This window comes from Rosa chinensis, chromosome 3 (assembly GCF_002994745.2).
Source record: "Rosa chinensis cultivar Old Blush chromosome 3, RchiOBHm-V2, whole genome shotgun sequence".
Lineage (NCBI taxonomy): Eukaryota > Viridiplantae > Streptophyta > Magnoliopsida > Rosales > Rosaceae > Rosa > Rosa chinensis.
Window position 1 is genome coordinate 47,145,674 of NC_037090.1, and position 144,179 is coordinate 47,289,852.

The 144,179-nt window shown below is 40.0% G+C and overlaps 6 protein-coding genes and 2 long non-coding RNA genes across 18 annotated transcripts; 5 read left to right on the plus strand and 3 right to left on the minus strand.

Annotated features, from left to right (window-relative positions):
- Positions 1–56,172: 56,172 nt before the first annotated feature.
- Positions 56,173–57,528, minus strand: LOC112194893 (protein ALP1-like). 2 transcript variants are annotated; one of them, XM_040515868.1, is made up of 4 exons: positions 57,166–57,528; positions 56,998–57,054; positions 56,829–56,925; positions 56,173–56,728 (listed from the first exon to the last, which is right to left on the minus strand). In XM_040515868.1, the coding sequence occupies exons 1-4, from the start codon at positions 57,508–57,510 to the stop codon at positions 56,220–56,222; spliced, it is 1,008 nt and encodes a 335-aa protein (XP_040371802.1). In that variant the 5' UTR covers positions 57,511–57,528; the 3' UTR covers positions 56,173–56,219. The 2 variants fall into 2 exon arrangements, with proteins under 2 accessions (XP_040371802.1, XP_040371801.1); XM_040515867.1 differs by having other exon boundaries at positions 56,829–57,054.
- Positions 57,529–73,129: 15,601 nt separating this feature from the next.
- Positions 73,130–75,260, plus strand: LOC112193741. 2 transcript variants are annotated; one of them, XR_002933997.2, is made up of 5 exons: positions 73,130–73,337; positions 73,615–73,651; positions 73,793–73,913; positions 74,006–74,287; positions 74,962–75,260. It is a non-coding gene; the product is annotated as an uncharacterized LOC112193741 (long non-coding RNA). The 2 variants fall into 2 exon arrangements; XR_002933995.2 differs by lacking the exon at positions 73,615–73,651 and having other exon boundaries at positions 73,131–73,337.
- A 5,222-nt stretch (positions 75,261–80,482) lies between these two features.
- Positions 80,483–80,791, plus strand: LOC112194657. Its single transcript, XM_024334873.1, has one exon. The coding sequence runs from the start codon at positions 80,483–80,485 to the stop codon at positions 80,789–80,791; it is 309 nt and encodes a 102-aa protein (XP_024190641.1).
- Positions 80,792–89,787: 8,996 nt separating this feature from the next.
- On the minus strand, positions 89,788–92,139 carry LOC112194658 (zinc finger BED domain-containing protein RICESLEEPER 3-like). The gene is made up of 3 exons (XM_024334875.2): positions 91,502–92,139; positions 89,943–91,369; positions 89,788–89,858 (listed from the first exon to the last, which is right to left on the minus strand). The coding sequence occupies exons 1-3, from the start codon at positions 92,137–92,139 to the stop codon at positions 89,788–89,790; spliced, it is 2,136 nt and encodes a 711-aa protein (XP_024190643.2).
- Positions 92,140–93,133: 994 nt separating this feature from the next.
- LOC112195399 (FH protein interacting protein FIP2) lies at positions 93,134–101,804 on the plus strand. 2 transcript variants are annotated; one of them, XM_024335830.2, is made up of 12 exons: positions 93,134–93,314; positions 93,700–93,803; positions 93,910–94,044; positions 94,746–94,901; positions 95,950–96,033; positions 96,277–96,323; positions 96,411–96,484; positions 96,714–96,772; positions 98,447–98,506; positions 100,608–100,688; positions 101,055–101,140; positions 101,580–101,804. In XM_024335830.2, the coding sequence occupies exons 1-11, from the start codon at positions 93,266–93,268 to the stop codon at positions 101,106–101,108; spliced, it is 903 nt and encodes a 300-aa protein (XP_024191598.1). In that variant the 5' UTR covers positions 93,134–93,265; the 3' UTR covers positions 101,109–101,140; positions 101,580–101,804. The 2 variants fall into 2 exon arrangements, with proteins under 2 accessions (XP_024191598.1, XP_024191597.1); XM_024335829.2 differs by lacking the exon at positions 101,580–101,804 and having other exon boundaries at positions 93,135–93,314; positions 101,055–101,340.
- Positions 101,805–104,318: 2,514 nt separating this feature from the next.
- On the minus strand, positions 104,319–105,128 carry LOC112195400. The gene is made up of 2 exons (XR_002934500.2): positions 104,987–105,128; positions 104,319–104,876 (listed from the first exon to the last, which is right to left on the minus strand). It is a non-coding gene; the product is annotated as an uncharacterized LOC112195400 (long non-coding RNA).
- A 1,671-nt stretch (positions 105,129–106,799) lies between these two features.
- LOC112195401 (dehydrin HIRD11) lies at positions 106,800–107,548 on the plus strand. Its single transcript, XM_024335833.2, has one exon. The coding sequence runs from the start codon at positions 106,870–106,872 to the stop codon at positions 107,152–107,154; it is 285 nt and encodes a 94-aa protein (XP_024191601.1). The 5' UTR covers positions 106,800–106,869; the 3' UTR covers positions 107,155–107,548.
- A 13,023-nt stretch (positions 107,549–120,571) lies between these two features.
- Positions 120,572–123,100, plus strand: LOC112193234. Of its 8 annotated transcripts, none has more exons than XM_040515905.1 (8): positions 120,572–120,912; positions 121,111–121,182; positions 121,325–121,446; positions 121,544–121,607; positions 121,728–121,780; positions 121,897–121,924; positions 122,321–122,367; positions 122,811–123,100. In XM_040515905.1, the coding sequence occupies exons 1-8, from the start codon at positions 120,678–120,680 to the stop codon at positions 122,826–122,828; spliced, it is 639 nt and encodes a 212-aa protein (XP_040371839.1). In that variant the 5' UTR covers positions 120,572–120,677; the 3' UTR covers positions 122,829–123,100. The 8 variants fall into 8 exon arrangements, 2 of the variants coding, with proteins under 2 accessions (XP_040371839.1, XP_040371841.1); XR_005807845.1 differs by having other exon boundaries at positions 120,573–120,912; positions 121,897–121,995; XR_005807849.1 differs by lacking the exon at positions 121,897–121,924 and adding an exon at positions 121,925–121,995 and having other exon boundaries at positions 120,836–120,912; positions 121,111–121,214; positions 121,728–121,828.
- The last annotated feature ends 21,079 nt before the right edge of the window (positions 123,101–144,179 follow it).

The following is a 144,179-nucleotide window of genomic DNA, read 5'->3' on the forward strand; positions in this document are numbered from 1 at the left end:
AGCGTAGGACCATGCAAAGATGGCGGCGTTGTCATGTAGATACTGAGTGAGCTCTGCCGCTATCTCTGGGGCTAGCTGAGCACCTATGCGGACTGTCCGCTCAGGGTGGTCGTTGGAGATGCTGATAACCTTCAACGATGTTTCGGGGTTGACAGGCTCCTTTTTTACATATTTCTCCTCGTCATCCCTAAGGTCCTCAAAAATATCTGGTGTTGGTGCATGGCTTCCTACCGTTAAGGTCTCATGGCGGCGCGTCGACCGTGACACCGTCGTTGAATAACATTCTCGTGCCAGTTGTTGACTTCCTTTCACACAGCCTGTCCCGTTGGGTGTAGGGAACTTCATGAGAAGCATGTACCCGGCTATGATGCACTTTAGTTTGTTGAGCGCCGGTCGACCAATGATGGCATTGTATGAGCTGAAGCAATCAACAACGATGAACTCTGTATGTATTTCTGCTGTGCATGGGCTAGCGCCGATGACTAGGTGCATGTAGTCAGAACCAAGCGGTTGTATGACATCACCGGAGAAGCTGAGCAGTGGCTCACGATCTTGGAGTAACTTTCTGTTCCGCTGGAGTTGGTTGTAGCAGCCATTGAAGATGACATTGACAGCCGATCCGCTGTCAACAAGAACCCTTCCCACAGACCATTTATTGAGCATGGCGTCGAACAAGAATGGATTGTCGTGTGGTAGATGCACTCTACGCTCTTCTTCCTCCGAGAAGGTAATGGGTTCCCAACAAGATCGTGGGAGCTTAGCGGATGTTGCAAACTTCCTTGGGGTGGTTAGCGAGTGTATAGCACTTTCTTGCCCTATGAGACATGTTGGTGATTGGAGCACCGCCGTCGATGGTGTAATGAGGCGCATGGGCTCGATGTTGGCAAGCACAGATGGCGGCTGATACACCTTGAATTGCTCCAACTTACCATCACGATATAAAGTCTCAATTACCGTTTTGAGAGCGTTGCAATTGTTGGTGTTGTGACCGCTATCCTCGTGGTACTTACACCACTTGCTAGTGTTTCTTGGTTTTCTCACTCTTGGGTACTTTCTTGGGGGTGGCGGCGGGATCTGGTCTTTGCACTGGTCGTATATTTCTTCGTACGAGGCTGTGAGGACCATAAACATTGCGTATTGCTGGGAGGACTCCGTCTGTTTGTTACGGTTATCCTCGTGGGATGAGTGGTTGCCCTTGTGGTAATGCTAGTCCTTTTGTTGTTCGCTCTGGTAGTTGGACTGCTGCCACTGTCTCTTCTTATCAGTTGGCGGCGTAGCAGAGGTTTTGTTAGGGGTCTCCTGATGGCTGGAGGAGGGTTGAGTGGACTTTGCTGGTGTTGGCAGGGATGGTGGGGTTTCTCCATATGTGATGAATTCTGCCTGTGCATGGATGACGGCCTCGCCCATGACGTGGTCATATGCAGCATTTGGGTGGTTATAATTGAGATGATAGAGAAATGGTCCCTTTAGGAGTCCTTGCTTGAAGGCTACCAGCGCCATTGTTTTATTGAGATCTCGGCACTGAGATGCCGCCGCTCGCCACCTGGTAATGAATTCCTTCAATGTTACCTCTACGCCTTATTTGACGTTGAACAACTGACTTGTGTTGTGGTGTCTGGCGGCCAACAGGATGAACCGAGAGAGGAAAGTGTTTGATAGTGCGTGGAATGAGTCGATGGATCCTGGTGGGCATTCAAAGAACCAGCTCATTGCCTCACTATCCAACGTTTTGCTGAACAAGTGGCAGAGGGTGGCGTCATCAAATCCCTTGTTGTTAGTGACTTTTTTGAAGGTCTCCATATGGACAAAGGGGTCAGTCATGCCGTTGTAATGTGACATCTTTGGTGTCTTCGCATGTGCCGGCCGGATGGCATGTAGGATCCTGGCGGTAAATTGTCTTGGCCTGGACGCAAAGAGCGGATTTGGTATAGGCACTGGGGCGCCGGCCTCCGCCTGGATTAGCCTTTGTTCTAATTGTTGCATCCTTTCCAGGATCACGGTGGTTGCGTCGCCAGCGGGTCCCGCCTGGAGGTTCCGCTGCGCCAGCTCTCGTCTGGGGGCAGGTGGATTACCTTCAGTTCTAGCTCTAGCTGCAGAGCAGTTGGTGTGCGGTTGTGACTCCGCTTCCTGCTCCAACATTAGTCGGGGAAGGGGAGGTGGGCCCATTCCTAATAGTTCTGGTGGGTTCAGTGGTACCTGCATCTGTATGATTGGTGAGGGTACCAACCCACCGGTATTGGGTCGACTACGTCTGGTGCTCCTTGATTGCTCGCTCTGCGCTGGGATAGCGTTTGCTTCCAGCGCCTTCTTCAGTTCATCGAATCTTGACATCAACATGGCCACTTGCTTTTGGGCCTTGACCTTTTCTCTGCTCTCCTGCTCGCGCTCCTTGTTTGCCTTGTGGAGGTCCGCCAGTGCCAGCTCATACATAGTGGCAAGGTCCTACACCGGTGGGCGACTGCTACTCGGCCGAGCCTCCACTGTAGTTTGAGTCCGCGGGACCTGGGGAGTAATCTGGGGTTCCATGCTAGGGTTGACCGGTGTGCTGAATAGTGCACGGTTAACGTTAATCGTTGGGTTGGCGGATTGGTCAGCCTGCTCTTCAGCGTTTGCCCTGCTACCGTTAGTCATGGTGATTGTTGTGGTGGGATGGCCTCTTGTTCAAGGATTCCCACAGACGGCGCCAATGTTAATGTCTAAGATTCAGCGGTGGCTAAACCTTGGTTAACCCTGGTCTGATGGGCGGACCGCTACTTGTGATGTAATAGATACTTCCGCTACCTGTCAAGTAAAATACAACAGGCGCCAAAGGGAGACCGCGCTGGGCGGTCTTCTCTTCTCCAATGCCTAAGTTAGTCAATGTATTTGTGTTGACAGAATAACGGTAGGTAAGTAGTAAATGCATATTTAATGAGGAGAGAGAGGAGAGAACCTTTTATAGGTGAGGAAGAGGCTGACCTCTTCCATGTTTTCGATGTGGGACTGATATGCTTCAGTTCCCAGCTTCTGGAGCTTCTGATACTATCTTGGCGCGGTGCGTCAGCGGTGATCTTGGGGTGAGCCGGGGCTCAGGCGGCAGCCTGCTTGGCTGTGCATCTGTAGGTCACACCGTTAGTGGTAGTTGGTACCGCTGGCGGTAGCATGAGCGTGTCTCATTCTAGCTAATTATGCTTGGCAAATGCTCATGTAAGTACAAAATCATTCCTAAAATTATTCTAATTTAATAGATGTTTTCTATAAGTTAATAAAGTTATTGTTTAAGGAAAACTGAATTGGGAGAGAATTGAGTCGTGCTTTCATTGATAATAGGGGCCTCTTTATATGGAGGATTACAAGACGTAGAGATAGAATTGTACATGGAAACTTAATCGTACATTGATTGGATATCTCCTAAGATTCTCCGAGAATATCTCTAATATAAACCCTATTTCAACTAGAGCAAGTAACCTCAAGTTTGGGCCAGACACATATTCTGGATTTACTTGAACAGTTATGAATCTTTCTAAAGCAATTTTTTGATAATGCTTTTCTTCTTCAACACCAAAGCTTCTATGGTTATGGTTGTTATGACTCTTGTATGTAATGTTATGTTTTTTATGAACGTGGTTCTTCTTCTTTAACATTAAGCTTTCTATGGTCAATGTATTTTCTTGTTGGCCCTATACGATTGTGATAATTTTGGTGTTCGATTTTTTTTTCCCCTTCCATCCATGGATGGTAGCTCTTGTTCATTTTGATCTTCTTCTTTTTCTTCATTTTTTCTTTTTACATTTCGTTCTTAACTTACCTTTAACCTAGAAATGAAAACACACACACACACACACACACATCCTATCCAGAGCGGAGCTCCGCTTTGAAATTAAAGTGTGGAGTTCGAGTTTAAGGTCACTTTTCGGTCGCATATCCACATCTCGACCGTTCAAGTTTTTAGGTACTAATGTATAGATCGTCTCTGCCAATATTCAGCCAAATTGATGATCGTTAAGACATTGATAACTGTCTTAAAGCTAGTATGGTTCAGGTTGGACAGATTCAGTTCGTCCATTGGTTTAAGCGAGTTAGATACCTTAATGATCATCAATTTGGCTAAAGATTTACAGAGATGATCTATACATTAGTACCTAAAAATTGAACGGTCGAGATGTGGATATGCAACTGAAAAGTAACCCTAAACTCGAACTTTGCATTTTAATTTCAAAACGGAGCTCTACTCTGGATAAAATCTGTGTGTGTGTGTGTATATATATATATATTGTAGGTTGATAAACCACTATTGTAACCTTGTTCTAAGGTAAACATTACACAATTTTTGTGGTAGATGTATTAAGAGCTCAAAAATTCAGCATCTCAATGTACTTCATATATAGGTAATTTTTCTCACCATATGTATCTCAATTAAAATTTATACCTACAATAGAAGAAAACTAATTCGTAAATTTATATCTCTTACTTAGGTACATATCTCAATTATAGTAATCAAAGAACATTAATCCGTAAACATATATCTCTTACTTAAGTACGTATGTCTTACTTATGATATACCTACAATAGAAGAAATCTAATCCGTAAATTTGTATCTCTTAAACTTAGGTACATATCTCGATTATAGAAATCAAATAACATTAATCCGTAATCATATATCTCTTACTTAGGTACGTATCTCTTACTTATAGTATACCTACACTAGAAGAAATCCTTAAATTTATATCTCTTACTTAGGTTATAAGTATCTTTTAGCTAGAATGTTTTGATGAACTTTTTTTTGTACCTTCTAGTTAGGTTGATTTCCCATCTTTATTTTCTAATTTTATAATACTAATTATATTTTGAATTATTTGCAGATTCATCATGAGTTCAAAATTCAAATTGTAAAAAAATGAATAAATTAATGCTTAAAAGCAATTAATTTGTTTCTATATTTAACTCAAGGGGCAAAATGGGCATGAAAGTATAATGACAAAAGTCAATGGACCTTGATTGATAAGAAAATTATCTATGGATTGCATCCATTATGAAGGAATGAAATTAGACTTATATTCAAAAACCTCATAATTTTATATGAGTGCTAGCTAACAGAATGTCATCCACATACAGTATAAGAAAAATGAAATTATTTCCAACTATCTTTAAAAATAAACACTCATCTACAACATTTTCCGTAAAACCAAAAGACGAAATCACTGAATCAAACTTCTTATACCATTGTCTAGAAGCTTGCTTAAGTCCATAAATTGATTTTTTAAGTCTGCATACATGATCTTCCTTTCCAGGTTTTACAAAGCCTTCAAGCTGCTTCATGTAGATTACTTCATCTAGTTCTCCATTTAAAAATGTTATTTTTACATCCATTTGATGTAGATCCATATTGTAATGAGCTACAAGAGCCATTATAATTCTGAAGGAGTCTTTAGTGGAAACAGGAGAAAAAGTTTATGTATAATCTTGTTTTTTGTGTAAAACCCTTAGCTACCAGCCTAGCTTTATGTCTTTCTATATTTCCATTTTCATCTCTTTTGGTCTTGAAGACCTACTTACAGCCTATAGCCTTGTGTTTTGGATCTAGTTTCACTAACTCCCACACTGAATTTTGACTCATGGAATCCATTTTCAGCTTCCATGGCCAACTGCCACTGCTGAGATTCAATGCTTTCAGCAGCCTGTTTGAAGGTAGTTGGATCAGAATCCTCTGCAAGAATATCGTCAATTTCTTGCAGATACACAACATAATCACTGTTTTCACCAAAAGTGGGTTTTCTTTGTCACTGATATCTCCTAGGTTGGGGGTTATTCAACTCAGGTTGTTCTAATCTTGGATTTTGATCTAAGTCCATGTCATGAAGCATTTTAGCTACTAGTTCAACTAATGGCACATTTTGTGGTACTTCATCTACTGGATCAACTAGATTTTGATCTAAAATTGTAGTTTATGTGGTTATAGGTTGGTTCTGCAGCAAGGGTAAGAAATTTTCTAAATTTTCATCATCTGCAATTTCTTCAAAATCTGAAGACAGATCTTCAAAAAATGAATTACACACTACCTCATCTAGGAATTTTGCTTGATGTGTTTCAAAAATCCTAGGTGTGTGATGAGTTGCATAAAATTTAAAACCCTTAGATTTTTCACAGTATCCAATAAAATTGCAACTCACTGTTTTTTACTCTAGTTTCTGTGTTAATGCATTTGCTATTTTTGCCTCAGCTTTGCATCCCCACACATGGCAGTGATGCAAGCTTGGTTGTCTACCACACCAAGTCTCAAATGGTGTTTTCTCTACAGCTTTCTAGCTGCTCTATTGCAAATGTAATTTGCAGTTCTTAAGGCTTCACCCCACGAAAATTTTGGCAAAACAAAGGTGCACATCATGCTCCTCACCATGTTTAAGAAAGTTCTATTTTTTCTTTCTGCTACTCCATTCTGTTGAGGATTATATGGAGTAGTATACTGAGCTTTAATACCTTGTTCCTGAAGGTATAATGCAAAAGGACCCTTTTGTTGGCCTGCCTCAATATACTTTCCATAGAGTTCCCCACCCCTATTAGATCTCACAATCTTAATTTTAGTTTCTTGATGCAGTTCCTCTTTAGTTTTAAAAATTTTAAAAGCTTGAAGGGCTTGTGATTTTTCTGATAATAAATAAATGTAACAATATCTATGTTAATGTTAGAAACCGATGGCTCTAATTAATGTTAAAGAAAGAGAGAGAAAGTAAATGAGACACTAGAAGTATAGTGGTTCGTCTCCCGCCTTAGCAGGAGACTACGTCCACTTAAATGTTTAACTATGTGTGTTGGGCCTTGCGGCCCAAGGGTATTACATGAGGGTGTAATGGGATGTTGAGTAAGTGGGAATGATCGAGTCTCCTTTTATAGGGGAGGGAGGCTCCTTCCTTTACATGTTTTCCAATGTGGGACAAGAAACCTCTATTCTAGTGTAGAAAGCTTATCATGGAGGCATCTTGGCAAGGCCGGGAAGGTGGCTTCCCGGTAAGCTCTTGGCGGCTTCTGACTACCACGGGGTAGCTTGAGTGTCGAGGTATGAGGTGTATATCGTGGTCGGGTCCCACTATGTCTTGTGGGCCCACTAAGAGGGTGTTACTTATGCTTGTTGATGTAGCAAATCCTCCATATTGTTGGAGGTATGTACAAGTCCCCGAAGTCCCCAAGTAAGAGGAGCTTCTTGGTTGGGGAGTTATACACATGATGTCATCAAGCATAAGTAATGTCTGAGAGGCACCTAGCCCCTACACGTCCCCGAACCCCTCAAGCCAGAAGGGACTCTTTAACCTGCACAAGAAAGACAAAAGCGCGTACATGTAGAATGCTTGTTATATTGGGCAACGTATGTGAGTTGCATTGATATGCATTGGTATATATGAATGTACGAGGTGCATGATACATGTTAATGTATATGTGTGAATGGCGCCAAGTACGATCGATTATGACGTATAAACTCGAGAACGCATATGGTTGTGTGAACACATCACGAATAAGCATATGAATTGCATATGATGGGCGTGGTGCTCGCAAGAAAACGAATGAGTCGAGTTGACGAGGTTACGCTCGGTGTAAGTTGCATGAGTGCCATAAAGGCAAGCGTTTGTAATTCGTGAATGATGAATATGCGAACGCTTGTGTTTGTTTGGTTGTCGCTCGTATTAATGGAAGGCTAAAAGAATTCGATTTGTTGCAAATGACAAATGGTAGAAGAATTCAATATTCCATTAATGTGTATTATGTTGGGAAGTCGTGAGTGTGAAGCTCGGGATTGCCTAGAAGGCAAAAGCGTGAAAGCTCGAGGGTGTCGGGGAGGCGTGAGCATGAAAACTCGAGGATGTCAGGAAGGCATGAGCGTGAGAGCTCAGGGATGCCATGATGCCTTAACAGGTAGCTCGAAGGTGATTCCCTGAGGCATGAGCGTAACCGTTGCTAACTATGTTGGGCTGTATGTGCAAGTCCCCGAACTCCCCAGTCAAGGAGGGCTTTCTTGAGGGGTTGATACCAAAGTGTAGCTTTGTGCCGTATATCAAGCATAATTAGTACAAGTGCGTCATCCATCTAGAATTTGTCGGAGCGACCATTTATGCCCTTTCGGGTGGGCCCCTGCTAGGCCCTCCAAGGAGTCCTCCACCCCTGGCTATAGACCTCCGAATGGTCAGAAAATTGTTTGATGAGGGGAGCTGCGTTAAAGCAGTGGGCGTTAGGTAGCGAACCTAATCTTTGATACCTAAGTGTCGGGGGTTAAATGCCGGATCAATGGCTGCCGTGGGCTGCGTTAACCGGTCCCTTTACTCTTTCCCGGAGGAGAAAAGCTTGACTGCAATGCCACGTAGCGGTCATTGTCATTATGAGGTGTTGCCTTACCGCTTGGCGGTTGGTCGTGGACCATAGACTCGTGGAGTCTAGACCCGTTTAGGTCTTTTTTCCGTAGGGAGAGTTTGACAAAATATGGTGCCCAGAGGCTAGCCAATATATTTACACATAGAGTACATGTAAATATTGCTAATTGTATGGGCAACAAAATAGCAAGTGATATTTATGTGGATCTTATGACCATGTAACATGCACAATAGATAGTGACAAGTGTGATTGGTGTCCAAATAAAATTTTGGGGGTAGCTCTCGATGAAAGCTATGAAGCATTGTGAACCTAGAGCTTAACTAAAGCATGTTGGATATGTTTGAGCGAGTTAGGTTACGTTCGAGCAAGTTGGGTGTAGTTGAGTGGGTAGGCGCTGTGTGAGCATGTGGGGCGTGGCCCAAGAAAGTCATGGCCATGCTCTATACCCAAGCAAGTCGTTATCCGAGCATGTTTAATTAAGTCATAAGTGTCAAAAGCATCTAGATATGGCATAGTTTGTTTAAGTGAGTGTCACATGTTTATTTAATTAGATTGTAATTAAATAGAAACATGGCATTGGCATGGCACTAGCTCAAATTGAAAGAGCGTAAAAAATGAAGATATAGTTACTTATCTTATGCCGATTTGGAGTGAGTTTGAGTTGGAATTGATATAAGTACCCAAATCATGTTGGAGTTGTCGAAGCATGACACTCCATTGCTTTGGCGGATAAAGTGTTCTGATAAATGTACGTCAACTCGTAGTTGCGGTTGAATGCTCGATAGAAATAGTTAAATTTCCTTGAAACAAAATAGATGATTAATATGTGGATTTGTAAAATCAACATCAATAATTTGCATATGTACCTTGATAAAATTGTAAGCAAATGTAGTAGTTGATGACAAATGACTTGCGTGCATATCAATTTGAGTGTCAAATTTGTGGGGAACGAAACCCATTACGTGCAACGATGGAACATAGCCATGACGGTATCATTTATATGTAAATGCACTAGTCAAATGGCACAAGTGAGATAATCACTTTAAAATATGCATGCAGCAGCCTATACATGTGTGAATATGTTCATGCCCATAAGATATATGTTTAGAAGCATGAGCTCAATTAACTCTATGCTTGTGTGTCAATAGGTCATGCTCCATGAAGTAGAGACTTGAGGCCATATATGCAAAAGAGCATTTATGAAGCGACATGAATTGACCATGCATAAATAATTATATGTGCTTTGCGTTTGACCATGCTGTTGATGCGGTGTCCTTGATCATGAAACGATAGTGTATCATGTTTATAAGTGATAGATATATACATGACATGAGGATATGAAAGAAGCAAAGAAAGCATGCCTAGCAGGTCATTGCCTAAAGGCATTGGACACATGGTGTCTGGAGCCTCATATATATCTCAATAACAAGATAAATTAAGAGGTGTACTTACATAAGCATTTGCCAAGCATAATTAGCTATAATGAGCCACGCTCATACCACCGCTAGCGGTACCAACAACCACCAACGGTGTGACCTACGGAAACACAGCCAAGCAGACTATCACCTGAGCCCCGGCTCACCCCCAGATCACCGCTAACGCGCCGCCACGCGCCGCGCCAACATAGCCTCACTGAAGCATCAGAAGCTGGGAACTGAAGCATATCAGTCCCACATCAAAAACAAGGAAGAGACCAGTCTCTTCCCCACCTATAAAAGGTTCACTCCTCTCTCCTCATTAATTACGCATTTACTACTTACCTACTGTTATTCTGTCAACATAAATACATTGACTAACTTAGGCATCGGAGAAGAGAAGACCGCCCAACGCAGTCTCCCTCTGACGCCCTTTGTATTTTACTTGACAGATAGCGGAAACTCTGAGAACACCACAAGTAGAGGTCCGCCCACCGGACCAGCGTTAACCTAGATTTAGGCTACCGCCCAATCTTCGACATTAACATTGGCGCCGTCTGTGGGAACCCTTGAACAAAAGGCCATCCCACCACAATCACCATGACTAACGGTAGCGGGGGAAACACTAAAGAGCAGGCGGACCAATCCGCCAACCCCCATCCCACCAACCCCGCGACTAACGTTAACCGCGCATTATTCAACACTCTGGTCAACCCTAGCGTGGAACCCCAAGATACTCCCCAGGTCCCGCTGACTCAAACTGCAGCGGAGGCCCGACCAGGCAGCAGTCGCCCACCAGGCTAGGACCTCGCCGCTATGTATGAACTGGCATTGGCGAACCTCCACAAGGAAAACAGGGAGCGCGAGCAGGAGCGCAGGGAAAAGGCCGAGGACCAAAAGCAAGTGGCCACACTGATATCAAGATTCGACGAATTGAAGAAGGCGCTGGAGGCAAACGCTAACCCAACGCAGAGCGAGCAATCGCAAAGTACCAGGCGTAGTCGACCCACCGCCGGCAGATTGGTCCCACACCAATCATACAGATGCAGGTACCGCTGAACCCATTAGAGCTACTGGGAATGGGTCCACCTCCCCCACCCCGACTAATGATAGAACAAGAGGCGGAGTCACAGCCGCACACCAACCGCTCCGCAGCTAGGGCTAGAACTGAAGGTAATCCACCTGCCCCCAGGCGGGAGCTGTTGCATCGGAACCTCCAAGCGGGGCCCGCTGGTGATGCAACTGCCCTAATCCTGGAAAGGATGCAACAATTAGAACAAAGGCTAATCCGGGCAGAGGCAAGCGCTCCAGCGCCAATACTAAATCCGCTCTTTGCGTCCAGGCCAGGGCCATTCACCGCCAGGATCCTGCAGGTCTTCCTACCAGCACATGCAAAGATGCCACAATACAGCTGCATGACTGACCCCTTCGTCTATATGGACACCTTCAAAAAAGTCACTAACAACAAGGGATTTGATGACACCACCCTCTGCCACTTGTTCAGCGAAACATTAGATCGTGAGGCAATGAGTTGGTTCTGTGAGTGCCCACCGGGATCCATCGACTCATTCCATGCACTATCAAACGCTTTCCTATCATGGTTCATCCTGTTGGCCGCTGGACATCACAACACAAGTCAGTTGTTCAACATCAAGCAAGGCGCAGAGGAAATATTGAAGGCATTTGTCACCAAGTGGCGAGCGGCGGAATCTCAGTGCTGCGATCTTGATAAAACAATGGCAATGGCAGCCTTTAAGCAAGGACTCTTAAAGGGACCATTTCTCTATCATCTCAATTACAATCATCCAAACCCCGTGTATGACCACGTCATGAGCGAGGCAGTCATCCACACGTAGGCGAAGTTTATCACATATGGAGAAACCCCACCACCACCGCCAACGCCAACAAAGTCCACTCAACCCTCATCCAGCCAGCAGCAGACCGCTAACAAAACCTCTGTTACGCCGCCAGAGAGAGTGGCAACAAGGCAACTACCAGCGCAAGCGGTAAAAGGACCAGCATTACCACAAGGGCAACCGCTCATCCCACGGGGATAACTGTAACAAAAAGACGGAGTCCTCCCAGCGGTACGCAGTGTTTACAGTCCTCACAGCCTCGTATGAAGAGACATACGACCAGTGTAAAGACCAGATCTCACCGTCACCCCCAAGAAAGTACCCAAGGGTGGAAAAGCCAAGAAACACAGGCAAATGGTGCAAATACCACGAAGACAGCGGTCACAACACCAACAATTGCAACGCTCTCAAACGGCAATTGAGACTTTATATCGTGATGGTAAATTGGAACAGTTCAGGGTGCGTCAACCACCACCTGTGGTCGCCACATCGAGCCCATGCGCCGCATTAACACCATCGACGGCGGTGCTCCGATCACCAACATGTCTCACTGGGCAAGAAAGCGCTATGCACGCGCTAACCACCCCAAAGAAATTTGCAACATCCACTATGAGAGATCCGCTAAACTCCCAAAGTCTGGTTGGGAACCCATTACCTTCTCAGAGGAAGAAGAGCACGGAGTACATCTGTCCCACGATGATCCATTCTTGATCGACGCCATGCTCAATAAATGGTCTGTGGGAAGGGTATTCGTTGACAACGGATTCGCTGTCAATGTCATCTTCAATGGCTGCTATAACCAACTCCAGCGGAATAGGAAATTACTCCAAGATCACGAGCCCTTGCTCAGTTTCTCTGGTGACGTCACACAACCACTAGGTTCTGATTACATGCGCCTAGTCATCGGTGCTAGCCCATGCACATCGGAGATACATACAGAGTTCATCGTTGTCGACTGCTTCAGTTCATATAATGCCATCATTGGTCGACCGGTGCTCAACAAACTAAAGTGCATCATAGCCGGGTATATGCTTCTCATGAAGTTCCCTACACCCAACGGAACAGGCTGTGTGAAGGGAAGTCAACAGCAGGCACGAGAGTGTTACTCAACAACTGTGGCACGGTCAATGCGCGGCCATGAGATCCTAACGGTGGGAAACCATGTGCCGTTGACGGATGCAATTGAAGATCCTAGGGACGAGGAGGAGAAATATGTAAAAAAGGAACCTGTTGACCCATAAACATCCTTGAAGGTTATCGGCACCTCCGACGAGCACCCTGAGCGGACGGTCTGCATCGGCGCTCAGCTAGGCCCAGAGATAGCGACATAACTCACTCAGTTTCTACAAGACAACGCCGCCGTCTTTGCATGGTCTTACGCTGATATGCCGGGCATCTCCCCTGAGATCATCACGCACAAGTTGAGCATAAAACTGTCTTTCTATCCTATCAAGCAGAGGCGAAGGGCCTTTGACGAGGAACGATATCGTGCAATAGGGGAGGAAGTCGCCAAGCTCCAGGGCATCGGGTTCATCCGCCAGGTAAATTATCCCCAGTGGATTTCCAACTTGGTCATGGTCAAGAAACCTAGCGGAAAGTGGTGGATGTGTGTAGACTTCAAGGGTCTCAACAAGGCATGCCCCAAAGATAGCTTCCCGCTACCCCCCATCAACCAACTGGTTGACGCTACAGCAGGACATGAGTTGCTCAGCATGATGGACGCTTTCTCAGGATACAATCAAATCAAGATGCACCCCAGCGACCAAGAATGCACCACCTTCACAACCGACAAGGGCCTATACTGCTACAATGTCATGCCCTTCGGATTGAAGAACGCTGGGGCAACATACCAGCGGTTAATGAATGCCATGTTTGCGGAACACCTTGGCAAAATAATAGAGGTCTACGTGGATGACATGCTAGTCAAGAGCATCAAGGCCAGCAGACACATGGCAAACCTCCGAATCATATTCGCCATTCTCTTGGCCTATGGTATGCGCCTCAACCCAGAAAAATGTTTTTTTGGCGTCACCGTTAGCAAATTTCTGAGTTACATCGTCAGCGAACGAGGCATAGAGGCCAACCTTGACAAAGTGCAAGCCATACTCAACGTGAAGTTGCCAGTGTGGAAAGTACACGTTCAGAGCCTCCAGGGCAAGCTAACCGCCTTTTCTCGGTTCATCTCCAAGCTCACCGACATATGTCTCCCATTTTACAAGGTTCTAAAGAGGACCCACAAGAAAGTAATTGACTGGACCCCAGACTGTGAAGTGGCGTTCTAGAGCTTGAAGGACTACTTGGCGATAGTCCCACTTCTCTCCATTCCTGTACAGGGTGAGCTACTCTACATCTATTTAGCGGTATCCCTATCAGCGGTAAGCTTCGCCATTGTACGATGAGAAGAACAGGAGGAGTTCCCGGTATTCTACGCCGGCAGAGGCATGAATGGGGCGGAGACAAGATACACCCCCTTGGAGCAGCTCGCTCTTGCACTAATTGTCACCGCTAGACGTCTCCACCAATACTTCGAACTCATACAATCCATGTCTTGACAAACCAACCGCTGAAACAGGTAATGCAGAACCCTGAACATTACAGGTGCCTCAGAAAATGAGCCATTGAACTCAGCGAGTTCGACATTGTCTACAAGCCAAGAACCGCTATAAAAGGCCAAGTGGTCGCGGACTTTATTGCCGAGCTCACTGAACGTCAGGATGAACCCAACCTCAGGACAGAAGAAGCTAACACGGCAATAGTAACCGCTGAGGAGCCAGCGCCCAAACAGTAGTCCGACTGGAATCTCCATGTTGACGGTTTCGCCTGCGCCAAGGCATGTGGCGCTGGTGTTATACTGATAGGGCCAGGAGGATTGAACATGGAGTACGCGCTGAAATTCAATTTCACAGCCTCAAACAACATGGCGGAGTATGAAGCGCTCATTGCAGGCTTACTCCTTGCCATCGACTCCGGTGCTGACAGCGTCAACATATTCAGCGATTCCCAGCTAGTCGTCAATAAGGTCAACGACAACTTCCATGCCAAAGACAAACAGTTAGCGGCATACTTGGCATACATCAAGACGCTTCTCAGGAAATTCAAATTTCACACCATCACACAGATCCCTAGAGAAAAGAACGCCAATGATGATTCACTGGCAAGACTAGCAACTGCTCAACCACACCAAAGTCCAGCGGACACAAGGGTGGAATGCCTTGACAAGCCAAGCATCACCAAAACCCTAGCGGAAATCTTCAACATTGAGGTCAATCCCAGCTGGATGGACGAAATAATTGAATACAAGCGTAGTGGAACGCTGCCAACCGACAAGGTCGAGGCAAGGCAACTTAAGCGGAGATCAACCCGCTATAATATTCAGAATGGTAAACTTTACCGCCAAGGGTTCACCCATCCCAACCTCCGGTGTCTGACCCCAGAGGAAGGAAAGGTCGTTCTGGTAATGATACATGCCGGGGAATGTGGAAACCACTTCGGCGCCAGATCTTTGGCCAATCGCACAATGCGATAAGGGTACTTCTGGCCCACGCTCGGCGACGACGCCAAAAAGGTTTCCAGATCCTACCACAAGTGTCAACAATACGCTGACCTCCCCCATGCCCCGGCGGAGCCCCTTTCGATAATCATCGGCCCATGGATTCACTCCATGTGGGGCCTGGACCAACTTGGCAAGTTCCCAACCGCTAGAGGACAGTTCAAATACATCATTGTTGCCATAGACTACAACAACAAATGGATAGAAGCAGAGCCGCTGACAGCAATAACTACCGCCAAGGTAACTCAATTCCTCTGGAAGAACATCTACTGCCGCTACGGCGTCCCCCATACCATCATCACAGACAACGGAACACAGTTCAACAATAAAGAGCTCATATCTTTCACCACTAACCTGGGCACAAAGATAAGCTTTGCATATGTCGCTCACCCCCAAACCAACGGCCAAGTCGAAGAGGCAAAAAAGATAATCAAGATGCTGCTAAAAAAGAAGCTCGACAACGCCAAGGGTTTATGGGCGGAGAAGCTCCCAGAAGTTCTGTGGGCCATCAGAACTACCCCAACATCCGCTACCGGTGAAACACCATTCTGTATGATGTTTGGGATTGAGGTCATCCTACCCATCGAGGTCACCCAGCCTACCGCTAGGGTCGAGGGCTACTATTCCGAGACCAACGGCGAGGGCATCAGCCTCGACAAGGATCTCCTCGAGGAAAAGCGCCACAAGGCCCATCTGCACAACTTGCAAAACAAACAGCGGGTATCGCGTTTCTATAACGCCAGAGTCAAAGCCCGGAACCTCCAACTTGGGGACTGGGTCATGAAGGAGGTCATTCCCCTGCTAACTGCACTCCGTCCCACTTGGGAAGGACCATACAAAATAGTGGAAGTCGTCAGCCCCGGCACCTTCTACTTAATGGACAAGGATGGCATCACAATGACCCACCCTTGGAATACCGAACACCTTCGGTATTATTACAAATAGTCATGTCGCTGCCCAAGAGCCTCTTGACTTAGCTAAATTTTTGTGCAATATTTAGCTAAAGGAAGCTATCCAACAGGTACAACCCCACTTTAGTAAAACGCTGATCTATCAGCTATCAATGAAACAAGGAATTATTCAAACCATTGTTCTCCACAGCACAAAAGTTAACTGGCAACGCCAACAACATTCAACGGACCACGTCCGCTACATTGTGCAATTGGAACAATCTTAATTCCTTTAATGATTCATTGATTAACAAAAGCATAAGTCAAAGTTCTATCGGCATCCAAACATTCAAACAACGCTAACATATTATCAGCGGAAACCACACGGATAATTTCAACATAAAAGGCATTTCATTATAAATATAGGTTGGGACTCCCCAACCAAAAAATTGTCCAAGTACAAAAAAAAAAAAAAAAACACCTTAACGGTAACAGCAAATAACAGAACAAAGCTATGAAAAGTAGGGCAGCGTCTTCATGGGTTGTTGGAAGCACCAGTCACGCCTTCAGCGCTAGCCTAGGTAGTTTGGGCGATCGAGCGGCTTGTCTGATCGGACCCCGGAGCAGTGGGACTCGGCGTCACCATCATACCGTCCTCCCGCGTATGGGCGGCCAAAAACTCAGCCCGGGAGACGTCTGAGGGAGTGGGCAACAGTGTCCGCTGGGAACCATCCGCCATCCGCTGGCCACTCTCACCACTGCCAGACCTCACACCCTCAGGTTGGCTGACCACTGGCTCGCTTGCTGGCGGTTCCCGCTGATCAGAAGACCTAGGCCGAGGCGCCTTGCTCTAGTCGATGACGCCCTTCTTATCCAGCATGTTGAAGTTGGTAGCAGCACCAGCCTTCGCCTCCTCCGTCAGAGTGTGCTTGAACTCCGGAGACTGCTTGTAAGCCTCAACAGCGGCAGCATCTACCTGACTCCTCGCAGCCCCCAGTTGGGCAACCTCAGCCTCCAGCTTCTTCAGTTAAGTGGTTTTCGCGGCAGACTCCCTCTGAAGGGTCTCATAACGCCTACCCTTCGCCGCCGCCTACTCTTGCAGCAAGGCCATGTCTTGCTCCAGCTTGACCACTTTGTTGTTCCACTCCAAGTCCCACTCGATGGCAACATCCAGCTTGCCCCGCACATCCACTAGGTCACACTCTGCCTTGGACAGTTAGCGCTAGGTGTCCGCCAGGCTCTTGGATGTCTCCTCCAACTCCTTTCGGAGGCCCTCAACTTCCTCCCTCAGCTGCACCTCAGCGGGAGACGACTTCGATGCCGCCATGAACAACTCATGGAGCCCGACAAACAGGTGCCCAAAGGCCAAGCTGAACGGCGACTGTTGGAGGGCCATCGGGCGTACCGTCCCATCCATCCCGCCGAACCTAAGCCGTTCACAAAGGTGGAACAGAAACTCCCGCTCGGGATCGGTCAGAAACTCTGCATAAGAAGCAAATAAGTCTAGACCGTTGGGTGGCACTTCCCCATCGACGGCCACAGTAACCGGCTGCGATGCTTGTTTTGCCCTCTTCTGTTGGCGGGCCCTGATGGTCTTCGCATCATCTTCCTCGTCACCCTCACTGACGTCGTTTTGCCGCCGTTTCCTCAGAGCAGGCCTCTGTGTGATAACTGTCGCGGTAGGCCTTGGAGGCACCTGCGGCTCCAACCCCGCAATGGTAACGGCCTCCTTCGTCGGCATCGCCCTCTCCCTCTAGGGCCCATGCCGATTGGCGGGCACTCTCTCATTCGCTTTCTCGGGAATAGCATTGATCCTACTCCTGCTAGCAGTCCCACGCTCAGCGTGAAACTCAGCCTGCACCATGGTCTGACATCTTCTGGCAAGATGGGAGTGGTGCGGCATCGGCATCAGCACCTCCATCTCTGATTGACTCAGCGCCTGGGTCTGGGGGTCAACGACCGTTGTCTTGGCGCTCAACCCAGCGGCATACATACCCTCAAGAAAGTTATCAAGTTCTGCACGATCCATGGCCTTTTGAAACGTGTCGCGGCTGACTTTGTTACCGGGAACGGGATCTGAATGAACAAACACACAACACAGCTTAGCGTGGAACAGTTTAAAAAAAAAAAAAAAAAAGAGCACAAGTTGGCGGCAGACACTCACCAAGGGCTCGAGATCAAGAAGGTTGCGATTCTTCCAACACCTAGTAATCCTCGCAATACGACACCACTGGTCACAAGTCAATGTGAACCGCAATCCCACTGCACAAAGAAGAAAACTGAGACGATATAAAAAAAGAGGGGGGAAGGTATTTATAAAGATAACCGCCAAAATGGCTCAGCGAAGACTAGTGACAACCTCGGATAGGTTGGAATTCCGATTTAATCCTAAACGATGGGGTTTGCGTGTTCTCCCCTACATCGTACTCCCACCCTGTGGTCGCCACGCAGAAGGTCGACCGCCAGGGGGACATCGAATCCTTCAGATTCTCGATCAACTTAGGCGCCGTCTGGCGACGTGTGAGATTCACCTGGCCGCTACAGCCCTGGCGTCTCAAGTAAACCAGCTCGTAAAAGTGTAGCACCTCCGCCATGGTCGGACCTTCGCAGCCTGACAACCGCCAGAGTGAGTTGAGCGCCATCAACAATCTCCACATATTAGGGCAAGGTCGAACTCGCATACCAAAATCTGAAGATTTGGTAGTAGCGGAAACGTCACCCCTGGTGGAAGATAGCTTTGTGAACGGCGGCATACCCCGCTGGCAGAATTGATGCTCTCTCGTCCCTCGTCAGCGGACTCAACTTCACCACGCGAGGAAGGCGAAATACCCGCTTCAGAGGATTCACGGCAGACACGGTCATCGGACCCCCTCCTCATCAACGGGGGTACCATCACGGAGAACCCAGGCTGACTCTATCTCCTCCCCGCCAGCCTCTCCCACATCAGCGGAGCCGCTAGCAGAGCTATTACTAGCTCGCCTCTCCTCGCGCTGCTTACGGGGGGTAGGCTCTTCCCTTGCCGCCGAACTCTCTAGATGCCCAGCGCGACCCATGGTTATTTCCCAGGGTATGGTTTATAATGGCTTGATGTCTAGCGGTTCGGATAGTGAGGTTCCTGCAGGGGTAGACGGACGCAAGGAGTCAATAAATATCCTATCTGAACCGCTGAGCTACACATCAGACCCGGAATCCTCACTGCTCGAGATCTCTATGACGCTAGCCATCGTAAACACCCTAAAACCCAAGTAAGTTAGTTCCAAAATGATCTAAACTATCCCTATGTCAGATTTTAGCCCAGAACACCAAGAATAATCATACCCAGAAAACCCAGAAGATACCAAAACAAGAAAACAAAATATGCATACCCAAAAACCCAGATTCGACCATCTAGCAAATACACAAACATCAACTCTCTGCCACAAACACCCAAATAACTTGATACACATTTACGCAAGCGTACGTATCATTGTCAAGATAGGGAAATATAATACCCAAAGTTATCGTACCACGGGGATTAGTGGCTAACCCACAATCCTTGGGTGGTCGGAACTAAAGTCACTAAGCAAATAAAGGAGATAAAACAAATAAAATAAAATAAAACTAATCTAAGGCACCAAGCCTTAGCAATGCTCGGCTTTGATTTTCACCAAAGCCTAATCAAAACTAAGAACCTAGTGGTGGATATGCACAAATGAGTGGAATAGTTCAATGTTTGTGAGTTGATTTTAACATAACAAAAAGTAATGAAATGTAAAGCAACTAATAAAAATGCAAAGAAATTAATAAAAGTGTAACCAAATAAATGGGAATGTCTGGTGTTAGGGAGATTCCTTCACCCAAATTCTATGTGTCGGAAGCTAATATAATGTGGATGCAAATCCCTACTTTGGCGGTAGTCGTATCCAAGGCGGTTCAAGGCTCAAGGATCGAAATTCCCTTTCATGATATTCCTACTCCGGTTCAAGGGCCGTAGGGACTCACTTGGCATGAATTAGAGCCGGTTCAAGGATCACTAATTCACATCAAGAGGCGTAGAGATCGAGGAATTAGACTACTAAGCGACCCGCCTGCGCAATCACACAACGGGTGTAAATCACCATGTTTATAACCCCTCGAATACGAAATCGAAGGTTTCTAGCTTAGGAATTAGAGGGGTTCAAGCCTCTAACTCCATCCTAGACATGCTCAAAATACACACCCTAGAGTTGACTAGGCTCCTAGACATGCATTTTAACCCAACAAAAATAGATATAAGTATCCATCATAGGAAAATTGCATCATTACATTAAATTAAACATCTTTTACACAAAATTTGGGTTAGGGACACAACCCTAACCCCCAACAAAGAAATTATTCACAACTCATAATCATAGATATCAAAATTACAAAATTCAAATACAAAAGAGAAGAGAAGTGTAGGAGAAAACAAAAAATAATCACAATTAGCTAGGAAGCTAGCATGACTAGCTTTGAATTATAGCTCCCACAATTACCCAAATCTCGAATCTAGTAGAGGTTGATGAATCCTTGAAGCTTGTGTGAGAAATTCTACAAATACCCAAATGAAAACTAAAACTACTATGAAAAAAATGGAGGAGAAGAAGGAGAGGAGAGAGAGAGGAGCCCAAAGGGGCTGCCTGTGTTTGGTGTGTTGCGGCTACTGTGAGAGAGAATCAAGAGAGGATAGGGAATGTGTTATATATATATGGGTCGTATTGGTCTGCTTCAATGAGAGGATGAGTGGATGGAGATTAGGTTTGGACATGTGGCATGCTGTGGTAGGGTAGAAAGAAAGTATGAGCGATGGAGGTGGAGGTGGCACGTGTCGCTGGAAGAGGAAGACTAAAAAGATGGTGCAGCTGATTTTGGAAACTAAATTAAACCCATAGAAACATGTCCATGCATGCACGCAGCTCCCCTTGTAATTAAACCAACTTGGTTTAATTATTAATTAAGCTAATACCAATCTCTAATTAGATTAATTAAATATGCTCCCAATTCCTTCCTCGACTCTTTTCTTTATTAGCGATCATCATCCACCTTTTCTAGTTGAGGTACCGACTCATCATTGATTCGTCATTTTGTCAAAAATCTCAAATTACTCCAATTTTGCTCCACTTCTTCCGAAATCCACAAATCCGCTTATTTACTACAATATAAATAAAAATAGATTAATTACATAATAATTACTTTGGAGATTAGCTTAATTCTAGTGTTTAGAATGTAATTACACGCATAAAAATGTGTGTAATCACACCCCCACACTTGAACATTGCTTGTCCCCAAGCAAACTAAATGTAAACATAATCCGAAAATCTACTAATTCACAAACAGAAAAGAAATGTAGTATTAACCTTTCCCAACCATATCCCTCGGAGAACTAATTATGTAAATGATCATGATGTCAACAAAGCATAACATAGGAGTTATGAATTTGTAAGGCAATTAAGATGCACATGTGAGAAATGTTCAAGTATATGCATGTGATGACCATGTGTCAAATCAATCCACCACAATCAAATAGGCATCTAGAAGACCCGACGTAACCCACTAAACTCACATAGGTTCACTAAATATTACCGCTCAAGTGTTTAGAGGCTATATGTATTTCACTCAAAAGCAATTTCACAACACGCGTCGCCATATGCTTGCTCTTCGATCTCATCTCCGCTAGGTAACCCACAACATTCAAGATTAAGAGGTCTTTTATTTGGTTGTAATGGGGCTAAGGGCAAGTGGCTATAAGAAATAAAGGATAGGGAAAGACAAATTCCATGAAAATCGGTGAAGCAACTCTCTCTTGTAGAGATTTAAGACTTTGCTTACAAATGCTAACTCACTCACTCTAATCCTAATGTACAACCCACGCTAAACTACGTAGTACTTTTTTTTTTTTTTCTTTACACAACTTTCTTCTTCTTTTTTTCTTTTTTTTTTGTTCTACTTTTCTTTTCCTTGAACTTTCTTTCTATTTTCACAAACTTTTTTTTTTTTTTTATAACTTTCTTTTCTATACAAATCACTCACCCCCACACTTATTATTTTGTAACCTCACACTTTTGACTTTTTCTTTCTTTTGAAGCACTCAAACATAAAGTCATTCTCTCGAATCGCTTCACCAACTACCATGGAAGGGTAGGATAAAAGTGTTTAGGCTAGATAGGGATTTGTGGTGGTAATGAACAAAGAGGCTAAAATATATACATAGGCTCAAAGTGGCAATCTACTGGTAAATATCTTTGGGCACATGCTTCTTTGGCCATGGTGGTATTATAGTCCTAATGCCTCCATCCTTTCTATCATGTCGGAAGCTAAAAGTAGCCTCGAGAGGTCTCAAGCAAGTTCTAGATATGCAATGTCATGAAATTGTACACACATGAAGAAAAAGTGAATCAACAATGCATACACTATGGATATTAGGCTCAAAAGCTCACAAATAAGGCATGCAAGTTAATCGAATAATCTATATGCTTCTCTAACTATGATGAACGAACCTAACATAGGCTATGTGCACACATATAATCAAGCATAGATCACATATACACTCAATCACAAAACAAATTCAAAGTCCTAGATCATGCTTAATCTATCCACAATCATAACAAGTTAAGTCCATGGCTCGTCATTTGGGTTGGAAAAGGCATTAACCACTAAAATATAATTACATAAAGCTAATTTTTTTTTTTAAGTGACGAAAATAGGGCACCCGAGCCCTCACCCCCACACTTAAAGCCAACATTGTCCTCAATGTTGTAAAGTGAGCTCGAAAGCTAAAATCCGTGTTGGATTTAGGCATGAGAGTGAAGTCCGGGTGAAAGCACAAAAAATTAACTATGAAAATAAAAATCTAAAGGTGGAGTAAAGTTACGGAAAACCCTCTTTGTAGACATCTCCATTGCTCACAACCTTCGGAGAAAACAAATATGAGACACCAACCTCAAGGCACAAGGTCTTGACATCCTTAATGTATGCTCCAAGCTAGCTCTAGGTGCTCATGAAAGATCGACTCCATTGAGAAATATATAGTGTCCAAAGAGCAATGCGTCACAAATAGGCCACCAAAGAATAAGGACAAAGATCCTCCATTAAAATCATAGGCTTGGTTACCTCCAATACACCTCACAACATCCCTATAATGACCTCCAGTGAAGAATTGAAGTGCAAGAAGTCTAACCACCCCGAGTGAACACAAACTAGTGAGTAGAGAAAACTTCCAGCAATGACCTTTCTGTCTTTTAATATCCATATCTCAAAATCGGAAAGTGATACGTAAGTGAGACTCTCTGAATTGGAAAGTAGACTGAGAGAGATTTCTATCCATATAAAGTGAGCCACCTATCTCCAGCTGAGATGAAAACTATAGCTGGTCAAAGTTGCCAATCTGTCATGAAGACTCCTGCTGACCCTCAGTCACCAAAACAGAAATATCTGAAGCTTCAGAGGTGCAAAGAGGGTGAGACCAACTGGATATAAAACTAGACTCATGAAGCTACAGTTAATTAAAATTTTACTCGAAAATAAAATATGAGTCAAAAATCTTTGGCCTCCAAACTCACTGATCTGTTCTGCATTTTCTGCTGTGCCCGGCTTCTGACCTCTGTTACTTGGAACACTATCTCTAACGCTAAGAAGGTTCAAATCAGACACTGTTTCTTCTGCATATAGAGGACATGTAAAAATACATCTCTGAAAAATTTTAGCTCCAAATTGCTTGGGATGTAGAAGGTGTAGCTTCCCAAAGTCACTCTACAGTAGCTGTCTCTGTTCTGAACTCCATGCATTGACCATTAAATAACTTGAGCTCCAGTGACTGAAAGTGGTTCAAATTTTGGCACAAGATAGTAAACAAATAGAAGAATAGCTTCAGAAAATTTCAGCTCAAAATAGCTTGTAGAATGGAATCTATAGTCACCCAAATTCAACTGAATTTTCAGGACAGAAACTGCTCACTACCAAATTAATTCTCCTTCACATTTCCAACTCCGGACACCTCCCATCCTCCCAAAAATGACCAAAAAGCTTTATTCACCATAAAAGTAAACTACTAAAGGAAGAAATACTACCGATGATGTGCTAGGGTTGCCTCCCTAGCAAGCGCTTTGTTTAAGGACTTCATTGCCGGTCCATATAGAACATGATCTTGTCAAGGTGGATACTTCTCAAGTGCGACCACCTTATTGTTTGGGGCTAAGGGACTTCTTGACATGTCATAGAGGCAAGACCAAAAGCTATCCATGAATATTGCAATTGGTGACCAAAAGTGGAGCTTCTTAATCTTCCCCTTCTTCTCGATTTTTCTTCTATGAATCAATCTCCTTGCCTTCTCCTTCTCAAGTGGTGTAGAAATGATGCTCATAGGAACAATAGGTGGTAGAAGCTCTTGAAAGTGATGGGAAAGGGTGAGTGCATGACAGGGTCCGCCCTGGATTCCACCCTAAAATCCGAAGTGGCCCCGCGGGACCCACCTTTAAGGAAGGTTTACCAAAAATTTCGGCATAACCTCCCTTAAAAATGGGCAACCCAAAACCTGTAGAATTTGAATTTCACTTCTAAACAACCCTCCCAAAACTCCTGGAGCCACCCTGCTCCCAAAACCGCACAACTTCACAATTTAGTGTATCAAATTATCCAATTAACTCAAATTACAACCAAGTCAAAGGTTACAATATTAATACAAAATACTCAAGGTTATCAGAGCAATCTAGAACCAAAAGAACAACGATACACATAGTAGGTTAGCAAGTAACCTACGAGGGATAGATGACAGCGGTGGTGCTAAGCCTCAACTCCTAAAGCCGAACAGCTACACTGCGAACTGGGCATTTGAAACCGAAGGGCCCAGGGAAAAGTATATAAAAAAAAACGTTAGCGTGAGTGGACAAAAATAAACAATTTTTAACAAAAAGGATTTTATACTTTCCCACATTTATTTCCTTTAAAAATTTCCGATGCATGCAGTGATTAACGAAAAAAATAAAACAAGAGGAGTTCCGCTCATGAAAACCAACTAGCCCCGCTAGTCACATACGATTTAAAAGAAAAAGTTGGAACTCTGATACTCAAGGAAAAATAAGACCAGCCCCGCTGGTTAAACGAAAATCGAGCTAGCCCCGCTAGCTTAAGTAGTAAAGTGAGTAGGGGAAGGCGATAGCCATACGAGTGAGCCTCCCAGGCTAAAAATACTCCCATAACTCCCGTAATATACTCTTACGCCACTAAGTGTAGCGATAGGATACCGGGCTACAGAATTACTGTCACAGAGACAGTAACCTGCGCCATAAAGGCGGAGGGCTACGGTGATCCCATCACCGCGCCACAAAGGCGGAAAATCAATGCTAGCAATGATAAGTCACCCAAAGTATGGCAAAAGAAATCCGAAAACCAAGTAAATCCAAAAGTACATAAAGCTTCCCCATCTCCCGTAAATAAATTTCCAACGACGTGTCCCACACGCCAAGATAATCTCATATTCAAAATAAATAGGAGATAAATAAGTATAAAGATTAACTCCATCGAAATCTCATAAAAGTCTCAAATCGCCGAATATAAGTATAATATAAATAGTATAAATCCGGAAATCATATCGGAAATGAATAAATAAGGTAAGGAAAACATAATCCAATGACGTGACCCCGCACGCCATAAAGTCTTCAAATAATCAATATCCAAAACCATTTCTGAAAATAACCATACGCTCGGGAAAGTAATACGATAAATAAATTATAACTTCGGAACCGATTAAATAAATGCATGCATCATTCTTTGAAAAATAAAAGTCCACTCACGATATACGGCTAACATGGTATCCACGCGTAAGGATCCTCGTCGAGCGATAGGTCGGTATCACGTCCTGTACACAATTATAATCCGTAAACAACAATTTGATAAATATTTACGATAATCAATAATTAATCTCAAAACCCATAACCTCAACTTCTCCAATCCTCTTCCACACCCAATCAAACTTCACCATTAATATCCATCCGTCAATTAATGTATTCCATATCGGAACAAGGGAAATCCGAAGGTCGGATTCCCACAATTCAACAACCGAAACTCCCAAACTTCGGAAATTCATAATCCATGTCAAACTTCTCCCAAAATTAACCAAAATCACATATTTACCCTCTACAACAATTATAGAATTTAATAAGCTAAAAATTGAAATTAAAAAGCACCCCTACGCGCAACCTACAGTGACGGCGCGTGGGGCCCACGCGCCGACGGCCACCACCTCCGATGGCCACTAAATTTCGGCAGCAACATCTACTCAACACGCCCAATCTTTTTCTCAACTACAACACAATCTAATTTTACCTTGAAACAGTCGAAATTAACCGGTGAAGAAAACCCAGAAATTCAAGAACCCTAGGTTTGGGAATTTCCTCGATTCGACTTCCACGCTGCAAAATGAAGTGAATGACCTTAGGGGAAATGATCACCGGCAAAAACCCAACCTTCGATGCTAGTTTGGTGGCTGGAGACGGCCGGAATCGCCAGAATCGAAGGAAATTCCAAACTGCTACAGTGAAACTTCAAGGACCCGATGCGTCATTTTCCGGCCAAGCCGCCGTGAGTTACCGCCGTGGGGAGGTTGGGTAGGAGTAGAGGAGTCGACTGGTGCCGGTTGTTCGCTCCCAGGTGGCCGGAAGAGAGAGATGGCCGGAGTTGCAGAGAGCGCCGAGGAGAGGGAGAAAACGCGGGAGAAAGGAGAGAGAAAGAGAAAGAAAAAAAACTTACCGGCCACAGTAACTTTTTCAAATATACACTACTTACCATGAACAGTAACTTCCTTAATTTCGCTCATAACTTTCGCATACGAACTCCGATTTTTATGCACCACATATGCACGCGCTCGGTTTAACATCCTCTACAACTTTCATGAAGGAAATTTTCTCAAATTTTGACCCGAACAAAAAGTCGACTTTTAGGGCTAAACATACTGAAACGATAGTAAAATTGAAAATAAAGGTCGTTTACCGTCCAAATGACTAGTAAACGGGTAATTGAGATACGGGACGTTACAGTGCAAGTGCTCCATTTCCTTTCCAATCCATCACCTCATTGTAGAAACATTGACCACTTAATGGTGGATTGGGAGGTAAAAGTACCTTGATCCCAATCCTCGCATTAAGAACATAAGTGCTCAATGTTCTACTCTCCACCTTCGGAAGCTCATGATGGATCTTCTTGGATGTAGGAGGAGAGAAAGTCCTTAACTCTTCAATTTCTTCATCATCACAAAGTATTGAAGGACTCTCTTCCTCCATGGAAATATCAACCTCAATGAATAAGGGATTATGATATATGGCTTGAAGCTCCGCATCCTCCTCAATGAACAAGGGATTATGGTGTATAACTTCAAACTCCGCATCCTCCTCACTAGACAAGACATCATCTTCTTCGGAATCATCTTCAAATATCTCACCTTCATTTGGAAGCTTAGATTTCCAATATTGTACCCATTCCGCCGAAGTGTAGTCTCTCACCCCACTTGCATTGAAACTTTCATAACCAAGCTCACTTTCTTGTTCATGAACATCACCATGTCGATCTTGAATAGGCAACTCTTGTTCATGATGTTCATAATATACTTCTTCTCTTGAATTAGGCTCCACTTGGTCAAACAAAGATTCATGCTCATAAATGGTGAAGGGTGGCTCTTGTGCAAGACTAGCCTTAAGTTGCTCGTTGGAATGTATAAGCATCTCTTGAGAAGCTTGCAATCGAGCTTGGGAGGCTTGCAATTGAGCTAGTAGTCCTTCAACAAATTCCTTCCTAGGCTCATAAGCTTGATAGCCTCCACCATATAGACTTTCTTGCTCATATCCCCATGGGTCTTCCCATCCATAGTTCCATTGATCCATAGCTCAATATGATAAGAATTAAGCACCTATGAGTTTCCAAAAATAAGATTAGTAACCAAAAAATTAGAAAATATAAATTAGAGAGTAAGCAAATAAAATAAACAACCAATATATTTTTTTTTTTAATAACAAAGAAATAAAAATATGCTAAAGTGACCTAAAGAACCGATTCACCAAGGGATTAAGGCTATTAAACCCTAATCCCCGGCAACGGCGCCATTGACTTGATACACATTTACGCAAGCGTACGTATCATTGTCAAGATAGGGAAATATAATGCCCAAAGTTATCGTACCACGGGGATTAGTGGCTAACCCACAATCCTTGGGTGGTCGGAACTAAAGTCACTAAGCAAATAAAGGAGATAAAACAAATAAAATAAAATAAAACTAATCTAAGGCACCAAGCCTTAGCAATGCTCGGCTTTGATTTTCACCAAAGCCTAATCAAAACTAAGAACCTAGTGGTGGATATGCACAAATGAGTGGAATAGTTCAATGTTTGTGAGTTGATTTTAACATAACAAAAAGTAATGAAATGTAAAGCAACTAATAAAAATGCAAAGAAATTAATAAAAGTGTAACCAAATAAATGGGAATGTCTGGTGTTAGGGAGATTCCTTCACCCAAATTCTATGTGTCGGAAGCTAATATAATGTGGATGCAAATCCCTACTTTGGCGGTAGTCGTATCCAAGGTGGTTCAAGGCTCAAGGATCGAAATTCCCTTTCATGATATTCCTACTCCGGTTCAAGGGCCGTAGGGACTCACTTGGCATGAATTAGAGCCGGTTCAAGGATCACTAATTCACATCAAGAGGCGTAGAGATCGAGGAATTAGACTACTAAGCGACCCGCCTGCGCAATCACACAACGGGTGTAAATCACCATGTTTATAACCCCTCGAATACGAAATCGAAGGTTTCTAGCTTAGGAATTAGAGGGGTTCAAGCCTCTAACTCCATCCTAGACATGCTCAAAATACACACCCTAGAGTTGACTAGGCTCCTAGACATGCATTTTAACCCAACAAAAATAGATATAAGTATCCATCATAGGAAAATTGCATCATTACATTAAATTAAACATCTTTTACACAAAATTTGGGTTAGGGACACAACCCTAACCCCCAACAAAGAAATTACTCACAACTCATAATCATAGATATCAAAATTACAAAATTCAAATACAAAAGAGAAGAGAAGTGTAGGAGAAAACAAAAAATAATCACAATTAGCTAGGAAGCTAGCATGACTAGCTTTGAATTATAGCTCCCACAATTACCCAAATCTCGAATCTAGTAGAGGTTGATGAATCCTTGAAGCTTGTGTGAGAAATTCTACAAATACCCAAATGAAAACTAAAACTACTATGAAAAAAATGGAGGAGAAGAAGGAGAGGAGAGAGAGAGGAGCCCAAAGGGGCTGCCTGTGTTTGGTGTGTTGCGGCTACTGTGAGAGAGAATCAAGAGAGGATAGGGAATGTGTTATATATATATGGGTCGTATTGGTCTGCTTCAATGAGAGGATGAGTGGATGGAGATTAGGTTTGGACATGTGGCATGCTGTGGTAGGGTAGAAAGAAAGTATGAGCGATGGAGGTGGAGGTGGCACGTGTCGCTGGAAGAGGAAGACTAAAAAGATGGTGCAGCTGATTTTGGAAACTAAATTAAACCCATAGAAACATGTCCATGCATGCACGCAGCTCCCCTTGTAATTAAACCAACTTGGTTTAATTATTAATTAAGCTAATACCAATCTCTAATTAGATTAATTAAATATGCTCCCAATTCCTTCCTCGACTCTTTTCTTTATTAGCGATCATCATCCACCTTTTCTAGTTGAGGTACCGACTCATCATTGATTCGTCATTTTGTCAAAAATCTCAAATTACTCCAATTTTGCTCCACTTCTTCCGAAATCCACAAATCCGCTTATTTACTACAATATAAATAAAAATAGATTAATTACATAATAATTACTTTGGAGATTAGCTTAATTCTAGTGTTTAGAACGTAATTACACGCATAAAAATGTGTGTAATCACCAAACCCACCCCCAAAACCCTTCTAGACCCTCAGACACACCATAGAATAGTAACAATTACTACAAACAGCAAAAGCATCAACTGACAGAAACAAGAAGCAATAAAATAAACACGGGGCTCAGATTACCAACCTGAAGTATGGGAACTCTGATGCGCTTTGGGATGCTTGTCTTCGCTTCGAGAGGTCTCTATCTGTGATGCCCCAGAAATTCGTAATTATTTTCCGAGGATTTTCCGGAATTAGTTTTATAACTATTGGACGGTTTCGTGGCTCGTGGATGGAGCGGAAGTGTTTCGGGCGAATAATTAATTGAAGAATATGGTTTTAGGGGGGTTGCCAAAGGTTGACTTTTTATTCGTTGGGATTCTCCGAAAACTTCCTTCACGAAAGTTGTAGAGCGCGTCGTTACGAGTTCGTGGACATGTGGAACGCGAGAATCGGAGTTCGTATGAGAAAGTTATGGCTAGCGGAAGAAGTTTCCATTTTAGTATAAATAGAAGTTTCCCAAGTTGGAAACTTACTATTTTCATTTCTTCCATTTTCGGAAGTTACTTTCTCTCTCTCTTCTCTCTCGGCTGCTACCTTCAGAATCGAAATAATCCGACTGACCCGACCCGGACCCGGTCGATCCGACCCGACGTTTCCGGCGAGCTCCGGCCATCTCCGGCGACGAAATTTTCCAGACAGGATCGTCTCCGCCGTCTGGTGGTCCCTGTGGTGTTCTCTAGCGCCGATTCTCGGTGGTAGCGGCGGTAGAAGGCGGTGCAGGTTGGTGTTTTCGGACCCGGCCGGAAAACACATCTCCGGTGACTTCATGGCTTCAACGATTCCTTGGTTGAGCTCAGAGCGGCCTCGTTGATCGATCCTTGGTGGTTGTTTGGATCGATTCACGTGAAACTTCGATCAACTCGGATTGGATCACTGTTCACAGCTTGTGAGGTAGTTTTCGATCCCTTAGGCTTGTTTTCTGACTTTGATCCAGTTATGAGAATTCACAAGCATGCTTAGATGAAGCTTTTTGATGTTGGGAGTTTTGTGAAATAATGAGTTTTTGGCCGGCGGCGGTGCACCACCGTCTGTGGCGGTGTTCCGGCGGTGTTCCGGCCACTTAAGGAACTGTTTTTGGTATTATATATGTTCTACTCGTTGATACGAGCGTTTCGATATATAATATGCAAATTTTGGAGTTCGTATGGAATTGTTATGATTTTTGCAGTTTCATACCGATCGATTTATTCGATCCTTGAGGATTTGAGCGTCCGATCGACTTGTGGTTTGGTCACATCGATCGTGGACGTATTCCGAGGACTTTGGGAGGTCTCGGATGTGGTTTCGCCTCATTTGGCGTCACCTTGGGAATTTTGGTTCGATTTAGGGTTTCGAACGTTATCCCTTGTGATTCGTTGACTGAATGAGAGCTGTAATTCCTTAGGTACGTGACGTAGTACTCCTCAGACGGCTATTTTGTGGATTGGCTGCCTTGTCCTGAATTGAAGACGCAGCGGGAGTTTCGAGGTGAGTAATCTCACAAGGTTCATTTGTGAACGAATTACATTTATCGTTTGTTGGGGAAATCTCACGATAATTGTTATGAGTGTGATCGATATGTGTTATGAGCAGGATCGATGTTTGTTATGAGTATAATCGATATTTGTTACGAATAGGATTGATATTTGTTATGAGCAGGATCAATATCTGTTATGAATATGATCGATATTTGTTATGAGCATGACTACCCTATTGTCTTGGAGTTATTAGGTTAACTACGACTATAGTTGGTATTAGTGGCATTTCTGAGTGGATGACTATGTGTGTCTATATATATATTATGGGGTATATATATATACATATATATTCATGTATTAGTGACTTCGTGGTGAATCTTTGTGATGATTGTCATGAAAAGCTTATGTAGGAATATTTGTGTAATGAATCGATGACATCAGTATGGTGAATCTTTGTGATGATTGTCATGTAAAGCTTGTATAGAAATATATGTGTAGCTTGTGTAGGAATATGAGTAGGATGGTTGAAATCTATGTGATGATCGCTATCTATGTGATGACCAGCGAAATCTATGTGATGACCAGCGAAATCTATGTGATGATCGCTATCTATGTGATGACCAGCGAAATCTATGTGATGATCGCTATCTATGTGATGACCAGCGAAATCTATGAGATGATCGCTATCTGTGTGATGATTGGCGATATCTTTGTGAATCTATGTGATGATCCTTGAAATCTATGTGATGATCAGTAGGATGATGTAAATCTAAGTGATGACCGGTGGAAATCTGTGCGATGATCAATGTGATGACTGCTCGGTAGCGAAGCTGAATTGTTATTAAGTTAACAAAGATCGAGAGGACTGCTGTGATGGTTGGGGCTACCTACAGACGTCAGAGTGTGGGACTTCGATGACTACTTTGTCTTGAATTGTTTGACTTAATGTGACCTCCTGAACTAAATTATATGCAGGGGTTACTATGAATTGTTTTGCTTGTTTTGATATGTGATTGCCTTGATTTCTCCTTGATTGTATTGATTGATGGTTTGATTTACATTAAGAGCCATAGCGGTTATGAACTGTACTCTGTAGTGAGGATAGGAAGGTGATTCATTGTTCTTCACCTTTGATGTCATGTTGATGACAAAAACTCCTAGGGGGGGGGAATGGGAAATGAGTGTGATGTTGGAATTCGCCGTAGTGCGTTAGGATGGCGTTAAACATTTCTTGAGGAAGTCTTGTTTGACCGAAATTTGTGTAATTGGATGCTAGGATTGAGGTTATGAGCAGAAGGCTTTTGTGAAATTTGTGTAATTGGTTTTGAGTTACTCATACGAGCTTCATAAGCTTACCGGGTTTGTTGTGTGGAACCCGGTGCACTATTCAATGGAATGGTGTAGGGGTTAATCCTGCAGGTCGAGGAGATCGTGGCTGAAGCTGAGGTGACGCCTGTGCAGCTTTATGGTAGGAAGCTATCTTTGTGACTTTACCGTTGATAAGGACTTCCGTTGTATAGTTACTCTGAGCTGCATTTACGTTTTATTTTGTTGTTGACAATTTAATTCGTAAGCATTGTAATATATAACTCTATGGAGCGAGTTTATATTAACTTTGAGGGTTCAGGGCATCAATATCTGTGTAAGTTAAAGGGAAAAAGATTCCAGGTATTTTGTATTGATGACTGGACGTTCACGCATATATAATTATGGGGTTATATATATCGATTTTCATGTGTGTAAAATCAGGGGCGTGACACTATCCTCCAAGATTAACAACATCACACGATTTGCAGAACCCTCTCCTCAATGCTCAGAGAAAAAGCTTGAAGACGATGATATTGGTTTAAAGTGCAGAAAGTGTTAAACCACTTGGTTTCCCTCTCTTTTATGTCAACATCAACTGGATCCAGGCCATCCGCTAAAAAACGACATCACACGACAACCGTACATGTTCCCCACGATCGCGCTTACTCTCCGGATTAACCGAGGCGTCGCCTCGGTTACAAAAGCGATAATTACTTGCATTAATGACAAAGAGACGGCCGTGTTAGGAAGGCGTACACCCGCACGCCAACCCAATACATGGCATCCACGTGTCGGGAGCTATCAAATGAAGAGTCTATCCAAAGTAACTGTCAAAAAGCAGGCATACCAATCGGCGAGACAGTCTCCGCTAAGCGCAACACTGCTAGCGGGACTTCTCCTCATCTTGCAAACGAGACAGTCTTCGCTAAGCGCAACACCGCTAGCGAGACTTCTCCTCATCTTGCAAGCAAGACAATCTCCGCTAAGCGCGACACCGCTAGCGAGACTTCTCCTCATCTTGCAAGCGAGACAGTCTCCGCTAAGCGCAACACCGCTAGCGGGTGAGACTTCTCCTCATCTTGCAAACGAGACAGTCTCCGCTGAGCTCAACACCGCTAGTGAGACTTCTCCTCATCTTGCAAGCGAGACAGTCTCCGCTAAGCGCAACACCGCTAGTGGGCGGGACTTCTCCTCATCTTGCAAATGAGACAGTCTCCACTAAGCGCAACACCGCTAGCGAGACTTCTCCTCATCTTGCAAGCGAGACAGTCTCCGCTAAGCGCAACACCGCTAGCGAGACTTCTCCTCATCTTGCAAGCGAGACAGTCTCCGCTAAGCGCAACACTGCTAGCGAGACTTCTCCTCATCTTGCAAGTGAGACAATCACCGCTAAGCGCAACACCGCTAGCGAGACTTCTCCTCATCTTGCAAGCGAGACAGTCTTCGCTAAGCGCAACACCGCTAGCGGGACTTCTCCTCATCTTGCAAACGAGACAGTCTCCGCTAAGCATAACACCGCTAGCAGGACTTCTCCCTCATCTTGTAAAGTAACCTGGTCTCCGCTGAACTCAACACTGACTCGCGGAACTTCTCCATCACGCAAGCAAGAAGGTCCCCGCGACACTTCTTACCGCTGACCATCAGCGGAGGGACTTCCGCCAATGGCGACGCCAGAGGCAACGCCTCGTAATGACAACTACCGCCACGCGGAGTTGCAGTCAAATCATGTTCCTCCGGGACAAGTAAAGGGACATGTCAACATAGTGTACGCCTGCCCTGATCAGGCACATTAACCCCCAACACTCAGGTACCAAAGATTGGGCTCGCTACCCAACACCCTCTGCTTCGCGCAGCTCCCCCTCAACAAACAATACGCTGCCAAACGGAGGCCTATCTTAGCCGGGGAGTAGGGGAATCCCTGGGGTGCCTAGCAGAGGCCTAGCAGGGGCCCACCCGAAAGGGTATAAAGCGTTTTCTCATAGTAAATCCATGGTTGACAATGCACTGACGCTAATTATGCTTTTGTAAGTCTAGCGGAAGTAACGCTTCAAACTGCTAGGCAACTCCCCAACCAAGATTGCCCTCCTTGACTGGGGACTTGGGGGACTTGTACTTTCATAAGCATTTTCCAAGAATAATTAGCTATAATGAGCCACACTCATACCATCGCCAACGGTACCAACAACCACCAACGGTGTGACCTACGGAAACACAGCCAAGCAGGCTATCACCTGAGCCCTGGCTCACCCCCAAATCACTGGTGCCGCCGCATCAAGATAGCCTCACTAAAGCATGAGAAGTTGGGAAGGCGTGCTAGGCCACCCAGGGAGTCCCCCACTCCCCGAGCCATGCCACCAGGGAGTTACGCTTTAAATGTGGGGCTGTTCCCACTTAAATTGGGTCACCAGAAGACAATTGGTACATCCCACTTATATATTCATTCATCATAGGGTATGACTGGTCTAATTATATATTCATTGAAATATGAATAGTGGGGCACAATTGATTCTAGGATATAGAACATAATGAACACTACCATAGTCTTGTTGGTAGTGTCTTGCTCAATTTCAAACTGAGGAAGCTTATTTGGGGCACAATTGATTCTAGGATATAGAACATAATGAACACTACCATAGTCTTGTTGGTAGTGTCTTGCTCAATTTCAAACTGAGGAAGCTTATTTGGGGATCAACATCTGTCTGGGTTACTAAAAAGCAGGCCTCAAGGTCAGCCACTTGTTTGGCTTTTCCACCACTCAACAATTGAATCCTAACGAAATGACCAAAATATCCCTCTAAATTTAGCACGTGGATTGTTAGTTAACACCGTCATGGACGACGTGTATGAATGTTAGGTCAGACTTCAAATTTCGGGTACCAAAGTGATAGTTTTGCATAGTCGGGTACTAATGTTTAGAATGGGACTAAGTTCGAGTACTGTTTGAATAATTTTCTCTTTCTGAAATCCAAATCTGTAAGAAAAATTCATACATAATCAATTAATTAAATACAAAGACTACTTAATTTCTCATTGGATAACATTAATCTCCATTAGCCTCCACCCAAATTTGAATTTATTACTATTTTTTATTTTTTTGTTGCATCCTCATCATTAATTCGTTATTTAATTCACGAAACCATTAGTGTAAACTTCATACTGAAAGAAAAAATTTAAAAGCATGAAAAAAAAGGTCAGTCTCTTCTTTATTGCTCACAATTGTTCTAATCTTTTGACATGGATTGAAATAGAGAAACATTGAAACAGAAAGAAAATATTAAAAAATAAAATTAATCTTTTTATGATTTTACTAGAAAATTTTAATATACTATAGTTTTCTTATTGGTATAATAAATTAAATGAGAGATTTCCATTAAAAAGAATTTCTTTTTTAATTGGATATGTCATATAAGGATATTCTTGGAAAGAGAAATAGGTTAGATAAGTAAATTTAATAATTGAAGTTAAAATATAGGGTGTCATGCGCAAGTACGGTAAACAAAAAAATGGTAGGGTGGCAATAATCGCACCGTAATCCTAATTGAATAACCCTTAATTTCTGAAATCTTTGAAACACCATGAAATCCAAATATAATACACCCTCCTTGCTATGGCACCATGTCCCCTCGCAGTATAATAATTACATCAATAAAAACATCTAATGGGGCTCCTAACCCCCTTATAATAATAATAATAATAATAATAATAATAATAATAATAATAATAATAATATAAGCCCTCCAAACATTATTATATTTGTATTAGATAAGGCGGTCCGGGTGAATCCAGAGTGAGAAACGATTTTTCATTTTGCTATATATAACTAGGATTGTTTTTTTTTTTCTTTTTTTAAGAGGAAAAACAAAGGCTGTTAGCCAACGATCAAATTAAATGATAAAAACATAACGAACGATTTATCCGGTATATATATCTAGGATTGTAATTCTATAATAGTTCAAAACAATTATCAATATGCACTTAATGACATCCAAAATGCATCCTTAGTGAGAGGGGTAATATATAACCGTATAAGGGCTAGTTTGTGATTGCTGATTTAAAATAAATAAATAAATAAAAATTGCATCTGTGTTGTGAGAACAATCAGCTGTCAATTAAAATAGTTTTGTGTTTGGTAAATAATACTTTTAAAAGTTCTGTCATAAAATAACTTCAGAGCGTATTTTGATTGAAAACAACTTCTAAAAGTAACCTTTGGGTTGCTTCCTTCTAAAATTTGCCAGTGATCTATAATTTTCAATTAAAGTCTGTTTAATTATTTACCAAACACAATAAAATCTAAAATTTTAGACAAAAGGTAATTTTTTTAGGATTAAATACTGCTTACTCCCTATACTTATAGGGTATCATCGTTTCAGTCCCTGACCTTCGAATTTCACCTAAAAAGTCCCTGAACTCCCAATTTCCTCCCAATTGGTTCCCACCGTCAAGCATCCCTCAAAGACTCCGTTATCTTGCTAACGTGGTGGTGGTTTCCCCCCTAAAAAGTCTATTATACCCTCACTTACTTCTTCTTCTTTCTTTCTTTTTTTTTTTTTTTTTTTTTCTGTTTTTTCTATTTTTTCTTTTTACCTCTTCTTCTTCCAGGTTCTCTCTCCTCTGTTCATCTCCAACATCTTCCAAAAACAAGATAACGGACCTCTCTTTCTCTTCTTCTCCCAGGCAGTCATGGATGGCGAGACGAGGGGGAATTGGGCGGTGAGAGTGGTGGCGACGTCATCCTAGTCGTTTCGATCCAGATACATAATTTGCTTTAGGATTAAATTGAGGAAAAATTGAGAATCTCTAGCAATGAATAACAAGATTATCACAGCAAAATAGTATCAGGCAAAAAAAAAAAAGATGTTCAAACTCATGTTCCTATAATATTCATCAACACGTAGCCCATGAAAATTGAGGCACAATATACAGTGCAACATTCACATAACTAACCATCAATTCAACCTCCACACTAGTACTGCCCAAAACCGAAAATTCATCATGTAAAGGAATCCAATTCAACCAACAAATATAGCAATGAGAGAAAGCAACAATACCCAGTTGACAAATCATCGAAAGCAGCCGGCACACCCTTGCTAGAGCTTTTCGACGACGCCGGCTCAGCCTTGCCAAACCCACCAAGAAGGTCATCAAACCCACTACTATCACTTGTCCGCGGCGGCGGAGACTTCACTGTCGAGGAGAAAATATGGTTTGCAGCGGAGCTCTTCAGCCTCGCAACACTGGGCAAATCGGCGACCTTGGAGGAGGAATCAGTGGGCCCACCACCACCGTACATGGAATCCAAGTTCAAAGCTTCAAAATTGATGGAGAACCTGGCCGAGCCGCCGAAGATCTTCTCAAAGTCTTGGGCTTTCAGGGCTTCGAAGATGGGGTCGCGATCAACGGAGAAGGACCCATCGAAGGAATTGGAGGTGCGAGTTGATTTGGAGGAGGGTACAGTCGAGCAAGAAGAAGACGACGACCGAGTCGCCGGCGAGTTCGCAGCCGAGTTGGCAGGCAAGTTGGAGGAGAGGGACGGTTGGGTAAGTGGGTTGGTGGGAGCGGAGGGGATTCCACGGATTCCACTCGGCGTCGAGGGCAATGATGGTGGAGCAAGTCAAGGAGGTGGTTAGGTGAGTGAACCTGGGAGAATCGGTGGAGGAGACGAAGTGGGATTTTAGGGGCATTGGGTCTTGCGGATCCACGGAAGAAGAAGAGGTCAAAAGGGAAAAGAAAAAAAAAGAAAAAGAGTGAAAGATAAAAAAAAAATTAAAAAAAATAAATAATTGAGGGTAAAATAGACATTTCAGCATAAAATGGATGCCACGTCAGCAATTTAACAGTCAATTTGGACAGAGCTTGACGGTAGGGACCAATTGGGAGGAAATTGAGAGTCCATGGACTTTTTAGGTGAAATTCGAAGGTCAGGGACTGAAACGATGAAATCCTAAAAGTATAGGGAGTAAACAATAATTAACTCTTTTTTTTTACAAGGGAAGCAATCCCAAATGGAACCTAAGACAGTAATGACAGATTAATACCAATGAATCGAACATATTCAAAATTCAATGAACCATGAGGTGTACTGACCATAACTACTTGGTCAAAATAATCATTATCAGATAGGTTTTTTATAGAAGAAAATAGTGAATGCTATTATGGCACAATTAAGAGCCCTTGTATGTTTGTGTGTACAGCCACAGTGCCATATATATAAATTTTATCCTCCACAAAGAAAACTACAATCAAACAAGCATGGCTTTACCTACTAGATATGTTCTGTTTTTAACCGTGCTTCTTCTGTTAAAAAATACATGTGAAGCACAGATAGTCAAGCACAAAACTCATCTCCAGATCTCTAATTACATGGAGACTGAGCTCACTATTCATTGTAAATCCAAGGACAACGATATCGGTGTTAAGACACTGCCTCCTCAAGGCTCCTATGCGTTCAGCTTCCGACCAAACTTTTGGAACTCCACTCTATTCTTTTGCAAGTTCACCTGGAAGGATGGATCTCACTGGTTTGATATTTACGTACAAACCAGAGACCAACATTCATGCGTAAAGAACTGTAACTGGTTCGTTGTAAAGAATGGAAGTGGTGTGTGCCGGTTAATTGAAGGGGAGGCTCATTTGGTAGATATGTGCTACCCGTGGAACGATGCGTCTCATGCAGAATCAAGTCATCATTAACATCTCAGTGTTCCTATACTATTATGATGTATTGTTTCTTGAATAAAAGTCTTTCTACCCTTAAATTGAAAACATTAAGTATGTGGATTCTCAAATTCTTGTAATTTCTTTTATTCTATTCTGCCCATAATAAACTAATTTAAAAAATAAAATAAAAACCTTCATCTTCCCTCTTCTTCTTCTTCCTTGCTCCCCTCACTCTCTCTCTTTGGGGAAATTCTAAATGTGTTAACATATGAGATGCATACAATTGCCTTAAAGTGGTGAAATGAGTCCTCAAAATAGTAATATTAGTCCTCAAAGTGGTAACATGAGTCTTCAGGCGGTAAAATGAGCCATTAAAGTGGTAAAATGAGTCCTCCAAGTGGTAAATATAGTAAAAAAAATATATTCCAAAAAACCCGACTGCTCCACAAAACCCGGAGCACCCAACAAACCTAGGTTTGAGAATTTTGCTCGTCCGACGGCGCTCGGAGTCAGTGAGGTTCTGCCTCGCCGCAAATGGGCTGCTGCCGGACGGGGATTGCCATTTGCTCGGGGTGGTCTGGGGAGAGATGTTGACACTCAAGGTTCTGGACAATGGCGGTGGTGAGGTCCGAACGATTCTCTGGGTGCGGTCGGTGTTGTGCACGGTGACAGGCTTCGGTGTCGCCTTTTCAAGGCTGAGTGGCGACGGGCCGGAGTTTTCGATGGGAAGCGACGGTGTGGTTCTGAGGAGTCGTGCGGTGGTGAAGATCTGGTGGATCCGGGCGGCGTCTTCTAACTCTGGATTGGTGCGTGGCGGAGTTGGCCATGTGCGGTGGTGCGTCGTTTCGCTAGGTCCGCGAGGCGAGGCTTGGGTGGGGCATGGGCGGCGCAACGCTAACATGGAGGCCTGGTGGTAGCACACGGTGCTGCACGGACAGACACACACGGATGAAGATGGTTGGGCCTGGCTCCAAATCTGGCTGGGCCTTGACGGGTGTGGGCTTTCTCCTTCTGTACTACCCCATTGGGCCTTTATTTTGGACTAGGGGTTTTGGGCCTTTAGTTTTCCAGTTTAGTCTTTTTGATTACAATAATTCCCTACTTTGTTAGGGAACTATGCTTCTAAGGTTTTAGTTAGCGTCATCGAGTCTAGTTTACTCGGCCTTTTTACTATGTAGTAGTTAATAGTCTATAGGCTTCCTCTACGAGCATGGAACCGTCAAATGATTGGACCTAATCTATGTATCACTGTGCTACTACCACAAACTCTTTATCTACCCATAGATGGTAGAGGGAGGATATGTAATGGCCCTTTCTGGCTTTAGATGAATGATAGTCACCCGATTTGGGTTTGTTAAAAAAAATAAAAAAAATAAAAAAAGTGGTAAATATAGTTGATGTATGAGAAATATTAACATATCATAGCCTTACCCCTCTCTTTGTTTCTCTCTTCGGTTGATGTGTTATTTTGTTAATTTTTTTAGGGAATAGAAATTTTATTACTAAGTACGATTCAGATCGTACATGAGGGCATCCAGGATTAAATCTGGAGCATTTACAAACCATTCATCATGGACATTAGATTCAAAGCTATAACTAGCAAGTCTATGAGCTACTGAATTTGCCTGTCGAGGGGCAAAACTAACACTGACATCAGGACTAGAACTCAGCAAACCTTTAATGTCTGCTATCAAAGCACTCAACGGGGAGAGATCATTCAGCCCCGTGTTGATAGCCTGCACTGCTACTAGGCAGTCACTTTCCACTATTGCCTTTGTTACTTACATGGCTTCCAGTAGCTCCAAACCCTTCTTTAAGGCCATCAGCTCAGAATGCAGAGGAGAGCTTACATAGCTCACTCTATGAGAAAAGCCAACAAGAAACTCTCCTTGATTATTCCGGAGGACCCCCCCTGTTCCACCATGTTGAAAGCTTGGCAAGAAGGCCCCATCCACATTCATTTTCAAGGTATCTACATTAGGCGCTAGCCATCTTTTACTAGCTTTAAGTGGAGCCCATGTAGGATTAAAAGACTTTTGGGATTGCAAATATTCCTCATACCAAGCCAGGGAATACACCACCAAACTTGAGCTATTTTGGGAATGATTTCTCCACAATGCATCATTACGGTTCCTCCAAAGACTCCATAAGAGGATTAACAATTTATCAAATAGTGCAGAAGGTAAGGTGGTGGCTCTCTCCAAAAGCCATTCCTTCCAAGGAAGAGTAGACAAGGGAAAGAAGAAAGGAGGAGCACTCAGTATATCCCGGGCAACAGAACATTCACAAAAACATGTTCAAGAGATTCTACCAATTGAGAACAAACAACACACTGCAACTCACCCATATAGCCTTTAGCAGTCAGAGCTACTCGAGTAGGAAGAAGATTGAGGGCAGCTCTCCATCCAAAAATAGCCACTTTACTTGGGACTTTTGCCTTCCACAAAGCCTTCCATAATGGAGCATAAGGGTCTCCAGTAGAAGCTGAAGCAAAGATATGACCAATGGAGAATTCACGAGCCACTATGTATGCAGATTTAACTGAGAAGAAACCTTTTTTATTAGGCTTCCATGCCACTTTGTCAAAACCAAATCTTCTACTCAAAGGAATGGATAGAACATTTAGAGCCACTTCATCATCGAAACACATATGAACAGCATTTCTATCCCAAGTCCAAGTGTTTGTGTCGATTAAATCCGAGACTCTTTCAAAAATAGTATCATTAGGTTTGACAAGAGAATGAGAAGCAACATTAGGAATCCACTCATCCTCCCAAATATTCACAGAGGTTCCGTTCCCAATATGCCAAAACAGACCAGCTGTAAGTATTGGACAAGCTTCCATAATACTCCTCCATGAGTAAGAAGGTCTATCACCCATGTCCGCAGTGAGAAAAGATCCATTAGGGTAGTAAACAGCTTTGAATACCTGAGCCACCAATGAATTAGGATTGGATAAAATTCTCCACCCTTGCTTGGATAACATGGCTAAATTGTGGGAATGTAAGTGTTTGAACCCCATACCACCTTGTTCTTTTGGGAGACACATTCTGTCCCAAGACCTCCAGTGGATCTTTTTCTTTTCATTCGTACTTCCCCAAAAAAATTGAGAGCAAAGCTGCTGAAGATCGTCACAAAGAAACTTTGGCAACAAGTAGCAATTCATAACATAGTTAGGTAAGGTTTGAGCAACAACTTTGATTAACAACTCCTTACCTCCTGCACTGAGAATCTTGGATCTCCAACTTAATAATTTCTTGGTGAGTCTCTCCTTTAAGTACGCAAATATAGCTGTTTTATTATGTCCAACATGGATAGGTAGCCCTAAGTACATACGATGCTCCTTAACACATTTGACACCCAGAACTGCAGCTAATTGGTTACTTGAGGGCACCCCCACATTGCCACTAAAAACAACACTAGATTTCTGAAGGAAAAGAAATAGTATGGCCTCCAAGTATTGCCATTCAAGTCTATCATAGGCTTTAGAGATATCAAGCTTCAAGGAAAAGAAACCCTCTGCTTGTCTTTTGAACTTTTTCATAAAGTGAGCAACCTCAGTAGCCACTAGAGTATTATCCGAGATGAGTCGTCCCTGAACGAAAGCAGTTTGCAATGGAGATATGATTTGCGGAAGGATCTTCTTCAACCGGTTAGCCAAAACCTTGGAAGCAATCTTATATACCACGTTGCATAAGGCAATTGGTCGCAAATCAGATGCAAGCTTTGGCTCTTTGATCTTTGGGATGAGAGTAAGATGAGTGAAGTTCGACTCTTGTGAAATCTGCCCTGTAAGAAGCACTTCTCTGACTGCCCTACAAACATCAGACTCCATTACATCCCAAAATTTTTGAAAGAAACATGGAGACATACCATCAGGTCCAGGGGATTTTGTAACGTCCCGTATCTCAATTACCCGTTTACTAGTCATTTGGACGGTAAACGACCTTTATTTTCACTTTTACTATCGTTTCAGTACGTTTAGTGGCCCTAAAAAAGTTGACTTTTTGATCGGGCCAAAATTTGAGAAAGTTTTCTTCATGAAAGTTGTAGAGGGCGTTAAACCGAGCGCGTGCATATGTGGTACGTAAAAATCGGAGTTCGTATGCAAAAGTTATGAGCGAAATAAGGAAGTTACTGTTCATGGTAAATTTATATATATTGAAATTTTACTGTGGTAGGTTTCCAAAACCGGAAACCCACCCTTTCTCTCTCTTTCCCCCGATCTCTCCCTCTTTCCCTTTCGGCCTCTATCTTCCTCCTCTCAATTCCCGGCCGTCCGGCCACCTGGAGACGGGTCACCGATCATCACCGGCGCGCCTACTCCCCCTCTTCACGCTAGTACCCGTGAGTCACGCCAATTTGGCCGGAGAAACGAGAATCGACGGCGAGAAGCAAACTGTAGCAGATTGGGGTTTTCCGGCAATTCTTTCATTTCTGGCCGTCTCCGGCCACCAAACCGGCGTCGAAGGCTCAGTTTTCGACGGAGATCATTTCCCCTAAGGCCTTGCATTCCAATTTGCCGTGTAGAGGCAGAATCGACAACCTAGGGTTCTTGAATTTCTGGGTTTTCTTCACCGGTTGATTTCGACTGTTTCAAGGTAAAATTAGATTGTGTTGTAGTTGAGAAAAAGATTGGGCGTGTTGAGTAGTTGTTGCTGCCGAAATTTGGTGGCCGTCGGCGCGTAGGCCCCACGCGCCGTCACTGTAGGTTGTGCGTGGAGGCGCGTAGGGGTGCTTTTTAATTGCAATTTTTAGCTTATTAAGTTCTATAATTATTGTAGAGGTTAAATATGTGATTTTGGTTAATTTGGGAGAAGTTTGACATGGATTATGAATTTCCGAAGTTTGGGAGTTTTGATTGTTGAATTGTGGGAATCCGACCTTCGGATTTCCCTTATTCCGATATGGAATACATTAATCGACGGATGGATATTAATGGTGAAGTTTGGTAAGGATTGGTGAAGTTTGATTGGGTGTGGAAGAGGATTGGAGAAGTTGAGATTATGGGTTTTGAGATTAATTATTGATTATCGTAAATATTTATCAAATTGTTGTTTACGGATTATAATTGTGTACAGGACGACGTACCGAGCTATTGCTCGATGACGGAACACGAATGCGTGATTGTCGGATTAGTACCGTGAGTGGACTTTTATTTTTAAAGAATGATGCATGCTTATATATTTAATTGTTTCCGAGTTGATTATTTTAATTATCCATTTACTTTTTCGAGCATATGATTATTTTCGGAAATGGATTTGACTATTTGATTATTTGAGGAGTTTATGGCGTGCGGGGTCACGTCATTAGAATGCTCATTTTTCCCTCATATTTATTTTATTAATGAGATTTTAGAAAGATTTTCGAAATGTGATTCGATGAAGTTAATACTTATTTATTTATTTATTTATAGACTTTCGGTTTTGGCATTGGGAATGCCTTGATGATGATTTTAGAATTGGTTTTGTTTCGGTTTACGGGGATTACGATTTATTATTATTTCTCACCTTTTTGCTATTGATTTGGAGATACTTTTGGCGTGTGGGACACGTCGTTGGAAATTCGTTTACGAGAGATGGGGGAAGCCTTATGTATTTTGGATTTACTGGATTTTCGGTTATGTTTCCTTTGCCATACTTTGGGTGATCTATCATTGCTAGCATTGATTTCCGCCTTTGTGGCGCAGTGATGGGATCACCGTAGCCCTTCCGCCTTTGTGGCGCAGGTTACTGTCTCTGTGACAGTAATTTCTGTAGCCCTGTATCCTATCGCTACACTTAGTGGCGTAAGGGTATATTAAGGGAGTTATGGGAGTATTTTAGCCTGGGAGGCTATCACCCAAGCCTGGGAGGCTGATTTGTATGGCTATCGTCTTCCCCTACTCATTATACTATTTTCGACTAGCGGGGCTAGTCCGATTATTTTAGCTAGCGGGGCTGGTTTTATTTCCTTGAGTATCGGAGTTTCAACCTTTTTTTTTCATCGTCTGTGACTAGCGGGGCTAGTCGGTTTTGATGAACGAAACTCCTCTTATTTTATTTTCGTTAATCATTGCATGCATCGGGTTTTGTTAAAGATTTAAATGTGGGAAAGTATAAAATTTTCTTTCTTTTCAACTATTTATTTTTGTCCACTCACGCTAACGTTTTTATGTACTTTCCCCTGGGCCCTTCGGTTTCAAATGCCCAGTTTGCAGGCGAATTAGTGGAGGTCGGGCGTACATGACAGTTGAGGCATAATTGTCACCACTTCCGCATTGTAGGATCCCTTGATCCTTTACTCTACTTTTTATTTCCTTGTGTATTAGTATTGCTCTGATTACCTATGGGTTTTATGTTATTCAAGTTGAGATGTGTGTTTTGTGAAATGGAGGATGAGGTTGATTTGGGGAGCAGGGTGGCTCCAGGAGCATAAGGATCATTTGATTGAGAAGTGTAAATGTTTCCTACAGGTTTGGGTAGCCCATTTTAGGGGAAGTTCCGCCAAATTTTTGGTAGAATTTCTTCTAAGGTGGGCCCCGCAGGGTCACTTCAGATTTCAGGGTGAAATCCGGGGCGGGTCCTGTCAAATTTGGAGGGATGCATTTGAAATAAGGCTCTTTTGATCTCATCATCTGAATATGGGGTTAGGAGCTCTGAGTTCATATCTTCAGTAACACGAGTCTGGAGACAATCAAGAATTGTCTCTATAGCCACTGGATCAAAGTGTTCAGAATGAAAAATGGACTCATAATACCTGACAAAAACATCTGCCACTTCATCCGGTTTAGAAGTCCACTGACCATTCTCTTTCTCCAAACCTTTAATTTGATTTCTACATAGTCTATTCGATGCTCTTCGGTGGAAGAAGGCAGTATTTCAGTCACCCTCTCTAAGCCATTGTATCTTTGAACGTTGCCGCCAATATGTTTCATTGATAAACATCAATTCGTTCAATCTAGTCTGCAGTGCTCATTGCTCATCAAATTGAGAGGCCTCATAGTGTGTCTTCATTAGCTCATCCAGTTTTCCTTGGATAAGTTTCAGTTCAAACTGTCTCTGCTGGAACACCCCCGTATTCCAACTAAGGAATAAGTTGCCAGTCTGCTTTATTTTCCTGCTAACCTGTGACATAGGTTCACCAGTCGTAGGCAACATCCAACCCTTCTGAACAACATTAATGCAATCTGAATGGTGTAACCACATTTCTTCAAAGCGGAAACGTCTAGGAGTTCGGTGCAGCGGAGGCCTCTCTGGATTAACCTCTATAAGAAGAGGACAGTGGTCGGACCTGCTCAAAGGGAGGGTGATAACCTGGGAAAAGGGATAAAGCTCCCTCCAATGGAAATTCTGACACGCACGGTCCAATCTTTCTTTTGTAAACTGATTTGACCAAGTATAGTGAGAGCCAACAGACCCCATATCCATTAACTCACAGTCAACCAAAGCTTGACGGAATCTATTCATCTGGGCTACACAGCGAGGTGGACCACCAGACTTGTCAGCCAGACAAAGGATTTCATTAAAATCTCCAGCAACTAGCCAGGGAAGACGAATCTGTCCAGCTAGGGTTCGCAGTAAATTCCAAGTGATGTTCCAATTTGCCACTGTGGCTACACCATATACTCCTGTGAATCGAAAGGCACCTTCAGAACCTACAGCACCAACTTCGACGTCGATATGATTTGCAGAGTAGTTCCGGAGACGCACCGAAACCTCGTTACGCTAGAACAATCCAAGCCCCCGACAATCGTCCTCTCGAGGTGAGTAGATGACTCCATCAAACCCTATCCTCCTACGAGTGTTATTTTGTTAATTGATTTTGGTTGGTGTAGAGATATCAAGGGTTTGGTTTTAGATTTGGGTAATTTCTCTTTCTCTCTATAAAAACAGGTCGGGGATAAGGTTAAAGCTTTATTAATTGGAGAGGTATGTTCCTTGGTTTAATTTTATCTTTATTAGTTGGAGAGGTATGTTCCTTGGTTTAATTTTATCTTTATTAGTTGGAGAGGTATGTTCCTTGGTTTAATTTTATTTATTAATTGGTGTTTTGATTTGATATCCGGATTCTTTTTCAATTAACAAGTTATAGTATGTCCTGAATGGTATACGATTTTAGCAAATGTAGTACTTAAATCATATATATCATCCAAGAGAGCTGTGGAAGCAACCTCCAATTTGTTTTGATAGTTAGGTACTAGCTTCCTATCAACCACAAGAAGATACAAAAAGGTTTCTTCTCTTTTTTTCTTCTCTCTCAAAAAAGAGAAAGAGAAAAGAAGCATTAGAGAAAGGAGTACGTGAGAAAGAACTAAAGAAGAAGATAAGAGTAAAAGACTTTTTGTTTTTAGTTTTTAGACGGGCTAAATTTTAACATAACTTTGAGAAGGTCCATATACTAAATGTGAAGGTATGAATAGAAGCACTTAATTTTTATTTTTATTTTTGGCAAAGGGGAATATCATTAAAAAACACAAGGGGAAAAAGAACCCTTGAAAAGAAGGATAGCAAAATAATTGTAAAAAATTGTAAAAACCCTTGGCTTTTTTCTATCTTCTCTCCTTCCTCACCACCATCTCTGGTATTTCTTCTTTCTATTGGTTAATCTGACTCGTTTTCCCCAATCAAACTATATGGTGGATTGTCTTTGCCATTTCGAATCCGATTGTGGTTCCTTCATTTTTGGGAACCCATTGATCGATTTTTCTTGCTTTCAGGTTATGGTTTGGCTCCTTCAACCTACCTGAGGCTCTCATTGTGTCTCGTTGGGTTGAATGTATCATTAGTGATAACCGACTGCACGCTTGATAGGAACAAATTCAAATGTATTTCTACTCATGTGAAGCTGATTCTCCTTTTAGTGATTGGGGTGTTTTATTTTTCTCGGGTTCTGCTAGATTATATCTGTCCTTCAAAGATGTCTTGACCTTTTGCCTCTTGTCCAAATGAAGAAGATGTGGCTATGTGCTATCTAGGAAATTGCTAGTTTTAGATTTTGGGCTACTGGTTCTTCTTTGAGAGGTGAAACGACATGAAAAAATTCAGATCATGACTTCTTAGCTTTTGATTTTCTGTGGTTCTAGAATTCTGCTCCTTTTCGTTAAATAGTTTTGCTATAGAGTAAATAAAATTATTTAGATGTTATGTCTTTGTTGTGCTAAAAGGAAGAGTGTGCTATTGTGTTTATCATAATGTATTGTTGTTTTCTCTAAATAAAAATTCACTCTGTGTTCAAGTAAATCCCTATTTGTGTGTCTGGCCTAAACCCTAGGTTACTTGACCTAGTGGTAATAGGGTTTAATTAGAAGGATCTAGATATTCATATTCAATGTATGATTACCTTTCCTTGTATGATTCGGATTCTATGCATTGTAATCCTCTATATAAAGAGGCCCCTATTATCAATGAGAATACACAGCGATTTTCTCTCAATTCCTGTTTCTCTAAAACACTTTATCAGCACGTAGCCCTAACCCTGAAAACCCTAATTTTGTAACCCTCAAAATCCTGCAACCACCGCCTCACACATCGAAGCCCTAGTCCCAAGGAGCCCAGAACCGGCGGCGGAACCACTGGAATCCACCTGAACCGACCATCGAAAAATCCGAACAGACCCCTACCTTGTGCCTGCCCCCTGTGAGCCCTGCCGAGAAGCTGCTGAGTCTTGCGCACCCCTGTGCCTGCATCTACCGAGATCTGCCGACAGCCCCTACGAGCCTCCTGCCGAGACCCGCGCACCCCTGTGCCTACACCTATCGACATCTACCGAGAGCCCTGCTCAGGCCCCTGTCGAGACTTACCGAGCCCCTACAGTCCTGCTGCCGACACCTACCGAGCCCCTGCGCGCCTGCTGCCGACACCTGCCGACTGCTCCTACACGACCCTGCACAACTCCTGCACATCCTCCTCAACTGCCCTGCACAGCCCCCGCAACTGCCCTGCCAAGCTCCGGCCACTTTTTCGGCGACCTTTTTCCGGCCATCTCCATCAACTTTTCAGGTCAAGATTTCAGGCAATTTTTCAAGGTCAACTTTTCTAAAAGTTCCCGTTTTTGAAGTTTTTCATTCTTTTCTTCTTTTCTAGGGGACTTGCAACCTCCCTTCTTCTACCCCCCTCTCTTCTTCATAAGGGAGACCAAAAGCCGAACTGTGCGAGTTCGTGCTCACTCTAAGCTTGGAGCTTGTAGAGTCCTCCAAACTTAGTGTTTGTTGAGAAGAAAACGATCGACCACATACATCGTTGTTTCGATCTAATCCAAAACCCCTCTTAGAATCGGATTTTCTTGGAATAGACAACGCTCAGAAATCCCTAATTTCTTGGAAGCGACTACGCTCAGAAATTTTATAGTTTTCGTGGTAGCCTTTTTTGCTCCGAAACTAACCCTAATCTTGTGTTGTTTTTCAGGATGAGTAACCTGAACAAGTTGAACTTTGTTCCGCTGGAGACAACTGCCGCAGGATACCACAGGTGGGTCCGAGATGTGCGCCAACATCTTAAGGCTGATGGACTTCTGAAAACCATCCAAGAGCCTAGTTAGAACATGCTCTCTATTGAGCAAGATACTACTTTTGAGGCAAATCAAGCTAAAGCCATAATTCTTATGACAAGGCACATGAATGAAGCGCTCCAAAGTGAATACCTCAATGAGGAAGACCCCAGAAAACTATGTGTGGAACTTGAGCAGCGATTTGGCAACATTCGTGACTCCCTGCTTCCTGATTTAGAAGTGAGATGGCATAGCCTCCACTTTTGGGATTTCAAGTCTGTCCTTGATTATAACTCGGAAGCTCTTCGTATCAAGTCTTTAATGGAGTTTTGCGGCAAAACCATAATTGATACGATGTTGATCGAGAAGACTCTCTCTACCTTCCCCGTCTTTGCACTGATGATTTCAAAGAATTATCTTATTGATGTGAATGCAGGACGTATCACAAGGTTTCATGAGCTCATTGGGGCCATGAACGTAGCTGAGAAGCACGACAATATCCTTTTGAATAACTATAATGCTAGACCCGTGGGAACCAAGTCTATTTTGGAGTCTAACTATAGTCGCGCCCCCAAGGGAGGACGCAAGGAGCGCAACACCGCTAGCGGGACTTCTCCTCATCTTGCAAACGAGACAGTCTCCGCTAAGAGCAACACCGCTAGCAGGACTTCTCCCTCATCTTGTAAAGTAACCCGGTCTCCGCTGAACGCAACACCGACTCGCGGAACTTCTCCATCTTGCAAGCAAGAAGGTCCCCGCGACACTTCTTACTGTTGACCATCAGCGGAGGGACTTCCGCCAATGGCGACGCCAGAGGCAACGCCTCATAATAACAACGACCGCCATGATGAGTTGCAGTCAAGCCCTGTTCCTCCGGGACAAGTATGGGGACACGTCAACACTGTCTACGACTGTCCTGATCAGGCACATTAACCCCGACACTCGGGTACCAAAGATTGGGCTCGCTACCCAACACCCTCTGCTCCGCGCAGCTCCCCCTCAACAAACAATACGCCGCCAAATGGAGGCCTATCTTAGCCGGGGAGTGGGGCACTCCCTAGGGGGCCTAGAAGGGGCCCACCCGAAAGGGTATAAAGCGTTTGCTCATAGTTAATCCATGGTTGAAAATGCACTGACGCTAATTATGCTTTCGTAAGTCTAGCAGAAGAAACGCTTCAAACCGCTAGGCAACTCCCCAACCAAGATTGTCTACCTTGACTGGGGACTTGGGGGACTTGTACTTACATAAGCATTTGCCAAGAATAATTCGCTATAATGAGCCACACTCATACCATCGCCAGCAGTACCAACAACCACCAACGGTGTGACCTGCAGAAACACAGCCAAGCAGGCTATCACCTGAGCCCCGGCTCACCCCAGATCACAGCTGACGCGCCACCACGCGCCGCGCCAAGATAGCCTCACTGAAGCATCAGAAGCTGGAACTGAAGCATATCAGTCCCACATTGAAAACAAGGAAGAGACCAGTCTCTTCCCCACCTATAAAAGGTTCACTCCTCTCTCCTCATTAATTACGCATTTACTACTTACCTACTGTTATTCTGTCAACATAAATACATTGACTAACTTAGGCATCGGAGAAGAGAAGACCGCCCAATGCGGTCTCCCTCTGACGCCCTTTGTATTTTACTTGACAGATAGCGGAAACTCTGAGAACACCACAAGTAGCGGTCCGCCCACCGGACCAGCGTTAACTGAGATTTGGGCTACCGCCCAATCTTCGACATTAACAAGAGGCAAGAGAGTTTAGCATATAAGTGTAATGTTGCTAATATGTACTGAATTGAAGAGTACAGCACATCATGCATTCGATAAGAATATGACAAATCGGTTTAGCAGCTATATCATTTGGAAGTGCACAATATATATAATAATGTTTGTGAACTATTGACAAGCATGAGCAAGTTCGACTTCCAATTCAAGTAGGTGAAGCTAAAATTGAAACTGACGTACTTTGATCATGAGATGCCAAGCTCAAATAGGTGATTTTTCTATTGCAAACGTAGAAATCAAATGGGTTAAGTGCCGTTCTAAAATATCATCCACTACCAAGTTCTAGTGCGAAGCTCATCTCAAAAGGCAAGAACAAAGTGTGGTGGTACTGATGCTTAATGGCAATTGCAATTGAACTTTAGGCAAGCATAGTTTGTTGTCAACCATTTGCTGTGAATCTCACTGTCAAAGTGTATACACAGAGCATAAACAAGGCAATGACAAATATATGTGGCAGGTGCTTAGACAGGCTAAGTGTCAAAGTATGTCATGCTTTTGGCAAGTGGCAGCAAAGTAAGAATCATGCTGATACAAAGTTATAATGATTCAGTTGTGAAACATAGGTGCCTGGTGTTTGTGTTAATGAGAATAATGGATATAAAGTGAGAGGAACTTAGCTTTCTTTTGTTTTGCTGCTCTGACCGCAGCCTCGCCAAGCAGAGGTTGTGTGCTGGTGCTGGGTTAGAAGGATGTCGCTAAGCGCTAACTTCACCAAGCGAAGGTCGTGCTGGCCTGCCGGCTTGTTGCAGCTGGGTGTTGGGCGCTGAGTTAGCGGGATGTCGCTAAAGATTGCTGCTGGCGTTACCGCTTGCCGCTGAAGGTTGCCACTGGAGTTTAGTAATTGTCGCTGATGCCGCTTAGCGGAGGAAGTTGAGCCACTGATGCCGCTTAGCGGGGGGAGCTTAGCAATGCCGCTGATGGAGCTTAGCAATGCCACTGATGGAGCTTAGCGGAAGAAGCTTGATGGTGCGTTAAGATGGCTAGCGATTGTCGCCGTCGGCGACTGGTTCGAGCGGCAAGCTATATTGAATGCTACCGCTGGGAGCAAGGAGAATGAACGCTGAACTTCTAGGTGCAGTGATAATTTTTCTAGGTGTCCAGAGAGAATCGGCACCAAAAGTCTTTTTGTTGTTGTTGTTGTTTTTTTTTTTTTTTAGTGGTGCAGCGTTGACCAACCTTGATGGCGTTGACCGACCCTGATTTGATGTTGACCGTGCGTTGACTTTACGCTAATAGGACAAAGTTCGTGGTACATAACGAAGCCTTTTGTTGGCTTCCCACAGACGGCGCCAATGTTAACGTTAGAAACTGATGGCTCTAATTAACGTTAAAGAAAGAGAGAGAGAGAAAGTAAATGAGACACGAGAAGTATAGTGGCTCGTCTCCCGCCTTAGCGGGAGACTACGTCCACTTAAATGTTTAACTATGTGTGTTGGGCCTTGCGGCCCAAGGGTATTACATGAGGGTGTAATGGGATGTTGAGTAAGTGGGAAGGAGTCTCCTTTTATAGGGGAAGGAGGCTCATTCCTTTACATGTTTTCCAATGTGAGACAAGAAACCTCTATTCTAGTGTAGAAAGCTTACCATGGAGGCATCTTGGCAAGGCCGGGAAAGTGGCTTCCTGGTAAGCTCTTGGCGGCTTCCAACTACCACGGGGTAGCTTGAGTGTCGAGGTACGAGGTGTATATCGTGGTCGGGTCCCACTATGACTTGTGGGCCCACTAAGAGGGTGTTACTTATGCTTGTTGATGTAGCAAATCCTCCATATTGTTGGAGGTATGTACAATCTAGAACAATCATATGTAAATGTGATGAAATATGAGTTTCCACAGATAGTTTTATGTTTAAAAGATCCACATATATCACTATTTATGAGTTCTAAGAGTTTTTGACTTCTTAATGCAGTTTTCTTTCTGAAGTTAGTCAATTTACCCTTATAACATTCTATACAATCTGTAAGATCATTAAAATCTAGTTCTGGTAAAGTTTTGTTCTTAATCAGTGTCTTAAGTCTCTCTTTGGATCTTTAACACCAATAACAGTGTTAGTGCTTAAGGAGTTTTTACTATTTTCAATTAACATAATTTCTTGTTTATCAACAGAACAGTTCAATTGTAAATAGTCATGCATAAAAGTACCATATCCAAGATAATCATGTCCTTGAAAAACTTTTATTCCATCAAAATCAATAATAAGTCTGCAACCAAGCCTAACTAGCAAAGAAACTGAAAGTCGGTTCCTTTTCTGAGAAGGAATGAAGTAAACACTATCTAAAACCAGTAACTTTCCTAAACCTAAGTCCAACTTTAAATTACCAATGGCCTTGACAGCTACCTTCATGCCATTTCCAACAGAGACAGAGTCTTCATGCTTCCTTCAATGAATTGGTTATATGAATTGGTGAGCCTGGATCCAACCAATAAGTATGTGGTTCAACATTTATGAAGTTAACTTCCAAAGAAAAAACTGAATTTTGACAAACATAATATGAATTAGAAAAATAATTCTTACCTTTCTTAATCATCCATTTCTTGAAACCCTCACACTGCTTCTTCATGTGCCCATACTTCTTGCAGAAGTAGCACTTGATCTTCAATAGCTATCCAGCTGCAGCCTTTTTAGTGGGTGCTTTAGTGATGGTCTTCTTAGGTTTGAATTTATTCTAATTTTCCCCCTTGTTTTTCCCCATCAGGTTGACTGTAGTAGTGAGTGCACTCTCCTTTCTAATCCTCTCCTGCTCATCTACACAGATTAAGATAAGCTCATTTAGTTCCCATTTCTCCTTCAGTGCATTATAGGTCATCCTAAGATTGTTGTAGGTATTGGGAAGGGATTCTAAGGCTACATGCACCACTTGTGCATCATTCACTCCAATGCAAAGATCTTGTTGATGTCTGTCAGCTCCATAATATGGGTTCTCACACTCCCATTTCCGCTAAACTTGAGGTCATTGAACTTCCTAGACAATTTGGCTCCCTTAGCTTTGTCACTCTTTCTGAATTTTTGAGCAATGGCTTCCATGAAGTCAACTGCATGCTCAGGTTCTTCAATGCAGCCTCTCACTGTATCTGACATAGTGGTTTTGATGACATTTTAGCCATCCTATTTGCTCTATGCCAGTCTTTATAGGCCTTCTTATCCTCTTCATTGCTCTCATCATCTAACTCATAAGGTTGCTCATCAGTAAAGCATAGTCCATATTTTGGTTCATAGCCAAGTAGAACTCTACTCGGTTCCTCCATTTCCTATAATTTCCACCACTCAACAATTGAATCTGCCCTAGGGTGACAACTTCAATTCCTAAAGCAAAAAAAAAAAATTGAGTGTAAGTCTATATTCTATGTATTATATATTATGCAAAAAATATGTGTTTCAAGCATCAGAACTGAAACAAAATGTATGGCAAAACACAGCTGAAGCAATCCCATATTCTAAAGTCATATCAGATAACACCTTTGTGGCATAAAATTTCTTATATCACTATCCCATGTCCAATAATTTTACATATATTTATTGAAAACAGTCAACATCTTTGGATAGAGAAAAGTTTCAATATAATAGAAGATAAAACTATAAAACATGTATAATGTTGTTACTGATTTTAAACTTACATATATGAACACTCCTTTGGGAGCCAAAATAATGCAATTTAACAATAGCAACACAATTTTGGTCTTGTTAGGCATTTTCTAGAAACAGCAGTGAAGGTCACTTTGTGCAACATAATCAATACAATTTCTACAAATTCATGTGACCATAAGTTAAAACTGTAAATTCTATTCAATTATTTGAACCCTTTTAACTTTCAATTTGCTGTGAAATTTAAATAAGCTTGCAAGTTCTAAAATGGGAGATATTTGTGCTTAATACTTTGTCTAAAATCATAGCATCATAAAACACCAAACTTCATGTGTACGATTTCTAATGTACAAAAAAAAAAAATATATATATCATTCTATGAAGATTCCAACAATCAATAAGAGAAGCATTTGAATGTGAATTTATATATAACGACCTTTCCATATGCAGATTGATTGAATGAATTGGTTCACAAAACATACCTTAGGGGGGTGTATTGTATTTGGATTTGTGTGGAGTTTTTTTAAATGATAGACTTTTTCAAAAGTCCATGGATTCTATAAAAAGGTCATAGACTTTTATTGATTTTTTAAAAATCATTGACTTTTATTGATTTTTAGCACAGATTTTTACTGATTTGTAAAAATCTACAGACTTTATATGAATGACTTATGTAGATTTCACAATACTTATAAAAAGAAAAACCAAGCTAGTTTATTAGTCAGAGAATAAAATACGATGCCATAGCTATGTTAACTAATGACCATTAGCGTAGGAATCAGAGAAGCTCAAATAATGTCATGAAACAAACATATAAGAAAATAAAGGAAAAGCCTCCAAATATAATCAACCAAACCAAAAGATATCCAAAAAAGAGAAGGAAAAAAAAACACATTGATGAAGTTTCATGCCAAATAAGCAGACGTCTTTGAAATAATGATATGATTTATTCTTCTCCCTCATTTTCACTTTCTTGATTGTCATTGTTTTCATTGTTGGCATTTGGTTGGGCATCTGTCCACATATGAGTAGCAATACTCATTCTCCATTCATTAGCATTCTCTCTTTGCTGATCTTGGGTTTGAAAATCATCCCATTCAAAATTATCTTCGTGATTGTCTATCGGATCTTCTTCTGGTTCAGGAGGAAATTCATCTGAACGACATTCCTGTCGAAGAAAATTGTGCAGTCCTGCACAAGCCAAAACTAGTTCTGCTTGTGTCTTATATAAAAATGGTGGTGCTGATTTGAAGATTGTGAAACGCGACTTAAATATTCCAAATATTCTCTCAATTACGTTCCTCAAGGAAGCATGGCGAAGATTGAATAACTCAATTGCATTGACAGGATGATTTCCTTCACCACCAAAATCTTTGAGGTGATATCGAGTACCTCGAAATGGAGCTAGGAACCGACGTCGATTTGGGAATCCGCAGTCCCCTAAGTAATATTTACCTAATAATAAAAAACATGTGCAATTAGTATGTTATATATATGTTATATGACATAAATTGTAATAAGTACTCTGAATTTTTTTATGCACGTAAAACTATACCTGGTGGCACTTTGAGTCCATTTCGTCTAGAAATCGCATCATTCAACACTTTTGAATCATGAGCGGAACCCTCCCATCCACTAATCACATATATGAACTGTAAATCAAAGTTACAAGCTGCTAATACATTTTGTGATATCTTCCCATGGCGATTTCGATATCTGCTTACCTCACGTCCAACTACCGTTGCAGGAATATGCGTGCCATCTATAGCTCCGACACAATCCTAAAATAATGAAAAAAGATATCAATAGCTGAAAAGAAAAAATGAAATAATATCTTCATTACTGTACAATGAAATAAATAATTAACCATCCATAAAAGTTGCATTGCTTACCTTAAAGTAAGGATAGAACCTTGTACTTTCTCTTATGTTAGGTGGTATGGATTCAGGTTTAGCCATAAACTGTGGTGCTATTGTATTCAAGGCCTTCAAGACTTTGTTGAAACTTCTGCTAACAGCAAAATGAGATCGCTCAAATATCAGCCGAGCTTCACTGTATCGATTATTTTGGCCGACAACTAGTAAAAAGGTTGCAAGCATTTCTTCAACACAAATGTGTCTTGTATCCCGTAAAGGTGTTTTCGCTTTTAGGATGCTACATAATTTTCGAAACACGTCAGGATACATTCTATACACATCTCTAAAGATTTGAGGGTCTCTGTCCAATATGTTGTGCATATATATGTATCCACTTGATGTCACTGGTCGACGAGTCAGCGGACGTCCAATATGTTCACCACGTATGCTGAACACAAGTTCGTATAACACATAAATCACTGCTTGTATTGCCATTAATAATATCTTAACAGCCTCGTAAAACTGCTCTTCCTCTTCATCAGCTCCATACATGTCCATTTCAGACATTGCTAATAGAGAAAGCACCTAAACATATTTATAAAAAAATATATCACTATTCATATTAACATTCATTCAAAAGCAAATCAAAAATAATAAATATTCAAACAAAAATCAAATTGTAATTCATAACATACCAGTTTAAAATCATTCAAAACAAGCTGCAATTCAAACAAAATAAAATCAAACTCCATAACTTAAAATTAATAATAGAACATAGCCTATTGCTTATTAGGTGTCGCTAGTGGAGATTGACCCACACCTATTGCATTTGTTTATAGGTGATCCAATTATGTCGTTGTTCAGGAGTCATCTTCAAGAAGAAATCTTGCTTTGCTTTAGTATTAAGCAAATCAAGAGCCATAAAGCAAGCCTCATCAGTTAATCCTGGGGTCTCGTTCATAGCATCCAAAAGATCACTCTCTCTTGATTCTCTCTTCTCCATTAAGCCACAAATTTTATCAAAACTTGTGACAATTTTACCAATGCCACTTGATAAGTTTTCTAAAACCTCAGCCTGACTAGTTGCCCCCTTTGAGCCGCAGAGAGAAGAACTTTGACAGACTTTTCCACGCTCAAAATCTTTGCTCTGGTGGCTGGAAAAATATTGGAATTTGGTATTTATACTTAACACTACAAAGTCCATGATTTTCCATGATTTTCTAATTCCGTATGTATGAATGATATTTTGAATACCCCTAAACTTCTATTCATTTTTAAAAGTCCTAATTGAATACCCCTAGACTTTGGTGGAATTCATAAAGATTTTTTAAAATCCTAATTGAATACACCCAGACTTTTATGGACTGTTAAAAGTCTCTATTGAATACACCCAGACTTTTAAATTCCATGGATTTCTTTAAAAGTGCCAGTAATTCCATATACAATACACCCCCCTTAGTCTCTCCATCAATTGCTACAAGAATTATCAGCGGAAGCATATTATATAGAAACACAGCAACATCAATCATTTTAAATATGAAAACCCAGATGCTTGAATGCAACCGTAAGAGAGAAGAAAAAAGCTATCCTGACCCCTTTTGAAACATAATGCATGGAAACTAGGGATTTCTGAACACGTTTTGTTCTTTACTCGGGTTTGACCTGAAACTTTAGTTATTGAGCTCGGGTTGCAAAGCGGATTAATACTTAAGGCCTGCTTCTTCTTTTTTTAAACGTAGAGAAAAAGAATTTATTTTCTTGAAATGAATTTTTCTTGCTTTTGTTTTCTAAAACAAAAAACAAATACTCATGTGATTTATGTTTTAATGAAAACCATGCTCTGATACCATTTGCTAGAAACTAAATGATGCAGCAAAACAAACCAATACATCAACCAAAATCACATAACACAGATCAAGAACACAAAACAATAATCTGCAAAACTGAAGAACATGAGTTTATAAGTACAACTAGGAGATTAACATCGCTCAGGTTTGAAAATAAAAAAGAGAAAACAAGATTGAATTTTTGAGATCCGAAAATGTGTCCGGTAGCTTATTCTGAAAACAATTTTCAAAAACGAGAGAGGATGGCGACTAGAGATGAGAGAGAGACCTGAGAAGAAGAGAGCGACGTGAGAATATGGAATAAGAGAGCACGTTCTTTTTTTTTCTTTGTTTTGGAAAATATATCTCCGTGTTTTCTAAAATATGAGAATGAAAAGGTGAAAACGTCTATTTGTCGTTTTCTTGTTTTATGAGTAAAATAAAAAATTATTTTCAAAAATTATTTTCTGCATTTTTGAAAACAGACCAACGAACGCATTTTCAAGCCATTTTCATTTTATAAAATGAAAAAGATGACTTGAAAATGTTACCGAACGCCACCTTAATGTTTATCATGTACACTTAATGTCAATCAGATTATTTGATAGATAAGTTTCCTACTTCAATTGAGAGACATATACCTCAATTTGATAACAGGATAGAGTTGTAGAGATGTATTTTTGTTAATTAATTAATTTTAGATTAAATCAAAATTATTAACTCAATACATTTAGATAATGACAAGTCCAAATTGTTTTCTAACAGTCCGTAGCAAACTTGACTTTGCCGAAATTGCCCTCACCGAGAGTCTTTCCCAACTCATATTTTCCCAGTCTCATTCCCTTTTCACTGTAATCACTGCTCTTCTCTTCCCTTTTCTTTATGATCACCATGAAATTCAAAATGACTCAGTGCTCCAACCCCAATTCTTGCCCAAGTTTCGTGCTTTTGTAATCTTCCCCTATTTTTCTGAGTTTGGTTTCAATTGGGTATATTTTTATTGGATTGATCCATATTTTGGTGTTTAAATATGGTGACTATGTTGTTGTTGCAGTGTGAGATTATGAACCTTAATCGTCTATGGCACCTGTGGGAGAGAGGAAAGGTTTAGTATTTCACATTAAGATTAGGAACCATAATTGACTATGGCACCCAGTCAGTTTGGGTGTGAAGAAGAAGAAGAAGGTAGGAAGGAACCATTTTTTTTCTTCATTGTGGGAGTAAATGATGAGATTTATTTGTTCTTGCATCTCTATATGATGAACAAGGGGGGAGAGAGAGAGAGAGAGAGAGAGAGAGAGAGAGAGAGAGAGAGAGATGTTTAGAAGAAGAAAAAATAGATTAAGACGTGAAGTGATGAAAGATAACCTTCAAATTATGCCAGCTGGCAACTTCCGTAACAGAGCTAACGGCTTCAAATACGAATATTTGTATGGGGTCGCGTACATACATGGTATCTGTCGGCCATAATCAGCACTCATACCAAACCACCTTACTTTGTCGGATGGGCCTTGACGGTGTGACCTCCGAGAACACAGCAAGCTAACCTTTACCGACAAACCAGTTCCAGGCCGAAACATGCCTCGACTCGCCACCCGAAGTCATCCCTGTGGAAAGGACCAAAAGTCATCAGACTAAAGCATATCAATCCCACATCGAAAACAAGACTGAGGTAACTCACTATTCCACCTATAAAAGGTCCACTTCTCTCTCTTCATTCATTACGTATTTAATAGCTACTAACCGCTACTCTGTCGACATAAATACATTGTCTAAGTTTAGCATCGGAGGAGCAAAGACCGCCAACCACGGTCTCCCCTCTTGACGCTATTGTAATTCTCTTGACAGATAACGGGACTTTGCAAACTCACAACATATTGGAAGATTGGACCTTTGTCCACGTTATCGAAAGCCGACACCTTGTGGCGGTATTTTGAGCATTAACATTGGCGCCGTCTGTGGGAACCCTTTGAACTAAATGTCACTCCCCCATAATCTACCATGGCTAGCGATAGTGGAAATGGCGTTGATGACCAGACAAACCAATCTGTCAACCCTCAACCCACGAACCCTGCCAATCCAACAATCACAGTCAAGTGCGAATTGTTCACCACATTTGGTCGACCCCTTAACACCCCCAACATACCCCTAACACAGTCCGCTGTGGAGAACCAAACCGTCACCAGCCATCAAGCGCCAAGCCGAGACCTCGACGCCGCGGTGGAACTAGCTTTGACGGACCTGCACAAAGCAAACTGAGAGTGGGAAAAAGAATGAAAGGAGAAGGTGGAAGCTCAAAACCAAGTGGCGTGTATTATCAAAGTTTGACGAACTGAAGAAGGCATTAGGGACAAATGCAAATCCGGCCCAAAGCGAGCACTTGCCAAGTGCAAGGCTCAGCCCAAACACAAGAGCAAGGGTAGCGCCGGCTTCAATAATCCAAATGGGTGTTGCTTTGAACCCACCTGAACTGACGGCATTAGGGCCGGCACCACCACCACAATCGGTACAGGAGCAGGTAGCGGACTCATAGCCGCAATATGATAACTCATTCAGTGCAAGCCAACAGAGGGGAACGGGAAACATGCCAGCCCCCCGACAACAAATTTTGGTACCAAATTAGCCACTCCCCAGGCCTACTATTGATGCCACCACCTTGATCCTAGAAAAATGCGGGAACTGGAAGAAAGGTTAATTAGAGCCGAAACAAGGACCCTACCACCAACTCAAAACCTGCTCTTTGCGGCACGTCCAGGCCCATTTACCGCCAGAATTTTGTAAACTGTCAGACCAACATATGCAAAGACTCCCAAGATTACCTAATTTAATAGTTTGACAGATCCATTCGTCCACATGGACACGTTCAAGAAGGTAACCAACAACAAAGGTTTTGATGATGCGACTCTTTGTCACCTATTTAGCGAAACATTGGACGGTGAGGCAATGAGCTGGTTCTTTGTATGCCCCCCAACCTCCATGGACTCATTCTCAGCCTTATCAAACACATTCCTATCATGATTCATCCTCATGACGGACAGTTATCGCAGCTCAAGCCAATTGTTCAGCGTTAAGCAAAGTACTGATGAATCGTTAAAGGCATTTGTCAGAAGATAGAGGACCGCCACATCAAGATGTCAGGATCTAGACAAAACAATGGTGCTGGCAGCCGTCAAGCAAGGGCTCCTTAAGGCGAACTTCTTGTACCACCTTAATTATAATTGCCCAAACACCACATATGACCACGTCATGAGTGAGGCGGTCTCACACGCCTAGGTTGAGTACAGCACTTATGGCGCCACCCCACCACCACCACAAACTCCACTCAAAACATCCCAACCCTCCACATTCCAACAAGAAAACACCACCACCACCACCCCAAATATCACCACACTATCAAATGACAAAAAGAGGGAATGACAATAGGGTAACTACCAAGACAAGCTGCAAAGAGACCAACAATACCACAACAAGGGCAACAGATCTTTTCACAATGATCACCGCGACAACCGCAATAATAAGCCTGCCACAAACCCTCAAAAGTTTGAAGCATTCACGGTATTGACGGCGTCGTATGAACAAATTTATGATCAATGCAAGGATCAAATTCCGCCACCACCCCCAAGAAAATACCCTAAAGTAGGAAAGCCTAGAAACACTGGCAAATGGTGTAAACACCATGAGGATTGCGGCCATAACACTAACGATTGCAACGCCCTCAACACCGCAATGGAATCGCTGTACCGTGACGGGAAGTTAGAGCAGTACAAGGTCCGACAACCAGCACCTGTCTTCGCCAACATTGAACCTATGCGTCGGATCAACACGATTGATGGTGGTGCTTTCATCGGCAACATGTCACACAGAGCAAAAAAGCGCTATGAACGCACTAACCACCCAAAAGAGGTATTCAACATCCGCTATGATCGATTTGCCAAAATGGCCAAAACTAGCTTTGAGCCAACCACTTTCTGTGAAGAGGAAGAGAGGGGTATTAACTCACCCCATGACGACCCATTTCTGATTGATGCAATCAGAAAACAAGTGGTCCGCCGGCCGAGTATTACCAGATAGCTGATCCGCTGTAAACATCATATTTAATGACTGCTACAAGCAACTGGAACGCAATAGAAAACCCCTGTAAGATCACAAACCACTACTTAGTTTCTCCGGCGACATGACTCAGCCTCTGGGGTCTGACTACATGCGACTGTCCATCTGAGCAACCCCATGTATGGCAGAGAGACACACCGAGTTCATTGTGGTAGACTGCTTCAGCTCGTACATTGCTATTATCGGTCATCCTGCACTCAACAAACTCTAGTACATCATAGCAGGGTACATGCTGCTCATGAAGTTCCCCACCCCCAATGGCACTGGCTCTGTCAGGGGAAGTCAATCAATTGCACGGGAGTGTTACTCAACAACGGTGGCAAGGTCAACAAGCCGCCATGAAATTTTAAGGGTAGCCAACGCACCACAGTTGAAGGACAAAATTGATGACCCCAGGGACAACAAGAAAAAGTACTTCAAGAAGGAGCCGGTCAACCCAGAGACATCACTCCGTATTGTGAGCATCTCCGATGAACACCCAGAAAGATCTGTACGCATTAGAGCCCAACTCCCCTCTGAGATAGCGGTAGAGCTCACTCAATTTCTAAAAGAAAATGTTGTAGTCTTTGCATGGTTGTACGCCGACATGCCAGGAATCTCTCTGGACATAATTACACACAAGCTCAGCATCAAGCCATCCTTCTGCCCCGTCAAGCAAAAACGATGGGCCTTTGACGAAGAAAGATATCAAGCCATTAGGGAAGAAGTAACCAAGTTGCGAGATATAGATTTCATCCGCCAAGTTAACTTCCCACAATGGATCTCAAACATGGTGATGGTGAAGAAGCCCAACAGGAAGAGGCATATGTGCGTTGACTTCAAAGGCCTGAACAAGGCTGATACGCCTAAAACAGGCGTAATAATTTAACCATGCTATCACAAAAATATTAGTCAATCGTAGTATAGGAAAGAATGGGTCTCCCGCGGAGGATTGTGCTTAATATGCAAATCTAGACTCGAAAACAAACAAAACACAAAAACTGACCTCTAATAAAGACGAAATTAAAAATCCTACTTAGACACAATGAAAAATTATGAAAATTTACAGAGACGAACTAGACACACTATGGACGACTTACACAAAATTTCAGAGGAATCGGGGGGGATTTACTATACTATATAAATAAAACAAAATAGAGAACAGAAAGTGACGAAAATAAAGAATTGTTTTTTGGGTTTTTGAAATAGACACTATGCCAAAATGTGCTTCAGACGACATAAGTGTTGTTTTATGTCGTCTGAGTTTTTCAGACGACATAATTTTTTTTTGTGTTGTCTGAATGTAGACTAAAACCATACTCGTTCAATTTGAAAAAATGGTGAGCATTCAGACGACACATTTGTGTAGTTGTAAACGATGATGATTTCCTATCTCAAATGTGAAGGGATATCCAAAATTTGATCAGGTACTTTTCCCTCTCAAATAGCCGAACTCTAGTTGACTAGAAAATGTTGTGACATTTAGACAACATTTAAATGTCGTCTGAGTGTGGAGCTTGTTTTAAAATTTTTGAAGTTAAAAAGTGCTTTTTTACATAGAGATAGACCTCGACACCTAATTAAAGTCATTTTCTCTTGTCCTTCAACTCTCTCAGCTCGACCTAGTTAGAACCCGCAAAAACGAAAAACTCAAACACCAGCCTCTCTCCTTCTCTCTCAACTCTCCCAGATCTCGATTCTCACTCTCTCTTTCATCTTCTCACTCTCTGGATTCTTCTTCTTTGTTTCTCCTTCTTCTTCTCAGTCTCTACTTCATCTTTTGCATCTGCACCACTACAATAACATGATTTAAGGACACCTAAACCGTGTCCTTAAATACATACAAGGACACTTAAAATAAGAGTCCTCTATCCGGGTGTCATTGTAAGTCCCAAACAAGGACACCAAAAATGTGTCCTCTTATCTATACGAGGACACAGTTTATGTGTCCTAATAGCCATGTACATGGTGTCCTTAAATGTATAAGAGGACACCTAAATTGCATCCTAATATTATCAAATAAGTGTCCTCTTTTCTATATGAGGACACACAAATTGTGTCCTAAAAACTCTAGGAATAGATTCCTTAAATCTATTAGAGGACACAAAAGCAACACACTCAAATGTGTCCTCTATTTTATACAAGAACACATAAATCGTGTCCTAAAAACCTTGAAAATAGAGTCCTTAAATCTATAAGATGACACAACAAATACACTATCAAGTGTCCTCTTTTCTATATAAGAACACACAAATTGTGTCCTCAAGTACCTGTAAATGTAGTCCTTAAATTCATAAGAGGACACAAAAATACATTCTCATATGTGTCATGTTTTTTATACTAAGACACATAAATTATATTCTCAAAGTTCTGAAAATTGAGTCATTAAATCCATAAGAGAATACGATCTCATATTATAAAAATTGTGCGCATAACATCGAGTATACATCAAACAAGTCCATATAAACCTAAGACTCAAAAGATGCAGCCTGCAAAAAGCACAAGTCCAACACTAGATCAAATGTACTACAACTGATTTGAAGGTAACTAGCTACCTAGCTAATTCAAAGCACTAGCTGCTAGCTGCTGCTGCTGCTAGCTGCTACATATATATATATACACACGTACCATCCAAAACAAGTAATACCTGCAAGCTGCAAAGACAACACAATTGAACTAACCACAAGTCCAACATGCACCATATCAAATGTACTATAACTGATTTGAAGCTAACTAGCTACCTAATTCAAAGCACTAGCTGCTAGGTAGCTGCTGCTGCTGCTACTGCTGCTACATATATATATACACCATCCAAAACAAGTATTAATACCTGCAAAGACAACAAGTCCAACATCCAGAATTAAGGTATTACTACTATTACTGTTTGTAGGACACATAATTCAAATTGTTGCTACATATATAACTCAAGTCATACCAGAAATAAGAAATATACATACTTGCATGCTAACTATTTTAGTACTTCATCTTGGATATATCCATCAACCTGCTCTGCCCATTCCACTCGGACTACATCAGTCTCTTCTTGAGTGTAAGTCTCTTTTCCCTCAAACTGAAATGATCGATCAATAGATATATTTTGTAACATTATTATATAGTGAATGTTATAGTAAAAAGTTTATGACCAGATTGAAAAGCAACCTGCTAGTAAGCAATCACAACTAATCGAAACATGCAAGTAGTGCACAAAACTGAGGTACAACTATGTAGAAACAACCAGTAAACAAAACTGAGCTAATTAACCTCATTACTAACCACTAAAATAGTATTACTAACCATATTTAAAATTGAGCTGCTTGGAGTTCCAGTAATTTGTTTCATGTATTTCATGACATAATAAGTATTGAGAAGATAAATAAAATAGGTTTCCAAAAGTTTACTTTTACTTTTCTTCAGTGCTTATGTAGAATGTCATAGAACTGATCAGCTACCTGCACAACAGATCATATGTCTCATAGATATCCACTAAACTTGCTAAAGTGAGGATATAAGAAACAAAGAAGATAACTAGCAACAATTTAAGGCATAAGACATTGATATCCTCTGATAACCTACCTCCTCATACGCTTCAAAATCATAAGGAAAAATGACAAGTTGTGGACAAAGAGCCTTAGCATCTCTGACAAACATCGTAGCCCTCACTCCTGAAAATACATATTAAAAAGACTTTTAACCACACAGAACATACCCAGTGGAAACAAAAGAATGATCGACAGAAAAAAAAAAAAAAAAAACAAAAAACAAAAAAAACAAAAGAGAGTCCTACAGCATATTTAGGAACAAAATTAGGAAGTAAAAGTTGCGCCTGTCCTGGAGCTGGTGTAGCTATACCTAAGAAAACTAGGCAAATCATAATCTTATACATGAATTATATCCAATTGCAGAAACAATTTAGGTGACTTCCACATGTGGTACCATGCTCTATGATCAGTTGATAACACATGTCAAAAAGAGAATTAAACCTTACAGGGATAAACCCTTTGGAACAAAGAGAATGATCTGAACACACCCAAATTGAATTGCAAGTTCTCTAACATCCAATCCACTCCAATAATAAACAAACTACTTGGGGAAAAAGAAGAGGAACAGACCTCAGCATCTTACGAGCATCTTATGATAATCATCGTGCTTGGGAGGAAGAAGCTCCTGATATAAGTTTTCGATACTCTTACACTAAGAGAACTCTTGTAACAATGATCTCAGTGTGCACGTGGTAGCACAATTTTACTCCAAATTGGGCCTAAGAAAAACCACAAGAAGGATGCTCTGTCATGAGCTACACAAAATTTTAAATATTGAACTTCACCAAAATTTGGAGGATGGGAAAGAAAAACTTACTGGAACCCAAATGAAGAAGGCAACCTCAAATGCATGCATTCTACAAGGTCCAAAACAGTAATGTTAATAATGTATTCAAGTTTGGTTCCTAGGACCAGAACGACCTAGAAAAGAAAAGTTAATGATTATTTGGAAACATAGGTACCAGAAAAATTTCAATCTATTTCTCTCTACTCATTGACATAGCAACTTTGAGACAGTAATTACATCATATGGGTATCTAGAAGTAGGAGAAAGAACCCACATAATTGCATTATGCTGTCCAAAAATTTCTGCAGACACAAGAGGCATATTACTTACATGTGAGTTGCATTGGGGGGTAAGACATATGGAATTTCACCACCAATGCTAGTGGAAGTAATATGCCTTAAAGAAGAAAGAGGAAGAGATTTAGCAACAGGTATGCTTACACAACTATAGTAAGCTGTAAAAACAGTAAAACCACTTACAGTTGCTTCAAACTGTAGAGATAATAGATGTTTCTGTTCCAGCAATTCCATATAGTAAGCTATATATGTTTCTGTTCCAGCAATTCCATATAATTAATGATTCAGATAATGCTACTTAATTTTCATGACATGCATACACACACCAATAAAAAATAAAAAAAATAAAAAAACAATTTGCTAGATATAACATCAACAGTAAGCTGGATCGAAGGAATTAATAACAGTTAAATCCATCAATTGAAGTATTACTAACCTTATTTATAATTGAGCTACTTGGAGTTTCAAGAATATCTTGAGCTGTCCATCCATTGAATTCCTGCAAGCTTACGACTGAGTTCTTGTAGATAAGAAAAAGAAACAATAAACTTTCTTTCATTACTAACTTTTTTATGAAATCATTCAAGCAGGAAGCATCAAAAGTAATCTAATTAAATTTGAAATGACAAACAGAGAAAGACCCATAAGGGCTTCAATTAATGCATTGGTACACACTAAGGAGAAGGGGAAAGAGAGAGAGAGAGAGAGGTGGAACAAGACTTCAAGGCTTTAATCTAATCATCTGCTACTCAAAAGCCTTGATCTATCATTTTCTGCAAGCACATATGTAAACGAAGCATGAAAATTCTTCTATCATATAAACCTCGATCTCTCTGCACTGTCCACACAGACATAGGATGCGAAACCAAGAACACCATAAGCAATACAAATATAATTAGGCCACGCATCACAATCAACCCAGCAAAAGCCAGAACCCAAAGCAATAAAAAAAACAAAGTAAACATAACCAGAGGCAAAACCTACAAACACAACAATTATACCCCAAATTTGAGGTGACGGTTGTCAAGAGTCAAGACCAGAAGAAGTTACATACAATATTCATCAGAATGAGCGATAGAGGTGGAAGGGAACATGTTGCTACTGCTCCTTCGATTAAGTGCCTTCGCATGCCGCTCGGACGAGTCTCACACAAATGACCCGGCCATTGAATCTGAATCATCGGGTTCGACAAGAGAGGAGACTTAAATTGAGATTACCCAAAAAGAATAATCCCTGAATCCAAGTCAACCCAAGGGCCATGAAGTTCTTCGAAGTTCAATTTGGTGGGTGACATCAAGATCGGAGAGAAAGAGCAAGAGGGGCTGTGGAGAAAACGAGGGTTTGAGGGAAAACAGATTTAGCAAAAGAATGTAGAGGCAGATCGAGAAGGTGAGAGAATCACCCATCCGTGGTGAGTGAATTTATTTCATTTGACGAGGAAGTGATGCAGATGAGAGAGAGTGAGAGAGCGGTCCACTAAGACGTGTGTGGGAAAACAAAAATTGGGAATTTGAACTTTTGGCAAAAAAAAAAGGGCGGGGGAGCGCCTGTTTTCTCGAGGTCGTCCTTGAAAGGTTACCAGGACACCTCAATGAAAATGTGTCCTTATAGGGTGTCCTAATAGCTAGTAATTGTAGTAGTGCTGGATTAATGGAGCTCTCCAGCAACAAATAGAGCTATTTTCAATTCCGATATTGGTAAGCAATTTAGGGTTTCAATTGTTTTTTAGTTTAGTTTTTTGACTGGGTTCAATCTTCAATAGATTTTAGGGTTTTATCTGCAGATTTTGGGTTTGCTTATTATCCAAAATTTCGATTAGATTTTTCTTCTATTTGGGGATGGGGTGATTGAAATGGATATAGCTATATTGGGGTTTTTTCTTGGGGATTTGTCTTTGATTTAGTGCTGTGGTTTTCCTTCGATTGAAATGGATTTATGTGTTGGGGTTTTGTTTTCCATGTTGTTTGACAAGAACTCTTTCTTCTTTCAATTAAAACTGATTTGGGTTTTGGGGTTTTGAGTTTGGATAATTGTTCTTCTATTTTGTAACATGTTTCTTCTGTTTTGTTAGCCTTGATAGGGAAACACAACTGATATTGGTATGTTTCTTTCACCTGATGGTACATTAATCTTAGAGACTAATCCAGGATCTAAATGGGCAAGTTTTGTATTAAAGCAGATATCTGGACCTTTAGTTTACCAGTTTTAGTAGGCATAGATTAGGCTCTGCAGTTGTTCACCTCCTTTAACTTTCACACATGGTCTTCGCAGGGAACAAACTTGCAATTGGCAAGGAAACAGGAAGGCATCTCGTACCTGATTTCTATCTATGAGTTAGACCTTTTTATATTATTAATTCTTATCCTTTTCTTCCTTTTGTGATAGTTTCTTTAGTTAGTTCTGTTATATATATATATATATATATATATATATATATATATATATATATATATAGATCCTATCCAGAGCGAGGCATCGCTTTGAAATTTCAGAGCGAGGTTCGAGTTTAGGGTCACTTTTCGGTCGCATATCCACATCTCAACCGTTCAGTTTTTAGGTACTAATGTATAGATAATCTCTGCAAAATTTCAACAAAATTGATGGTCTTTAAGGTATTTAACTCGCTTAAACCAATGGACGAACTGAATCTGTCCAACCTGAACCGTACTAGCTTTAAGGCAGTTATCAATGCCTTAAAGACCATCAATTTCGTTGAAATTTTGCAGAGATGATCTATACATTAGTACCTAAAGACTGAACGGTTAAGATGTGGATATGCGACCGAAAAGTGACCCTAAACCCTAACCTCGCTCTGAAATTTCAAAGCGATGCCTCGCTCTGGATAGGAACTGTATATATATATATATATATATATATATATATATATTTATTTATATATATATATATATTTATATATATATATTTATATATATATTTGGTTATTAGATAATGGGTTTTAGTTTATCACTTTTGTTATATTGCTTTCTTTAAATTTGGGGAGATAAGAATGCTGGTTGCCAACTAAAGTGAGGCAAAAGGAGACGGGAAAGAAAAAAGAAAGAAAACAGAAGCAGGGAGAAGAAGGGAAGAAAGAAAAGAAGAAGAAGAAGAAGAAGAAGAAGAAGGGGAAAGAGAACAGAGAGGAAGGAAGAGAAAAGAAAGAGAAGAGAGGGAGGAGGAGAAAAGCAAGGCAATCAGGGAGAAAGAAAGAAGAAGAAGGGAAAAGAGGGAGCACGGGGAAGAGAAAGAAAATAGGGAAAAGAAAAGGAAGAAAAGAGAGATGAAAAGAGGAAAAAGAAGGAAAATAGAAGGGAGGGGAGCACGACTAGTTAAAAAAGAAAGAAGAACGAGAAGTAGAAAGAGGGAGACGGACAGGGAATGAGAAGAGAGAATTGGAGAGTTTGGGGCTTTCCTCAAAGGCTGCGATTGGGTATTTCTAGATTGAAGGAGAGTAAAGCTATAGAATGGTGTGAGTTTCGATTTGGGTGTTAGAAGAAGAAGAAGGAGATGAACGAAGGAGAATGGGAGTTTGATTTTGCTACTCTTGAAACTGAACTGTGGGAAGGCAAAGGGAGGAAGATTTCAGAAGTGACGGGTTTGCATTCAGCCTGTTCAGTATCTATGGTTGTTTTCCAATTGTGAGTGACTCTTCTGATTTCAATCTTTCTTCAATTTCTATTTCTCTATTGGTCTTGCTTGGATTGCTTCGATTTTAATCTAGGTCTTGTGAAGTGGTTTGTGTCATCTATCACTTTTCAGAGTCAAGTAAAGTATTGTGATGTTTGAGTAAATGAGCAGGGTGTGGGTTTGGTGTGCTTGTGGTGGCCTAATGATTATCGGTTGTTTTGAGCTGTGTGACCTCTATACTTATTTGTTTTGTTTTCTCTTTTATCGTTTTGGGAATTTGGGAGGCTGCTGTTGTTTAGTTGATCTTTTTCTTATTATAGGTTGTTCTAGCCTTTACAATGACAGAATGATAATAGACCTTTTGTTTATGTATTTTGATTTCTACCTTGTGTTTTAGAGATGGTTAGACTTTCAATTTGTTTAAATGTCAGTTCTCCAATTGTGAGTGACTTCTTTACTTTACGATTTTACTTGATTTCTATATTGCTCTTTTAGTCTCTGCTTTGAGTTGAAATCATGGTCTTGAGAAACGATAATCTGTCAAGTATTGGTTCTCTCAGTAGTTCATTTGTGATGATTGATCATATGAACAGTGATGTGGTCTCTTAGTATTTCATTTGTGACGATCGACTATATGAACGGTGATGTGGTTTCTTTGCTTGTGGAGGTTTGATTTTTAATCGGATAGTTTTTTTTTTGGTCGTAGAATCGGATAGTTTTAAAAATCTATTTTTCTAGTTCGTATTTCTTTATTTGGTTGCCTATTTGTTTACATGAGAAACTTGTTTTCCTCTTTGGTATCATGGTTTTTCTTTCAGTTAAATCTCTAAAGTTTGGTTGGGGTTGGTAAACTGTGAGGTTTGGGAGGCAAGTGTGTTTGAAGGAGGATTTTTAGGGGGGGGTGGTTTAGCGCAGGGTAAAGTTTCTGAAATTTGCAGGTCTCTAGAAGTATAGAGCTTTATGGATTGTTCTTAGTTGTTCCTGTTTTGCTTCTGCGTAGGATTGATGCAAAGGACTTCTCTGCTTTGATGTTTTCCTTTCATTATATCAATTTCCCCACTGATATTACTTTGGAAATTGAGAGTCTGGTATTGATTCAGGTTCTATCATGACAATACCTAAAGGCAGGGTCTAGCCATCTCCAGTTCCCGACAGGTGGAGGCTCATTGAAATTCCTGTAACTGGGGTTGCCCTGGGTAGTTACTTGTCACTAATGACTCTCATATTCTTCTGGGTGTCCTCTGAAACTGACTTCTTTCCTGTAAGTGGCAGTGTTCTCCCTTCTGTTATCATATTATGAAGAACTTATAAAATCTTAAGTTTCCATTGTTGCTGACATAATGTAGGATGCCATTTCAGATTTTAGTCATTCTAACACATAACCATGGTCGTTTTTTCTCTTCCTTTTAAGTTAGCAAAACTTTTAGTTCAGATCATCCTTTACTGTAATAATAAAGGAAACAATGAATAGCAATTTGTTAGTCAATCTCTTGATTTATGATAAAGACTTCTCTTCTTGCATAATGCATTCTCTGTAGTAAGTTTCAATCAACATAACTATAAGATGGCAGTTGTGCCTGATTATACTGCATAGGAAGAGAGAGTTGTCTTCTTGTGATATCCGTAATTTTTTTTAATGAGTGCTTGTTACCTAAACTAGTAACTTGGTATCGTCCCACTGTTGTGCTTATTGTTTTCTTTTTCTTCTTTATTGTATTATCTTTGTTCTATTGTGGTTGCTATTGTGTGGACTGAAACAAGGCTTTTTTTTTTTTTTCTTTTTCTTTAAAGTTTGCTCTTATAATTGCTTGACGTGGCTAGAGTTTAGAAAGACACCAAACTAGCACCTTTTGGCTATTCAAACGTTGTTCTTATCTGAACTTGTAAAGGGAGGGTGCTGGAGCTTTTAGGAGTGGGTAGAGAACTTGCTTTGGACAGGAAATTAGGTCGGAGAAGAGAATAAACGATAAGAATTGAGTTTGGTTTGGGTATTGACGAAACTATGGGGAGATCAATATTTTTGGTTTCTCAACGGATTTTGAAGGTTAATTTCCTTCTTTCTTCATTTTGTTTTTACTCTTGAAAGAGGAGCTGGAACCTTGTTATTTGTAGTGTGATTTTGTTGGTTTTCTTTTGTTGTTCAACATCAATTTTTCATGCACACAAGGTATTTGACAAAATGATTCTAAATTGCTTTATTCTGGTTACCATGTAGTCTTGGAGTATTTTTATTCATTACTTTTGGTTGTTTATCTTACTAAGTCATGAATAACTATTCAATTAAAGAGTTCTAAGGTTGGGTACTTTTGTGTGTTTTGAAGGACCTATTTTGTGGTTAGAGGACCTATTTTGTACCAGGTGAAAGTCTTACCAAAAGAAGCTACCAACTATATGTTGATTTTGTTAAACAGAGAGTGTAATCATATTCTGAAACTTCTGAATGTGTGTTGGATTATATATATGTGTGGGTATTTAAACTTGTATATTGTATATATGCAGAGATTGCAAGCATGCTGATAGCACTGTAGGAAAAATTTAGAAAGTAAAGTTCCAGATATTGCAAAATCTGGATTTACATCGGCATGGTTGCCGCCATCAACTCATTCCTTTGCCCCGGAAGGTTGGTGCATGAAATTCATCAAGTTGATTTTTATTCTTTCTACATATAGATGACCGGATCATTGTGTCCACTTTGCTTTCCTCATATTGTAGGTTACCTCCTTCAGAACATATATTCCCTCAATTCTGAATATGGATCTAAGCGCCAATTAGGAGGTTTACTAAAAAAAATTGGGCTACCTCCCTCAAAACATATATTCCATCGAATTGGGTTTATTTATTTACAGCTTACTCTGTTTTGTGTTTCCGAATATTCAATTAGTTATGCAGCTAAATATGTGAAGGAGTATATTGAAGGAGCAAAACCAATTTTTTCCGCTGGGGAGTATTGGGATTCTTGCAACTACAATGGTCATGGTTTGGACTACAACCAAGGTATAATATATTGATGTTTATTGAGCACCAATTCAACAAATCAGATCAACGAACCACAATCACTTCAGTTATTCTATATGAATAAAGTTATATAGGCATGATGAAGCTCTAGTCTGAATAACTAAAATACCTCAAGGTTGATAGTGTTAGTTAATATAGAAAGGCTAGCTTGAATTTAGTAGTAATGACGTTACTTGGGCTCTCTCTCTCTCTCTCTCACACACACACACACACAACTGCATTTGACTTCACAACCAAGGGAGTTCTTCAGGTATCATCCATTTTCAATCGGACTGAGATGTTCAACTCCCAGCTGACTGCTACACCCACATATGCACACATAAAATCTTTCTCTTGAGTAGACAGTTGCATTTGTTCTTGTTTTGACCATTGGATATGAGTCCTGGCCATTATAATCATTAGTATCCAGCAATTTATGCCAAGTTTCCAAACATTTTTGTTATGAACCTGTTTATTTCTATATAAGAAACTAAAATAGGCAACTCTTACATCAAAAATATATTCTCGTCTAAGCACATGAGTGCCCCAAGTATGCTTGGTCATGTTATATTAGTTCATTTCTACACGACTGGCATCTTAATTGAGATTTCCTATTAACATGTTATGTTTGTTTCTCCCCTATTTTGATGATAATCATGCATGCTTCTGTGTAGGAAGCTGTCAAGGGACAATTATGGAGCTTACGTGATCCCCAGGGGAAGCCACCAGGTGTAATGCACTAGTACAACTAGCTAGTTCCTATATTTAACTTGTGTCTAGTAGAAATTCTTCCTTCATTAAGTATTTGGACTTGTCTGCAGATTCAGATTAGTAGATATGGGCCATTTTGAACTAATGCTCATGATTAGGTTTGTGTACATGAGACAATGGTGGATTGGTGAAAATTGCAATGAATGATTTTGGATGTGTATTTTATGGTTTTATGAATGGACAATTTTAATGTTTAGATGAATGCATACCAATTGTAACAGGGGACTACTAATATGTGTTATCTCAAATTGCAAGCTACAACAAAGCACACCAAAATGTGTGGTTGTAGCTGAACAAAAACAACACAAAAAACAATTAGAAGTCTATTGTCTTTTTGACATTGGGACGACATAAAATTGTAGTCTAAATGGCAAAACAACAACGTAAGTTAGACGAAAGTGTTGGCTAAAGCATATAATAACAACAAATAAGTGTGGTTGGAATTACTCACAGACAATATAAAAGACCTAATAAAAGACCTTTCACACAACACTTAAATGTCATACAAACCTACCCTTGAACGACACTTAATTGTCCTCTGATGCTCTTTACGACCACATATAATTGTCGTTTAAAGTAAATTAGCACAACCTTTAATTGTTGTTGTATGAGAGAAGACACTACATACGAGTCTTCATATTTCTTATTTAAGGGCATTTGGACCACACAAATAAGTCTTGCAAATATGCTTTACACAATAGTATTTAAAAAATACTGTGGTTGTTTTGTTTATCAAACAATACAAAACTGTTGTTTGAATGCTTTTAAAGATACAGATCACAATGTTCCCAAAATGCAAAACTCATCAGACAACACAAGACTTTTATTTTTTTTATGTCGTCTGATGCCCCAAAGAGACGACACTGTACTAGACGACACATTTTTGTTTGTTCAGACGACAGAACAATTCTGTTGTCTGAAGGCCTTTTTGGCATAGTGAGATGAGATAAACAATAGCTAGGAACAACCATACACCACTAGACCATGTTTCACCTAAGATTTGTTAACCTATATGCTTCTTTTCAATTGAATGTCTTTACTCAAGCTAAGCCAATGATGTTGTTAGTGCAATGTTTAATTGATTGACATTTCCTAAGCACAACAACCAAGAGTCTTGTTTTCATGTAATAACTTTCTACTCTTGGATCCTTAGAAGAATGGAATGCTTCAAGCTTCATGCACAACTCTCATCAATTAGGTATGTCTTGCATACATGTGCATGCTTGTAAAGTGGTTAGGACTGAACTTGCCTTTAAATCCTATTATAGGATGCGATCCTCTTTTCAATCCTATTGTACTGATCTGCGAATTTTCAGATGGTTTTATCCAAAGTATTCAAACTTTCTTAAATTGGTTTATGGGCTTTTCTAAATGATAATTCTATTTTAGTCCATGCTTTTTAAAAGACGTCATGAAGCCCATGTACATTAGAAACCCTAGCTCGTACTATCCTATATATATGTTTCTCTTAAGGTTGTTCAAGGTGTGGAATATATCAGAATATTTGGTCGTTGCCTTCTTGAGAGTTTTCTGCCTTTATCTTCAGAAAGCATTGAGCTAAAGTTTCATGTGAGAATCCTTCATAAGCTGTTCCTTGTTTAGCTTTTGAAGGATTATCAAATCCCAAGCTTTTTCTGTCAAAAAGTTTTCTGGTTTTATGCTTCATGTGTGTTGGTAGTTCATGCATGATTTGTGCCTTGAGGTGATTGACAACCGAGGTGAGAGTTGTGCCATCTCAAGATTGACAAAGGAGAACAAGTTCGCTGATCTGAAAGTAGCAAAGACGAGAAGACACCGCTGCTGCCCACTAGATTGGTTCTAGTAGATGAGTTGTGTAAGATCTTTATGTACTTTTCTATTCATATAGTGGATTGTTCACCGGCATAGTGCCCGCAGTTATTTACCTCTTTGGAGGGTTTTACTGCGTCAACAGATCTTGTGTTATGTGTGTTGATTTTACTTTGGATGGTTTGGCGAATTGAATAAATCATAACATCATCAAAGATCTGCAGTTTCAATTAGGATTCAAGTTATATTGCAATCCTGTATTAGGATGCGAACAGGCCTACACTCCTAAGACTAATTTCTAAAGTTGTTGACATACTGATCAGTTTCGTTAGTTGTGAGAAATACATATACATTATGTAATTTCAGATGTGTTGAACTTAACCTATTAACCTTTCATACTTGATATGTTAAGTGCATGATGTGTCCATCCTAACCTAGCTTCTAACATGGAACCTAGAGTGATGTTCTCGCACAGCTCTCAAGTCAAAAGTCATTAAGAACAAAAAGGTTGTGAATAAAGCTAGGCAATTTTGGTACTGATGTTGTCCTAATCTACCTAGATGCTAATTCATATGAATGGGGGCTCCAATCACTCATGTGCTTGACATGCTTGACATGATGATCTAAACACGAAATCATAGCAATAAAATCCTAGCATGCTTACTACATTTGCAACCATAATAAACGAAACCAGAATTTATCAATGAATTAACAAACATTCAATATCCAAGAAACTGTCAAATTAACGCCAAAATCTTAGTTTACACATGTCTAGGGCTTAGGCAGCCCCTGACTATCAAAAACTATTAGCAATACATAAAAGAAATAAAATAAAACATGAAAAGAGAGGGAGGAGAGAATGGCGGCAATGGACTGATGTTGTGCGTCCAAAGATGTCTATAATGATGCCCTAGACTCCTTTTTATATAGTTATTGCGTCTTCTTCTCCTCCAAGAACTAAGGAATTTGATCTCTAATTAAAGAAGGATTTTTAATTCTTCTTCCCTTATAGCTCTAGGAGACAATCTTTCCTACTTTGGACTCAGATTCACATGCAGCCTGACCTCCTTGTACTAAATCGGTTATAACTTCTTCTAGAAAAATGATATTCAGGAACTGTAAGAAGCTTTGGAAACTACACATCCGAGGTTTTCCATCACTATAAAGATCATTATCTGGACCATCCTGAGCTGCTCTCAGTACTCTGTCGAAGTTGACTGATCTGCACAGGCAGATTTGCTGATTTTGTCTTTCAATCCCTCTTTTGCTTCTTTTCCTCTTCTTTGCTCTAAAATACCTACAAAACATATAAACAAAGTAAATAACTAGAAAATATCAAGAACTAACAATGAAAATATAAAGGAATTTGATATAAATAATGTACAATTACGCTCCTATCAAAGGCATGCCCCAAGGACAGCTTTCCGTTACCACGCATCGACCAATTGGTTGACGCAACAGCAGGTCATGAACTACTTAGCATGATGGATGTCTTATCTAGCTACAATCAAATAAAGATGCACCCTGGAGACCAGGAATGCAAAACGTTCACCACCAACAAGGGCTTATACTGTTATAATGTCATGTCATTCGGCCTCAAGAATGCCAGAGCCACATACCAACAGTTAATGAAAGCAATGTTTGCGGAGCACTTGGGTAAGATCATTGGGGTATATGTCGACGATATGCTCGTCAAAAGTGTAAAAGCTGGTAGTCATGTAGCTAACCTCCGTATCATATTTGCCATACTGCTAGCATATGGCACGCGTCTAAACTCGGAGAAGTGTTTCTTTGGGGTCACCGCTAGCAAGTTCCTTGGGTACATCGTCAGTGAACGAGGAATTAACCCCAACAAGATACAAGCAGTCATAAACATGAAATCTCCAAAGAAGAAAGTTGACGTACAAAGCTTGCAAGGAAAGTTAACGGCACTTTCTCGATTCATCTCCAGACTCAGACAAATGCCTACCACTCTTCAAGGCAATGAAGCGGTCACAAGGTCTCAAGGAATACTTGGCCTATGTCCTGCTACTCTCAACCCCGATACAAGGTGAGATACTTTACATCTACTTAGCAGTGTCCAAATCAGCTATCAGCTGCACCATTGTACGTAGAGAAGTAAAGGAAGAACTGCCGGTATTCTATGTAGGTAGAGGCATGAATGGAGCGGAAACCAGATACCCGTCACTTGAGCAGCTAGCTAGCACTGACACTTATAGTGGCCGCTAGAAGGCTGCGGCAATACTTTCAAGCACATACAATCCATGTCCTCACAAACCAACCGCTAAAACAAGTGTTGCAGAGTCCTGAACACTCAGGACGCCTTAGCAAGTGGGCGATAGAACTCAATGAGTTCTACATCGACTACAAGCCAAGAACCACCATCATAGGTCAGGCTGTTGCGGACTTCATAGCAGAGCTATATAACCGAGCAACAGCCAGAACAAGCAAGTGATACGATATCGGAAGTCAATACTCAACAGCCTGAGGCCACCCAAACTGAGACACCGTCAAAATGGAATCTCTTTGTAGATGGGTCGCCTCTGCCAAAGCATGCGGTGCCGACATCATCCTTACAGAACCAGGGAGACTTAACGTGGAGTACGCCCTTAAGTTTAACTTCAAAGCCTTCAACAACATGGCGGAGTACGAGGCACTCATCGCAGGATTACTGTTAGCCATTGATTGTGGAGCAGAAAGTGTCGACATCTTTAGCGATTCACAACTAGTGGTTAACCAAGTCAACAACACCTTTCAAGTCAAGGACAAACAATTGGCAGCATATCTAGGGTACGCCAAGACCCTAATCGGCAAATTCAGTTTCTTCAACATCACGCAAGTACCTCAAGAGAAGAATGCCAAGGCAGACTCCCTGGCACGTCTAGCAATAGCCCAACCACATTAGAGCCCAACCGACACTCGAGTGGAGACTCTCAACAAACCTAGCATCACAAAAACTCTGGCGGAGATCTACACAATTGATGTAAGCCTAAGTTGGATGGACAAGATACTGAAGTACAAACGTGACGGCACATTGCCATCCGACAAGGTCGAAGCAAGAAGACTAGTGTGAAGGGCAACACATTACAACATTCAAAATGGCAAGCTCTACTGCCAAGGATTCACACAACCTAACTTAAAATGTCTGACTACAGAAGAGGGAAGACAAGTTTTAGCAAAAATACAAGCTGGAGAATGCGGCAACCAGTTAGGCGCCAGATCACTCGCCAACCGCACCATGCGCCAGGGATACTTTTGGCCTTCATTGGGGGATGGCGCTAAAGAAATATCACGGTCATGCCATAAATGCCAACAACATGCAGACCTCCCACATGCACTAGCAGAACCATTATCCATCTTTATCTGACCGTGGATCCACTCCACATGGGGACTGGACATTGTCGAAAAATTGCCAACTGCCAAAGGTCAGTTCAAGTACATAATCATGGCCAACGATTACGACAGCAAGTGGATTAAGGCTGAACCATTAATGGTCATCACAACTGTTAAAGTGCAGCATTTCCTCTAGAAAAACATCTACTGCCGTTGTGGAATTCCCGACACAATCATTACCAATAATGGAACACAGTTCAACAATGAGGACTCATCAGTTTCACCGCCAACCTAGGCACCAAGATGCGTTTCACCTCTGTGGCACATCCCCAAACCAATAGCCAGGTTGAGGCCGCCAACAAAATCATCAAGAAGCTGCTAAAAAAGAAGTTAGAGGACAAGAAAGGTCTATGGGCTGAAAAGCTCCCGGAAGTTCTATGGGCCATCAAGAGAACGCCAACATCCGCCAGCGGTGAGACCCTCTTCTGCATGATGTTCGGTACAGATGCAGTCCTCCCCATCAAAGTAACCCAACCTACGGCCAGGGTTGAATGTTATGACACCACGACAAAGTTTGAAGGAGTCAACCTCGACAAGGACCTACTTGAATAAAAACGAGACAAAGCATACTTGCACAACTTGCAAAACAAGCAGCGGGTGTCACATTTTTACAACACTCGTGTTAAGGCCAGGAACCTCCAACTTGGAGATTGGGTAATGAAGGAAGTCATTCCACCACCTAACCTGGGAAGGGCCTTACCAAAGAAGTGGTGAGCCCCGACACATTCTACTTAAAGAACAAGGAAGACGTCACATCCACCCATCCTTGGAACATTGAACATCTCCGCTAATACTACAGGTAGTGCGGCAATATGCCCACGAGCATCTTCACTTAACTAATTTTTCCAAAGTTTAGCTAAGAAAAGCTACCCTATGGGTACACATATTTTGTAAGCACTGGTTCTACCCAGTCATCAATGAAACGAGGAATTATTCAAACCATTCTCCCACACATGCACAAAAAAATAAAAATAAAAACTCAAGTATGCCCACGTCAACACCTTTCGCCCATCAAACAGGCAAGGACAATAGGTGCAATTAGCGGACCAATCTTAATTCCTTTCATGTTCCATTGACATATAAAAAACACGCATTCCGCCACAATACAAAAAAAAAAAAAAAACACTTAGTAGATAAACATTCATCATAAGTAGGAAAATAAAAAGAAGCATCACATTCAAAAGGAAAGTTGGGACTCCCCAACCAAAATTACCATATTTTTCAACGGAGAGCGTCTACACCACCACAAAAAAAAAAAAAAAAAAAAAAAAAAAAAAAAAAACAACTAAACTACCGATAACTCTACTCTTGGGCAGACTCTTCAACATGCAGGGAGGAACCTGATGTACGGCCACCACGGTGACGCTTCTGAATAGGTTGACAAATAGTTCCCTTCCTCTTCTTAGTTTTACTTGTCGGCGTCGGAGTCTCAGGTTTGCCGTCTAACCTAACGTCGTCCTCCCTAGAAGAACCACTTCCTTCACCTTCATCAGAGGACCCGACTTCTGAAGATTCATCATCCCAGACTCCTCAACATCTTCGCCTGCCAAGGGACTTGGCGGAGCTCGATCGGTGACAATCTTGTCAAAATTCAAATACCCTTTCTCTTTAAGCTCAGTAAAGTTGGCCGCGGCACCTTGCCTACCGGCATTTGTCAGAAGCTCTGTGAACTCCGCAGACTTTTTAAAGGCCTCAATGCTTTAAGGAGAACCCTTGTTTTCTCATCCTTCGCTATCTTCGCAACCTCCTCCAGTCTAGCAGACTAGAAGTCCGCCAACTCTTTCTCCTTGGCGGTAAGTGCCTCTTCCAATTGGGAGATGGTATCCTCCCTATCCGCTTTCTTCACTTTTAGGGTTGCCAACTCGAAGTTCAAGTTGGAGATGGTAGTCGTGTCTACTATAGTTTTGTCAACGGCATGCTTGAACTTTTCCTTCATGTCAAGGAGGGCACCACTGAGCTTGGCAATGTTCCCCTCAGTTCTTTTATTCTTCTCCCTCTCGACCGCCAAGTCATGCTGCGCTTGCAGAAGCTCTTGCTTCAACTTAAGCTCCTCGGACGAACCCTGATAGAGGTAAAGCTCGTGGGCACCCTTCAAAATGTAGTCCAAGGATGTTTCCAGCTTCGACGCCGCCACAAGCTGAGAAACTCTCCCCTCGCCAGCTAAACCAAGTCGCTCGCACACCTTATATAGAAAACCCTGTTGGCCGGCTAGCACACCCTGCCCCAACCCAAGAACAGGATTGTCGGAAACAAACCCACCTCCCCCAAAACCTTAACTACCGCCAACCGCCACATTCTTTTCAGCAACCTTGACCTTTTTCGCATGGTCAAGGGGAACGGTCGAGGCTCCAATTTTCCTCTTCTGTAGAACAGATGATCGCCCTTTAGACTGACCAACGGTGCTACCGCTAAAATCCAAACCCTTGACAACGCTCTCACCAGCGTCTTTCCCGTCATGTTTGGTCCCTCCCTTCTTCACTGTAACTTTCTTTTTCTTCTCTTTCTCAACATCCTTCTTTGCCTCCTTGTTACCACCTTTGTCCGCCACGTCCTATTCTCCAATGGCAGTTGTAGTCTTCTCCTAAGGCTTGCCTATAAGAACTTCCAGAACCAACCCAGTTTCCTCATTTTCTTGCTCAGCCTCTCCGCCACATCTTTCTCTTTGCCACCAATTCTCTTCTTCTTCAACTTTGCGTGGTTAGAATGCAGAGGAACTTCCAAAATCTTCGCCTTTGTCCCGTGGTTACCTCCCTTGTCTTAGGGTCGACGGTCTTCTTGCGCACCTTGACAGACTTGTCAAGCATGAAGTTAACATAGTCTTTAATCCCGCCATAATCTTCTTCAGAACTTCATCGATCCTCTTGTTCGTTCGAATTGCCGCTATAACAAGCAAAGAAAAAAATCACAATTCAAGCAACAACAACAACGCAATAAAGTACAAAGGTCCAATGGCAAGCGTCGCTTACCAAGCTCACAAGTAATAGCCAGGCGAATTAGTAGTGACCAATGTGACAGAACACAGAGATCAAAATAGTTCTTGTTCGTCTAGAAGTAGTGCGCACGACACACCCGCTGTTGTTCAATGTCCATCAACTTCGGTCTCCAGCCCTCTGCGAGCACACAGGAAACCAATCAGATAAAAAGGAAAACACAGTAGTCAGAAGTGACGGCAGATCCAACAACAAACACAAAAGAAACACTCAATGCAAAGTCATATCCCAAACGATCAAAACAATAGCCTTTTATCGCTTGAAACTTCGACGGAACCCTGAATCGCGGAGCCTTTTGGCCTCGTGTTGTACTCCCAACCTTCCATGGAGACATACAAGGAGGCCCGCCATGTTGTAGAAGAATCAGGAATGTGTTCCAGAAGTTTGGGAGCCCCAGGCGAACGAGTTAGCCTCACGCTGCCTCCGCAGTTCTTTCTCTCGTTATATGTCAACTTGTAAAAGAACAAAACCTCTACCATTGTAGGAAACTCGCACCCCAACTATTCCCATAAGGCGGTCAAAGCCAACAACATCTTCCACATATTTACGGGAAACCTAACCAACCGCAACATTCAGCTCGTGCAGTAGGTATTGCAGACTCGGAAGTAACAGCAATTTCACACAGTGGTGGAAGATGGCTTCGTGAATGGTGACATAACCCTCCGCTAAGTCGGTAGCCTTCTCATCCTTTTGTAATGGCCGCAACTTCCTACGGTGCAGGGTAGCCAAAATCGCTCTCTCAATTTATTTATTTTCCGCCACGACGTGGTAGAGGAAGGTTCTTCCACCTCAATACTATCGCTAAGGGTCCAAGAAAAATTAGTAGGCCGATAACTTTGCCCCTGCTCCTCAACTTCAACCCCCTTGTCACTTTGACCCGAAGCATCGACACTACCCTCGCTACTATTGGACATCGCCGCCTCTTTACTTTGGGGGACAATCTCATGCTCTTCACTCTGCCGCGACCCCATTCGTGGAGGAGAAATGGTTTACAATGGAATTATGTCTAGCGGTTCCTCGAAGCTACCTCCTGCAGAAGTAGGATGACGCAATGTGTCAATAAAGACTCTCTCCAACGAGTTAAGTGACGACACATCAGACGCAGATTCTTCGCTACTTGAAATATTGATAATGTCCGGCATGCTCCACAAACGCTCTAACCTAGAAGTTAGCAGCCAAGTTAGATCTAAACCTACCCTATGCTACTAGTCACAAGAACTCACTCAAGAACACAGTCGTTCAAAACCTAGAAAAAAACCCAACAAAACCCCGGAAAACCCAAAATTCCCAGACCCTCAAACACAACACACATCAAACCACAAGCATATCTGTACGACCCCTATGAAGCACATGCACTCGCAAAAAGGAAATTCAACCAAGAACACAAAATCTCAGAAAAAGAAGGCATACCTCAATGTTGTCAAAGCTAAGATTGCAGAACAACAAAACAGTGCAAGCGAAAGACGATTTCTGCTTCTTCCACTCGATTTCTGCGTTTCCACTCGATCTCTGTTACTCGAAGTCACTCACTGGTTCTCTCCCACTGATCTCTCTCAGCGAAGAAGACGAAGAAGAATTTTGCAGAATAGGGCAAAGTGTGGAAAACTCGGCCTCATTTCCCCCTTAAATACAAATTCTCTTGACAAATCTCCACCGTCGACGAAAAGTAACCGCCCTACAAGATTGCGCCACGTACCCCCACTAACAAAGACGTCGCCTCGGTAAAAGCCATGAAGTCATAAATGCAGCATTTACGGCGAAATGACAAAGGCTGCGAGGCAATGAACTCATGCATGCCATCCCAGTCAAAAATCCCCATGTGTCACCTACCTTGTCAGAAGATCACTCTAGATCTTAACGCAAACTCAAAATTCAAAACAAAAAAAAAAAACCACCGCCAATAAAGGCTACTGACTGCTAGCGAGCATCATGTTCCGACAACAACACTGTTTCTCCACTAAGGTTACCCAATGAAAGTCCACCTTAAAGAAGCTAATATTCCAGAAAACTAGGCTCACCGCCAAAATCCTTATTTCACCGCAAACATCCTGTTTTCACTAACAACCTTTAAACTGCCAACACAACTGTTTGTCGACAACGGACCTCCTCGCAGTAAACCAGTTTCATTCCCAGTTCACACCCTGTTAACCGCTAACAAACTTAGTTTCCTGACATCATCACTCTATTCGCCAAAAGGCAGCATAGTCGTAACAACTAACATAGTCCAAACATAACGGGGAGGTACCCAGCAGTGGATGGCCCCACTTATTATCAGTATACCGACCTCTACGAGGCCGTGTAGTGAAGTTTTTCTCCTCCGAGAAAGAGTAAGGGACGCATTAACATAGCCCATGGCAGCCACTGATCAGGCTATTAAACTCCCGACACTAAGGCACCGGAAGAGTGGGATCGCTACCCGCCGCCTTATTCTATCAAGCAGCTCCCCTCACCAAACAATCATCCGACCAAACGGAGGTCTTTCTTAGCCAAGGAGTGGGGGACTCCCTAGAGGGCCCGACAGGGACCCACCCGAAAGGGCAGAAGCGCTCGCTCAGATAAAGTCCATGGTTGACGACGCACTCGCACTGATTACGCCCGACATGTAACCTAAGGCTCCGCCTTAGCAGTAATAACTCTCCAACCAAGAAATTTCTCCTTGACTGTGGACTTGGGGGACTTGTACATACATGGTATCTGCCGACCATAATCAGCACTCATACCAAACCACCTCACTTTGTCGGATGAGCCTTGACAGTGTGACCTTCGGGAACACAGCAAGCTAACCTTTACCGACAAACCAGTTCTAGGCTTAAACATGCCTCGACGCGCCGACACGCGCCACTAGAAGTCATCCATGTGGAAAGGACCAAAAGTCATCAGACTGAAGCATATTAGTCCCACATCGAAAACAAGACTGAGGTAACTCACTATTCCACCTATAAAAGGTCCACTTCTCTCTCTTCATTCATTACGCATTTAATAGCTACTAACCGCTACTTTGTCGACATAAATACATTGTCTAACTTTAGCATCGGAGGAGCAAAGACCGCCAACCGCGGTCTCCCCTCTTGACGCGTTGTATTTCTCTTGACAGATAGCGGGATTTTGCAAACTCACAACATATCGGAAGATTGGACCCTTGTCCACGTTATCGGAAGCTGACACCTTGTGATGGTATTCTGAGCATTAACAAGTCGAAACTTGAGGTACCATTCTAATATTTTTCAAACTTGAGGTACGAAATTTTAGAATGGCTAAAACATCAGGTATTGTACGGGCAATTTTCTCAAATTTAAAAAGTAAAAGAACAAAATGAGCTAGAGCATAAAATTAAAAGAGGATTGCTTCTCTTGAGGTCATTTTCGACATTTTGAAAGTTTTAGGACCGGAAGAGAGAGTTTTACCCGACTTACTAGGCGTTTTGCCACGAATTAATAAAGAGAAGAAGAAAAAAAAAAGTTGAAGTTGGACGGAACTTCTTCCACCCACCCAGGTGGGTGCTCACCTGGGGTCTTCAATAGTGCGTGTATTACACGCGCTGTTAGGATTTGGTCTCCATTAATCATTAGTGAGGAAGACCAAAAACAAGTCGAGCTCAGTAAAATCAGTTTACTCCAATTACAAGCCTTGCACCTGCTATACAATGCGTAAATTCGAATCCATCCAATTTTTCTTAGCCGGCGATCAGAGACCGAAGCCATTGTTGTCTTCTCAATCGCCGGCAGTTATCAAAGACAATTGGAGGACGAGTTTGTTTCTTTGTCGAACCCATTTTTGATTTTGGATGGATTATCTTTGATCCTGAAATCAACAAGATCAAGAAGGTAAGCAGATGAGAATAAATTTGTTGATGTATAGGAAATGAAGTAGCTGATGAGAGTGAGGTGCAGAAGGTTATCGCTGACCAAATTTCTGGCAACAATCGGATCGGTGGAAACTGGAAAGCACAAAGGCAGTAGATCTAAGATTACATTAAAATTCCAAAGGAATGTAACCATCCATAACTCTCATTGGCTGGCACATTGGTGAAGCCACGTAGTAACTATGTTGGGCTATTTAGGTTCGAGCCGCATCGTTGTTATTTCAATTGTCATGCAATAAATTGCTTTTTTTTTTTGGCTAAAAAGGATTCAACTTATTTACTTATTTAGTTTATTTGTTTTTAAATTTTTGTATAATAAGAAAAAATAAGTATGCATATTAATTTTAATAATGAAGATGGAATTTTCAAATAAAAGAAATATATTCATGAAAACTCTTATGTTATTTAATATTTTATTAAGAGAAACGAAATTGCGATAAATTATTTTAGATTGTTAAGTAGAATTTGATTAGATGAGTGTGAGTGAGTGAACCACTCCCACAAGTTTTGTGCGCGAAAAAAATTAGTCTCATTAGGAGGGTTTTCATTTAATTGAATATTTAGGATTTATGGCTGATATGGTGGATCAAAGCCCAAACAATGACAAAAATAGATAATTTTTTTACCACAATCATTTCTTCTCATAATGATTACATCCAACGGTCGAATTAAAAAAATAAAATTCATTAAATTTTATTTCCTCCATCTTGTTTGTTTTGAAAAGTTTTTCCATAAACCAAATTACCAATCAACAAGTTACACAACATTAATAGGTATACAAGGATTTCGTGTGATCAAAATAACCGAAACTATAAAGCGATGGATTTGGCATTACTCATGTATCTAGTAGTGCTTCGTAATAGGTGCTATGTAAAAAAATTAACCTGGTCCGTCGTTGTTTTGTCATCGATAAAAGTGGTCAACCCTTTATACGCTTATACTTTCTTAAAGAGAGAGAATGAAGAGGAGATGAAATTCTCAAATTTTTACATGGATTGATAGGTTGTGTCCTTCAATGAGTGTGAGTGCCAACGGCTCGAAAAAAGAAGCTGCTAATGAACCCACATAACTGACATAAGAAACTTGTTGGAAGTTTTCATCTTTCTAATATTTGTTTTTTTTTTTTTTTTGAAATAACTAATATTTGTTATTTAATTGCAGTTTGGAGTTCAATTGTTGAAGCCTTCAAGGTTTCAAAAGGACATGCATCTCAGTTAAAATTGTTAAATTGCAAATCTCTCAGTTGTATATGCCTAAAAAAAAATACAGGTTCTAGATAATAAACTAATGAAAATGAATTGAAAGTCTGAAAGAAAATGAACTGAAAGTATGAGAGCTGGTTTTTTTTATTTTTTATTTTGTTTATAATTTTACAGGCAATGTACAGATTTTGATCTTGAATTTTTTGAATGGTAATTGTACAATTGCAATTAGTCAAGATGGGAATATAGGATTTGGCCAGTTACTGAACCCAAAAGTGTTGCAAAGATCGCAAAGGATGACATTTGTTTCATCAATCTTGATATACTTTGACCTGAAGTGACTAATGTTGAATCGAAAAACAGAGGATTCCAAAGAAGCTGAAATTGTAGATCTTGATTTGACAACAAAAGCATCCAACAGGCGATTGTTGCCTTCGTCTCCATATTCAATCTATCCAAGTCATACCATATAAACAATTAATAGATTGAGAACTTTAAAGGTGAATCTTGTAGATTGCATGAGGCTGCAAGGCTGGTATTGTGTTCCACTCGCCAGAAATTATCCCGCCGTCCTCGACCTAACCACTACCTTGTATCGACTGCGCTGTCCAACCCCGCTCCGATCTTGGCCTGAGAAATCTAGATATCAACCTCCTACGGCCACCAAACCTCGCCCAAGATCCAATCCAACATCGATCAGCCCTCTTGTATGGATTGTCCGTCGTTGACATCGAACATCAACCGCAGTAGGGCTGGGCTCGGTTCGGTACCAGAGTCGCAGGCCCAAACCATGTACCGTACCGACCTAGTTTGGTACATAAAATGGAGAACCACTACCGGCCACCGAAGTCGGTATACCAACTTATCGGTATACCGAGAGACTTGGTTGGTATCGGTTGGTTGGGCCTCCAACCGAGTTTATGATTGGCCCAAAATTCCAATGTGACTCATCTGTAATTTTAAAAAGCCCAGACCAATAAATAAATGAAAAAAATCAGAAAAATAAGTATATAACTCTCATTCATGATACATCAACTTCATTGCATCATTTCATCACTTAATTGTTCATATTTCATACTTCATACAAATTCAAAAATTCCAATTCATAGTTCATAAAATCACTTCACTGAAAGTTCATACAAATGTACAATAATCTGAATAACTAAACTGAAAGTTCATGTGAAGAAACAAGGAAATTAAACAAAACGGCAAATAGACAGTAGCAGTTGAACCAAAAATCTGCAATCTGCAATCTGCCAAACTGCAATGTTGCCAAACACATGAAATTTGGTGTCAATGAAGCTCAGCAATGAACCAAAAATCTAATAACACTTAAGAGAAGACTACATCACTTATAAGTTATAATCTCGATTAGGTTTGAAGCAAGTCAAACAACTATTTTAACTTCACAAACATACAATAATTAAAATAAGCTAGTTAGAGATGGAATTAGACAGCTGCATACCTTACAAGCACCTGTAGGCTGCTAGAGTGCTAGACATCAGTTTGAACAGAAGTGGTACTGTTAATTGATGATGCATCAATTCCCTGATTAAAAGCATTATCTGCAAAAGAACAAAAAAGAGGTTAATAACAATATTATGCTTGCTCAGTTATGAATAAGAAAATCCACATTTTCAGTGGCTTACCCCTCTCAAGTTCCTCCAAAGTGTGGTACATCTCAAGATCATCTTCAGTGGGATCTTTATAGAAGTTTGGGGGATAAGATTTTAACCAATCCGAAGTGCAAACAAGGGCTTCCACCATTTTTGGTGACAATGAAGCTCTAAAAGGATCCACCACTCCTGATCCTAAACTGAATGCATTCTCCGAAGCCACTGTTGAGCGTGGAATAGCAAAAATATCCTTTGCTAGCTTTGATAGGACTGGATAGGTTTGCTCATTGGCCTTCCACCACTTGTGAATTTCAAAATTTTTTGCCAAAAGGCTGACATACTTATCCGATAAATATTGATCAACTTCATTTCTTATGCATTGGGATTGCTCAGCCATCCTCTCCCTTGCTATTTGCCTGCTCACTTCATCAAGGTTCTCCAAGTCATCATCCCCATCCAATCCAAAATCTTCTGCCATGCTTTGTTCAGTTTGGTTGCTGCCTTTGCTGCCCTTATATTCATCATACATGTTCAACAATATTTTCTTCAAGTCCCCTTGTATTGAGTTAATCGTTTCATAGCTTGCATCGACCTTTTCCATAGCTACTTTTGCCCACTGTAGCTTGTATCTTGGGTCAAGAACATTAGCTATCATGATTATCTTGTTCACCGATTCGAAGCTTCCCCAATATTTGTTGAACTTGGTCTTCATTGAAGTAGCAACCCTCTTTAAAACTTCATCTTCTGCATTCATGGCCTTGTCAATCTCAGTTTGCAAACTTATTATTTCAACAAATAATATATTTGTTATGATTTTTTTCAAAGCACTAAGCTTCACCGTAGCTTCATAGAACTTCTTCAAGAACAAGCAAAAGGCTTGTGCATTCCTCCAGTCCTCATTAGATGGGGGTCCAGCCCTACTTCTGCCATTTTTGTCAGTTTCATCGAAATATGCTTTAAACTGACTATCTTCTTCAGCCATTCTTCCAAACACAGTCTCATACTTGAGTGCAGCTTCAAGCATGAGATATGTGTTATTCCATCTTGTGATTACATCTAATGGAACATTGGCATTTGCCCTGCATTGTTCCAAAACAGCAAACTCCCTAAACTTGTCAAGTCTTTGCGATGAACTCCTAACATACTTAGCACAGTTCCATATAGCATCAATCCCAGCTTCTAACTCCTTCAAACCATCCCTAACTATTAAATTTATGATGTGGCATGCACATCTTAAATGTAAAAACTGTCCCCCAAACATCAAAGTCTTGTAACCCCTCAACCTTCTCATCATGTATGCCACAACTACATCATTAGCGCTAGCATTGTCTACCGTGATGGTAAACACTTTAGTGATCTCCCACTGCCTCAAACACTGCTCTACTACCCTTCCAATCTCCTCTCCCTTATGACTAGTAATTGTACAAAAGTTTATGATCCTTTTGTGCAATTTCCAGTCACTGTCCATAAAATGGGCAGTTAACACCAAGTAATTTATATTCTAGATCGATGTCCAAGTGTTGGTGGTAATTGAGATCCTTGTCTCATTTGCCCTTAATTGACTCAACAATACAGCCTTTTCAAAATTAAACCTATCTAAGACACCCTTAGCAACCTGCTTTCTGTTCATTCCTGGCCATTGAGGCTCCAATTCTTTACAGAAAGCTTCAAATCCTTCTTTCTCTACATGCCTAAAAGGAAGTTCATCCTTGATAATCATATCTATGCACCTATCATCACACCTCTTCCGGCTATACTTATGGTATGTTGCTGCTCCACTCACATTATCCTTATTCAACTTAGCCTGCTTGTGATAAGATTCTGCGTATAACGGATGAGTGCCACATTTCCTAGTATGTGACCACATTGAGCTTGTCCCATTCTTTTTACTATCACACAAGACTTTCTCATTACAATAGTTACAGGTGCACCAACATGTATCTCTTTGGTCTGAGTTCGGGAGTTTACATCTAGTAAAATGTGCCCAAAGAGGACTTTTGTTAGCAGGTTCTTTTCTTTTCTGCCCAATTACAGCAGGGTGTTGTATGTTGTCACTGTCAAGTTCAGATTCAACACCTGAACCTGAACCTATAGCTGAAGGTGGGAGTGTTTGAGTGGGTGGTCCTAAAGGGGACTGCCCTAAAGCTTCAGTACACTCTATATGCATGACAGAGCTAATAGAAGGGCTTGAGCTACTGGTTTGACTCAGATTTCCACTTTGTGTACCCATAGCTACAGAAAAAGAAAGAAAACAAAAACCATAAATTAACAAAACCTAACACCAAGTTCACATAGCATCAAAGCTGTTGGTCTAATTCAACAAAAATGTCAAAAACAGTTGACTAGCATATATAACATTATAACATGTAACAAAAAGGTGAAAAACAGTTCACAAATCGTCTAATTCTTAGCACTAGCATATATAACATATCACATCGTTGATCATTCCATAGTTTGGTACATAAACTGACCTCTTGCTCCAAACGTTTGCTCCAATGCTCCTATTCTACTCGAGCTTGAAGCCTTCAATGCTTGAGATTGGAAAAAAAAATAGAGTAAGAGACGCATTAAAAAAAATAACATATTGGAACAAAAAATAACACAAAAGACTTGTCATTGACTGATTTCTGATTACAGAATGTCAGAATTCACTCAATTCACAGCAACAAGATGCAAAGATAAAAAGAATCAAAACTAAGGAAGTTTCCATGTCGACAAACAACTTTTTCTGCTATCTAGTTTTACCCATCTCTGAAATTTTACCATGTCGACAAACAACTTTTTAGATTCCAAGATTGACGTTCTCCGTCTTTGTTGACTAAGAGCAACTCCAACAGCTTCCATATAATTTCTGTATTATAGGGAAGCAAAAGTCAAAGTTTTAGCCTCTTTTTCTTCTCCAACTCCAACAAATTCTCAATTTTACAACAATCTCTAAAATCTTCATGTTCTTCCTTAAAATTTTAGAGTTTGCTGTAAATATAGGGAATTTGATTTTCTCTTTCCTCACTTTCCCTAAAATAGGGATAGTTATAAGGAATCTGTTGGAGCAAAATGAGCTTATTATTATTTTTTTTTTTGGTACAAAAAATGGGCTTATTTTTCCAAGTAGAGAAAAATCAAAATATGGGGAATCTGTTGGAGTTGCTCTAACGGCTCATCCAAGGGTTTATATTGGTTAGTCGCCTCAGTGTGCATGATTTGTTGCCACGTCATCAGGTGACCACCCACTGGGGTGGGTAAAAGAATTTTCTGAAGTTGGAGCGTGGAAAATTGAAGAGCAAAGCATAAACCCGGAAGTTGAGAAGTGAGGAGTGATTGGATCAGCTGGGAGGCTCAGATTCAGAGTGAGAGCAATGATGAAGGACTTTGATGATTCCTCCTCTCCGATTCGCCTTAACATAGGTCACCTCTTTCTCTCTCTCTCTCTCTCTCTCTGGAATCTCAGAATGAACCGAGAACCCTAAATCTTGTTGATTTCCTCCTCCGTCTCTCGGAGCAAATACTTGTTTGGTCGCTGAGTAAAGGAATTGAAATTCTTATTTCTATGACACTCAATTCAAAAGTTTTCAGAGAACACAATTATTTGCAATTTCTTGTTTATTGATAAGTGCGGGTTCCGTTGTTCCTTGTTCTTTCTTTCTTTAAAGTATCAAGTGTGTGTATTGGATCCCCCTTTTCGCAAGTGATGCTTTCGGATTAATCATACAGTGTTTCGCAGAATCTGAGCGTCTGGTAGTACCTAGTTGAATAGCTACATAATTTGGTGTCATTTCTTACTTGTCTACAGGAGGAAAGAAATTTTACACCACTATTACTACTTTGACTCAACGTGACCCCGATTCAATGCTTGCTGCAATGTTCAGTGGTCGACATACTTTATGTCAGGAAAATGTATACGCTCCTGCTCTGGTCACACATTCTGCCTTTCCTTGATGCACTTGCGCGCAGCAATATGTTATGTGACTATTACTGATAACATATTCTGTAACTCTTGCAGGGATATGTTTTTGTTGATCGGGATGGCAAACATTTTCGCCACATACTTAATTGGTTACGGGATGGTGTTGTTCCCACATTAAAAGATTCCAAATTTGCAGAACTTCTTCGGGAGGCAGAATACTATCAACTACTTGTAAGAGTGGTTTTAATGTGCATGTGTGTGTGTGTGTGTCTATATATATATATATATATATATATATATATATATATATATATATATATATATATATATATTAGTATCCTCAGTATATTTTGAGTTCTTCAGGATTGCATTCCGGTTGATGATGCATACTTGCTGATTGAGATCATGAATATTTGGTTGAGGAAGATTTGATTCTTAATTTGAATTGAACAATGTCATAACTTTGGTAAAATTGTACACTAGGCTTGAGAGAGAGGCGGAGGAAATGCAGATGTATGGATTTCTATAGAGGGCCTTATCCCATGCCTGTAATGCTAGTCCTACTTATCTTGGTTGCCAAGTTATCCTTTGCTACTGGTCAGTTGGCCTTATTTACGTATTCTCTGTGAAAGTGAACCCATTATACATGGATACAATTAGTCTTGGTTACACACAGATATAATCAGTCTCATTCTTCTAATTATATTCTTAATTATTATTTTTGTATTTTTTCTGGTCTTCACTAATTATGTTGAATTGGTGAAGTTTATTCCTTATGATATAAAGTTACATGTTTAACATTATTATCATTTTGGTCCCCCTATCGTATCCATCCCATTTGATCCTGTCATATTTGATATGGGTGCTTCCTCTTTGTGCTTTTACAGAAATTCTGTATCAACAATTTTTTGAATTCTTGAAACTATTTTCAGGGGCTGATAGATGGAATACACACCGTTCAAAATAAGAAGAAGGATGATGAAGAGCCAAATTCAGAATTAACACGCACTGATATCCTCAAGTGTATACAGTCTGGGAAAGTCAGGTTTCGTGGTGTTAATCTTTCTGGCCTTGATCTTTCAAAATTGGTAATTTTCTCATTTTCTGCACAAGTAGATTTGTGGCTTCCAGGACAAAACCACAAATCTGGATTTCCTCTACATTTGTCTCTCACAAGCATAGTGCACCAACTTTTTCACCCAAACTTTATGGCATTTTCAATTTGTTTAAGGACATCAAACTGAATATATATTAACAATCAATTTTCTTTAGCAAGCTGAAACAACTTAAATATATAAAGGTATGCGTCCTGTTTTTTGAACCTTTTTATCAATTGACATACAGAGAAACCAGATGTCATGATTTGAGGTGGCAAATACACTTTATCAACTGAAGTGAAACCTTGATTATCTCAAAGTGTTCTGACGATGCTAATAAACAAGTATAATTGAATATGAAAGCCATTTTCACAACTAGTAAATAGTATTATGCTTCCTCTTGTGACCCCCTCCCTCAAAGAAACAGATTCTCTATGTTCAAATTAGGGAGTTAATATTCATTCATAACAACAAAAACAAAGCTGTTCCCAACTATGTGGGTTGGCTACTTTATCTAATCCACTGTTCTGTCATACACGGATGACTTGCTATTTTAGATACTTCTTAATTACCTTGCCCATGTTATTATTGGTCTTCCTCTTGTCCTTACCCTCTATGCTAATTAATTTGCTCTTTCTAATCACTACATCTATCCATCTTCAAAAAACACGTTCAAACTAGCATAGTTGGTGATGTCTTATTTATCTCCAGTTGGTGCTACTTTAGTTTAGTTGGTCATCACATTATTGTAAACAAGAATTTCAAACAGAGCAGTAATAATATCTACCTTGGTCATTTAGATTGTCATTAAACATCAAACTACTGACCAGAACCTGAAGGACTTCAAGTACTTGACAGCAGCTTTTCTACAGTTGATTAGAATAAACTATAGGAAAACCAATCTAATAATATTACCAATTTGTGACACAAGAGGGCTACTTTTAGTTTAGTTTTCTTTTTCTAGTAATTTGTTTTCGATTGTGAAAACATCTCTTGATACTGACTCTGATGTTGTGGTGTTATATCACTGGAATTTCAGGACCTGTCATTTGTGGACTTCAGCTATGCGTGTCTGAGAAATGTGTTCTTCTCACGTGCAAACCTTCATTGTGCTAAGTTCAAGGTGAGTATTAATTGTACATAGACTACACGGTAAATGTGGTCTGTGGAGAACAAATGTTATTTCTACTTGTTAATATCATTAGAAAAGCCATGATATTTTCAATGACAGAACAACGGGTTGGTTAGCATCACCGGTCATGCACCAACCTTTTGGTAGATACTATATTAATATTTTTGACAAAGATGATTATCCCTTCTGTTTATAACTTATAGTAGGAATTGACGCTCTGACATTTTGTCACAGGATGCGGATGCTGAGGGTGCCATCTTTCATAATGCAACTTTGCGAGAGTAAGGGATCCGAATTTCACAGTAGCGCTATTGGTTTTATATTTTTAATGGGCAGCCTGATTAATGCAATTTTCCTGCCTAAGGAAGATGTGAATTTACTGGGGCAAATCTCCGTGGAGCTTTGTTGGCTGGTACTAATCTTCAGAGTGCAAATCTACAAGGCAAGTTCTACTGCATTCTGATAATCTTTTAGCAGGTTTTTAATTTTTTATTCATTAGTTTCATACTACTGTGGCTTTTAATTTTTCATTCACTTAGTTCCATACTACTGCTGTTTTAAATTGTTTGATATGTTTCTTAAACACTCATAAGCTACATGTCTGTTGTTCGGGAGGAGTCAAAATTTGTCCAAAGATTAATTCTCCTTTGGATTGTATTTTCTTTTTGCAGATGCATGCTTAATAGATTGTAGCTTCTGCCAGGCAGACCTTCGATCTGCACACCTACAGGTTCTGCATATATAAATCTTTAAATTTTCTACTCATTTTTGACCAGCTCATTGTATTTGGTTTTCTGGAACATCCATTGGTGAGATTTTAATTGTTTGCCTGACATGCTTTATGTAAGCAAAATAAAGTAGTCTTCTAACACCATTGGATTCCTAGGATGAAGACGAACATATTACTTCCAATCTTCTATCAATGAAATCTTAGCTACCTGAATGTCCCTATGATGTCCATTACCACATTCCTTTTTTCTTTTTTGGTTTGCTTTAACCTTTGCCAATGTTTGAACTGATAAAAGCTATTTTTGTTAATTTAATCCTTTCATCTGTTTTCAAATTTTAGAGTTTTTGTTGGTAACAGTTATCGTATCAAAGAAATCAGTAAATAATGTAAATTCAACAAATAAAAGCAAAATAAGATTAGGCTTAATGTTTAGTTGCATCTTAGAGTCGGCAGATGATTAGGGCATTACTACTTTTTAATGAACTTAAATCTAATTATCGTTATTAATCTAACCCGTAAGACCTGTGTCTTGTTCTCTTTGCTTGATGTTTGGCTTCCCTAACTAGCCCCTTGTGTTACCATCACACTCCTAAAGAGTTGGATTTGTAATTAAATGGCACTCTAAGAGGAAATTACAATTTTACAGCTTTGAAAATTTTTTTAGCCCTAATGAGCAAGACAAAAGAAACAATTATCTCTGAAAATATTATGCAGAGAGAGAAAGCATGATTACAGAGGATTTTGTAAGTTTCTGTTAGTTATTTTCAATCCAAGTTTGCATAGATAAACTGTTCAATAGTAAAACCAAATTCCTAATTGAAGTCTTCCAAAACTTTCTGCAATAAACAGGGCACTTTCTGAATTCTCTCAATAATAGAATACAACCCGAATCAATTCCGAAAATTTTCAGTAGCAAGCAAGACATGAGTTTATAATGGTTGAAAATCTATGATGAATCGGAGTGGATTTGACAGTTTGGAAACTAAGGATCACACATGTGGGATGAACGTGTAGTGTGGTTGGACTGTGATCGAAGTTACAGGAAAGTGGAAGAAATTAGGATGTGGGGGTGGGTAGAACCTGGGGAACAAGTTTTTAAATTTTAGCACCAGCTTATTTCTTTCAGATTTGAGCAGAACAAGATATCAGCAATAGGTGGAGAAGCCCATGATCTTATATTCTTTTTTTAAGGCACGGCTTAAAAATGTAAAATATTTTCTAAACACACTCACATGTGGCGGCGAGTTCTGATGTTGGGTGATGTGGACACGTGTGGCCCAACACTGGGTCTAACATGTGAGCTGTATTCTTTGATTCCATGAAGATTTTGCCCATGAGTTTATATATTATCAGTCAAAGCTTAATATTTCCGATGTGAGAAAACAGGAAATTAGATGATTGTGATACCATAATATTATCCGGCAAATCTTAATATTTACAATATGAGAAAACAGGAAATTAGATGATTGGGACACCATAATATTTTATTGTTGTAGTGATCCATTTTACCTTTCGCGCAGTTATTTATATTTGCGATGATTCAAAAGAAGGAAAAATTCCTGATTTTACATCTGATCGGAATTTAGTCAAATCATTTAATTATCTGATGAAAGAATTGTGTCTTAATGGATTAATGGTATCTCATACATGATCTTGTTTTCTCATAACTTTCAGAATGCGGATCTTACAAATGCCAATTTAGAGGGAGCTATTCTGGAAGGAGCAAATTTGAAGGTAAACTGGAGCTTTGTGTGTGAAACATTTAAAAAGAAAAATCTAATCTGAAGAATTTTATATGATAATTATACTCATACTAGTGGGGATGTGATGCCAACCAAATAAATGTGATGACAGTTACAAATTCAATGAACATTGAGGGTCTAGGCAGTAGGTAGTGAGATTATGAAGTATGACTCTTATGCTTAATAGCTTATAGCCTGCTTTTAAATTTATAGCAAATTTGTTCGACGTTGAAAGAATCTAATAATATGATATTTTATTGGGTTTGAAACATTGTATCACATACCTACGTGGCTTGCAAACATATGGAAACATCAGCGAAGACGTCTTGCTCACCTTTGTTTCGAGGAGAAACTTTAATTTTAGTATTCCATGGGAGCATATCCTCTTTTATTTTTTTTTTCCCTACACTTGGTCTGAGTTAATTGGGGTAAGGGGATGGAGATGAAGAAAAGATTCTTCTATTCCATTCGATGCTTGACTTTCCTGAATGGAAAGCAATGTATGACATCATTAGGTCAATTCTGAATGGAATTTATGGTGGCATTAGAATGATAGAAATTTTCAGAGACAGAATAGTTTTACAGAACAGAGAGTTTATGGCTGCTGTATATGGAGAAGAATGTAGAAAGACAAGATAGGGTAAGGTAGGAGTTACCAAGGCACCAACCTTCAGTGACACCTAATTGTCATTCAGTCTAAAGCTGATTTTCCTTACAGAGATGGCTTATTTATTGATTCCAGATGCATTATTGCAATATTAAAGGCCTCATAAACGACCTGATCAAATAGCAAGAGACACTTGGAGAAGTTAAAGACATTGTATTATCCCGAGGTTCAAATAGACGAAATAATTACTCATAATAAGACTTGGACGTTAACTATTAGAGAGACTGTTTGATTTATTTATCGATTATCTTTCATTGACCAACTCTTATACTACCATCTTAGTCGTGAGTCAGTATGAACGAGACCGTCTTTGGAATGACATTACAAGTTATAGGACGCAATATTTTCTCCTTGCCAGGTTGATTTTCTGGCTTTGAAACATTTCTTTTCTGAGTTGTTTTTCAGAAAATGACTGGTGATTGCACTAGATACTCATTGAGGCGGGTGGGAAAGGTATTAAAAGATAGCAATTAATGTGTCACTTTGTTTTTTTTTTTTTTTTTTTTTTAAAGGCTGAATTTGAGGGGTTATCAATTTTAGGGTTATAAATGGGTCATCTGCAGAGATGTACTAATGCACTAGAGCTGAAGTGTAATCTAAATGAATCCAGGAGTTTATCCTTTCTTTGATATAAAGTTGGATTGGAGAGCTGTTGTTAGAATAGGAGCTGTGTAAGTTGTGATGGTAATAGAAAGCAATTTTACTGATAGCTTCAGTTGTTTGGTAAGGTGTGTTCCCTAAACCTACACTGAAGATTTTTTCTCATCAAAGAAAAAAGGTGTGGAGCTTACAGGTGGTAGAAAGACAACGTCATTAAAAATCCAGTAAACAGGTCAATTGCAAAAGTGGATTGATATGGTTCACAATCACATCCATTAAATTGAGTTGACATATGGAAGTAGGTGCTATTCTTATAATGGGATCTGCTGTTACAGGGCCCTCTCCAGTAATGATCTTATAATAAGGAATCATAAGGACATTTAATTTCAACTGTTGGATGAGTATTCAGATTTTATTTGATATTTTACAGCTTTGAACAACCCATTCAACGGTTGAAATTAGAAGTTTTCATGAGTCCTGATTATAAGGTCCTTACTGGAGACTCTACCAGCTGTTACATGGCTAACTTTTGTCATTGTTGCCGCTCGTTGTATCATTCTTCTGTACAATTGTGTATGTATGCCTCCCCATGCATGTTAGAAGCATAGACATTTCTTATAAATTGCTTTAATTTTTGAAAGAAGGAAATGTACATGTTATGCTGACATATTAGTGTCTGTTTACTCAGCAATCACAATTATATTTGCATAATAATATTGCACAAGAGACTTTCGTGGAGGTTCACTCTATGTTTGCACAAAGTGGATATTAAAGGAAAGAGAACTATGGTTAATCTTATATATTGGATAAAATCTTTGTTTGCTAGGGCGCTAAGTTGAGTAATACCAATTTGAAGGATGCAAACCTTCAACGAGCTTATTTGCGGCAAGTGAATCTTCGAGATACGGTAAGGAAAGATGATTGAAGCACTTTTGTTACTCTTCTTTTGGTTTTTGTTCTTGGAATCTATGAAAATTGAAATAACTAACCGAAGGAAGCAAGGTTGCTGTCCAATTTTGGTTCTTACTTTCTGGTGTTCCAATGCAATTTTTGGCCTTATAAATAGAGAATTTTCTTGTTGCTGTCTCGATTTGTATATATATTTCAGGGCCACAGAAAAGTTGCAGTTATGTTTGCATTATTTATCTGTCATAGTATAGACATTCTAGCATTGAGAATCTAGCGTTGAGAACGCAAGCATCTTTTCTGTCAGTTGGATAGTTGTGAGTAAACGCATACAATTTATGGTTGTATAATTTTGTGTTTTGAACAGCATTTGGAAGGTGCGAAGCTTGATGGTGCTAATTTACTTGGAGCAATCAGATGACACTGGAGTGATGATATTTATTTCTTGAGGAGGTTTGTAATACTGTGTATATAACCTACTTTTACATCTCGTCTTATGTCTGCAAAGACTCACATGCGAAGAAATTGTTGTCCAAATTCTTCATTCATGCTATCTGAGTAGTTAAATGATATTGCTTGTACAGAATTATTGTTGTTGGAAATTGCTGATGGGTGTAAATTGTGGATGTCCTAGAGGCTTCCATCTTTAATTATAGTCTTTTAGTATCAAAAAAAAAAAAAACCAATTATGATTTGAAATATAGATATTTGATAATTCATGAAAGTTATGGGGTATTTAATTATGGTTTTAAAAATATTTCATGAATTTCATCAAAGTTTAGGGATATTCAATTAGGACTTTTAAAAATAAATAAAAGTAAATTATAGATAATTATGGATTTTGTAGTGCTTAGTATAAATATCAAACTCCAAATTTTTTTCCAATCACCAGAGCAAAGATAATTGAGCATGGAAAATTCTATCAAAGTTCTTCTCTCTGCAAGCGAAGAGGTTGGTCCTCCATCATCTTTCTTTCTTTTTTGTAATCTTTTGGGATATCAACATTTAGAGATACCCAACATGTTAATTCTTGTTGTTGAATGTGATTTCTTTTTGTTTTTCAATTGAGATACTTGGAATCCTATTAGCAATAAAAATGATTTATGAAACCCTAAAACTCAAATATTGTGGTCTACCCTTAAAACCCTAAAATATTGAATAGTACTGCCATGAAATACCGAACTGTGTCTTCGTAATTATTCTCATGGATTTGAATTTGTATTTACGGTTCAAAGGAAGCTTGAACAATTGGATTTCAATTGAATAGATATAGATCAAGACATTGACCAATATATCGTTATGAAATAGGTTAATCGGCAAAACAAAAATCAAGTAATTTAGGGCAAGGCAGGCTCATTGTGGTATCAAATATGACATATATGTTATGCTTTTAGGGTTTGAACATACTGTTGAGAGCACCAATACTGATAAACATGGCCTCCACATCCCTTAAACATGCCACTGATTATAAAATTGATGAGAATAATGAAAGATCTGTCAGAGTAATAGTCATTCTTTTGAGTCAAGGTCTCTAGAAGATGCTTGATCATTAAAAAGGCAACGAGTTATTAACTTATTATCTTGTTTTGTTTATGGGTTGCATTGGTTTTGTTTTGTTTTATTTTATAATTTTTTTTAAGTGTTAGGAAATTTATAGAAGTCATTCATAATAAAAGTCTGTAAATCTCATTAATCAGCAAAAAGTCTGGCTAAAATCAATGGTTTTAAGAAACCAATAGTAGTTTATAATTTTTTTTAAAGGAGCCTATAGATTTTTTGAATCAAGCCCTCGAGGCGAAATAGTATAATCAACACAAGCCAGAATAGGCCGTTATATACCATTCTGCTGTTATTTAAGGACATAGACAGACAAGAAAGTAGTGGTAGTATCCATAGTGGTACATAGAAATAGACCTACTTATTATGCATTTCAGATCGTAGAGATAACAGAGATCCTCTATTAGTACTACGCCGGAGGCGCTAGAGATCTAGGTTCCTAATACAAGGAAATTATTGAATTTAGATAAAACTAAAAACATAGAGTTGGGCCAAGAGCCTAAACCCTAGCCCAAATTGAAATCTACTGGACTAGGGTAAGACCCCAGCCCAGAAACTTGAAGCCCAAATAGAGGATAGCCACTAAACAAAGGCCCATCAGCTCGGTTCGGTCCAAGTCCACCTTCTCTAGCCTCCCTGTCGTACGAACCAACCAAGCCAAGCCTCTCTCCGTCCGCTGCACGTCGCCTCGACCTGCACCCTTACGATCCGAGCCCCACGATCACACCGCCAGCAACCCAAAATCGCACCGCACAGGCCATGTCGCCACACCATGCCACCCAACCCTAATCTAGGCCCTCACACCCCACATTGTCTCTGCCACAACCCGTATAGCCTCGATCCGCCCCACAATCACACCACTTGCGACCCAAACCCTACAGGCCACGCCGCCTCAACCACGGCAAGACGGAGAAAACAAAAACCCCAATCCAGGACCACGCGCCTCCCACTTCCCTCGAGCGAGACCCTTGGCACTACCATCCGGGTTCGATCGCCGGATCAGTTAGCATGACTACCACCATTCACCATCCCAGCCAGAACAAACTGACAAGCCTCGAGCAACACCCCATTCGATGGCCCCCCTGAGTAATAGCGATCCAATACCTGTTCGGTAGCCAACCTCATGACGACGGTGAGGCCCAGAGGCTAGCCCGCGCCTCCAGGTGCCGCTAGACGAGGATGATTTTGCAGAGAGGAGAACCAGCCTTTAGGGTTGTTTGCGGACTTCCTCCTTAGATATAATTTAGTGTTGATTGTTGGGCTAAAGAGCCTATAGATTCAAAAGGTATGTCATTTTAAAAAAAGTCTACACAAATTCAAATACAATATATCTCTATCAACAAGGGCAAAATGATAGATTAATTTGTTGAATACTAGTTTGCAAATTGGATGATCCTAGAAAGACGAGACTTAACCAAAGAAGTTGAACCTATTGGGTAGAAAGATCCTTTTTTCATTTTATTTTCTTTTTGGTTTGAGGGTAGAAAGGTCCTTGGCAAAGACATCGATGGTCTAATATTATTTTCTGAGAGGAATAGTCAACCAAATTGAAGTTAAGCGATATTCCACAAAACTATCTGCTCGTAAGATCTGTCAGATAGAGCCGCTATTTAACAAATTTAATCTTTTTAAGCTAGCAAATAAAACACATCCAGAAAATACCGTATACTACCTAACAGATAATAAAATAGCAAAGGCATTGTGGGTATCCCTGATAAAATTCCTCAACTTTAAGAATGTGTTTGGATGAGAGAAAAAATGATGAAATTTAATTTAAAGTAATGATTTCATAATTCCTAATAGTCAATTCTCTCGTTTGACATTATTAAATTAGAAATTTTAAATTTCTTTGTGGGAAAAAAAATGAAGGAAATTATTATTTAAATTTCTCACTTCAATTTCCACCAAAATAGATGTCATTTATGAATTCCTTTGTAGTATTCAATTTTCATTTCCAAAACAAGACTTTTTTCCTTTTTATTTGTTTTAAACTTCCTTAATTTATTACACATTTCAAATTTTAAATAGATACAACCAAACAATAAAAATTACAATTAATAAAATTTTAAATTGATAAAGTTAAAGATTCCGTCATTTATAAATTCTTACGAACTTATAATTTTCTCATCTAAACGCACATTAAAAGAATGGTCACATAAGTGAAATTCTCTTACTCTAACAAGTAGGCAAGTATTTTTTTGGGAGCCTACCAATTCCTTCCCAAAAAGAGAAGAAGTTCTAACAAAACTAAAATTGTAGCCCAGACTCACACCAACGAGCCCAGACCCAAAATTATCAAGTCCTGGCCCATGAGTGAGGAAGATGCCCTAGCCATGGCTCAAGGAGATTCCACTTTCTTCAAACTGCATGCATTCCCACCATTGTCCTTTCTAAAGTCGCCACCTTTGCCGCAGCACCATGCCGCCAGCTTCGCACGTCGCTGTCAGGAAACCACTAAACTTCAGCGTTGGCTCCCCTTATAGCCATAGCCCGATCTGGGCCGAGCTTCCCCTGGACAGCCATTGCCACCACCGAGCGCTGAGCATTCTCCAGATCAGAGATCCTAGCTCAGAGAACAACATCCGATCCAATGCCGACATCAACCAGCCACAGTCGAACCAACCGTTGACCACTGCAACAAAACTCATCGGTGGTCTAATATGAGAACAAAACAAATAGAATGACCAAAAGAAAAAAAAAAAATTAAAAAACAAACAACAAGTGTATGTTGGATGGACTGACCTATGAGCTCAATGCCAAGGAACAAGGTATTGGGCCAAATTGGTGGAAATCGAAGCTTAGAGGTTGGAGATGGATGTGTAACTTGCAAGAGTCTAATAAATCTAATCGTTGGTACAATCAATGGCCGGGAATTTGACAAATAAAATGTCTACCGACATTGTCGTGCTTATAATAAATGAGAGCACGTGTTTCTCCGCCTGTGGCTGCCCAATATCTATCCAATCCATGTTAAGATTAGATTCTCTCCTATCCAAATGCGCACTAAATGCAGCACTCAGCAATCAAAATATCTCTTTCTCTCTTCTCTCTCACAGCAGTCTAAATATCTCGTTCTCTCTCTCATACAAGTTTATTTTTAACATTATCTGTTGGCCAAAAGAAAAGGACATTTAATTATGAGACTTGAAATTAACTGAGGGATGTGGTCTAAGTCAATTTGATACAATGTAACTCTGAGTATATGTCATAAAAAAAATCTCTTCCAGAATATATCATTCAAACTATTATTAAGAGAAGATCAATATAATCTTTTTCATTAAAATAATTTTTTAAATTTTAATTTTTTTTGAACTGCAATATTCAAGAAGGACAAAAAGACCAATTCACAAAATAAAAGAAAAGAAAAGAAATTAATAAAAAAATAAAAAATAAAAAAAACAAAAAACAAAAAACAAAAAATGTGAAGTAGTTTTTTCTACATTATGAGAGATAACTGCCTACATAGTTATTCACACCCTATAACTACCTAAGTAGTTATCCACACAGATAGAGTATTTAGCATCTAATTTTTTTTCAAATTAGTTTCATAGATTGCTAAACGAATTGGGCCTTTTTTTTTTTTGAGAAGGAAAAGGAAAACTACAAGCAAAAACCCTACTATAACCAAACCTAAAAAAGTCAAAATTAAAAGCAGAGAGAGCTGAAAGCTTGAGCTAATACCCACATTGTCCTCTAATATTGGCGACGACATCAGCAACAAAATTAGCTTCATACAGTTTACAATATTAGTTTTACTCATATATTTACGGATCTCAACCAAAATAATATTTTTTTCTTTTTAGAGGAATAGGATTTCTTTAATTTTACTAGCAGGATCCACCCACTATGTGTGTAGAGAGAAGTTAAAGGTCGTAGAAAAACTTCCGTACAACGATTACATTTTCTGCTTAAAATTTTTTTTCTTTCTATTTTATAATTTATCATATTATACTTATTAATTAAATATATTTTAATTTTTTAATTTATAAAAGTTAAATTAATAAAAAATTTTGATTTTGAAGAGAAAACTCTCTTATCTTAATAATAACTGGTCTTCTTCATACATGCTCCTGCATGTGTATTTTAAAGAAAATTAAAAAAATAAATGAAATGAAACAGTTATTACAGAGAGAATAGTGAGAGAGAAAAGTAGGGTTGTGGGATAATTTATTTTAATTTTTGTAATGAAAATTTATTTTATAATTGTCATATTTACTCTTATAATTTAATTTATTTTTAAATTCTTTTAATCTTTCAAAGATAAATATGACAAAAAAATTTATTTTGACTAACAAATTATTTTCTCTTAATAATAATAATAGTATAGATATAGATATTGATATTGCTAAAGCGGGTAGGGACGGGGTAATCTATCCAAAAGAAGGAAATGCCCTTACCGACATCCCAGAAATCATGTGAGATGATGGCGGAAAAAGTGGTAGACGTGGCGTGGGCATATTTGTAATTCCAAATAAACGGGGTAGCGTGGGGTGGGGGAGAGAGGGCCTCGTGTCCGTTTCCTTACTAATTTTGCATATAAATATATGTTCCGTCCCGCATCTCCATCCATTCATCCATCCAACAGAAATTCATCACAACCAGAAAGAGAGAGAGAGAGAGAAATAATGGCAGGAATCATCCACAAGATCGGAGATGCGCTCCACATCGGAGGAGAAGGCAAAGACAAGGAGCAACACAAGGAGGGCGAGCACCACAAGGAGGGCGAGCACCATAAGAAGGAGGACGAGCACTACAAGGATGACCACAAAAAACACAAGGACGACCACGGCGACGACCACCACAAGAGCAAGGGCCACGACGAGCACCACAAGGACGACAAAAAGAAGAAGAAGAAGAACAAGGACAAGAAGAAGGAGGACGGCCACAGCAGCAGCAGCGACAGCGATTAGCAACGTCTGTCTGATGCTCTTTCATTTCTTCATTTTCATCATCATCTCTTTTGCTACTCCATTATGGACCGTGAATCTCATTTTATTTTCCTTGTAGGTGCATGTTTGGGGCTTTTCGAGTTTTGTTTGTTGTCCTCAACTTTATGTTTCAAGAAAAGATGTCCCAAAATAAATAAAGAAAGAGCATGCAAGAGAAGAATGACCGAGCTTGTTAATTTTCTGAATGCATTCCACGATCCAACGGAAGAGCAGAAGAAGAATAATTTTGCTTATTCATTTTCTGTATGCTATTTTCCCCAGTTTTAAATGTTTTAGATAATAAGTACTAGATCTATATGTCAACCCTTATTTCACGGAACATAATATTTAAAGGGATTAGAATTTATATTCTCCATTTTACAATAACACACTATATTTTTTATTATTATTTTTATTTTAATATCAAATATTTTATAACTATATTTTATTATAAAAAAATAAAATTTAACATATTAAAAAAATTAAAATATAGAGTGTGAATCATAAAAGAAAAAGTATGAATTTTATTTTTCATATTTGAAGATTAATATTTTAATACAAAGTATTTATTTATTTTGTGTGAAACTCAAAAGATGATAAAGTTTATTGAATTCAGAAATAAGCACAAGTATTTCTTTTTTTAGAAAAGAAAAGAAAGAAATGCAAGGGATAGTCCGCTTTAACTTTGTGGACAAGTTCCAATATTATGACCATCACAATGACAATGACCACATCTTTTCCTCCATTTTGTAGAGCTAGATTTGTTTTTGTTTTTTGCAATTTTCAAGATATTGAGAGAGAGAGAGAGAGAGCGCGTGTGAGACTGAATGGCTATGATAAGCAAAATTTTTGATAAAGAAAAAAAGAACAAAAAGGAATTTTGAAGATAGAGCTCACATAAGGAGGAGGGTTAATACTGCACGGCTAGGGGTGATTGTTTTGTCAAATAGGAAAAAAAAATTTCAAGGAAGGGAAAAAGTAATTTAAAAAAAAAAAACCTAGAGGCAGTGTGAATAGAAAAATATGTGTGCCAATAGCACATTAATACCACACATTCAGAAATAAGCACTGAAGTACCTATTTAATTATTTATTTTTTAATCTTATTTTAGAAATGTATTTATTAATGAGCGTAGAAATTGTTTAGTACGTCAAATCAGATGGGCAAAAATCGTTCATTCTCAATTCAAACTTTTTTTTTTTTTTGATCGGGATTCTCAATTCAAACTTAAAAAGTAGAAAATAAATATGTTATTCGAGTTAATATGTGCGCTGCTTGATTATATTTATAGAAATATTATAAGGATATATGTACAAATTAATGTAAAAAATATCTTCACTTAATTAAATCTCTCTTGACTAACTGTTTCTGTGATAGACTACGGAACGGGAACTAAGTATGAGACAAGGTAGGGAGGGAAAAAGAAATGACACATGCATGTATAGTGGTTCACCTTGCTCATGAGGCAAGGCTACGTCCACTTAGATATTTTACTATGAGTGAGGTCAAGTGACATTTGTAGTGATACAAGTGTGGAGATCATGGATCCCATCCCTTTCCAAAAAGGGTAAGACTTCCCTTTATAGCTAAAGAAAGTCTCATTTTATTATATATTTCCAATGTGGGATACAATACACATATTGCTTCTCTTGAAGCCTTTTGGAGATCATGGGAGGGTGGCCTCCCTACGAGGCATTGACCGACCTCCACCATAACGAGGTAGCTCGGGTGTTAGACTACAGGATGCATGTCGTAGGCTGGACTAACCATGTCGCGGGGCCCACCTAAGAGGTCTTTGCTTATGCTTGGTGATATGTGATGTGTGATATCAACAAATCCCCAAAGTCCCCGAGTAAGAGGCACTTCTTGGTTGGGGAGTTTAAATATGATGCCGCCAAGTATGAGTGACGACCCTGTTGAACGCCATACCCATATTAGTCCCCCAACTCCGTAAGTAAGAAGGGACTCTTCCGGGTCTTGTAAAGTGTTCAATGGTAGGTTGGTGCCACAGGGGCCTCGTCATTGAACTAGTACCTGTAAATAAGATAAGAGTGTACAAACTACAAAGAAAATATTGATTGCGCTATTTGAGTCAAATGCATCGAGGTGCATGAATGTTTATATGAGATGCTGTTACACATTGTGTGTATGCATGTATTATGTAATGTTGACATATGACGTATAAGTCTAGAATGTATGTGGTTGTAAAAGTATACAAAGTGCATATGATGCAAAGATGTGTGATGAACACGATGACACATAATGATATGTAAATGTTGTATGCACGTGATACATATGTGTTAGGATCGGGAGTGTTATTACTCGCCGAGTCCCCCAAGTCACGTTGTTAGTAAAATGGGAATTCGAACTTAGATTATGTTTGGCATCTTTGTCATACTAGTGAGACTATGGCAAGACCATGATAGTCCCCCAAGTATGAGTTAGAGGAAGGAACTCTAACTTACTTAACCCAAACGTAAGCCACAACTCGGTTGCTTGGCTCATGTGTGACGGGAATGTAAGAGTTAAGATCGCTCATGTTGAGCGGGTGATAGGTTGTGTGAGTTTTTGACAGGATCGGCCCCGGATTTCACCTTGAAAATCCAAAGTGGCCCTGCGGGGCCCACCTCAGAAGAAATTCTACCAAAAATTTGGCGGAACTCCCTCTAAAAGTGGACTACCAAAAAACCTGTAGAAAGACATTTGTACTTCTAAAATAATCCACCCTTATTCTTCTAGAGCCACCCTACTCCATATCACAACATCTCCCATTTCACAAACAATTCTGAACTTAAGAATATTAATCTCATAGGTTATCAATGCAATCTAATGTACAGGCGTACAAGAGAATAGAATACAAAATAAATGGCTGATACTTTTATAATGTGGAAGCTATGACAGCTATGCATCAACCCCAAGTACGCTCGACCTCAAGCTAAACTGGCCTGCAAACTGGGCATTTAAAACTGAAGGGCCCAGGGGAAAACATTTAAAAATTGTTAGAGTGAGTGGATGAAAAATAAGTAATTTCGAATGAATAAGTAAAACTTAATGCATTCCCAAGTTATTCTCTAAAATCTCGCATGCAGTAACAATCTTGGAAATACTTTTAATCATCATCTTTACTGCAATCTTAATCACGTAAAAAAATAGAGCATCTTGCATTCTCTTAAAATCTCATCCTCAATCCTTTTTAAAACATCCTTTTCAAGAGGTTCGTTTGATGACTAGAAAGGACTGCTGTCTAGTCATCTCATGCCATCTAGGAGGGACTGCCACCTAGATGACGCATCGGAAGGGACTGCCAACCGGAATAGGAGGCGGTGGATAGAAAGGACTGCCAACTAACCACATGTAGTTAGAAGGGACTGCCAACTAACTACCTCATGTTATCTGGAAGGGACTGCCAACCAGGTGACGCATCGGAAGGGACTGCCAACCGGGATGTAGTCTGGAAGGGACTGCCAACCAGACTATTACCTAGAAGGGACTGCCAACTAGGTAATGCATGCATGCACTGACTGATAGCCTCCTCAATAAACTGGAAACAACCTCTTTCAATTACTTGCTTTCGGAAAGAAACTCAATATTACTTCAATAAATCATAAATAATTCACCGAAAACATAACTCAGGATTATCTCGCTAACTCAAACCTCAATATCTCAATGAATCCTCGAAAGCATAAATCAAATACTCTGTAAATCAATAAATGCTTTTGGAAAGAAATCTCAATCTAACTTTAAGGCTGATAAGTGCGGAGCTCAAAGCTCAATAAATCTCGATAATTCAATCATGCTCAAATATTCAATGAAACATTCGTACTCGTGAATCCTCATAAAAACTGATATTCGAAATTAATAATTCTCATAATATTTTCTTAATCAGTCACTTCCCGAAAATCATTTCCCAACTCAATAACTCATAAATAAATAACTTGAAAAATCTATTGAAAGCCCTCGGGAAGAAAATCCACTAAAAAATCCCGTAACTCATAGAGCATAATAAATCTCAAGAAATCAAGCTCATAAAATCATAACACTCAATAATTCAAATAATAAATTAAACCCCAATCAGAAAAATAATAATATACTGCATGCACATTTAATTTAAAATAAATGTCCACTCACAGTACTGTTTAGGCAATCACGCATACGAGTTCCTTCATTGAGCAATAGCTCGGTATATCACCCTGTACACAATTAAAATTCGTGAATAACGATTCGGCAATTAAATACGATTCCTAAAATCAAATCCTCATAATCAAATCTTCACTTCTTCTCGGATTCAACCCAAATTATACCACTAATACCAATTCATTAATTTAAAGGTCCAAGGCAGAACCGAGAGATATCCGACGGTCGGATTCTCGTAAATCGGTAATGGATTTCTAAATTCCGGAAATTTCATAATCAACACAACTTTTCTTCAATTCCAACCAAATTCACATTTACGAGCTCTACATCAATTATAGGATTCAATAGGTTAAAAATCGAAGTCAGAAAACTGCCCTACGTGCCTCCACGCGCCACTTAAAGTAGCGGCGCGTGGGCCCCACGTGCCGGGGCCACCAAATTTTGGCAGCAACAATATCACAACAGACCCAACAAGTTTGTCAACTACAGCACATTCCAATTTTACCTTTAAGTGCTCGAAATTGGCTTATGAAGAAAACCCAGAAAATCCAAGAACCCTAGGATCGGGTTTTGATCGATTCTCCCTCTACACTGCAAATCGTGGCTCAAGGCTAGGGGGAAAATGATCCTTGGCAAAAATCGCACCTTCAATGCCGGTTTGGTGGCTGGAGACGGTAGGAATCCCCGAAAATCGACAAAACTTCCAAATTGCTACAGTGAGCTTCATGGCTCAAATCCGAGCTCCTCCGGCCGAGCCATCGAAAAACACCACCGCAGGTGTGACAAGGAGGAGGAGGCGAACTTGTCGGTGCCTGGATTCCGTCATGGGGTGGCTGGAGGAGGAAGAAATCGGTGGAGGAAAAATCGGGCCAAAGAGGAGGAAAGGATCGGGGGAGAGGAGAGAGAAAACTCGGTAAGTTTCCGAAAATGGAAACTTACCACAGTAGTTTCCACCTTTTATAGAAACTTACTATGAACAGTAATTTTCGTATTTCGCTCATAACTTTCGCATACGAACTCCAATTTTTACGTACCACATATGCACGCGCTCGGTTTAACGTCCTCTACAACTTTCATGAAGAACATTTTCTCAAATTTTGACCCAACCAAAAATTCAACTTTTAGGGCCACTACAAGTACTGAAACGACAGTAAAAGTGAAAGTAAAGATCGTTTACCGTCCAAATGACTAGTATACTGGTGAATTCAAGTTCGGGACGTTACAGTTTTTGTCTTATGGTCTTATTAATAGGATGTAAAAGAAATTTAATTGTTGCGATCAACAATAGGCGAAAAATTTCAACATTTCCATTAATAGACCATAGCACGAAAAGTATGAGTGTGAAGCTTAATGATAGTCCCGGTCGGGTACTACCTCCACTTGTGATAAGTGGTATGAATAAGACCCCCAAGCAAGGTTCTAAAAATCGCTAGGCGCTAGTCGGGCGGTGACCCGATGACTAGCGCCCAGGGGCCTAGGCGGGAGCTTAGGCGGAGACTAGGCGGTTTTTATTTTTTTTGTTCTAAATTTATTTTTACATTATAGTGTATAATTGTATAAATAAAACAATTAAATTATCATTAATCTATGACAGATGTGAGTCATCAAATCAACAAAAAAAATTAAAATAATCATTTAATAATCAACATATAATTATAAATCTCCTTAATTGATAAGGATTGCTGGCAGCTACTTAATTGATTTTTAATAGGATAGGACCAACAAAAATAATTATTTAATTGGATAGGATTCATCTTCCTATGAGTGGCTGTAGAACTTTGCAACGTGAAACAAGAACAACGGCGAAAACTCAGAAACATCAGAAAGTATGATTGTGTATATTTGTATGATTATCGGTTTTCATCTTTGAAGAAAATGAAGTTTTAGATTTAGCATCATGGAGTGAGAAAGAGACTTGAGGAGAGAGAGGACTCAAAAGGAGAGATAAGAAAGACAATTGAGGCGTCGAGCGTCGAGAGAGACGGCAGGAGAAAAGATAACAGATGCATCTGGGTTTTCAGTTTTGAGAATTAAAAAGGCCGCCCAGACCGCCCAGCTCAATGCCCAGACCGCCTAGGCGCCCTCTAGCCCGCCTAGGCTCCCGCCGAATCCCAAACCGATCTCCCTTCTCGCCCAGCCCGAAACCGGGGCGGTCAGCCTGCGCCTAGCTCCTAGGCTCCGCCTAGGCGGTCGCCTATACCGCTTTTTAGAACATTGCCCCCAAGTGTAGAGAACGCTCGGGAGGTGAGATGACTCAATAGCAAGGGATTGGATCTTGGTTTACCCATTGGGGGTACCTCGCTCCGGGCAAGGATTTGGATGCAAGGGACTAGACCTTGGCTTTTGTAAGGGAGCTACCCTTTAGTTATCTCGTTGGGATACCTCACTCGAGTAGAGGATTTATGAGGGTCTGTAGGCCTCGTGTGCCCAGTGGGATAGATAGGCTTGAGCCTTAGCACCCTGTGGAGTAGACCTCGTGTACCCGGTGGGGTAGAGTGAGGGCTTAGTGCCTCTTGTACCCGATGGGGTAGCGTGAGGGCTTGGTGCCTCGGGTACACGATGGGGTAGAGTGAGGGCTTGATGCCTCTAGTACCCGATGATAGAAACCGACCCAGGAATCACCTCAATTATCTGGATACGAGCCTGCGGGGCCCACGTTAAGCGAAATCCTACCGAAAATTCGGCAGAACCTCCCCTAAATATGGGCTACCCAAAAATTCACAAACCTGGACATGATTAAAACTTTAACTTATACTCAACCTATAATTCCATATTTACAATCCAAGCACATATATTACATTCGGAATGTACAAATCCCAACATAACCTCTGTAAGCAACAACAATCCGAACGACAACATCCATCAAATTTAAAAAGGGTTATCAGAGCAACATTAATAACTAAGCTGATATCATACAAGGTAGGTTAAGTAATAACCTACGGACAAAAACGGAAGCGCTTATTTCCAAAGTCTCTAGAGCTTAGACGCGATCTCGGCAAATCTGAAATCTGGGCATTTGAAAACGAAGGGCCCAGGGGAAAACATATAAAATCCATTAGAGTGAGTGGACAAAACCGAAACAAAATCTGAAACAAATAATAGAATGCTTCCCCATTTCTCTTTTTAACAAAACCATCATGCAGCAAGACTCCATGAAATTCCAACTCAATCTTTTTTCCAAGAAAATCATTTGATGACTAGGAAAGACTGCTTCCTAGGCATCTCATGCCATCTGGGAGGGACTGCTACCAGATGACGCATCGGAAGGGATTGCCAACCGGAATAGGAGGCGGTGGTTAGTTGGGACTGCCAACTAGCCACAGGTAGTAGACGGGACTGCCGACTAACTACCTCATGTCATCTGGAAGGGACTGCCAACCAGATGACATATCGGATGGGACTGCCAACCGAGCTTGGCAGTCTGGAAGACTATTACCTAGAAGTGACTGCCAACTAGGTAAGATACGCATGCGCCAAAACTGGCCTCCTTGTCAACTGCTTTCTTTTTAAATCCTTTACTTTCCACAAAATCATATTTTCTCAAAATAATAAACCAACTGAAAACTTATTTCCATGCTGCATGCATTGTTTAAATAAAATAAAAGTCCACTCACGAGTAGTCCCGCAGCTAAACCTGCTGCCTGCCCGTGTCCTCCTGGCTCGAGGGCTCAGTACGTCCTGTAATAAATGGACATAATCATTAACCTTAAAGCAGAAACAATCTCAAGATCAAAACTCCTTCCTTTGAGAAAAATTAGTATTCATTCTATAAACACTATGCCAAAAAAGCTATCAGACAACAGAGTTCAGACGACAGAATAGTCATTTTCTGTCGTCTGAGTGTTTCAGACTAAACTCAGACGACACATAAATTAAATGTGTTGTCTGAATACAATGAGAAACCATGCTTGTTTCATTTTGAAGATATGGTCAGACTTAGACGACACTTAAGTGTCGTCTGAACAAATAAAAATTTTCTTAGCAAAACGTTTGGATTTCCCTCCAACAAGAATAAGTCTTTTCCCTCCTAAATTCCCAAACCCTATCGATGACCAGTGAATGTAAAACTATTCAGACAACAGAGCTAAGAAATTCTGTTGTTTGAATAAGGTGAGTTTGACTTTTTTTATTTGAAGTCTGTTTTTACATAACACAAAACCTAGCAGCTTCGTTTTACCTCTCGCGCCGCTCTGTCTAAACTCTCTTACCAACAGAAACTCGATCTATACCTCTCAAAAATCAGCCATTTCTGAAACCCAGTCCTCTCTAACCCAGATTTGTCTCCTACTCTCCTTGACGAATCGATGATCGACGGCGATACATCTCTGCTCCCCCATCGCTGACCTCGCCAACTCGATTAGAGACTTGGAGTTCTCCCGACTCGGCAACCTGCAAGAGTGCAACGCTAGAACCAGCAACCCATCTCCGGCCTCCGATCTAGGCCTCCAGCCTTTCAAGCCCCACCGGCCACCGACTCCAGTCTTTCAATCCTCACCAGCAACCCATCTCCGCGGCTCCGCCTCCAGGTATCTCACCATCTCTCTCCCTCTCCGTTTTCTTCTCCTCCTCTGTGACGGCCGAAGGGTCCTTTCGATCCTCCTCTAATCTTGTATTCTTGTAAATAATCAATTTCCAATCAGTAAATAATCGATTTCCATTTGATCTTGTATTCTTGTTGGTTTTTAACTAAGGTAATACCATAATGGTATAGTTGAAAACTTGAAATGGGTAATGGGTAATGGGTTTGATTTCGGATTTGCATTTGATGTTGATGGTATAATTGCAGACAATCAAAAGACTCAAAATGATATAATTGCAATTACGATTTAATGCCGTTTGCAATTAGGATAGGATGCTTGTGTTTTGCTGTCAATCTGATAGCATAATTAGGATAGCATAATTGATACCAATCTGATAGCATGTTTGTGTTTTAGGCATCCAAATGACCAAATATAAACTCTAGTTGTTCTATTACTGAAACAGGAATTTGATAGATTCTTTGACTCAGAAGTTACCCAAAATTCTAGATAGTTTTGGTTTTCTGGGTTTCAGAAGCAGTGAAAATGAAGCATGTTTTATATGTTTTTAGTCCGAAATCAAAATGTATGGGTCATTGAATCTGTGGTTTTGTGTTGGTGGGTTCAAATTCTTATGAGATTGGGTTACTGAGTTTTTTGCAGGTGAAGTATTCGCAAGAGTCGGACAACAATACCAACTGTAAGTAATTTGTAGTTTAACCAATGTGTTTGTTTCGTGGGCTTATTAGTATGAGTTTGAGTGTTTTTGAAAATCCAAAGCTGTTTTCTTCCATAGGAACTACTTGGATACTTACAATTTCTCTACCTTCATGTGGAAGAATTTATCATCTCTGATTTATATTGAGTTTGGGGGGTTATGTGCTGGCTTTTATACTTCAGTTTTTTATGCTCTTGTAGATGATATGAAGACATTGGTGTGATGCCAGTGGTGTCCTCCAATTTGGCTGAAAGAAGGTAAGCTTTATTTCATTTTCTTAATATCTTTGTCAATCTGCATATTAAGCTGGATGAGGGTCAGGAATTGTGTGAATGTCACTCTCCTTCAACTTATTGAGGTCTATGACTTTGTTTATAGGCTAAAATGTTTTTTATACGACTCTTTGTTTATAACCTGTGAAACTCTCGGTACAATTGATCTCTGCATTCATCAATAGTGGTGGCAGTTATTGAGTTATGTCTCTTTTGTTTCAAAGCTTCTTCATTCACTAATGATATCAAGCCCCTTTAAAGTTTTAGACAAAAATAGATTTTTTTAAAAGCGAAAACAATTTCAAACGGGACCGAAGTCTATCTTAACTAATGAAAAATGTTGTTTTCCAGTACAAATGAACGAGAGCTGAGCTCTGTGGCTTTAAGCATTTCTTAGAGTTAAATAAGTTGATAGTTGCTCGGCCCCATATGGCTCTAGGCCCGTCAGGCACCATTCAATGAAGAATTAAGAATATGTGGACATTGAGTTTACTTGCTCTATTTTTGGTGAGATTTGGATTTGAGTTTTGGCTTTTGGGTATTGGATGTGTTTCGGTTCTGATTTGGTTATGAATTGGGTGCATGGGTGGAACAGAAGGGCTTGCGTTTTGAACCGTTAGATTCAAAACCATATGGAAAGAATGCGGCAGAGTGCTCTGGTTAATGATGGGGTGAGTTTAGAAAACCACAAGGTTTCGTTCTAATTGAGTTTGGGTCTACGTCTTTGAGCAATTTAGTTTGAACTTGCCCAAGTTGTGTGGTTATCAAAGACTAATGATCATGACTTACTATGTAGCTATGTAGTCTGAATTTGAAATTAGTACAGTGTGAATTTAAATTTAGTTGTATGGCAGTTGTGACCAAGTGACTAGATAGCTGATCAAAATTGCAATTTGATCTTTTTGTTTTTTTATTAGTTGTTCATTCCAAATTGTGTATGAAGATGCATTTAAGCATGAAAGAGAGAACATAAATTTTGATTGAAGTATATGATAAACTGATAATATAGTGATATAAGGAATGTAAAACAAAATGTCAGTGATACTGCAGTCATAATCTGGCTGAAATTCATTTTGTTGGGATTACAAATTTACAATGCTGTTTTGGATATATACCCTCTCAATATGCAGTTATCAATTGTATTTCCTTTGTTTTTTTTAATTCTATTTCTTGATAAATAAATCAGCAGATGAATCAGTAGTTACATTTGCTTGGACTTAGCCATTTGCTTTTGTATTGTGATTAGTTACATTTGTTTGAATTTCTTTTCATGAGTCACTGAAACGGATTGATTAAACTAAATCGGTCTTGCAATTTAAAATGACCTTACTTGGTCTTGCAACCTGGTCAAACACTCCTTTTATTCTTTTATTTCTCAGCCTTTCAATTTTCTTGCAAGTGCATCAGATGAAAAGGAAAAAAAAAAAATAGATTAAGACAAATGTACTGCAATAGTCTCTGAACCATAGACCCATTATACATCATCTTAAGTTTTTTCCACTGCAGTGTACATGTTTGCTGACTGCGGTGCATAAGGACTACTCTACTATATATATGATATCAGAAGCAGGTGTCCAATCCCAGCCTGAAGGTATGGATAGTTTCTTTTCTTGTTATCTTTAGTTAATGTATTGCTTGGTTTGTCTTTTCGTCAATCTTAGTTCTCATTGTGAAAAAAAGTATCTATTTAAGTCATTCATCTCATCTCCATGAACTGATGTAATTGCATTGAACTTTTTTTGACTAATGCTTTTTGTTTACTTAGAATAGTGTAAATTGAGAATGAGTGTGTGAAGAGTAAATTATTTTGTACTGGTCTATATATATGCATACAGAACATTTTGTCACTTCATAAACCAAAGAGCAACATTTTTTTAATCAAATGTACAATTTCCCTTGCTACTTTTGCTACCAAAAGTGAAAAGCTTTTCCAGAAGATTCATTCTACCGGCTTAGACAAAGTAACCAAAAGAAATGCATTTGCTTGAGAGAAGAAAAGTGTTTCATTGAGTGCCTTTGAATTTTTTATTTTTTGGTAATGGTTTTTCAATTTCATGCTAGGATATGTCTGCTGGAGCAAAGGACAACTTCCAAAACCAGTTTTGGGCTGGAAACCAAGATAGTGGCAGCATCCATTCCTTTTATGATGTCGCTGCTAATCCAGATTCGTATGGCAAAGGCACCAGATTTTTGAGACAAGTAGAATAATGTATAATGTAGTTTTACTATATCTAATGTATCTATAACGCAATTTCGATGTAAATTCAACCATATCAATAGTATACCCGTAGCACTGCGCGGGCATTTTGCCTAGTAGGAATATAAATGTGACATTTGAAATACCATGCAATCACTAAATCAAAGTCAAAATATGTTGTTGGAGCTACTTAAGAACAACAGAATTTAGGAAAAATCTATTGTTATATTCCCACTCAAACAACAGAAAATTGTGGTCTCACAATCAAAAGAAAGACAAAAATATATAAACTTCTGTTGACTCAAAATAAAAACAACGACATATAATTGTATTTTAAATGAATGTACAACAACAAATAATTGTTTTGTGTTAGTAGTTTAACTAACAGTTAACTGTTAGTTATTTTCTCACTCAAACAACAGAAAACTGTGGCCTTACAATAAAAACAACGACAAAAATATATAAATTTTCGTTGACTCAAGACAAAAACAACAACATATAATTGTATCTTAAATGAATGTACAACAACAAATAATTGTTTTGTGTTGGTAGTTTAAATAACAGTTAATTGTTATTAGAATACGAAACAAACAACAGAAAACTGTTGTTGTAAGTCATTATAAATAACAGATAACTGTTGTCTGAATTCTCTAACAGACAACAGATGACTTGAAAACCTTCTGTCGTCTGAAGAATCAGACGACAGAGGAAATCTGTCGTCTGATTCTTCAGACGACAGAGGAAATCTGTCGTCTGATACCCTAAGAGACGGCACCGTACTAGACAACAGAATTTTTTTTAATCAGACGACAGATCTCCTCTGTCGTTTGATAGCTTTATTGGCATAGTGAAAACAAAACTCACTCTTCAACTTGAAATTTACATTCTTGAATACGGAAATTCCCTTACAATTTAACGTCCACACTTAATCTTTAACCTTCACCTTCACAAGGATCGTTCGATAATCTAATCAATTTAAACTCGATTCCTTGACCATAATTGATCACCAAATTAAACATAATATCCTTTCCAAAATTTCCAAATTCTTTCTTAACTTTCCCTATTTCCATTCACAAATCCAACTCTAAATCTCAAATCCTCTCTAAATTTTCTTTTCCAAACCACAATCTCAACACCAAATTCCTAAACAAAATAGACCAATTCCACAATAACATTGATAGTAAATTATCAAGAGATTAAGCCAAAAGATTCACTACTAGAAAATTAGTTTTTTACGACGTGCAAATTACGGCGTGCATATCATGTGCGCAGTAAAAGAGTCTCATTTACGGCGTGTTTTTTTATGTGCCGTAAAAGAATTCTCTTTTTGGTCATTTACGGCGTGCTTTCCGTGTGTGCCGTAAATGACAAATTATATTTACGGCGTATTTTTTTGTGAGCCGTAAAAAACTTTCATTTTTGATCTTTGACGGCGTATTTATCATGTATGCCGTAAATGATAGAAAAGTCTTTTACGGCGTGCTTTATAAGTGTGCTGTAAAAGACATGTGTTTCTAATCTTTTACGGCGTGTTTTTGAAAAGCGCCCTAAATGTCACAAAATTTCAAGAGCCCGCTAATAATTTTCGGCTAACAATTAAACTTCCCTCTTCTTGTATCCTAGATCTCTCTCTCTCTCTTCTTATCCTTGCGACCTTGCCTACTCCAATGAGAGTTACCGGACGGGATGTTCCTCTCCGGGAAGTTTGGGTTTCTGTTAGATCTGGAGTAGGACTCGGTTCACACATCTCTATTCACCGTAGCTCTGCCTCTCTCTCTATACATGCCGACGTCCATTCTACGTTATCTGTAGCAGCGCTCCGACATCATTTTCAGATATGTGGCAGGGCTCTCTCTATTAGAGTTGGGTCTCGAGATACTTCGTATTGTGTTCAGATCTATGGTAACCTCTCTGTAATTTCTGATTTTCCATGTTTTTTGCTATCGCCAGTTGTCTCTCCTCTTTCATTCATATCGATTTTGTTGATCTTTGATTGTAATTTGGTACTGTGAGAATTTCATTCGATTTGGGTGGATTTCATTTGGGTCTATTTAGAGCTCAAGATCTAATTTTGATTCGGTTTTCTTTATGGGTTTTCAGGGTTTGTGATTATACAGTTTCTATGCCGTCGAAACCCATCCCATCTTGAACTATTCCCGATTGAGCAGTCCGGTGCTTTCTCCAACTCTCTCCTACTCTTTTAGGTTTGACTTTTCAAAAGTTTGTGCTTGCGGTTCTTTTTAATTCGGATTCTGAAGCTTTATTTATCTTGTTTGTGGTGATTTTGTAATGGTTTTGTTGAATTTTGCTCAAGACGAAGCAAAAGAAGGAGCCTTTCACCGCCAAAATTCCAAAGAAGCCCAAGAAGAAGGTAGAGAGGAACTGGAATTAAATATCAAGGATGAATCTTCTGAGTTCAGATTACCAACTGACCAGGTTTGCTTCTTTCACATGACTTATTGGAATATTAATTGATAAGTATCTAGTTTTCGTTCCTGCTTAAATTTTCAACGTCTTTTTCCTAATGATATAGGAACTTGAACAAGAGGCGCATCAACCTCCTGATCTTTCACACCTTCAGGGGAGGTTAAAAGAGAGTAAGTTGTACCTCCACTAGTTTATGTATTATATGTTTGGGCTCATACTATGGCTACAATGACTTTTTGATTGGAGCTTTAGTAGAGGTGACTGATTGATTCTTTAATGTTGTGATGGAGCTGTTGGAAAAACTTGCATGCTGATCTCTTATACCAACATTACCTTCCCCACTGTAAGAAGCATGGTGTTAATTTCATCATGATTCATATATAACTAATCAGTTAAGTTTGTTTCATTGATTTATGACATATTTTTTAATTGCTAATGTGGTGGTGGATGGAAGCACAGTTAACCTTTGGATTATGGGACACTGCAGGTAAGTAATTTCTCTATGTGGGTGCTTGGTTTCTACTAGTCTGCTATTTTACCATGGTGAAGATTATCAAGGTTATATTACTGATTGAAGTAACTGCCCTACATAACACAAAATGACTAATAATATAGCCTGGATAACAAAAACTGTGTTATTCCTAAGAAAATGTTCTTTTAAAAGACTTTATGCCATCATATTTTCACTTTCTGTCTGGATTATTAATTTGGTGGATTTTGCATAAAAGATGGTTTGGATTGATAATATGTTAGAATAAATACCATGAACCTTCACATATGTGCAATATGCATATGCTTAATCTGTAATTATATGATTGGGAGAAAATTGAGCTCTTGTTACTAAGTTTGGGATGTTCTAACTTGCTTCGTTACTATGTTTCAGGCTGGTCTTATAAGCGCTTATATCATAAAAACACTCTACTTTGGAAGGTATGAGGGAACACTTCTGGAATGTTGACCCATTATTTGGTGCTGCATTCATTTCTGTATGTATAAACAATATATATTCCAGGACTAGTAGTCACTTATGGTCCAGTGAATGAGATAGATTTTTTATTGTAATAGAAATACATATACAAAGAATAGGAAGAAAATGAATTTACAGAAGATAATTAAGCTCAGCGTATGCACTTACATTTACCATTATAGTTTCTGGTTTTTACTTGACATCAACAAGATTAAAATCTGCTAAAATTATAATGGCATGTGTTCCTGCGCTTATTATAAAGTTAAGCAAAAGCTAAGTTTATTAAATTATGACCATCTGCGTAGTTAGCAAATTTGAATAGCAATTAGATGGAAAGACTTGTACTGTGGAACTATACTTAACCAATTTCCCTGACATTATGAATTTATGATTCTCTTGGCAACAGGCATTCTACAGATCGTGAAGTTGCTCTCATGATGCTTATGGCTTATTTGTCGTACATGTTGGCTGAGGTACCCTAAAACAGAATATGGATAACTACAACTACTTGGACCTTAATTATGAAGGTTTTAAGTGAATGCAGAAGATTATTACAAAGGAACTGATAATGTTTTAGATTTTAGCATGGTGATGATATGTTGGTTTAGTTAAGTTGTTTTTGTACAATACTCAATTGTTATTGGCATATAAATGTATAATTTACATTTTCTAATGTGATACTTGCAGTTTGTTATCTCTCTTTTTATCTCAATAAATTGTATAGATTTATTTCGATTTTGAAATGGTATCACAACATTTATAGGGAAAAAAAAAAATCAGTGCAAATGTTACGCGTCTTAAATATATCCTTACGACCACATTTACGGCGTGCTTGTTAATCAATCACAACAAGCTTGTTAATTAATTACAGCGTGCTTCAAATATCACTTACGGCGTGCTTTCCAATTTGAAAATTGAAATAAAAAAATTTTAAAACTCTTTTACAGCGCTCATTTTTTCTCTCTTACAGCGTGCTTATGTGATCAATTACGGCGCACTTATTGGTCATTTACAGCGTGCTTTAATGTTTCAAAATAGAAATTAAGAATTTCTGAAACCCTTTTACAGCGCTCTTTTATATTTTTCACGGCACGCTCGTGGGGTCTTTTACGGCAATCTGGAAACACGCAGTAAAAGAGGCTTGTCTTTTACGGCGCGTTTTTGTGTGCTGTAATTTGTCATTTACGGCGCTCATTGTGGGCCGTAAATGACCATTTTTCTGGTAGTGATTCATCAACTAAAACATTCAAAACATCCAAAATTCCAAATTTCTCTTTGACATTCAAAACCCAATATACTTCTCCAACCTCTCAACACTCTCAACTCAACACTAAAAACATGACAACAAGTTCTCAACCCAAGATAATAATCTTAACCACCTAAGAACCGCAACCAACATCAAAACTCCAAGGAAACTCATTAACCAACAACCTTAAATCTAACACAAAAATTCATAGATTACAACTAACAGTTCCTATACATGCAACAACAACCAAATTCAAGTAGAAATATCCAGAAAAATCAAACAAGAACCCAAGAAATCGGAGGTTACTGTTCACAGTCTCAAACACCTTCAAATCTTCCTCTACTGATCAAAACGAGCTGCAACAAGGTTAGGAACACGCTCATCACTTCCCCAACAACCAAAACCCCCAAAGAATCCGGCAGGAATTCGCCGGAAACCGAAGATCAAAGCAAAAACAAATTTTTTTCCCATTTCTGCAATTCTCTTCGAAACTCAAAAACCAAAGCTACCCAAGTTAAAAATATTACCTTAGATGCAAGTGGAGGAAGAGAAGATCTTCTAATGGCCGGTGGCGGTGGTTTCACCGGAAAAAGTGGCTCCGGTTTGCAGAAAAGAGAAAGAAAAGAAAGAAGGAAGAAAGGAAAGGGGGGGGGGGGGCTGGAATCGGGTTTCCCGATTTCTCTCTCTTTCTTTTCTGTTTTTATATCCTCTTTTCCACAATTAGAAACTCATCTAAAAAAAATAACCATGCTATGAATACTACTTTCTATTTTTGATCATAACTTTTCCGTGGAAACTCCGATTTAAACAAACTACGTGTCCACGAACTCAATTTTTCATAACCTACGACGTACTCAAGGAATATTCCGACGTAACCGACAAAATAGAAAGTCAACTCCTCGGTCAAAACCGATAAAAACGTACTTCATAAAGATGTTAAGGTACGGGGCCTTACATTCTCCCCTCCTTATAAAATTTCGTCCTCGAAATTATACCTGTCAAGCAAAAAGATGTGGATACTATTGCCTCATTTGATCCTCTGGTTCCCAAGTAGCTTCTTCAATTAGGTGATTCCTCCATAATACCTTAACCAAAGATATAACTTTACTTCGGAGTACTTGCTCACGACGATGGAGGATCTGTACTGGTTCTTCTTCATATGTTAAATCTTCTGTAAGTGTAATGGGTTGAGCTGGTAACACATGTGAAGGATCAGTTATGTACTTGCGAAGCATGGAGACATGGAAAACATCATGTACTTGAGATAGTTGTGGAGGTAAAGCCAAGCGATAAGCGACCAGACCAATTCGTTCCACAATCTCATAGGGACCAATATACCTTGGACTTAGTTTCCCTCGTTTACCAAACCTTACCACACCCTTCCAAGGAGATAATTTCAAAAATACCCAATCACCAACTTGAAATTCAAGATGCTTCCTGTGACTATCGGCGTAGCTCTTCTGTCTGCTTTGAGCCGTCTTGAGCCTCTCTCTGATCACCTTAATTTTATCTGTTGTGATTTCAATAATCTCAGGACCAATAAGTTGTCTTTCTCCCACTTCATCCCAACACAAGGGGGTCCTACACTGTTTCCCATACAAAGCTTCGTAGGGAGCCATACCAATACTCGAGTGATAACTGTTGTTATATGCAAACTCCATCAGAGCCAGGTGCTTATCCCAACTTCCCTTAAATTGTAGAGAACAAGCCCTCAACATGTCTTCCAAAGTCTGTATAGTCCGCTCAGATTGTCCATTAGTTTGAGGATGGAAAGCAGTGCTAAATTGTAATTTTGTTCCCAAACATTTGTGAACCTTCTTCCAAAACTTCGATGTGAATCGGGCATCGCGATCAGAAACAATGGACTCGGGAACACCATGAAGTTTTACAATTTCGTCCACATACAACTTTGCTAATTTATCCAAACTAAAGGTTTCCTTAACCGCTAGAAAATGAGCTGATTTGGTGAGTCGATCCACAATCACCCAAATACCATCATTACCATCCTGCGTACGAGGTAACTTGTAAATAAAATCCATGGTGAGATGTTCCCATTTCCATTCCGGGATTGGCAAAGGTTGCAACAACCCCGATGGAAGGAAGTAGAAGGCTATATGGGCTCAAGCCTAGACAATATTTTAGGCCAAAAACCCTTAAGTACATATATCCATCTTTAGCCCATACCAGCCAAAAGAAAAAAAAAATATCTGTAAAAGTTGCGTGTATTCCCAGTCTCCCACAGCAGTTCACAGCCGCACACTACTCAGTAGGTCAGATTTGTGCGTTTCGATCGAGCCTCACACTACTTATCTTCGAAAGCAAAATGCCTAAAGCAATCCACACCCAAATTCCCTTCTTGTGGAAAATCTCACCACTTGTTGTCCAGTAGCCTCAGTCTGCAACGCAGACAGAGGAATTTCCAAAGCAACAAGAGCCTCACACTACTTATCTTCGAAAGCGAAATGCCTTAAGCAATCCACACCCAAATTCCCTTCTTGTGGAAAATTTCACTCCTTGTTGTCCAGTAGTCTCAGTCTGCGATGCAGACTGAGGAATTTCCAAAGCAACAAGAGCCTCACACTACTTATCTTCGAAATCGAAATGCCTCAAGCAATCCACACTCAAATTCCCTTCTTGTGGAAAATCTCACCCCTTGTTGTCTAGTAGCCTCAGTCTGCGATGCAGACCAATGAATCTCCAAAGCAACAAAGAGCCTCACACTACTTATCTTCGAAAGCAAAATGCCTCAAGCAATCCACACTCAAATTCCCTTCTTGTGGAAAATCTCACCCCTTGTTGTCCAGTAGCCTCAGTCTACAACGCAGACTAAGGAATCTCCAAAGCAACAATCTTTCTTTCGCTTTCTCGTAAACAAGGTATGAAACTCTATCGATCTCTCCTGTTTTGAATTTTTGATACATCTCTGTTCTCCTGATTATGTTGTGGTTTATTTTTATTTAAAGATGTGCATTTTGTGTTGCAGATTAGAGAATTTTTTTAGAGTTTTGGTGATAGTGTCTGGATTTATACAAAAAAAAAAAAAATAGTGATTGTTTTAATTAGCCTAAACAAGTCTCAAATCTTGGAACCGCCACTGTAGTCTGCTTGACTTTGGTCGTATAAGGAGGTGCCCGAGAGTGTGACTCCTCAAAAATAAACATGCCTGCATCACTTAAATGGCGGAGTATATAGCACAATGTGTGGCTGAGTTAATTGGCAACATGCTGAGTCTAAGCAAAAATAATGCATGTGCAGGCATTAGAGCCTAGCTACCTCCACGTGTAAACCTTTTAAATCTTGATGGAATCGGTAGAAACATCCATTTATGATATTTGGCATGCATAGTTTAAATATGCGAGGATAATATTTCCTTGATGAGGAGTTCACATGCTTGATAAATGCTACAATGGTGATCATAGTGCCAGTATTGCTTCACATACATGCATGGCCTTAATTGATGTATGTACATGCGTGGTTTGTGAGCATGTCACATTTGGATTTGGGGAAGCATAATCGAAGAGTATAAATGGGTCATGAAGTACCGGACTCAAAACATGCATGACAATGGATCATGAAGTACTGGACTTTGGACGTCATGCCACCAAGATAATCATGCATTCATATGTGCCGAAAGGTAATGCAAACAGTGCATGCAATCAATCGACAGGTGCCTATCTTACCAAGTAGCATATGAACGCATTTTCAATATGAAGAACTTATCTTAGCAAGTTCTGGAGCAGCAATGGCGAGAGTGCCGGGTTGTTGCAGGTGATCCGAATGAGATGAGATTGAGCAAATCATCAGAGATATGTCCTGGTGCCTGGACTGGGTGCCCAAAACAGATACTCGAGTGCCCAGAGCTTCTTGTTTTTTTTTTTTTTTGATTGCTGCCACAGGTAATTTGAACTGACATAGGTGAGACCCCGGGGATCTAAATTGACCCGGCAACCTTGATTTGACCGGGACGATCGAAGCCCAGGAGCCTCGGTGGGTTGAGTCGTATCTGCGGGTCTCGTACGGTAATGCTGCAGGGGTGCCGGGAGGTGGTGATGAACACCGGTATGCTGAAACGAATGGAGTAGGTTACAAGCTTAGCAGGTCGTCGAGATTTATCGTAAGTGGTTCCCGAATGGAGTAGGTTGACTTGGACCAGCTGGATCTTGATTCTTTGATTGGCAGTGGTGTTGCATGGCAGCGGGATGAGGAGAGGTACCGAGAGGTATGCGTAACCGCTGACTCGTGAGAGTCCCGAGTGGAACTTGGGAGTGGAATGTGCACGTACCCGCTGACTCGTAGTACCCGATGGCTCGCGGTACTGGTGGCTTGTGGTACCCGCTGACTCATGTACCCAGAAGCTCATGTACTCGGAACCTTCTCAGATACCTAGAAGCTCATGTACCCGCTGACTCATGTATCCAGAAGCTCATAGAACCCGTTGGCTCGAAGGCTTGGGTGAGGTTGAGGGTGGGGTGTCTTGCATGTACCCGGTCACTCGTGGTACCCGTACATGACCCTTACTCAAGGTCGGATGTGTCTTGTGCGTAGATGATTGGTGGTTCCCGTACATGACCCTTGCTCAAGGTCGGAGGTTCATACCCAAACCTAGGGACCCTCCTTCTAGCGCCAATGTTTCTGTGATAGAATATGGAGCGAGAACTAAGTATGAGGCAAGGTAGGGAGGGAGAAAGAAATGACACATGCATGTATAGTGGCTCACCTTGCCCTTAAGGCAAGGCTACGTCCACTTAGATATTTTATTCTGAGTGAGGTCAAGTGACCTTTGTAGTGATACAAGTGTGGAGATCATGGATCACATCCCTTTCCAAGAAGGGGAGGGCTTCCCTTTATAGCTAAAGGAAATCCCATTCTATTATATATTTCCAATGTGGGATACAATACACATATTGCTTCTCTTGAAGCCTTTTGGAGATCATGGGAGGGTGGCCTCCCTACGAGGCACTGGCCGACCTCCACTATAACGAGGTAGCTCAGGTGTCAGACTAAGGGATGCATGTCGTAGGTGGGACTAACCATGTCGCGGGGCCCACCTAAGAGGTCGTTGCTTATGCTTGGCGGTATGTGATGTGTGGTATCAACACTAACCAATTGGATTCATCATTTGGTAAGTCTTGGACCACCTGTTTTGCATCCATTTCAGGATATATTTATGACAAGCAAAACCAGATTGTAGTGCTTGAAGTTCTAAATCTGTTGTATATAGTTCAGTCGCCTTTGGACTGGAACGACCGTGTATACTATTAATTTAATTGGTCTTATTATTCTCATGCTCTCTTTGGTGTTAATTTCATTGATCTAAGGATAGGAAAGCTTAGTTAATTGGAAGACTAAAAATAATCACTGCAGAGAGAGGAAAAAGAGGAAGAGAACGTGCTTGATGCTTCGAAGGCTTGTGATACTCCGTCCGGTGGTGCGTGACAAGACCCACCCCATATTTCATCCTGAAATCCAAGGTGGCGTTGCAGGGTGGACCTTAGGAATAAGTGTACTGAAAATTCGGCAGAGTCACTCCTAAAAATGGACTACCCAAAACCTGTAGAAAACACATTTACACTTCTAAACAAACCACCCTTATTCTCCTAGAGCCACCCTGCTCCACAAATCCCAACAACTCCACAATATTTAACTAAAATCTGAAATATCACATATTCTCAAATGCGCAAATATAACTCCCAAACTTTATAATATTTGTTCCACAGGTTATCAGAGCAATCTAAAAGGGGATAAATAAATCAAGATACAAGTAGGTTCAATAAGTAACCTATAATATGGAATACAACAGCAGCAGATGCTATGCTCCAAATCCTACTATGCCGAACTAGCTACTCTGTAAACAGGGCATTTTAAACCGATGGGCCCAAGGGGAAAGCATGTAAAACGTAAGCATGAGTGGACAAAAATAAATAATCAAGATAATTTAAATAAAATAAACTTTAATACTTTCCCACGTATTTAAACTTATAAAATCTCGATGCATGCAGCATTTAGAAAACATATTTCTTTAAAATCGAAATATCATGAAAACATACCAGCCCCGCTGGTTAAGATAAAATCAGACTAGCCCTGCTAGTCAAGTAACAGTAGAGTATGGGGAAGAAGAAATCACCATATGACAAAGGAGCCACCCAGGCTCTAGGCTTGACTACCACCCACAAACACAGAGTAACTGAGGAGGAGAACTAATAAAGCGACCCAAGTATGGTGAAGAAAATATTCGAAAACAGTAAAATCCATAAGGCTTCTCCAAAATCTCAAATGAAGGCACGAGAACGATTCCCAACCGTACTCGAAAAATCTCAAGAGAAATCACATAAAACACTGATGTGTCCCACACGCCAAAAATATTGTCGAATCGATACAAATAGCGAGATCAAATTACAAATCATAAATCCAAATAATAACCATTTATCGGAGATAAATCATTGAAAGCTCAATATCAAATAAAATAGTAACACAAATCCATTTCCGAAATCATAACCGAGATAAATCATAATCAATCTCCGAAAATCATCATTGAAAGCAAATCCACGAGATAAACCGAAATCAAATTTTGAAATCGAATCATATGTTCAAATTATAATCCAAAACTAAATAATATCCGAAATCAAATAATATGCTCGATAAATAAAACAATAAATGAATATATCACTCATTCGAAAAAAAAATGCAGGCATAATTTAAAATCAAAAGTCCACTCACAGTATACGACTAACGTGGCACCCAAGTGTACGGATCCTCGTCGAGCGATGGGTTGGTATCTCGTCCTATACAAAATTATATTTCTTAAACAACAATTTGAAAATTAAATACGATTTTAAAACTAAACCCGAAAACCCCTCGTAAAACCAACATTTCCATTTCTACTCAGATTCATCCCAAACTTCACCACTAAGATCGATTCATCGATTTAAGTATTCTGTAATAGAAATCAGGATTATCCAATGGTCGGATTCCAGTAAATCAACAACCGAAACTCCGCACTTCAGAAAATCACAATCGGTACCAAACTTTCTCCGATTTCCATCAAAGTCATCTCTACAAGTTCTACACGCTACAACCAACCTAACCAACCAAATTAGGAGGCCAGAATAAGCCCCACGTGCCACCCCACAGTGGCCGCGCGTGGGCCCTAAATTGGGTGACACCACCTATGTCAAAATCTTCCTCTTAACAAGCCCAACAACTTACATAACTACATCAAAGTCTAGAAATGTATGAATTGATCAGAATTTACCTAGAATTTCAAAAAGGCTGATTTGAAACCCTAGAATTTCATTCATTTGATTCATTCTCCACGCTTCGGTTTTGTTCAAGCCAATTGGAAAGATTGTTGTACGTCTCACCAGCTTAAAAACTTGACCGGTGGCATGGCCAAAGGTGGACGGAGAAATCGCCAGCGACCCGAAAATGCTCTTAGGGTCAGATTCTCCCTTCTGCGTTGCCTACTGGCCGAGATAGATTGCAACACCACCCCATATCCAATGGAAGAGGAAAATGAACAGTGATAAAAAGGTGAGTTTCCGGAAATGGCAAGTTACCTAAGGTGGAATTTCTATTTATAGCCAAATTATCAAAACAGTAACTTTTACATTTTTGTCCATAACTTCTCTATACAAACTCCGATTTAAGCATGTCACGTGTTCACGTGTTCGGTTTAACGTACTCTACAACTTTCATGAAGGAGGTTTTTTTAAATAAGGAACAAAACAGAAAGTCAACTTTTTGGTCCACTAAAAGTTAGAAACAGAAGTAAAAGTAACAATAGATGTCGTTTACCGTCCACATGACTAGTAAATCAGTAAATTGAAATACGGGACGTAACAACCTCCCTTCCTTATAAAAAATTTCATCCTCAAAATTTTACACAAATGAGTAAGGCTTAGCTACACTAATTTTATCAGATAAGCGTGTCCTAGGTGAAACCTAACAAGATCATTAATCAAAAGAAAGTATAACGTACCGCCGATACCATTTGAAGGAGAGTGATCATCTCGCTGAATCATAGCATGAAGTCTCGTCTGAGTCTCTGGACATCCACGACGACCACTTCCCCTTGAAGTGCCGCCCCTGGCAGAACTAGCATGGGTGCCGTTGGTTGCACCTCCTGATGCCTGACTGAAACTGTGAACGGCATTTGGCGTAATACCTTGAGTCAACATATGGCAATCCCTCCGGAATGTAAGTCAGTTGCATTCTTCTCCTTCGTCGTTATGAAGGATTCATGGAGATTTATTGGGTGGATGCATTCCGGACCTGTGGTACAATCTGGATCTGATTTGTGCTTCATGGTCCGGCCACCATAGTCAGTCGGAGGTCAACACCGGTTGCAACATAATGATCCAGTGACAGTTCAGATTCGTTGGTGTCCTATGGGCTGGCTGTTGACGTTCGTTGCAAGGAAGTCGAGAAACTGGTTTAGGCCTGTGTCTTTGGGACCTCTATTGGTGGGCTGATAGTATTTTATTACTTAATATTTACTTCTTGTTTTTACTATACTGCTTTGTATTAGCAATAAGTCCTTGCGCTAAAATAGTAGGGCGGTTTAGGCCATTTGCCTATATGTGCACTCTAAGTGCCTTGTCTGCCCTAACGAAGCTGCAACCTATCTCTATAGTAAATTGAGCACAACCTCCTAGTGGCAAGATGAATCATTGTGTCGTTGGATTTATTTCCAGACGTTAGCATATGAGGAAAGCTACTTTGGTTTTATGGCATTACTTTAACTTTCTGATATGCCACAGTTATTGTAAAGAAAATGAAGTAGTCGATGTGATACTTTTTGCTAGTAGGTGCATGTTAAAATACATTGTAATAGTGGAGAAATCTGTTATTATTCGAGATGTCCTCTTCAGGCGTATGGTAAATTGGAGTTTAGGCACTATGTCCATCCTTGTATTCGGAAGTTTCATTTATCAAGGTTTAGGATAGCCACACCAGCCCATATTTTGCAAAAAAAAAAAAAAAAAAAAAAGCAAAGGAGAGCTTGAGGCTTGAATATAAATAAGTTATAAAGTTTAGAAAGTCGTTTGAAACGACCTTACATAATACCTTAGAATGTCTACGGTGTATATAGCACAACTTGAGTCTCTTAGAATGACCCACATCATTCCGTTTAATTGTTCTCTACATCAATTTCCTTTAAGACCCAAGCTTCTTTATTACATTAAGCTCAAAAAATTAATTATTTTCCTGATGCCCAAAGTCCCAAACTAATTGAAACAAACAATTTATTTTGTTTTATTTAATGAAAACTTCTTTTTCTTAAATATACTCTTCAGTCTTCACCTATTAGAACCCAAATTTGTTGAGTTTTTATTACCACTAGGGTCAAAACTTTCTTGCATCGGACAAAATGATACCCAACTTTCAAAAGTATACAAAATGATACCTAAAATTTTAAAAACAAATTCTACTTGATACCTCAGTTTATTTTTTGTAACTTTTCTGTTAAAATTGATCACGTGTGGTGCGATGTTTTGGGGGATTATAATAATATTTTATACAAAAATTTTCAATTATTTTTTATTTACTTTGTTGATTCTCTTCTTCTTCTTCTCTCTCTCTCTCTCTCTCTCTCTCTCTCTCTCTCTCTCTCTCTCTCTCTCTTATCCCCCCGCCCCCACCACCACCACACACACATTTTTCTTTGTTTCTTTAGAAGGTGGGAAACAACCCAACTTTATTTGTTATAGATGGTTGATGGCCCTCTGACCACAATTCACTTCAATTTTTGGGCTTGATTTTGCATCTGTGTATCTCTATATTCAGTTTTGGATTCTAATTCTACAAAATTTTTGAATTCCAATTACAGAAAGCTCACAGATTGCAGAAGAACGAGGAAGAAGGACATAAAAGAGAAAGAGAAAGAATTAGAGGATAATATTGTCATTTGCAACTAAAAATTGAGTGAAAGGTTGTATGTACTCTTAGCTTTAACGGAGATGTGATGGAAAATGCACGAAGGTATGAAGTTGATCAATTTTTTTAAGTCTAAGTACCTCTTTGATCACTTTTGAAAGTTGGGTATCATTCTGTCCGGTGCAAGAAAGTTTTTACCCTAGTGATGATAAAAACCCAAATTTGTTTTGTCAGATTTATTTAGATATTTACTGGATACAAATAGTTAAACCCTTTAATAAAAGGTTATTGAACTATCACCCAATCAATTGTGCATGACCTTAGACCAACACTACTCATTATGAAATTTCACAAAATATTTTCTCTTCTAACTCTCGCAAGAGAGGACTCTCGACAGCGGGTTGCCCTGACTGGTGGTGGTCTTGTACCTACAATCGAGAAGGGTGGTGGTTCACCTCTCTCTCGCCTTTTCCTTAGTGCTAAAAGCGGGCTTACTTGACGTTTCTCCGTTTTCATAGGCCTCGACCTCTTTTTTTGGTTTTTAGCATGATGGGTGTTGGCAGGAACAACATTACGATGACTGATCTTGGCTTGGATAGGTTTCCATTCGATGGTCTTCAGATTGGGAAGACCGAAGAGGATTTGGATCTTGGGACAGCATGGGTGACGGCGTCCAGAGACGATTGAAATTTAGATGGTGGTGGCGGCGACTGGGGGCTGAGTTGCAAGTTTTCCTCTAGGTCTATGATGCGGCTTAAAGCAAGCGCATAATTTAACCCTGAAATGTCATTAGTAGTACGTAATAAATAGGGATCGTTCTATTCCGGGGATTGAGGGTACACCTGTCATTATCAAACAATTAAACAATTAAAATTAAAACAAAGTATAATATTTACAAAGATATAACAAAATATATACATATTTACGAAAAGGGGGGATTCTGTTTTTGGTTTTTCGAAAATAAAACTAAGTTAACAAAACAATTAAAATGCAAAAACATAAAAATACGAATGGAATGAGAGAACAAAGATCAAAACCGAAACTATTGATTAAAATTGACTCAAACCCTAATATTGTTCATCTAAGTCATGAGAAAGGAGTTGATCATGTGAAACATTCGAAAGCAAATGAATTCCCATTTTTTACTTTTCAATGCTAATTAACCTAAGCGAAAGCACCTAGATTAATCCTATCAAACATGCAATCAAACCCTAGAAAGCTAGTCAATCATGTCATGTTTAACGCATTACACATAGGGAAAGGCTATCAACCCAAGTGTACAACTTAGTATGGAAAAGTCCACCTAATTGCAATCCTCGTTAATTAAATTCGGTCTTTGTACAAAACCTTTACTACTTTGATTCAAGTTTACACAAAACGAAAAGTCGATTTCATGCTCTTAAACCTAGCATCATTCATATCAAAATCCTAAGTGTTTGCAACCACATAAGATTAAAATACAAAAGTTATCTATAACGCAAATTTAATTAAACAAACCCACATAAGCAACTCTCGAAGAACAATAATATGAATCTGAAAATTTTCAATTAATCATAAAAATTCCAGAAATTAATATTTGTTCAAACACATATGTCAACTAGTTCATAACCAACGAAATTCAAAGCAAAGGTTACAAAGGAGAATCGGATTACACCGTGAGATGGGGATGGTGATGAACGATTGATGTGGTGGTCTCTTGAATCTCGAAAGCAAGCTTCAAGGTTGGAGATGGATGATGGATGCTCACGGCTATGCTTCTTCTCCCTTGGCCTTGCTTGAACTCGTGGAGATGACTAGAGGATGGAGAAACTCACGGCTATGCTAAGAAGATTTTCTGATTTTTTTCTAAAGTGTAAATTGTATGGGGGAGAGGACCCTTCTCAACGTCAAAGATGTGGGTATATATAGGAGCATGGCTAGGGTTCACAAAGCAATCAGAATTTTCCACATAGCTTCAACCAATGATAATTCGCCAAGTAAGCTTGTGATGTGTTCCAACCAATCAAAATTCTCTAAAATACCTCCCTAATATTTAATTGCCGAATTTCCTTGAAATTATTCTGATTTTCTTCATGAATTTCGGCCAACATTCCTTTAGGGAATTTAGGGATGAATCTAGACGTCTTTTTAGCTTTTCCTTGGTGCACACATATTTTCCTTCCATAAATATCTCCCTTGAATCTCTCTTGGCGTCATCTCCTTGATTATTTCTGATTTTCACGTTGGCAATCAAACCAAATTATTCCTCCAACAATATTTCTTTCCATAAAAGTCTCCCAAGAAAATCTCTCCTTGAAATCCTCAATCAATCATCTTTAATTCCCACGTTGTCACCTTGTTTTTCCTTAAGTATTACACGGCAAATTTAATCCCCAAGGAAAATATATTTTCCTTTTTTTAAAAAAACTCTTCCTTGATTCTCTCCTTGCCATGTCATCTTCATGAAGCTTCTCGTTCCATTTATGAACTCAATTCAGCTTATTTATTCCAAAAACCTGAAAATAGAAGCTTTCTAAAATAAGAAATGGAAACTTTCTTAAACTAAAATGGAAACTTTCTAAAAATGGAAAATAGAAACTACAAAACGGAAACTTTCTACAATTAGGAACTTTCCCATTCGAAGAATGGAAACTTTCCTAAACAGAGTTTTATTAAGGAAATAACGCAGAAAATATAGGGAAATAACAGTTAAAACGTCGCATTAAAATGCTCCTATCAATCTAGGAGGGATGGGCTACAGCGATGGTGGTGCTGAATCTGTGTGTTGTTGTAGTACCTCAAAAATTTGTTATTATTTTCTGAGGATTTTCCAGAATTTATTCAGTGATTGTTGGGACGTTCGTGGATGGAGCCGAAGTGTTTCGGACAAATTTTTATTCGAGAAGTATGGTTTTAGGGGGGCACAAAGGTTGACTTTTTATATGTTGGGTTTTTCAAAAAACTTCCTTCACGAAAGTCGTAGAGCACGTCGATACGAGTTCATGGACAGGTGGAACGCGGAAATCAGAGTTCATATGAGAAAGTTATGGTTAGCGGAAGTTTATGCCATTTTTGGAAATTACTATAAATAGAAGTTTCCTAAAATAATTTCATTTGTGTTATTTTTGGAAAGTTTCCATTTTCAGAATTTCCTTTTCTCTCCGTTCTCTCTCCTAAATACCTACCCGGACCTGTATTTCCGAGCCGGCCAGAACTTGCAACTCTGGCAACTTCAGACCACTGGAGGAGCCCAGATCGTTTGGCCTCCTCTCACTACACCAAAACTGCATCACACGACGGCATAAAAACGTTGTGTGATTTGGAGACTCACCGTCGTCTATCTCGATGTTGTCTGATGAAAAATCAGACGACAGTGAATTTACTGTTGTATGATATAAAGTCAGTCAACGGATATTCCTTAACACCGTTGTCCCAGAACTCGACAGATGCCAGACGCATCCATGCACAGCACTTGTGCGCAGCAGTTCACACAACAGAATTTGCTTTTATGCCGTTGTGGGTTAAGATTTTCATACAACGGTTTTGTAGTTTGTCTGTTGTGTGATTTAGAGTAAGACAAATGTGTTCTAGTATTTTCTGTTGTATGAGCTTAAAACTAGACGACGTTACTTATTGAAATCCATTATGTGATATCTAGAACTGTGTTGTGTGAATACCCAAATTTTGAATAGATATAAATTAACAATGAACAATTGGAATATAAATTGCATGCAAACCATCAAATGATCAATATTTGTACCAAAAGCATTGTGGTACATCAATTCATCAAATATTGAATTTAAGGAACATTGTTAAAGCATTCATACATTTCATAGACTAAGAAGCTTTTAAGTTTTCTAGCTAAGTTTTACATGATGAAAGAAAATATAGCTTGTTGCATTGCCGGGTATTCCATGCTTGATCTTCCAATGACTCTTTATGCAATAGTCCACCATATAGTTCCCGACACAATTTACAAATGCAATGAAAACAAAAGGGATTATGCCTTACTACATAACAAGCTCTATAGTAATGTTCATTCTTGCATAGCACACTTAAAAGAAGACATATATACTCCTCAAAGTTTTGTATTGCTTGTTTAAAAAAATTATGGAGTCAAGATAAATTACCTAAAAAACCTACACCAAGTATGCCTCAAAAATGAGATTCTCTGCGTTGAAAGTTTCCCAAAGCTGATAATTTCATAAAAAAAACACACAAAAGGGAGAATCACTCAAAGTTACCTCCAATGGAGAAGATCACAGTGGTACAATAGTTCCATCAAGCTACTGAACTCGAGTGCTTCTCTCCAACACATTTTCTATTACACCCTGCCATAATGTAGCACCTCATTTTAGAAGTAAAATCTTAAACATTATGGGGAAATTGAAAAGAAAAATGGAGTGAAAGAACATATGACTCACTACTACACAAGTAGCTGGGGGGGGGGGGGGGGGGGGAGGATAACACATGTTGCTTTAGACTAGCTAAACCAGAGTATATGGAAGTGATGGAGAATAGCAACTGCTCTTGGCATTTATAGCATGTTGTATTCACCAGTTTTTCCCTGATGCAGACAAAGAAATGTTCTCTCCCAGCAAGCTTGTTTCCCCCTGCATCCAAAATATATGGTCAAGGCAAGAAAGCAAACAAAGAAAACACACATTATTCACAACATATCTGCAGAATGACATCAATTAATCGAATTACTACAAAAATTTTACTTATGAGAACCACCGCATTCTAAATGAGCAACAAACAAAATTAAAATAAAAAATACTAGAGGGTAAGACATAATTGGAATACTAGTGGAGATACATGACCGGATGACAATGATGGAAATTACTAATCTCTATACCCTTATTTCTTTATATTGCAAAAAGAATAGAACTTCAACTTCAAGTACATTGGATTAAGCAAGAAACACATAGGGAGGTTCATGAAAGCCATACCTGAAGCAACAAATTGATATCCCCAGGCAAAGTGGGCTCTTGGCCAGGAAAGTAAGGATATTTACCAGCAGCTTAAAAGCCCAAAAATCCATATTAATCATGCTGAAAAACATGAAAATAGAGAAACAAGCACGTAACAAGCACATATACAAAGAGCTAATCTAAAGAATAACAAATAACATCTTTAGACAAAGAGCTTTATCAAACAAGATTGACATGATACTTCAGTAAGTAAAAATGAGCTTTATCAAACTAGACAAAGAACTTGATCCTTCCCAGTCCTAATCATCCTAATGGAGTCACTAGACAAAATTACCTTAAAATATGGTATACCCAAAACCAAAAATACTCAAAATCAAAACTTCTACAACTTGAAAATTGTCTGAACCTGGAACCCATCGAAATCCTTAATATAATCATAGTTCGAAAATACCAAACGAGATATCAAATAGATCCAATCACATAGGGATTTTCGATGTGAAGAAAATGTGAGAAATCTTCAATCAAATATACCCAATCACAGAAAATACTCTATAGGAATAAAACCCAAGAGATATTTCAGATTTAACCTGTGAAATTTTGATAGAGAGCTAGTCAGCCTCTTCTTCTTCTGCTTGATGCAAGAGAACAAGGACTTGACATGGGGATCGGCTTCGCTGTAACATCTTCAGGAAGCAAGAGACGATGGATTGAGACTGAGGATGAAACTCGAGTTGTTTCTGCTTCTTGCTCTAGATCGAGAAGAAAAGGGTTAAGGGAGGGAGAGACGGAGAGAGAACAGGATGAAACTCGAGTTGTTTCTAACCAAGATCATCGTCATCGGACTTCGAGACCCCATCTAGGGTGAAAACTCGGTACCCGAAATCGGCCCAGAACCAAAAGCTCTGATTTCGCAGGTGTTGCGGGTCTTTGGCTCATGGATTGTCTCGGATTCGAACGAAGACTTCGACTGGGTGCTCCGATGGAGATTCTTTTTAGGGTTGAGTTGGGGTTTGGCCAGAGACGGGTAGACTTTCAAGAACTAGAGAAGACGATGGGATTATGGGGTTTTGATTAGAGTTTGGTGGCTTAGATTGGATTTGGTGGAAGAAGGTGTGGGAGCCCAGGCACGATGTTGAAGCCTTGAAGAGGAGTTGAGGCTTCTGGGAGAGAGGAGAAGAAGAGAAGAAATACCCAGTCTGGAGCTTGCAAAGAATGAGATTTATCTTCTCTTTGAGGCAGAAGAAATACCCTAATCGAGTAGAACCCAACTCGATTGATCAGAACCCAAATCCCCCATTAGCAGAATGAAAAACCCCTAAATCGAACTAATCAAGTAGAACCCAAACGAATCCCAATCGAATAGAACCTAAATCCAGACTTTGAAGGATGGTGATTTGTGATGGCTAAGTGTTTTGAGAAGATGGTGAAGAAAAGCTCCAGATTTTGCTCGAAGTGAAGAAAAACTCGGGGTTTCTCTCTCAGAGATGAAAAATGGCCAAGGCATTAACTTTGTTGAAGTGTGCCCTCGATCGAGTTGGCTAAGGCAATAGGCATTTACTTTTTTTTTTTTTTTTTAACTCAGACAGACAACGTATAGATATGTTTACGTTGTCTGATTTGTTACATAGCTGAGGGAATAAAAGATGGAAATTTCCCGCCTCTGCAATCAAAATGTTAGGTTTCGCGCTTAGGCTAGTCATTGCTCATTCACACAACAAAAATAGTTCATTCTGTTGTTGGAATTGCAAGCATAACAAACAATTGAAGCCAAATTTTCTCGTTTTGGGGGGAATGAATTTCATTTTGGACCCATCTCCAAATTTTGGTACTCACTTGCACAACAGGACATTAAAAACCATTGTATGATGATTTCCAGGTATACTCCTACAACGGAAGTAACTAAACGGTTGTCCAATTTAATAGCATCTAGGGTACAATTTGGAGCCAAATTTGACTCAATGGTAGGAGGGAAATATGCCTATCTTTTTCTTTCATTCAGACAACAGATAATCTCTCTTTCTGTTGTGCCATCACCTCCTAACTAGAAGTTTTATAATTTGAGCATCTTTATACAACGGAGATTCATTAAATATGTTGTATGATTCAATTGTCGTTAACAGACAACAGAGGATTTGTTCTCCGTTGTGTGAGGCAGTTTTTGGTGTAGTGTCCGTGCGCTCCTCCCTGTGGCATCCTCTAGAGGTGATTTCCACCCATGGCGGTGCTGCAAGGTGGCGACTTTGAGTGCAGTCAGACCCGGTCGGAAATCCTAGCTCCGACGACACCATGGCTTTGGACCAAGCTTGTTGAGTTTGTGGGAGCCTCCTCTATCGATCCATGGTAGTTGTTTAGATCGATTTACGTTGGAATCGGTTCAACTCGGAGTGAACAGTGTAATCTCGCTTGTGGGCTTGATCTTGGCCAATCTAGGCTGAATTGGTTCAAACTTTAGGTATTAAAGTTTTTCTACTTGGTATTCTTGACATTTTGGACGGTTTGATTGAGATAGTTTTAAGTTTTGGCATGCGGTGACCATGGTGGTTGTGCCACCGCCTGTGACAGCGCCTTGGCGGCGTTCCAACCATGTAAGGGACAGTTTCTAGTTATATATATCATCTACTCATCGATATGAGTGTTTTGATATATAATACGTAATTTTTGGAGATTGTATGAATATGTAATGATTTTTACGGTTTTGAACCGCTCGATTATTCGATCCATGAGGATTCGAGCGTTCGATAGACTTGTGGTTTTGACATATCGATTGGAGGATTGTTCCGAAGACTTTGGGTGGTCTCGGATGTGGTTTCGCCTCGATTGGCGTCACTTTTGAGGATTTTAGTTCAAAACAGGGGTTTCGGACTTAAATCGCTTGTGATTCATATACTAAGTTGAGACCGTATGTGATTAGGTACTTGATGAAGTACTTTTGAATGGATATTTTGTGGTTGTGCTGCTCTGTTCTATATAGAAGACGCAGCGGGATTCTGAGTTGAGTAATCTCACAATGTTCATTTACGAACGAAGTTACCTTTATCGTTTTGAGAGTCATTTAGTTAACTGCAAACTATAGTTGGTATTAATAGCATTCCTGAGTGAATGACTATATATATATATATATATATATATATATCCTATCCAGAGCGGAGCTTCGCTTTGAAAATTAACGTGTGAAGTTCGAGTTTTTGATCACTTTTCGGTCGCATATCCACATCTCGACCGTTCAGGTTTTAGGTACTAGTGTATAGATTGTCTCTGCAAATTTTCATCCAAAATGATGATTGTTAAGGCATTGATAATTGCCTTAAAACTAGTACGGTTCAGGTTGACAGATTCAGTCCGTCTATTGGTTTAAGCGAGTTAGATACCTTAACGATCATCAATTTGGCTGAAAATTTGCAGAGATGATCTGTACACTAGTACCTAAAAACTGAATGGCCGAGATGTGGATATGCCACCGAAAAGTGACCCAAAACTCAAACTTCACATGTTATTCAAAGTGGAGCTCCGCTCTTGATAATATATATATATATATATATATATATATATATATTCTTATGGGTTGATGGGTGATTTAAACAGTATGTATGATGAGTTTCATTCTATTGTTTTGAGGCTTGACTTTTCAGGAGACAATGAGTTAGGAATTGGGAATTTCTATTCTTTGAAAAGTGTCAAGATTTGGTATCAGTTGCTTTAATGTGATTTGAACGTTTTGATCTACCAGGGGCCTGAAGATCTAAGAGTCACAGATGGTGATTTCTCCTTTTGATTTGATTTAATATTTTGGGTCCAGAGCGACTTGCTTAATGTTTTGAATCTGATGACCGGGGGTCTGGAGATTCGGAGGTCACAGGGTGACATCTCCTTTTGATTTGGATTAACTTTTTGGGTCCAGAGCGACTTGCTTAATGTTTTGATTTGGAGACCGGGGAGGTCTGATGATTGGAGGTCACGAGGTGACATCTCCTTTTGAGAGTTGAGTAACATTTAGTCCTGAGTGACCGCTTTTAAATGTTTTGATCTGACGACCAGAGAGGTATGAGGATTCGGGGTTGTTGGGAGTGACCTCAGACATATATATTGGGACTTCCCGCCTTTGGCCAGGTGAGTGGATACGATCAGTTAGAGCTCTAGTCTGTTGCCATTGTACATCATGGGGAGTATCGGGGAGCTGCTTGATGCTTATGAGTACGGGGATTTCAGGGAGTTTCGGGGATTCTTTTTTTTAAATGTCCAAGTGGGACTTGTGGTCATATTGAATTGTCAGAGTTTCAATCAATATGATTTTGTCACAGGGTGACTTTCGTTATTTTGAGTATGTGTTTTAAAAGGGAGTTTCAGGGATTCTTTCTTTTAAATGTCTAGGGTGGACTTGTGTATCATATTTAATTGTCAGAGTTTCAATTATTATGATTTTGTCACGGGTTGACTTTTGTTTTTTTCTTTTGGGAAAAGAATATTGTTTTGGGAATCATGGTATGTGTTTCTTTATCTCGAGTTGAAAGGTTTTCCTCGTTTTCGTATGAGTTGTGTGGAGTTTTGGTTTGAGTTATTCATACGAGCTTTATAAGCTTACCAGGTTTGTTGTGTGACAACCAGGTGTACTATTCCACGGTGTAGGGGTTTATCTTAAAGGTCAGGGTAATCGTGGCTGAAGCTGGTTCTAATAGTTGCAGTTTTACAATAGGAAGCCAATTTTGTGACTTTACTGTTGTTAAGACTTCCGCTTGTTGTGGCAATTTGATATGTAAACTTGTGTAATATATGACTCTGCGGAGGTAGTATATATTGACATTGTGGGTTCAGGGCATCAGTATGTACTTGGTTTAAAAGGAAAAAGTTTTTCAGGAATATTGTATTGATGACTGAACCATCACGCATGTATAATTATGGGATTATATATTGATTTTTAATTGTGTTAAAAATCGCGGCGTGACAATTGGTCGTGGCCTCCTACTCCTGGTGGCACTGGTAGATCTGTCGTCGTCAATGACTGCGATGACGGCTGGGATAAGGGTGGTGGTTTATAGCTTGTGGATAATGGCTCTTTCCTTCTTCTTGACGACGTGGTTGATGGCGGCAGTGTGGAGGCAGCTTAGGGTGATTTCATTGCTGAACATAGGCTGGTTCCTTCTGCCATTGATGGTTGCGGCGACTTTTATTCCAGCTACAGTCGGGACACTGGCTTGAAGGAGAACAACATCCTAGTTTGCCTCATTAAGGCTTGATGGGCATGTTGGACTTTAACCAGTTGGGTATCAGCTACAGTTCAGCAGAACTGGGCTTGTTGGACTCCTCAATGGGCTTGGGTCTTTTAGACTTATGAAGTTTTTTGGTTTTTGCTTTTTGTTTCAGCTTTGTGTCTTCATCCTTTTTCACGAAAGGATGATGGACCTCTTTTTTTTTTTTATTTAGTAGGGAAGATCCACAAGAAACTAGTAGCTTTATACGTAGTTTTATTTGATTTCGGTTTTTTTTTTTATTTCTTGTTTTTGTACTTCATCAAAAAAGGTGAGTGTGCTAGAGATGTACGTAGAGGTACACTTCTTTGGGTGTGCTTGTTTTGTGTACTTTGTGTAATGACTTTTTCTTACAGCTCTATGGACAGACCATTATTGCACTGCTTGCTGAAATGAATGATGGGATTGACCTTTTCAACTCACAAAACACTACTAATTATTCTAGAAAATAAAAAACTCATAAAAAATGTTTTACATGCAAAGTAAAGGATAGAGGT

Excerpts from the sequence above, each read along its gene's own strand:
- LOC112195401 (XM_024335833.2), top strand. The coding sequence starts at position 106,870 with ATGGCAGGAATCATCCACAAGATCGGAGATGCGCTCCACATCGGAGGA.
- LOC112194658 (XM_024334875.2), bottom strand. The coding sequence starts at position 92,139 with ATGGGTACACAAAGTGGAAATCTGAGTCAAACCAGTAGCTCAAGCCCT. Across the intron at positions 91,370-91,501 it reads GCTAAGGGTGTCTTAGATAG|TGACTGGAAATTGCACAAAA; the intron begins GTTTAATTTTGA and ends TTTTATGGACAG. Across the intron at positions 89,859-89,942 it reads TTTGGAGGAACTTGAGAGGG|ATAATGCTTTTAATCAGGGA; the intron begins GTAAGCCACTGA and ends GTTCTTTTGCAG.
- LOC112194893 (XM_040515867.1), bottom strand. The coding sequence starts at position 57,510 with ATGCACAACATATTGGACAGAGACCCTCAAATCTTTAGAGATGTGTAT. Across the intron at positions 57,055-57,165 it reads GGTTCTATCCTTACTTTAAG|GATTGTGTCGGAGCTATAGA; the intron begins GTAAGCAATGCA and ends TCATTATTTTAG. Across the intron at positions 56,729-56,828 it reads TGGACTCAAAGTGCCACCAG|GTAAATATTACTTAGGGGAC; the intron begins GTATAGTTTTAC and ends TTTTATTATTAG.
- LOC112195399 (XM_024335830.2), top strand. The coding sequence starts at position 93,266 with ATGATGAAGGACTTTGATGATTCCTCCTCTCCGATTCGCCTTAACATA. Across the intron at positions 93,315-93,699 it reads TCCGATTCGCCTTAACATAG|GAGGAAAGAAATTTTACACC; the intron begins GTCACCTCTTTC and ends ACTTGTCTACAG. Across the intron at positions 96,773-98,446 it reads TTCGATCTGCACACCTACAG|AATGCGGATCTTACAAATGC; the intron begins GTTCTGCATATA and ends CATAACTTTCAG.
- LOC112194657 (XM_024334873.1), top strand. The coding sequence starts at position 80,483 with ATGCGTTTCACCTCTGTGGCACATCCCCAAACCAATAGCCAGGTTGAG.
- LOC112193234 (XM_040515905.1), top strand. The coding sequence starts at position 120,678 with ATGAGAGTTACCGGACGGGATGTTCCTCTCCGGGAAGTTTGGGTTTCT. Across the intron at positions 121,447-121,543 it reads TCAGATTACCAACTGACCAG|GAACTTGAACAAGAGGCGCA; the intron begins GTTTGCTTCTTT and ends CTAATGATATAG. Across the intron at positions 121,608-121,727 it reads TCAGGGGAGGTTAAAAGAGA|CTGTTGGAAAAACTTGCATG; the intron begins GTAAGTTGTACC and ends GTTGTGATGGAG.